The 126,647-nt window shown below is 35.1% G+C and overlaps 4 protein-coding genes and 2 pseudogenes across 9 annotated transcripts; 4 read left to right on the forward strand and 2 right to left on the reverse strand.

Annotated features, from left to right (window-relative positions):
- Positions 1-390: 390 nt before the first annotated feature.
- LOC117923069 lies at positions 391-11,330 on the reverse strand (annotated as a pseudogene).
- A 6,696-nt stretch (positions 11,331-18,026) lies between these two features.
- LOC117923070 lies at positions 18,027-60,740 on the reverse strand (annotated as a pseudogene).
- LOC117923779 (twinkle homolog protein, chloroplastic/mitochondrial-like) lies at positions 27,850-40,177 on the forward strand. Of its 4 annotated transcripts, XR_004652684.1 has the most exons (15): positions 27,852-28,200; positions 28,312-28,445; positions 29,595-29,650; positions 29,741-29,798; positions 29,911-30,021; positions 31,114-31,197; positions 32,300-32,380; positions 32,852-32,917; positions 32,996-33,112; positions 36,050-36,097; positions 36,181-36,266; positions 36,345-36,405; positions 37,045-37,227; positions 39,656-39,735; positions 39,839-40,177. XR_004652684.1 is itself a non-coding variant. In XM_034842224.1 (14 exons), exons 1-14 carry the CDS (start codon positions 27,924-27,926, stop codon positions 39,674-39,676), a joined length of 1,383 nt encoding a protein of 460 aa, XP_034698115.1. In that variant the 5' UTR covers positions 27,852-27,923; the 3' UTR covers positions 39,677-40,177. The 4 variants fall into 4 exon arrangements, 3 of the variants coding, with proteins under 3 accessions (XP_034698116.1, XP_034698115.1, XP_034698117.1); XM_034842224.1 differs by having other exon boundaries at positions 39,656-40,177; XM_034842226.1 differs by having other exon boundaries at positions 28,085-28,225; positions 39,656-40,177.
- LOC117923778 (berberine bridge enzyme-like 8) lies at positions 58,045-59,659 on the forward strand. Its single transcript, XM_034842223.1, has one exon. The coding sequence runs from the start codon at positions 58,045-58,047 to the stop codon at positions 59,638-59,640; it is 1,596 nt and encodes a 531-aa protein (XP_034698114.1). The 3' UTR covers positions 59,641-59,659.
- Positions 60,741-70,674: 9,934 nt separating the features above from the next.
- Positions 70,675-101,021, forward strand: LOC117922911 (twinkle homolog protein, chloroplastic/mitochondrial-like). Of its 3 annotated transcripts, XR_004652578.1 has the most exons (12): positions 70,675-70,971; positions 73,575-73,749; positions 81,503-81,549; positions 88,983-89,063; positions 94,312-94,377; positions 94,456-94,572; positions 96,895-96,942; positions 97,027-97,112; positions 97,191-97,251; positions 97,887-98,069; positions 100,479-100,558; positions 100,662-101,021. XR_004652578.1 is itself a non-coding variant. In XM_034841131.1 (11 exons), the coding sequence occupies exons 2-11, from the start codon at positions 73,581-73,583 to the stop codon at positions 100,497-100,499; spliced, it is 879 nt and encodes a 292-aa protein (XP_034697022.1). In that variant the 5' UTR covers positions 70,675-70,971; positions 73,575-73,580; the 3' UTR covers positions 100,500-101,021. The 3 variants fall into 3 exon arrangements, 2 of the variants coding, with proteins under 2 accessions (XP_034697022.1, XP_034697023.1); XM_034841131.1 differs by having other exon boundaries at positions 100,479-101,021; XM_034841132.1 differs by lacking the exon at positions 70,675-70,971 and having other exon boundaries at positions 73,525-73,749; positions 100,479-101,021.
- A 16,857-nt stretch (positions 101,022-117,878) lies between these two features.
- On the forward strand, positions 117,879-119,578 carry LOC117924166 (berberine bridge enzyme-like 8). Its single transcript, XM_034842748.1, has one exon. The coding sequence runs from the start codon at positions 117,908-117,910 to the stop codon at positions 119,501-119,503; it is 1,596 nt and encodes a 531-aa protein (XP_034698639.1). The 5' UTR covers positions 117,879-117,907; the 3' UTR covers positions 119,504-119,578.
- The last annotated feature ends 7,069 nt before the right edge of the window (positions 119,579-126,647 follow it).

Below are 126,647 nucleotides of genomic sequence, written 5' to 3' on the forward strand. Positions count from 1 at the left end.
AATCAAACATATGATAGAATTTGTCTTATTCATTTAAATGTCTCTCTGGGTCTTATTTGTTTATACTGGATCTCATGTTTTGTATTTAACTGCATTTTTTTTATTCCTGTTTCATTTATTTATATTTGTATCCAATGGTTCAAAATTTCCTTGTGCATCAATACTTAAATTTGGAGTTTGATATAACACTCATTTGGCAAGTTAATATTTTTATAATAATAATTGTAAGCACTTTCTTTGCATTAAGGAGGACAAATCAATGGGTTTTGAACCTATGGCCCTGAATGATATAATTCACCCCAAATAAGTTGTAAATACAACGACATATATGAATTTTCGGATACCACAACTGCTTTACATAACAATGTGTTCTTATTTTGTACCAAGAAAGAAAAAATGAAGCATGCAGATCTGCAGTGATGAAACACAGCTCTCCACTTATTATTTCTTTTCTATACCATGTATTGAAGCAATCAGAAAGGTATTGTCTAGAGACAGAAATCTAGTAACCATTTAATAGGGAAGAGTTGGGATGCTTTGTTCATTTTTGAAGAAGTTACCAGGATCAACCTTGGTCTTAATCCGCACCAGCCTATTGAAATTCTTCTTGAAATACTTGATCCCATAAACTCTTCCTTCCAAGTAGCTGTTCTTACTGTTGTGGTTGATACCCAAGTCCAGATCCCCATAGTTGAGAAACGTCTCTCTAGGGGACTTGGAAACAAAGGGAGTCATGTAAATGTGGAGTTGTTGGGTCAAGTTTATGTATTGTTCGGACGTCTCATTCCCTTCTATTGGAATTTTTATGTGTGGACTTACATAATCAATTTGATAATGCCATAAATCAATGTTAATTTAATTTGTGCATTATGGTCAAAAATGGGGCTAGACACATTATTGCTTGATTTCTATGGGCTCACCCTAATTCACTTGACTAGCCCATTAAGTCAAGTGGTCCAAACTGTGTATGTGTGACATGTAATATATATATATATATATATATATATATATATATATATATATATATATATATGAATTATTTATTTATTTATATATACATATATATCTAAGGGAAAAAGGCAGGGTGGCTATCCTATTCTGTTTTGTTTTCTCTTTGGGACTGAGAAGAGACTACATGAACGAACTCTTCAAAGCACATTCTTTTGGGTGTTGAAAGGGAAGAGCCAATTGACCCCGGGGTTTCTCTCATTCACAAATTGAACGCATCATTGAACATCAAAAGAACACAGGAATGGCTTTTTATGGGATCAATCAAGGTTAGTTTTTCTTAATTCCCAATTTTTATTGTATGCCTTAATGTCTTTCATGAGATCCTGTTTATGGTTTAAATTTTTTTCATCAATTGGTATCAGAGCAACCATGGATGACATTTAAGTTGCAATTTTTTTTAAAAAATTTTTGGATTAATCAAGGTTTTCCCGAAGTCAATTTCTGGGGCTTTTTTCGTTTGATGTTAATTCTCCATTTTGAAGCAAAATTGATGTTGGAGACTTGTAAAAAACACCTTTTTGGAGGAAAACCCATAATTTTTTTTTGGTTTTTTGGAACTTAATTGATGGGATTTCGAAAACTAGGGTTTCTTATGGCTCTTCGTTTATGCGTTTTTGTGCAAATTTTTAGTCAAGATTGATCGATTAATGTTTGATGATGGAAAATCGGTTGTTTGCGTCAGAAATTGCATAATTTTTTGGCCGAAATTTTTTTTTTCCTTCTCCAGATCTGTACAACCAGAACTAGGGTTGTTCAGCCCATGGAGAAGATGATGACGTCATCATGACATCATAATTAAAAAAAAAACAATTTTTTTTTGTCTTGGCATTCTTGGAATGATAATGCATATGTTGGAATTATTATGCATTTATGAAATTTGGATTTATTGGGACAATTATTATTATTATTATTGTTGTTCTTTTGGGTATAATTTTTATGTTATACCAATAATGTTGTCCTAAGCTATTTTGTTCAATATCTCAATTTATTATGACATTGAAGAACACTTGTGTGATTGCCTATCGCAATTCTAAGTGTGTCAAGTTATGCAAATTGAGATATTTTGAATTCATCATGACAATAGTGAACATATATGTGGTTGCCTATCGTGATCCTATATGTGTCAAATTGTCTTTGTTGAAATATTTAATCTCTCACATTTTGGTTGTTTTATTATTATAATTACTAAGATCCATTTGGGTATTGTTATTATTATCGATGATTATAATACTTGGTAGGATGCTTAGATTGGTGAAGGAAATTAATTATATATTATGAACCGTACTAATTTTCTTTGCCCTTTCGGTAATAAAATTAGTGCATCTTGGTTGTGATATATAATTATTTGTCCTTACTACTGTGGAATTTTCAAAATTCCAAGCTATTGGTAAATTGAGTAATTCTGGAAACTAGCAAATAACATGATTTTGTAGTAACATGCATATTGTTTTATTTTGCTATTTTCAAGCTACTAGCAATCCTGGTATTACTCTGCAATTGTCTGCCATCAAGCCTCTTACAGGAAATAATTTTGAGGAATGGTTTAAGTCTTTCAACGTCCATATGACCTTGCAAAATCTGGACTTGGCTTTGAGAGTTGATGAGCCAAGTAAACCCACTGATATGAGCTCTATAGATGAAAGATCATTTTATGAGAAATGGGAGCACTCCAATAGGAGTTGTCTGATGGTGATGAAATACACTATGGATAAGTCCATTAAAGAATGTGTGCCAAAGACAGAAAAGGCCAAAGATTTTTTGGAATATGTGAAAGCCAATTATACCAAGACTGATAAGGCAGAAATGGCAACTCACTTGAAGCTTCTCACAACCACTATGTATGATGGAGTAGGTCGGGTTAGAGATCACATCATCAAACTAAAACACTATTTCAACAAGGCAAATGAGATGAAAGTGGAGTTGAGTGAGAATTCCTAAAATGGCTGATACTTAAGTCTTTTCCTACTTCCTTTGATGTAGTGAAGTTGACCTATAATGTCTTGAAGGAAGAATGGACTTTGGAGGAGTTGATGTCCATTGTGGTGCAACATGAAGTCTCACTAAAGAAAAATGAGACTCACTCCATTGCTCTTGTTACTGACCATGGGAGCAATATGAAGAAAAAACCTTAATACAAGAATTCTGGAGGCTTTAAGCAATTCAAGAGGAGAGGGAATTCAAGTCAAGGAGCCCCTAGTGGATCTGCTTCATCTAATGGTACAAAGAATGAGAAATTCAAGTGGAAGTGCAACTTTTGTCATAAGGTTGGGCATAAGCGGGTTGATTGCTTCAAGTTTAAAATTTGGCTAGAGAAAAAGAAGAAAGAAGATAACAAAGAAAAGGAGGCCGTCAAAGCATGAAGAATTTGTGTACATGGGTAATGGAAGCAAAGTGAAAGTAGAATTTTTTGGCATAATAAAACTAAGATTGGCCACCGAAAGCTTTTTACTATTACACGATGTTGCTTACATTCCCTCACTTAGGAGGAATTTGATTTTTGTATCTGTTTTGGATAGACATGGTTATTCTTTTCACTTTAGAGGTGGAAAAGTTGATATTTTTAGCAACTCAGTCTTAATTGGCAATGGTGTTTTGTTTGGCAATCTTTATAGTCTCAGTTTGCATCATGGTCCTTTGTGTGATTCATCTTCCGTTAATTCTGTTGTTGGCTGCAAGCATGCTAGAATGAATTTGAGTTCTTCTATGTTGTGGCACAAACGCCTAGGTCATATTTCTAGGCAAAGATTAGAGAGATTGGTTAGAGATGGTGTGCTTTCTGATCTTGATTTCTCAGACTTCTAGACTTGTGTTGTTTGCTTACAGGGGAAGATGACAGCTAAGACCAGAAAGGAGAAGATTAATAGGTGTGGAGGCACTTTAGACTTGATCCACACAGATATATATGTGGTCCTTTGACACCAACTGCTTTAGGGGGTTATAAATATTTCATCACTTTTATTGATAATTTCTCTAGATATGGTTATGTTGAACTAATCCATGAGAAATTTGACTCCCTAAATGTGTTTAAGGCCTTTAAGGATAAGGTGGAGTTGCAGTTGGGAAAGCTCATTAAAGTTGTGAAGTCTGATAGAGGTTGTGAGTATTATGGGAGATATGATGAGACTGGACGGAATCTTGGACCATTTGTTAAGTTTCTGTTGGAATGCGACATTGATGCGAGATATACAATGTTAGGCACTCCTCAATAGAATGGAGTTGCAGAAAGGAGGAATTGCACATTGTTGGATATGGTGAGGTGCATGTTGTCTAATTCCTCTTTGCCAAAATTTTTGTGGGGTGAAGCCTTAAGGATTGCGGCATATATTTTGAATCAAGTGCCCAGTAAGTCTATGCCTAAGAAACCTTATGAGCTATGGTCAGGGAAGAAACTGAGTCTTCATCATTTCTATGTTTTGGGATGAAAGGCTGAGGTTAGGCCCTATAACCCACAGTCAAAGAAACTTGATCCTAAAACCATCAATGGTTTCTTTGTTGGTTATTGTATTGGATCAAGGGGTTCTAGATTTTATTGTCCATCTCATACCACCAGGATCATTGAGTCAGACAGGGTTGTATGAGGATGAAGTTAATGTTGATCCAAATTTTGTGCCTCGTGAGAAACCTTTTGGAGAAGAGCATGTTGTGATTCCTTTTCCTACATCTCATGTTCCAAATGTGGATGTTCCTATTATCCAACAGCCAACCACTAATCAAGGAGAGCATGGTGATCAAGTGGAATCTGGCATTCCTGTTAATGATACTGTTGTTGATGAGGTTTCTTTGAGAAGATCACAGAGGGTTCGTAGGTCAGCTATTTCAGATGACTACATGATTTATTTGCAGGAGCATGAGTATAATGGTTATGATGCTTCTGATCCAGTCACTTATCAAGAATCAATTCATTGTCCTCAATTCACTTCTTTGAAAGAAGCCATGGATGATGAAATGAATTCTATGTATATGAATGGTGTTTGGGACTTGGACGAATTGCCACATGGTTGTAAACCAGTTGGGTGTAAGTGGGTCTTTAAGACCAAACATAATTCTAGCCGGCGAATAGGGAGATATAATGCTAGACTTGTGGTTAAAGGTTATAGTCAAAGAGAAGGGATTGATTTTAAGGAAACCTTCTCACTTGTGTCGACCAAGGACTCTTTTAGAGTGATTATGGCCATAGTAGCTCATTTTGATTTGGAGCTACATCATATGGATGTCAAGACGGCTTTCTTGAATGGTGATTTGGATGAGGACGTGTATATGGAGCAGCCTACTGGTTTTTCAGAAGTTGGAAAGGAACACTTAGTTTGCAAGCTCAATAAGTCAATTTATGGTCTTAAATAGGCTTCGAGGCAGTGGTATCTGAAGTTTGATAGGATTATCACCCAAAATGGTTTTAAAGAGAATACAGTTGATAGATGCATATATTTGAGGGTCAGTAGGAGTAGTTACATATTTCTTGTTTTATATGTTGATGACATACTACTCGCATCAAATGATTCTGACTTGTTGATTGAGACAAAGCACATGTTGTCAACCCATTTTGACATGAAGGATCTTGGTGAGGCTTCTTATGTTTTGGGCATAAAGATTCTTCATGATAGGGCTAATGGGGTGCTCAAATTGTCTCAAAAAACCTATATTGAGAAGATATTGAGGAGGTTCAATATGCACAACTGTAGTTCTACTAAAGCGCCAATTGTGAAGGGTGATAAATTTTCAAAGGCTCAGTGTCCTCAAAATGATGATGAGAGAGAGGAAATGAGAACCATTCCTTATTCATCTTTGTTTGGCAGCCTTATGTATGCTCAAGTATGTACATGCCCTAATATTGCTTTTGTTGTGGGCATGTTGGGAAGGTACTTGAGCAATCCTGGGAGTCAACATTGGAAAGCTGCTAAGAAGGTCCTTAGGTATTTGCAAGGAACTAAGGACTTCATGTTTACATATCGAAGCACCAACATTCTTGATGTAGTTAGGTTTTGTGATGCTGATTTTGTTGACTGCATAGATGATAAGAAATCCACTACGGGCTATATTTTTATGATGGCAGGAGGAGCTGTATCTTAGAAAAGTGTCAAGCAGACACTTACAACATCCTCAACTATGGAGGCAGAGTATGTGGCATGTTATGAGGCTTGTTGTCATGCTATGTGGATGCGGAATTTTATTTCAGCTTTGGGAGTTGTTGACTCCATTTCTAGACCGCTGAAATTATTTTATGATAATTCCGCAACTGTTGTTTTCTCTACACTAGGAGTATTTCTTGCTCTAAACATATTGATGCAAAGTTCTATTTTTTAAGGAGAAAGTGGCAGAGTCTCTTATTGATATTGAGCACATGTCCACAAAAAGTATGTTGGCGGATCCACTAACAAAAGGCTTACCCATAGTTGTGTTTCAGGAACATGTATCTCAAATGGGGTTGTTGGAAGCCTAGGTTGTATTAAGTTAGTGGGAGCCACTTTTGGTATTGTAATATTATGCTATTGTTGGAAGGATTGCTATTATTGTACATTTCCCTGTGAATCAAGCAATGAAGCATATATGATTTCTTTTGATTATTTTTTTTCCTTTTGATGAGATTCTATGGGACATTGATTTATGATTATGTATAAGTTGTGATGTTTGATTATGTAGTCCAAGTGGGAGAATTGTTGGAATTTTTATGTGTGGACTTACATAATCAATTTGATAATGTCATAAATCAATGTTAATTTAATTTGTGCATTGTGGTCCATAATGGGACTGGACACATTATTTTCTATGGGCTCACCCTAATTCACTTGACTGATCCATTAAGTCAAGTGGTCCAAACTGTGTATGTGTGATATGTAATATATATATGAATTAATATATATATATATATATATATATATATATATATATATATATATATATATATGTATATATAAAGGAAAAGGGTAGGGTGACTATCCTATTCTGTTTTGTTTTCTCTTTGGGACTGAGAAGAGACTGCACAAATAAACTCTTCAGAGCACATTCTTTCGGGCGTTGAAAGGGAAGAGCCAATTGACCCTGGGGTTTCTCTCCTTCACGAATTGAACGCATCCTTGAACATCAAAAGAACACAGGAATGGTTTTCTATGGGATCAATCAAGGTCAGCTTTTCTTAATTCCCAATTTTTATTGTATGCTTTAATGTCTTTCATGAGATCCTGTTTATGGTTTAAATTTTTTTCATCAACTCATCCCAGTTTGTGGTGTACTGAATTTTGCATGGGTTTCCTGCACAGCGTGGAAAAGGAGTTGCAGACGGGGAAATCTCAGCCATCTTTCCACCGTAAGGGTTGAAGGTCAGAGCTGGCGTCTATAGCTCGATCATTTTCTTCCATATCCCCTCCAAACCAGCCTTTCGAATTGGTTCCTTCAGATAGTCTGATTTCCTCTTCAAGTGGGTGAGTACTTGAGGATTTCGATCAAGCAAAGCCTCAACAGGCGTTCCGGTGGCAAAGTTTGTCCAGAAGAGGACAGACCCTACCCAACTCATCTCAGTGCAGTCTGAGCTCTGCAACCCCAACTCGGGTAAGCTCATGTTCATAATGGAGAGAAGTCTTTCAGAACTTCCAAGGAATAAGGACAGGAATGTAGCTCTTACTGTCTTCTCTCCACTCCGGCTGCTATTCACCACATCCATGGTTAGTCTGATTAATAGATCGTCACCAACCTTATCTGCAACTTGCTGCCACTGATACACAATGTTTGTTGCATTCTATTCCAAGGTCCTTGCAACTCGGAAAACAGTTACTGTAGCTGGAACTTGGACAAGCTTGATTTTATAAGAAACAATGAGGCCGTCGCTAGCTCCACCTCCTCCTCTAATGGCCCAAAACAAGTCTTCCCCCATTGATTTTCGGTTGAGAAGTCGGCCATTAACATCAACCAACTCTGCATCCACAATGTTATCAACAGGCAGCCCGTACTTTCTCATCATATTACCATAACCGCCACCACTGAAGTGGCCACCAGCACCAACCGTAGGACATACACCAGTAGGAAAGCCATGAGTCTTGCTTTTCTCGGCAATCCTATAGTAAATTTCACCAAGAGTTGCTCCAGCCTGAACCCAAGCACTCTCATCTTCTATATCCACACTAATGGATCGAAGATTGAACATATCAAGGATGAAGAATGGGACATCGGATACATAAGACACGCCCTCGTAGTCATGGCCACCGCTTCGAATTTTCATCTGCAAGCCATGCTTCTTAGAGCAAATAATGGCAGCTTTTATGTGAGACTCATGGGTGGCGGTGATGATAAAGCGCGGTTTAGGGTCGTAGATGTATTGAATCGGAGGTTTCTAATGTATGACTCTAAAACAAATGAATATGAAGAGTTATCAAGAGTGTATAGTACTGCAGAGATGGGATGAGAAGACTGAGAATGGGTAGAAAGGCATTGGAGAAAAGCTCCATGAACAGAATCCGAAGCTGCCCATGAAAGAGAGCAAAAAGATGATTGAAAGCAATGAAAGCATTGAAGAGCTTGAAGTTCCCATTTCTGGTTTCCTCTTCTGTGTGCAAGAGAGTATTGAGATGGTACTACAAGATCTTAGATCGGATTGGAATTTATAATAAAAGAATAGGTAAGAAGACAATACAAGTCACCTCCCAATTTGACCATGGAAATTCAAAGCAGGAATCGGTGATGTGATGTTTTTGAAAACTGTTATTTGATGTTTATAAAACAAAATTCTATTTGGATATTTAAAATATTTTTAACTAATTTTTAATATTTTATAATAATTTTTATATTTAATATTTTATATGTTTATATAATTATTTTCTAAATTAGTCAAAACAATAAAAAAATAATAATTAAAAGACATTCTTTAAAAACGTTTGTTTTCTGTTTTGAATAGAAAACAAAAAATAATTTTTGGTTACTAAACATTTTTTTTTTTCTTGTTCTGAAGAATAGAAAACTGTTATAAAAAATAATCACCACACAACCCATAATTTTCATCAAAAATAAAATGTAGAAATTTATAGACATTCCTCCTTAAAGGACAATCAAGGCATGGACCTAAGAATTTAATTTATTGATTTATAATTCTTATTTTTATCGGCTTCGGATCTATAGGAAAATAAATTTTGTTATAAATTATTCTTTTATAATAATCATGTGATCACTGTATTGTTTTAGTTTATTTGATTCTGCTTCCTTCATTTTTATAGTTGATAAAAGTTTTAAAAACCCACAAAATATGAAAATTTTTGTACATTAAAATCATGAAAATCCCAAGGAAGGAAACTATTTATTATGGGTTACATTTTTTTTTTAAAATTTTATGTTCAAAATTTGAGTACATTCAAAAGAATAACAGAAGGAAATTATCCTCGTTTTCAACACTAACCCATAAAAAATACGATGTAATAAAAATAGACGATATAATTAATTTTAATTGTGTTGAAGGAGAAATTTTGAATAAATTTTTGTCAAAAATTGTTGTCTGGGCTTGTAGGGTTCTGTAGACCCCCATTTTGGGAGTCATTCTTGCACCTGCTCATTTTGCCACGTGGAAGGGCCTTGCTCAACCTCGTGTCTTCCTTTGAGAGGACAGTGCAGAATCGTATGGTGCTTTTGAAGTGCCAATGGAAGGTTGACAAGTGGCATGAGGATCTGCAGGGCGTTGTCTTGAGGAGCGTCTTCTGTTATTAGTGGCGTGGTGGAGGCTGGCAGCTGCAGGGAGTGGAGTGCTATTCAGGGCTGCAGAGTAGTGGTGCTAGGGTGGTGGCTGCCGCTACAGAGATGGTTAGAGGGGCAAATCCGGGAGAGGAAAAGAGATATGGGCAGAGAGGTTGTTTTAGAAAGGTGGCAGAAATCTTTAGAGAGGGGGGGGGGGGGGGCTTTTTGTTTGGGAGGTTTTTTGGAGAGAGCAGGGCAGAGTGGAGGGGGGAGAGAGCAAGCGGCTAGGGAGAGTTTTTCAGGAGGCTACCAGAGAGAGTGAGGGTTTTCCAAAGAGAAGAGGTGACTGAGAGAGAGGGAGAGATTTTTGAGGGGAGGAGATCCTTGGCTGAGTGAAGAAAATGAGATTTTTCTATAAGCTATACAGAGAGTAGCTCTTGGAGAAAAGAAAGGCAAACTGAAAAGAAGAAGGTTCAGGTATCATTTCCGTAAATTTTGGTCTCTTTCACGTTCATGTTTTTTCGTTTGGGTTATCTGAATATTAATGGGTTTTCTATCTTGGTGTTTGAATGTGTTTGGTGAGGATTTTCACTTGATTCATCCTTATTTTCTTATCGGTTTTGTGTCCTCTGCCTCTGGGATTTTATGTGAAATATTGGTGTTTTATGTCCTGATTTGGTTTTAAAACTCATTAGAAAAACTGTTTTGACCCACTCTAACATCTGAGCCCATTGATAAATACATGAAATGAGGCTCACATGGATTCATTTAGTTCCCATTTATTATACTCTGTTTTGGATGTCTTCTTCTGTTCTTGGTATTCTTCCATGGCACATATCTGCTCCCTCACCTCCACCTGAAGAAGCTACACGAGGGCTTTCAGTGGTTTTTTTTCTGAGTTCATTCAGACTTGAGATGCTCTTGTTGTTGAGAGTCTCCAATTTCTGGCTCATTTGATGGCCTCTGATGTAGCTGGCATCGTTGATGAAATCATTGTAGTATGAGATGGCAACTTGATAATAAGATTTGGAGTTTTATGGAGAAGATGATATGCAATTAAAGGAGGACTAAAAGCAGAGTATGGCGTTTGAACTGTGGAAAGAAGCTAAATCTTCAAGTGGTCAGAAGTGTGGCGCTCCGAGTGGGGGTTGCAGGCGTACATGCATGGCCCTTGGTCATCTTACATCTCCTTGTCTCGATGCATTGATTGACTTCCTTGTTACAGTCACCTATTCTTGTGGCCAAATAAGTGCAACTGTGCCTTGAGGTGTTTTGAGGCAGTAGTGTGGGGGTTTAATGGTGATGCAGTCTCTGAGGTTTGCATTATCCAAAATCTGCCAATACCTTTTCGACCTGTGGAAGCAAACGATGTTTTGGTATCACCCTCATTGACCCATTTTCCCTACCCTCTCTTCTATTCCCACCATTGCTAAATTCATCACTTTACCCTCTCTTTGAATCTCGTTCCTATGCCTAGCCTGCCACCTCGCTCACATTTATCTCATCCCATACCACCATTCCCTATCGTTACTCTTCACACCCATTTCTGCACCACTTTTTCTCTCACTAACCTCCACATACCCATTAAGCCACTCCACTAAACCCATTTCACTCAACCCCATACCGTCATACCCATAATCCCATGCAGGACTGTATCTATCCATACCCATTTTCTCTCTTACCATCTAATCATACCACTAAAACACCTTCTTCCTTTATATTCTCATGCCCACTGTCTACCTCTTCACATTTATCTCATACCCCTCTTCCCCTTCATACATGGATCCATCGAACATAGTCCGCACCAACATGTCTCATCTGCCTTACGCTCATATTGATTCCAACTTAAGAGCATCTGGCTCAGCAAGTCGAGGATTTTGACCGTCTCGCCGTTGGTGGCCGTCGTGGACCTCTTTACCCTGTCACCACTCTAGCAGACGGTGGATCAGGATCACTTCGTGATGGATGTCTTCGTTGATGTGCTTGGCCTCCCTGTAAGGCATGAAAACGTTAGGTGCATTCTTTAGATCAATGCTTCTCAGAGATTCTGTGACTATGCAATCAGGCGAAGGTGAAAACTGAATGCTGTTTCCCCAGCACCAATGTAGCAGATGCAAATCTTATAAGAAAGCCAAAAAGAAGTTGTCCTCGAACGACGCCGGCGGCGAAACGCCTCCACCATCACCACCTCGCTGCCAACTGAGTCCAGCTGGGTACCAAATTCAGTTGCAATGCCTATTTCTCAACGCCTTGCGTGGCGTCGTCAGTTGGGTATCATATCACCTTCAGCAAGAGTTCAGCGCCTGGTAGACCACGTGGGATTACTGATTTCTGCTGGTGCAACCCTAGTATCTCTTTGAATGAACAGCTTCATGCATGGAGTCTTGTCATTGTGGCTGCAGTTAGAGGTTCGTCAGCTTACCTTATGCCTTCAGCGCACTGGGAGGAGGCTCACTTGAAAGTGCGCCAGCAGCCAAAGCATTCATAGGCGGAACTTTGTATTCATGATGAAGAAGTGATGGCGACTGCTGCAAGGAGTCATGGACTAATGGTGTTGACTGGCATCCCAATCTGCGTGCTGATCAGAATTGTTTGAAGGAGAGGACGAGGACGGTGGCAGCGCTGGTGTTTATGTACCTCATGGTCTGTGGAGTCATAAGCGGGGCCTTCGGGGCAGTGGTGGTTCACGGTGAGGAGATGTAGGGGATATTTTTCAGGATTGTGGTTGATGGGTATTTTGGGGACTGTGTCTCTCAAAAGCAACCTTCAGATAAAGAAAAAGGGCCTGGGGGCATTGACTAAGCTTGGTGATTATGGCGGGCATAGTGGCAGTGGCAGTGGCAGTGGCAGCGAATTTGAGGCCACGTGTTATCGCCCACTTCTTCCTCCAGTAATTTTTAATATATTATTAATAATTCCTCCGTTTTTTTTTCTTTTTAATAAAGCTAAATTTCCAAACTCTTCATTCATGTTCTGTTTTCTAAATTATTTCCTCACCTTCCTAGTTCTCAGTATTTATTTATTTACTTATTTTTAATTCTTGTTTTCTTAATTAATTTTCCAATTCCTAAGTCTTTCAAACAATTTTTACTTTTCAAGTTCTCATCCTTAGATTCATTTTTCAATCCTAAAATTCTCGTTTTCGATATAGTCCCCTGATTCTAGTTTTCTTTTCAATCTTCCAAATTCCCTTCTTATTTATTTGTTTATTTTTAATTCTCATCTTTAGGTTTCTTTTTTAGAATCACCCGAGGGTCCCATTTGTTAATAAAATTCTGCTGCCATTTTTCCTTCTAATAAGCAATTTTCACAAACTTCTCTGATTTTTGAAAATGTTTTAAAATAAGCAAGAGTTCAATTTTGTAATTCCAAATGATGGTGTTTATAGAGTTGATTCATGCAAAAACAAATTGGGCTTTGGTGGGGGCCCAACATCAAATAAATTTTCTTTAAAATAAAATTGAGTGAAATGACACATGTGCTATTGATGATTTTGTATTTAGTTTAGTGACATGTATGCTATATCTTGTGATCATTGTTCTGTACTAATCTCATTTTCATGATAGCGCGTTGTTGTTTGCTGCTAAGGTACGCATTTCCTCTCACTTTGTCCATCTCTCATGCATGCTTTGATTCTCGGTGTGTAATCATGTTGATATTCATTGATTTTCTCATTGATTTCCATGTCAGCTTCATCTCATTAGTAGAGACCCGACTTTAGGGACTTAGAGGGGTGCTACGGTCTTTACCATACCTTCCCGATAAGTAACCTGACCCCCGAACCCGATCCGGTTTTTCACAGACCGCCTTTTCCAAAATAAGGAGTCGCACTTAAGGTTTTCTTTCTTATTTTGTTTACCCTTTAAAAATAAAACAAAAATAAGTGGCGACTCCAAGCCATTTTTCTTAATCAATAAAAATCAATTTTTCAAAATAAAAAGCGAGTTTCGCCATCGAGTGGGAAACGCATTGAGCCGAAATGCGGGGTCCACAGGTTCACTTGTGGAAAACATATAATTTTGATGTGATGTGTGGACAAGCATTACATAATTTTTCTTGTAAAACAATACAAGAAAATGAGAAAATCTTCATTATGGTTTTAAAATATAATATAATGTCTTTAATCTTGCTACTAATTCATTCTGAAGCCCATTTGATAGTGATTTTAGGAAGTAATAGGGTGGGAACCCTAATCTCTCAAGAGAATTCATTAAACCTTCAAGACCAATATTTTATAGCTACTGGGATTACCAGAGAGCCTGGTTTAATGCTTTTCTTATCCAAAACAAAGACTTTCGTCATTCATGAATGTTCTATTTCTCACCCAAGCATCAACTTTCCTTTCCTTTCTAGTTTTATAGTTGGTGGATTTGTTTTGGTCCTACTATTAAGATTCTCTCAAAACCTATCCTTGATGGTTTTGAATTATTTAAGAAATCCTGTAACCCCCAAAGACCTTTCAGCTTTCTCCCCACTACTAATATTTTTCAGTGAATTTGCTCTCACATGGATGGTCCAATGGGACCATATGATAATTGAAGATGAATCCTCATCTTTTTTCCCTCTTAGAAGAACTTTTAAGACTAAGTGGTGGGATGCCCTAAAGAATGATGCTTCTGTGCAAACTATCCAACAATGGTTTCTTAAGCATCCATCACAAGCTTTAATGTCTGATGACATGTCCTAATTTCTTCTTAAGAAACGACAACTTCAAGCAATGCTTGTTGTAGCCAAGACTCCTCAAGAATTAAAAAAAAAAAAAAAAATCTTAAATATGAGCAACTCAAGGTTCTCTCAAGATGATGGTGGTACTGAATCAAATGATTCTTCTACTATCTCTCGAATAATAGAGATGATTGTGATGGCATTCTCCCTCTCATCCGAAAATCAAGATAATTAAGTTATAACTTCACTGAAGGTATGAATTATGTCATGATTGTAACTAGTTGTTGTCAGCCTAAGATTCTCCATCAACTTTAAGTCAAGTCTGCACCAAAAGCATATTGGTCCTTCATCATGAAGTTACGGTTAAGATTCCAATTAAAAACAATAAAAAAGGAGCACAGTAAGCCACCGAAAGTAAGATTTGGTCGAAAAAGTCAAAAATGCTACAGTAAAATGTTATTTTTACTATTCACTATTCACTTCACGGGTGGTCATTATTCATGCCAAAAAGTCATAAAGTCAAAAATTCAATAGTGAACTATTGATTGCTTGAACTGTTTAAGATTCTTATTTTGCCTATTTAAGGGGGCTTGATCCTCAGTTGTAAGCATCGTTCAATTTTCATTCTCTCATCCTCCGTCTTAAGCTCTCCATTCTTTCTTCTTTCTCTCTCAAGATGTAAGTCTTCAAGTTCAAAGTTGAATCATGCCAAAGTGTATGAAGTTGCAGTCTTTCTTATGTTTCTTTATGGACTTATTGTCCAAGAGTCTTATCACTTGATCATCTTGCTCTAATCTCATGGTTTGCTCAAGAGTCTTAATGGTGTAATTAGAGAAAAACTTAAAGGTTCATTTCTTATAAATTTCTTGATTAGATACCTTAGGTAATTTTCAATCATCTAATTCATTTTGGGTCTTAAGATAATTAATATCTTCACTGTTTACTACCGCTTCTTAGGGGTCTATGGATTTCCTAGACATGGATCTGAAAATTGAACTCATTGTAAATCCTTAATCTAGAGCCTATTTGCGGATTTACAAACCTTAGTGAGTAATCATGCAAAAACTTGCCCTAAACACCTCTGACTTCGACTTGTTATTTTGTTCAATGATTTTCTTAACATCTACTGCACTTGCAGTTCCTTTGTCATCTATCTTAGTCTTAAAGGGCGAAATTCTTATTATTGTTCCATTAACATCCTTGTCTATCTTTGCTTTTGGAGAGTGAATGGACTCTATGACAGTATTGTTACTAGTTTTCCATTGTTTAGTTTTTGTAAATGTATTGTTAACACTCTTACCAGGATAATCTAGGGAATATATCACTATTAAAAGTACCATTATGCTAAAATAGTGGTATCAATATTTTGTTAGAAAAGTACTATTAAAGTGTATTAAAAGTACCACTATTCTAAAAGTACTATTATGTCTTAAAAGTACTACTTTACCTAAGTATCATTATACCACTCTCTTAACAAAATGTTATTTTTAACACATTTTAATATTAACTTTTTAATAAAAGAGTTGTACTATTCTTTTAGCACAATGATACTTTTAATAATGATACTTTTTTTATATATATATAAAAAAGTGGTACCTCTTTTACAAAGATTGTGTTAATTGGTGTTATTATATAATAACATCTAGTCAATTCATGTTATTTTATCATTACATAAGTTATCGAATACGTAATGACTGATCACATATCTTATCATAAACCAAATAAGAGTGATATATCATTTCCACTATAGTGGTATATTTAAGACATTTCAATGGTATTTTTTTTTCATAAAAGAGTGATACCTTTTTCATAGAAGAATTGTACTTTTTTGTCTTAAAAGAGTGGTACTCTTTTCATAAAAAGTGGTGCCTCTTTTTCAAGAATTGTGTAGATTAGGTGTGCAAGTTTAACATTTAAAAATTTTAATTTTTAATAAAATTAAGAGAAAATTAATATAAATAATTAAATATGATTTTTTTTTATGAAATTTGTATTTTTTTATTTTATATAAATAAAAATTTAAAAATTTTAACAAATAAAAATGTTAAAACCACAACAAAGTTTTTATTTTCTTTAATTAAAAATATTAAGCATTTTAACCAAGAAAAAAAAGTTAAAATTACAATCAAGTTAAATTCATAAGAAAAAACAAAAATCATAATCATTGACTTTGATTTTCACATGAAAATTTAAAAAAATTAAAAAATATAAACAATAAAATAATATGAAAATGTACTAAGATTTATAAAATAAATAAATATTTTATTTAAGCAAATATAAAAAATCTTATGTCCTAAATGTCTATAATTTGTTCATTATGTATTTATTTTTATATTATTTTTTTCTCATTAATTATTTATTATATATTATTATTTTGTGTTTAAAATATATATAAATAATTCAAATCAATAAATATGAAAAGGTGAATTTGTGAAAAAATAAAAATCAAGAGAAATTTAATATAAAACATTAAATATAATTTTTATGAAAAATATATTTTATTTTTTATTTTATATAAATGACAATTTCAAATTTTTAATCAAGTAAAAGGTTAGAACCATGATTAAGTTTTTATTTTACATAAATAAAAATTTAAAAATTTAAACCAAGCAAAAAAGTTAGAACTATAGTCAAGTTTGGACCATAAATAAAAGGTAAAAAATCATGATAATTGATTGTGATTTTCACATGAAAATTAAAAAATTAAAAAATATAAATAATAAAATAATATGTCAAAAATATTTTTATTAAATCCATATATCTATACATGCTAAGATTTATCAAATAAATAAATATTTTATTTAACATAAATTTATAAAATATTTTATTCTAAACCTCTAAATTTGTTCATTATGTATTTATTTTTATATTAATTATTATTATTATTATTATTATTATTGTTATGTTAAGTTTAAACTGTCTATAAATAATTAAAAACAATAAATATGAAAAGATAAAAAAAAAAGGGTCAAAAGTTGTGTAATTTTCTAGATAAAATGAAGAAAGGAGAAGAAAAAAATGAAAAATAATGTGATATGTTCGTTCGTCATATGTCAAACTTAAAAAGAATTACACATAATAGAGTTCTTTTGGCTTGTTATTTTAAGGTTAAAAAAACAAAAGAAAAAAACATGGATTAATTGGCCGTCGGAGGGCAATTTTGATATACATATGGAGTACTGTTTTCTAGCCAAGGATCACTAGTTTCCTCTCCTCTTCCACCATGGTACTGAAACAGGTGGTGTAGGGAACCCCCCAGACGTCCACGTGGCAACCCCGCACAGCATTCCCTCATGCGACACGTGGCACAACAGCTCTCTATCCGGGGTCCCCCAGGGGGTCACACGACACCCTCAAATATCCTACCCAAGCGGTGCCCTCCCTTATCCGGATACATTGTCCGGATCATTGGCCGTAAAACGCAAGCCATGCTGAGTCACCTCAGACAGCCTGTCACAGCCCGCATTCCGCCACCTGCAAAGCGAAAGGACAGGAATGATGGCAAGTCACCTCCCACGATTTCTGACAGCCGTCTGCAAGGTGATGGTGATTCTGCCATCACCTCAGGGATATCATGACAAGCCAGAAAGTCTTCCCACCATTAAAGAGGGAGACAGAACTTCTGACACTATAAAAAGGGCCTTCACGCAAAGAGAAATGTAAGTTATCTGACTCAAAAAGATGGTAGCATATTGATCCTCTTAGCTATGGCTAACAAAACCATCAGAGGGTGTGTCCGGACACCCTGTCCGAACATCTTTTGCAGGATTGACTGAGCCAAAAATCATCCTTGGTTGAAAGCGCGCGTCCACTTGGCAGCCGCGAGGATCCCTGGGACGCGAGGCATCAACAGGTGGGATGCTTTGTTCATTCCTGAAGAAATTCTTTGGATCAACTGAGGCTTTCACCTGTACCAATCTGTTGAAGTTGTTTTGAAATACTCGACACCTCAAATGCTTGCTTGTGCATAGCTTGTGTTGCCTTTGTTGCTGTTTGTACCTATGTCAAGATCCCTGTAGTTGAGATATGCTGCCCTTGGAGATTTTGAAACATAGGGAGCCATGTAACTGTAAAGCCTTCTGATCCAACTCATATGCCTAATGGATGCCTCAGTTCCTTCTTCTTCCCAGTACACCAAGTGTTGGATTTTATATATGTTCCCTGCTCTATGAGGGAATGGAGTTTCGGACTCCGGGATCTCATTCATCCTTCCTCCATAAGGACTGAAGATCATCTCACCTGCTGCAGCCTCTTCTTCATAAAACCTCCTACATATCCCCTCTAAACCTATTTCGGAAATGGGTTCCTTCACATTGTCTGATTTGGCTTTGAAAAACTTTCGGGTGAGAGGAGTTCTATCCAGCAAAACATCCAGGGAAGCCCCACCTGGGAATCCAGCAAAGTAGAGTATGGATTCGATCCAGCTCATCTCGATACAATCTCCTTTCACCAAGCCTAATTCTGGGAAGATCTCCTGCATCAGTGGAAGGAGCTCATCAACCCCACCAAGGAACAAGGAGTTGAATGAAGCTTCTATTGTTTTCTTCACTGGAATTCACCCTTCTTAAGATGATTCTGACGAAGAGGTCTTCATCTAACTTGTCCGCGATGTACTGCCATCGGTGCACAAGCATTGTTGCATTTTTTCTAAGGTCTTTCGAACTGTGAATACAGTGACAGTGGAGGGAACTGGAACTAGCATTATTTTCCATGCAATAATGACTCCTCAGCTAGCGCCACCACCTCCTCTAATGGCCAAAACAGATCCTCCCCCATGGATTCTCTGTCAAGAATTCTACCATTAACGTCAAATCGTCAATTAAGTGTGCATCGATCACATTATCAGCAGCAAGACCGAATTTACGTAGCAACATTCCATAGCCTCCCCCACTGAAGTGTCCACCAACACCTACAGTAGGGCAAACACCAGCTGGAAAGCCAAGAGTAGTACTTTTCTCAGCGATTCTATGGTAAAGTTCTCCAATAGTAGAACCAACTTGGACCCACGCAGTGTTATTTGCCACATCTACACTGATGGATCGAAGATTTATGAGATCAAGAATGAAAAATGGGGCATCAGAAACATAAGAAAGGCCCTCATAGTCATGACCCCCGCTCCGAACTCTAATCTGCATGCCATGTTTTCTTGAACAATTAATGGCTACTTGAATATGGGATTCATACAATGGTGCAATAATGACTAGAGGCTTTGGGATGGCAGGTGACAGGAATCTGGGGTTTTGTATGGAGAACTGCAAGACAGATGAATATGAGGAGTTGTTTGGGGTGTAAATGACTTGGGAATGACTTGGGAAATTGGGGTGGTGTTCTGAGAATATTGAAGGGTAAGGCACTGGAGAAAATTCTCATGAACATCGGCTAAAGCTGCCAAGACAAATGAGAAGAGAAGAACAAGAGCAAGTGAAAGCAATGAAGAACTTGGAGTCTCCATATCTTAAGTTAGTATTTTTTTTTTTTTTTTTTTTTGTGTGTGAAGGGGAGATAGCAACTCCTTTATTTATACTGTAGTTTTGGAGAAGCCTGTTTGAAACAGAGAATGTGAACGCGCATGGGATGCTTAAATTTGTGATGCCTTTTCCATCGTTCTTAAGGAGAACAGTTCAAGCATTTAGTTAGGTTGAAGTTTCTCCACAATAAATGGGCGCAGAAAGTTCAAGGAAAGAAATGAAGAACCCTACATGCATGGCAATTGACACTTGAAACTTGACCAATCTCATTGAGTTCTTTTTACCCCACTTCCCACAACCACGCTAGATTATTGTGATTGAAGTCTACCACGAATTACATACAAAGCTTGATAAACACATCACAATTTTTCTTTTTCTTTTTTTCTTTTTTTTTTTAAAAAGACAATTATAAGTCATGTCATGTTGGCAAAAACAAAGGACTAATTAATTAATGAAGCCTTATAGCTAGTGTCCCTTGATTTGTTGAAGCTGATTTTCCTCTGGAGCATGCTATATATACTTTTTGGCTACGTATTCTCAAGTGGTGAACGGTCAGCCTAGTGTTTAATTTCATTTTAGGACAAACTTGCTGACGTTCGGCCACTGTTAATCACCGGTATTTTCCCTACAAAGGCCATTCAGAGCAAACCTTCAATCAATTGTTTGATTTTTTTGTATGTTTATTCATTTATTTTTTGATTTCTAACTCTTACCTCTGGTTTTCAAACTCTCAAGTATTATGAAAAGTTTTCAAAAGTTCAATTTCTTTAAATAATATATAGTAACAATAACAGGCTTTTCCTCTTTGGACGAACGGAGCTGAAAATAGTTAAAGAAAATAAAAATTGAAGAAAAAAAAAAAGAGAAAAGGGAATTCCCTTTTTCTTTAATTAATAGTGCATGATGGCTATTGATTCTTTTTCCCCAAAATTTCTCATGACTGAACAGGTGTTGTTATGATCTATCAAACATAACTACGGGTATGTTTGATAATTATTTTTAAAATAATTTTTTATTTTTCAAAACAAAAAAATTAAAAAATACATCTGATAACTAGAAAATAGTTTTTTATTTTCTATTCTCAAAAATAGAAAATATGGTATTTTGAATATTTTTTTTAGTTGTTTTTATTGTTTTTTAAGAGTTGTTTTAAAAAATAATTATACAAATATGTCTAATGATTAAAAATAAAGTTATAAATATAAAAATTATTTTTAAAACATATTTAAAATTATTAAAATAAGTTAAAAATATTTCAAACTCCCAAAAAGATTTTTATTTTACAAAATTATAAAAAATAATTTTCAAAAATTATTCTTAAAAATTATTTTTCAAAAGTTAACAGAGCTTAATTCTTCCAAGTTCTACAAGAAATTTAAGAATAAATTAATATATATATATATATATATATATATATATACACATATAGAAGGCAACAAACCCATATTCATTTGATAAAAAATCTCATGTTTGAAATCTCTTCCCCCTGTAACTCTAGTTTATCTGATTCAATTTAGAAGTGGTTGTGGGTGAAACTTTGACATTAATGATGCTATTGCCCTACATATCATTATTTGCCAAACAAATAAAATAAAATAAATAGTCCTCCCTTCGTTTTCCTGCACGTTGAGTTTTGAAGAGGAAAAAATTAGGAAGGAACAAATTAATAGGCAAAAGAAGTGAACAGACGTTAGGAAAATAAAGGGTTAAGGGTCCAAATAAAGGAAATGTTTGGGTCTGGTTGGTAATTGTTTTTTAAAATAATTTAGGAAAACATGCTTAATAATAGAAATCTTAAAAATAAAAAAATGTGATGTTTTCAGGAATATTTTTTTATTTATTTTCACTTATTTTTTAAGGACTATTTAAAAAAATAATTATATAAATATAAAAAATGATTAAAAATAAAACAATATATAATTTAAAATATATAATTTTTAAAGTAAATTCTAATATTTAAAATTTTTCTTCTTTTCATAATGAATCAAATAAAAGAATTTGAATTCTTTTTAGCATTGTTGTAATTTTTTTTCAAATACCTTTTATAATGTAAACTAAGTACAATATTTAGTAAGCATTGAATTATCAGATATCGTAGAAATATTAGTTGTTAGATTTTATGAAAATATTGAAAAAGTTGTCATATATAGTATTAGGACCTTGTTAGAAAAATTTTTAGACCCGACGTTCCTTGTCATATATTGTACCGAGACTTTGTTAGAAAATTTTCAATAACGCATAGGATATGAAGAAGAAAGCACACTTCAATCCAAAATTCTAACTTCAATATGATTTCAAGATCTTCAAGTAATCGTCTTGAACTTCATTGTCCTACTCTCTTTTATGCACTCATTAATGATTAAAAAATATGAGTAGACAAAGGGATGAAGAACTCTTTTGTATATAAGTGCTTTATGGTTCTTCCCATCAATAAACCATTAGTTTGATACTTTGAATCTTTAATTAACAATTAGAACATGAACTTAATAAGTGTTATGCATTTTTAAGATGAATCTAATTTAATGTCACTAAAGTTCATGCATAGGGAATGATGAATAAAAACTATAAAGAAAAGAAAACTTAATGTGGGCATACATTAAGGTGGTGTTTGTTTTTTTGTTGAATAGAAAAAGCCAAGTATTTTGATTTTTTCTCTTGAGATAAAAGTAACCTATTTATATCAATCAACATAATTAAAGTAAACTTGTTATCAATAGGTTCAATTTAGTTATGTTAGTTGATATCAACAAATTACTTTAAACTGAATAGAAAAAGCCAAATATTTTTATTTTTTATATTCAGTCAAAAAACAAACACCACCTAAAACCACTTCTAATTCCAACATTCCCTTACTTCATCTATAATGATGACTTAAGTTTTCTTTTACTAGATTCATCAAGTAGTTACTCATAATAACAGTCACTCTAAATTCCAAAGTAATATAATTTGAACAAATAAACTACAAATATAGATCACAATAGTCCTACATTCTACTTTCAATGTAATGTCAAACATGCACCATAGTAGTAGCAATTTTTTTGCCCAAATAACCTTTAATTAAGAATTTGTGCTAAATTAATTGTATTATGCCCACCAAATTTGATGGTCCAACTTTAATATCAAATATATGACAATCATGTTTTTTGAATCAATATTAACAACAAAAAAGATATTCATGTTAGTTAGAACTAAAAGTGGTCTTAATGACTACATTAAGTTTTCTTTTCTTAAAAGTTTTCTTTTATTAAATATTTTGATTCATTTTCCCATACAAAGATTTTGATGAAATTAAATTAGATTCATCTTGAAATTCACAATTAGTTAATGGTTCATTGATGGGATGAACCTATTTGTAACCCTCTATTTTATCCCCTTAGTTCACGCTCCATTAAGTGTTCTTTTAATACTCCACAATAGTTCTTTGGTGACTCATTACTACTCACACGACTTGTATTTTTTTAGCCACATTAGAGCTCTGATTGAGGGATTTATTTGGTTCCTCATTGTGACCCTTGGCAACCTTGAGTTAGATCTAGGATTTTTCTTTTTTCTTTTTAAAATAGTTCCTTTAAGTACACCTTTAAGACAACATACTTAGGCATATTCATATACACTTTTTAGGTCACTTAGACATGCCCTAAGTCAATTGATCACATTTCAGCTTACATAAACTCACCTTAAGTTACTTAGGGACTTTTATGATCACCTTTAAAAAATCGAAAGTCCAATAGGAACACCTAGAGGGGGAAGGGATGAATGAATAATTTAAAAAATTTTAATAAATATTTATAAGTTATACCTAATTCTCTTTACCCTACAAAATGTTAGAAATAATATTTTCTATCAATTATAGGAAATTCAAACAAAATATCAACTATAAAAATTATAGACAATGAGACACAATATTTTAACGTGGGAAACCCTCACACTAACTATGAAGATAAAAAATAATAAGATCTAAGACTTACTAATCTAAATTCACTATATAAAATTAAGTTACACAAATTTATCTGACCACTTTACCTTAGAGACTTACTCTTCAATACATACAACTTGATTCACATTCGCAACATAGTAACTTTCAATTGCTCCATGGATCACTTCAGCCTCGCTGAAGGGATGAAGGTCTTCAAACCAATATTCAAAGATCGAATCCTTGAATGAGAGATTGAGAATGGTGTCACACTTTAGGCTTTATCTCTAGGAAACCTTTTGTAAAGAATGAAAGGTCTCTAAATGATCTTAATGTGATACCTCCAATCTCTATGATCTGTAACCCTAAAGGGATTAAAAGGGAGGTATTTATAGGCAAAAACGGTATGGCTTGCTTGAGCAGTATGGCTCGCTTGAGAGGTTTGGAGTGCTTGATCGCTCCAAGTCACTTGAGTGGTCCTACTCTATTTCAAAAGTCAATTTTAAAACCTTTTAAGTTCAAAACAAAATTGATCCTCTTAATACCTCAACATATATAGCCTAATTTGCTACAAACCAAACTTCTTTAAACGTACATGTAACATCTGGTTGGACGAATAACAACCTTTGATCTTCAATGGAGAGTAAGTCATTATCTAGAAAAACTTCTATGACCAAACAAAAAAAGGAACAAAATTGTCAACATAAAAACAAAACTCAATGTCCTAACAAATTTAAAATTTATTTATTTATAAAATAATGTGAACCACAAACAAATTCAATATAATCTTCAAGAATGAATATAATACCATTTTCAATTCGTTAACAAAATCAATTCCATAAAAAACAGTGTTGATTCATTAAAGATAAAAAAAAAAAAAAAATCTAGATAGACTTCATGAAAATGACAAGGGATGAATAAGGAAGGCAATCATTATGTTGAAAAAGATATAACATTGAAGAATGTCAAAGAGAGATAAAAATAAAAAATAAAATAAAAAATCTAGCATTAGGTGATAAAGCAAGTGCAAAGCAAATGTCGTATCTAATACTGGGACTATAAGATCTACTAATAAATAAATAAATAAATAAATAAAAAACACTACCGTTCATGACAACTTGTGTCATTTTGTAAGCAAATAGAATCTAACAATGAGAAAATACTTATTTCCGTCATTTTGTGTGCAAATAAAATCTAAAAATGAAAAGAGAGGGGAAAGAAATAAAATGAATTCTTTACCGGTAGAGAAAATGAGTTTATTTATAGGTGAATAAAATTAAAAAGACATTACATATGAAAGTTATAATTTTTTTAATGTTGACACTGAAAAACAACCATCCATATAAAGAGAAATATGAAGTGAGAAACCATTAGCATTTAGCATTTATTGAAGGAGGGGTTTCTAGAGAAGAATAAATTTTTTTAGGTGGATTTTTTTTTTTTTGGGTATAAGATGTTTTAGAGGTGATTATTCTTTTAGACTTAATATAGATATTGATATTTATTTCTTAAAGTGATGCTTTTTAAAAATAATATTATTTAAATAAAATATCCTTTGATTAAAATGTTGAGGTAAATGGGTAATATCATAACATAAAATAAGAGTAATTGAATATCATAACAAAAAAAATAAGAATAACATATGAAGGGAGACAAAATAAGATAACAAAATTTAAAAGGAGATGATAGAAACATAGTAAAATTTAATGAGATGTAAAAATAAGATAATATAATTTAGTAAGATGAAAAAATAGGAGTAATAGATAAAAGGATATGGTGAAATATAATAGAATTTAATGAGATAAATCTATATATGAGGCAATTTAGTAACATAAGGGTTGACATCAAAGTATAATAGAATTGGGATGAATATATTTAAGATGCAATTTAATAATATTAAAAGACCAACCTTTTAAATCTCGTACTCTAATGAAGAGTTATTTATCATAATTATGTGTATTTTTTAAAAAAATTCTATAAAAAAATTGTTGTAAATCTATTTTAAAAAATATAATATTTTTCAAAATTTTCATTTAAAAATATAAGTTTATTATACATTTATAATTATGGTCATACTAAAATATTATTTTTTTTAAAAATTATTATACATGAGATATGATAAGAATAAGATATATACCAAAAATGATCAAAAAATTGTTTTTTTGAAAAGGTGGATTTCTACGTAAAAATTATTAATTTAAAAAAAATATATCTTTTACCATAGTGATGTTTACATGAAATAGATAATATCAAAGTATAAAGTATAAAATAAAAGTAAGGAAGAAATATAATTAAACTTTTCATATTAAAATTATTTTAATTAAATTATGATAATTTTTTAAAAAGAGAAATATTATTTAAATTAATTAAATAAAATAATAAGAAGACCTAAATCAATGAAATGATAAGGATATTTAAGGAAAAAAAAGTATACAAACACTTTATATATAGTATAAACATAGAAGTATAGGACCTGTTTGGTTGGTGTTTTCAAGAACTGTGTTTTGTTCTTGAAAACAAAAACACTAAAGACTTATTTGGTTGAGAAAATTGTTTTTGTTTTTTTTGTTCTCTATGTTCTCAAAATGACACTTTTTAGATAACAAAAAAGTGTTGTTTTCCCCGTTTCTTTTACTATTTACGGAACAAAAAAAACCATTAAGAGAACATCTATTCTTCGTGTTTTTTTTCTTCCTCTTCTCATATAGGTAACTCTACCAACACATTTGTGTTTTCTTTTTATTTCCGCATATGATGAAGTTATTTTTGGTTGATCTAGTAAAATAGGCTTTTTTTTGCAACATTTGTCGAGAAAAATGTTAGATCTGGGTAAAGTGATACCAGTTCTGTTATTCGAATGAGATTTGAGTTTTTTTGTATTTTTTTTTACCATGTGTTGTTAGTTTTTTTTATTTTTTCCGTTTATATTTTCCTGTTTAGATGCTGAGAAAAGTGGGGAAGGAAAATGAAAATAGAAAAAAAAAATCCCTATTTTTCCTATTTCTCAGTTTTTATTTTTCTTGAGTTATTTTGTTCAAGAAAAACAAAAAACTAGCTTAAGGACATGGAAAAGAAAGAAAATGAGTTGCTTTGAAAGGGTTTTGCAGGTGACTTTTTTCTCAATTTTGAAGAAGATGAGAGACGACTGAGGGTGAGGGTAGTAAGAATATTGGGTAAATACTTTTCTCAATAGTAGAACGGTTAGAGATATTTAAGGGACATGGTTGGTAAAAAAAAATTCATGCATAAAGTATAAATCTATTTATCAAAGCATATTATATGGTAAAATCTATTGGTCAACCCAAGCAAAACACCATCTTCAGCTATAGGATCCTTTGGAAAGTGACCATCTTCAAACTTTACCTTACTTGCATTTATTTTCATGTCCTATTTATTTTATTTACAAGCTTGTTAGGTGAAAAATAGTTGTAAAAATTAAATTAATTCTTTTTAAAACTTTTTATCTCCTCTTAATAGAATATACTATAATTTTTAATAAAATTAAAGATTAAATCAAGAAAAAAAAATTGTTAATAAAAATGATTTTATCATGTTTGATTTATTTTAAAAAAATATAAAAAATATTTTTATTTTAAAATTAATCAAATATAAAATTAATCAAACTATTATCATTTTTATTTACTTTTCTTTCATTTTTTCCCCAATTTTATAAAAATTTAAAAAAAAAACATTTTAATTTAAATGAATTGTGTATATAAAAATTATTTATAAATTTATAATATAAAGTTACTTGAAGAAAACATTTTATTAATTGAAAAAAAAAACATATTTTAAACATGTTTTTTATTTTACTTGTTCTAAAAAACTTTTTTATTAATTCAACCAAATATGTTTTTTTTTTTTTTGAGAACAAAAATTGTTTTAAAAAATTCTGTTCCCAAACACAATTTTTTTTCTAAAAACATAAAAAATTGTTCTTAAAAATTATTATAAAAAATTGTTTTCAGAACAGTTTTTAAAAATAGCAACCAAACATACCCATAGATTTTGAACGCGGAAAGGCCCAGAGCGGCCCGACCCTGAGAGACCCTGGGCCGAAAGCCCTACTTCCAGCGAATTGGGCTAAGGCCTGTCCGCTTCCAGTGGGGCGTGAGGCGTAATGTGCGAGAGGGAAAAGGAGAGGGTAGGGAGAGCTTTCCCAAGTTGTTCAGGGGGCAGCGACCATGGAGCACTGCTGATGAACAAACACTCTGTTGATGCCCTTTTCGCTGCTCTTTCTCAAACTCCGAGTCTCAGACCCTCAAATGCTTCTTCTTCAACAACAGAGGCTAGTCATCTCCTCTTCACGCACCATCCTCCTGGCCTCCAAACACCTCCTCAAACCCACTCCTTCCACGCTGCCACTCAAGTTAAACCTTTCCTCGCCCGGCATCATCTCCGCCTTTCCTTTGAAACCCAACTCCAGAATCCTCCCAATCTCCCTCAAAACCTTCGCCTTACCTTATACTTCCCATTCCAATGTCCCCGGACCAGGTCTTCCTTCTCTTCTCATATATATGTGCGTGTGAACGCGCGCCTTGTTTTGTTTTTTGGAATTGCTTATTGAACACTATTTTATTTTTTGGTTTTCTTTGGTTCTTGAAGTTTATTCGGAGAACCCAGAAGACACCAGTAATTCCTCCGCCCGACTCAACGTTTTGAAGAAGAAACTGGAGGTGATAGGCTTTGACACACAAATGCTTAAAATTGGGCAGTACAGTCACTTGACGTGTCCCACGGTATAAGTTTCTAAGTTCTATTTTTTTTTTTTGCTGCTATGTTTGTTGTTGGATGAGGGTTATAGATAAAATGAATTGGAACACCCAAAAGTGGGTTTATGGATTTCCATGTGTACAGTGAACACCATCTTCATGCTACCATACAACAATCAGGTGATGACTTCAATCTAACATATAGGTTTACAAATTCTTGCTTTGATTTACTGGATTATTCTCTAATTGAATTATATCAGGTAAACAGGGTAAATAAGAACAAACCTGGAGTCATCTATTTACCAATTGAAACATAGGTGGATAGTTTTATATGGTATTAGAATTTTCATGGTTTATCTTCAAAACTGATATTAAACAGGCTATAAAGTCTTTTTATGGTCCTTTTCCTAGGGAAAACTACTGTATGACTTAAGGCCCTCGATTCATCTGGCTCAATAAGAAAAGGATGACACAATTGGTTTAATAACAGACTGTCACTATCTAAAGGTACAAATTTTTTGAGTGATAGACATGTAGTAGAGAAAGTGCTTCAGAGAGGCAATTGACACTAATAAATGGTGGTCTTGCATCAATGCATGGAAATGTTGACTATGTCTGATGAAAGATGGAAAACTAAAAAAATAAATTATTGAAGTTAGAAGATCATTGTGGAGTTGGAGAATAGGGGATGAATAGTTGTCTCCTTTATTGCTTTGTCTTAAGGGGCGGCAGTTTGGGATCCATACTGAAGGGAGAAGAGGTAGAAAAAAAGGAGGGATCCAGTTTCAAACAAAGATTAGTGAGTAGCCCTTGAGGCTTGGCTAAAGTGGTAAGGGTTTGGGTTGGGGTTGTAGGAGGTTCCCAAGTTTGCGGTCCCCTGCAAAGAAAAGGTTTACCCATGAAAATGATTAGTGAGCAGATAGATAACCTATATTAATAAAAATGATCAAACATCTAAAGAATACTTCTTACAACAAACCTTTTGTATGTTGGGGGGATTCCATTTAGTACAAATTGGATACATGTGACTTCATTTGTCCTTTAGCTTCTTATTTGCAAATTCATTTTTGTTGAGCTTTTTTTTTAAATATATGTTTTTAATTTTTTAATTCTTTTATTTATTTATTTTATTTTCAATGTAAAATATGTATTTATATGTTGTTCTTGGCGCCTTAGTGTAAGGGTGGTCGTTCAATGCAGAAAAGCTTATCTCTTTTCATCACTTTAGATGGGTATGTTACATTTTTTTTAATTTAAATTTTCTTTTGTTTTTCAATTGTTCTGCACTCATATCTAATAACAAAAATTTTTGAGTGCCATAGGGATTATGCTGTATGGGTGTGTCATCGAGGAAAATGTGGGTGGAGAGGTAACATACGGGTAAGATACTTCTGTCGCACAAGTTTGATATATAATTAATTTTTACTATAAAATTTTGGATTCATTATTGGTTGTGAGATCCCCTTGCCTAATGTTTTCCATTTGGTTGCAGGCCTTTGTAAATGACAGCTCATCATATGGAAGGTTGAACCAAATTACCGAAATTAAGCCCAAAAGAGAAATCACAGAAAAAAGTTTGGGTTTAAAACCACTTTGTAGTGAGGTTTGCCTTTTCACTTGTCTTATTGCCAATGATCTTGATTGGGTGGTTTAACCAGTTTGGTCTTTTAAGAGTGTTTTTATCACACAACATTTCTATTAATAGGTATTTTTTTTTCCTATTATGTGGAATTTTACTTGGAACATTCTCCATCCCACTCGAATCCTTGCTATGTGAGCCTAGCCTTAAAGGCTTATCATGCACAACCTTTTTATATGAATAGTATTTATATGGTACCCCTATTCTCAATTATCTATCAAAAATAAAAAATAAAAAATTGTACCCGTGTTCTCTACATTTCGTCATTTGCTCAATTGTGAACATGTCATGGAAGTTAGGAGATTAGGCTCATCCATAGGACAATTGGAAGTTTGATGATGATGATTGGGTATTTGATCCCTCATCACTCAAAAACAAATCGGTCATTTGTTTTCTTGATATGATTCAATTTTGAGAAACCATTGGTGAGAAAGAATTGATGCAAGTAATGCCTTCAATGCCCAGGTTTTTATCAGTCAATCTATCCACAGAATTCCAGCCAAAATGGGAAGGGAGTTCTCCTGGACCTCTAACTTTGACGACAATCCTTCTTCATAACCCCCCAATTTGTGGAACTTTCTTCTACAAGACTTCCCCAGCAACAAAAGACTTAATAGATAAGCCCTTATAATTTGGAATGTTCTATGATTATGAAAGCTGAAAGTTTTCATCTGCAAACTCAAATAAAATATGCATACCATGGGCTCTTGCAGTTGTAGAAAACCAAACTTCACCTAACACCATCCTCGCATTTTTCTCTCAAAGGCACAAAGTTTTCTCTATGCTTCTCTTTCCTAAATCCTTTTTTATTTGTTTTTATTTATTATATTTCTGTAAATTTTTTAGTTGTTACTAACTAGAAAGCTAGTACTCCCCCCTAAAGGTCATGGAACCTTATTTTATTTTCTTACTATTATTTCAAGTTTGAGTACTAGTTTTTATTTTATTTTATTTTTATTTTTTACTATGATGGTCTTGTTTAGCAATATTTTTAGAAAATTTATTTTGTTTGCCTTATGCAAAATAGTTAATATTTCCTAATTGGCCTTGTTTCAGCTAGTTGCATATTTTGGAGAGCGAATGATATCGGAAAAAACATTGGCAAGAAATTCTGTCATGCAAAAAACATATGGTGATCAGGTGCACATTGGCACTCAGTTCAAGAAAAATACTGTCACCTTCATTTATCTTTAATGATTAATTATGAGGTTTGAGTCACCCAAATTGTATATATGAATTCTCTTTTTCAATGACATTGATCAGGATGAATTGACTTTAAGAGTTTTCTGGTCTCACCTTTGCTGTAAAAGGTGTGTAATGATGAAAACATTATATAATAGAGCTCATTTATGATACCTTTTATGCCAAAAGTTAATCCTATGACCAATGAGCTACTTTGTTTTTGATGAATTTTTTCTAGGTGTATAGAGGCACATTAAAGAGTGCCTAACAAAAACGGGGTTCCACCCATGTGTACAAGGAAAATACAGAGAGTACCACAAAAAGAATAGAAAATGCAAACTAGGAATGCAAACTAACCCAAGCTTTGATGGTCTAAAAAGTCCAATAAAGGAAGAATTGTTGATCCCCATGGGGGCCTGAGTCCACTCCAAAAGGGACTTTTTGAAGATCTCCTTCAAGCTCTAATCTGCGAGCTCCTCCTCTTTAAAAACTTGGCCATTCTATTCACTCAAATACAACAGAGCAAGGAGAGAGGGGCCATTTTCCTTACCTCCCTCTTCCTTTTTGTTTGGTTTTTGAGTTTTGATGCCCAGGAAAAGGTTTAGTATAGATTTGTGAGTCAAGGGATTGAGATAAGGCAACTGGTTTGTTTTTTCTATAGGCAATATACCTAAAAATATGACAAATGGTCAGTCCTTAGCATTGTCCTAATTGGATTTGGATTAGCAAATTCTGGTGAGGCTGATATAAAGGTCAGGAGTGTTAGCTATGATCTCTTTTCATGAGTTCTACTGGTGCAAAGGGAATCTAAATGGCTCTAAAGTTTTCCTCAGTTATTGTGTTGCAAAAGAGTGACAAGATGAATGGTTTTCTGCCTCATTTTGGACTGAGTGGCTTCTGTTCTTCTCAATCAGGGTAACTAAGAAAAGAGGGATCATAATGCTACAAGGCAACATAACAAACATTAGTTTCCTTCCAGTGATTAACATTTTATTCTTGTTGCTTTTGTCTGAATGTGACCATTATTGCTATATCTGATGGTTTCTGATTTTCTTGACAGTTTATTATTGCATTTACTTATCGAAGAAATGGGGTGCTTGTGAGTTGCAAATATCGGGATGTTAACAAGAATTTTTGGCAGGTATTTTTTGATTAGTTTGGATATCTACTTCAAGTAACTGACAAACAGTGGTTAATAAAATGGAATGATATCTAATTTAGCTGCATTTTAAACCTGTGGAAGGGACCTCCATTGCCTGAATCTCATCTGCATCATATTGTCAGATCTTATCTGCTAAGTTGAAGAAGTTGGTTTTGGTTTCTTGTCAATTTTTAGTATTTCCCTTTTTCCGTTTTCCTTGATGAGGAGGTCTCCTTGTTGCATTTCTTCTTTTCATTAGTCTTCATCTCTTACCACCTAATAAACAAAAAACTGTATAGGGGATTTCATTCCTAATATTGGGAAATGGCCTTTTCTATTTGTTAATAACTTTAGTTCTTTAGTTGCATAATTCCTCTAATGCTATTATCATAACATTTCTTTCTGCTTTGAGGGATGAATTTTGATGTTATTCCAATTTTGATCTCTTCATTTTTTGCTATTGGTCTGCAGGAAAAGGACACTGAGAAAATATTCTATGGTGTGGATGATATAAAGGAAGCAAGTGATATAATCATTGTAAATAATGTTCTCTCCACTTGCTGTGGGCAGTTATTTGAAAAATATTTCACCTGATTATTTTAATGTTTGATTTAGGTTGAGGGTGAAATAGACAAACTTTCAATGGAAGAAGCTGGATTCTACAATTGTGTGAGTGTCCCTGATGGAGCACCTCCGTCAGTTTCTACAAAAGTGTTCGAATCTGAGGAAAAGGTTTGTGTTTGTCTTTGGGTTGATTTTTTTAATATGTTGATATATCCCTTCGCCCAACGTTGATAATCGATTTTTTTGGCGAAATATCTGTGACATAATCTGATTTTTTAATCCCTGCCTATATACAGCAAGCATTTTCATGAAATATCCCTTCTCGTTGAGTTAGGAAGCAAACTCACTCCCATCCAAAGAATTCTTACAAATCTTTAATCCTTGTGGCCTGAAGAGAAGAGAAGAATAGGAACAGACTTTGTCCACTAGTTCTTCAGTGAAGCTCTGTATTGTAAAATTTTTTGACATTGCTCTCAATCAAACTTGTCCAGCAGATGGTTTGTAATGTTCAATGCCAGAGGACTCTTCTAATGGATCCTTACCAGAAAGAAAGTGACACTCCGAATCAAGGAGTATGGGCTTATTGGTTTCCCAATGGGTCTTTTATTTTTTACTTTTTATTTTATTTTTTTTATGTAAGATTATTGACAAATATATAACATGATATGAAATGTGATAAAAATAAGATATATGATACACGATCTAATATAGTATGTGATACCAGAAACTAGGAAGACGGTGTGCACACATTTTACTAGTTGACAGATGACAAAAATGGTGGCAGCTACTATTTAGAAACTTCGAGGCAATTTTCTTTGATAGGATCATGGGTAAGACATCAGAGATGATTTAGATAGGCATGAGACTTGTGCAAACCTAAGTTAGCATGAAAGGAGAGTAGGTCTACACATGGTTCTTTGAAAATATGGCCCTAGTTTGTAAGTGACTTTAGAGATGACTAAAAAAAGTGAAGTTCTTCTATGGTTTGTTATGGAAGTAAATATAGGTAGCAGAACAATGGTTAACACCCCCTTGGCTGCCATACCTTATTATCCAAATCCTTGGCAAACCCCTCAGGATATCTCTAGTATGCTGGTCATAACCTTTCAGGGCTTAACAAGGGGTATACTAGAAGAGTGCTTTGGTGGCGTGCTCTTATAGCTGATGGGTGATTGGGCTGGAATGAATGCCAAGATCTTCGAGGATCAAAGGGACCTATGGTAGATGCCCTTGAGGCCTAGCTTAAGTCGTGAAGGGATGGGAAGGGGTTGTGAGAGGATCCAGGTTCAAGTCATAATGGGGACAAAAATTTACCCCATAGTTTTAAAAGGCTCAAGGCGCACTAAGGCGCAAAGTAGTCCTGGAGCCTGAGGCGTAAGGCGCAAGGCGCGGGTTTTAGTGAAGTAAGGCGCACCGTAATTTACATATATTTTTCCTCTATTTTTCCTATATTTTTCCTCTTCTTTGTCTTCTTCACTTCTCCACTACACGGTTGAGGCTAGGGCAAAATTTGGGAGAGTTGTCGGATTGAAAACAACTAGAAAAGGGGGCTGGAAGGGAAAACAGGGCCAAAACGGCGTCGTTTTGGACCTGCTCTTTTAAAAGAATAGGGACCAAATGACGTCGTTTTGGTCCCAAAAAATAAAAAAAGAAGTTAGGGCTTTTCTCTGCCCTCTGCAACCTGATGCCGAAGAAGAAAAGAAGGAGAAGAAGAAGAAAAAGAAGAAGGAGAAGGAGAAGGAGGTAGGGGATCGAGGCGCACCTGTGGACCCCATCGCGCCTTGCCGGAGGTGAGCACCTTGTGCGCCTAAGCAGCGCCTTCATGAAGGGGCGTCGCCTGCCTTCAAGCGAGGCACCAGAGGGTGGCGTCGCGCCGCCCGAAGCCTAGGCGCGCCTTTCACAACTATGATTTACCCATAAAAAAAAGGGACCTATGGTAGATAATGTGATATATTGTTTTCTTCTTGACCAGTTGATTATCACTTCTATGATTTGAAAGCTGCTTCCATGGGTAGGAAGATAAAGGAGGAAATTATTTGTCACAGGAGTCCTTTTGGTGGCATTAAGCTAAATTTTGATGGTTGTGCTTTTGGGAGCTTCAACTTGGTTGGGCATTAGGGCATTAGGGCAGTTGTTAAGGCCGAGCTGTTTTCACTCTTGGAAAATTGATTATGACAACTAATTGGGCATATTGAGTTTCCCTGTGGAAAGAGATTCCTAAGTGTTTCTTTCCTTGGAATCATGGGGAGCAGAAGCCCTTGGAAGTTTTGGTGTCTATTTTGAGGAGAATTCAGGCCCTTTTGAGGATTATCCCCTCCCCTCCTAGTCTAAGTAGGGAGGCTGATCTTTAGTAGTTTTTATTTTATTTTATTTTGTTCAGCGGGGTGGGGTGTTTGGTTTGGATCTCTAGTTGTTACATTTAGTGTTAAATGTTAATTTCCTGGTTCTTTCTTCTTTTTCTTTCTCTAACTTCAACTTATGTGGGAAAGATACCCCATCCTTCTTTGATATCCCTAGCCTTTTTACAGTATTTTTCCCTTATACAAAATGTTGAAAAAGAGAAAAAAGAATATCCATGTTCTCTTAGCTACTTGGTTGTCGTCAATTGATTTCAACTTGAGTCCCCTGCTCTTTTTTGAGGTGCTTTTTAGGTGCCCTTTGTATACTTCCTATGTACTTTGAGACACTTCTTTGGAGTGCCTTGCTTTTATTATATTGCTTTTTACCCATTAAAAAAAAAAAATGATTTCAACTCTAGTCTTGGGGTTGTTATCAAGCACTGGAATATAAACTGTACAGGATAACTACACATTTTGGGATTCACTTCTCTTTGAATGAATATATCTACAGATTGCACAATGATACTAATTCTAGGCATCCTCTATCATGCTTTCATTATTTTTTTTGGCTAATATTTTCTGTTTGTCCAGGCTCTGAGTCTTATAATTATAATGCATGTGTCTCTTAGTAGGCATTGCTCTATTCAGATGTCAGTTTTTGCCCCTTGTGTTCCCTCATAAATGCAAAGGGCATTAATGCTTTTTATATACCTTTTGTATAGAGAATTTGGATCTGATGCCCCTTCCATATTTTTTGTAAAGCTAGGACATAAAATATCAGTATCTATGGAACTGCAAGGAGTACCTGGAGAAGGTTGGTAAAAGGAGGTTTATGGTTTTCAGTTACAATGAATTAATGCAGAAATGATAGGTCTTTTAATTTTTTTAATATTATAGGCATCTCGCATTATACTTGCAACTGATGGGGATGCACCTGGTCTTGCCTTAGCTGAAGAACTTGCTCGCCGCCTTGGAAGAGAAAGGTTTACATGATTGTGTGCTGATATTGTTTACTTCGTTGAAAAATTTCTGATAACTCCTCGTTTTTTGTGAGATGGCAGATGTTGGCGAGTAAAATGGCCTAAGAAAAATGAAGTTGAACATTTCAAAGATTCAAATGAGGTTTGATATAAATGTCTGAACACATAATAATGCAATATTTAGTTGAATGTTAAAATTTTAGCTTGATTTATAAGAAAATTTTAGGGTGTTTTGACTACATTATTTAATAATAATTTTATTTCTAGAGGTTTCCCTTTGAAATACTACATGTTTGTTATTAATAATTTGATTGAGTTCATCATGTGGTGAAAATCATCAAAGTTTCTCCATCAAATACTGAGAACGTCTTGCTGCATTTTGTAGCATATGTATCAATATGAAGTTGGTGGACTTTTCTTGTGTTTCCCCTAGTGTGTCAAGTTTCCTTCCATCATATGTATTGTCTTTTGATAATTTCCCCAACTTCATCTGATACCCATTAGCTGCTTTATGTTTATTCTAATAAAGGATAGAGAGTAAAAATGACATTAATTGAGTGGATATATAATAAATGTGACACAGTAACTGTAGTCTATGCATCATGCTGTCTGTGATGCATGGTGTGCACTTTAGCTGGCATTCATGCTTGTGATAAACATTCAATTGCCAGGTTCTAGCAAAAGATATTTGTTCTGGGAACCATTGCATTTATTTTGGTGTAGTTCTCTCTTGCAAAGATAAAAGTTGAAACACTGATTATTTGTCAAATTATGTTCTCAGGTGCTTATGTATTTAGGACCTGATGTTCTGAAAAAAGTAATTGAGAATGCTGAGATATATCCTATTCAAGGATTGTTCAACTTTAGCCATTACTTTAATGAGATTGATGCATATTATCATCACACTCTTGGTTTTGAGCTTGGTGTTTCAACTGGATGGAGGGGTCTGAATGGATTATACAATGTGAGTACAATATTTCATTTATGTCTTGATTGCTTTTTAAATTTTATTTTTAACCTTCCTTTGGCTTTGTTATTACTTCTGAAGAATATATTTAAGTGTACCTTGAAGTATTGAGTGGTTTGAGAAGAATAGTCAAATGTAAAGTTGGATACATCAGGGAAGGATGCTCTGAACTTAGGTCTAACAGACAGTTTTGTTAAATCTTAAGTTCAATTTAGTGTTATGGTCTATTTGTATTCGAGGGGTTAGTAGTTTGAATCTTCTTAGGATCCGTTTGATAAGAGGGTATAATTTTCCTTTTGAATTACAAAATTGCATTTTGATTCTTATGTTTTATGTGTGAATTTTTTATGGAAGATGGTGGCTAAATATTACCTGAAGGTATTGAACTGCATATCTTAAGCCATAAAGGGACCTGGAAATATTTTATTCTTAACATTGAAACCTACCTAGTAATTGAAAATCATTTATTCTTGATGTTGAAGCCTACTCAGTAACTGAACCTGGGAAAGGGTTAGTTCCATTTTCTTGTTCACTGCCTTTATCAATCATCCATTCTGTGACTGAAAGATTAGTTTAATATATCTGGATAAAAGTCAAAAAAAGGAATTTTTTTTAATAAATCATTTGATGCCTGGAAGCAGAATAAAAACTAGCGACCCTCATCCCAAATTTCAAAAGGTTCTAGATTATCTGATAACAGACTCTCAACTATACCTCCTCCATGAACTGATACTGAATACTTATGAGCCAGTTGATAGCAGGGAAAAAAATCTGCCACATGCCTTACAATGACTGATTGGCTGTCAAGAAAATCTATGCTAGTAGTTGTGTAGATTAAGCTCATGCAAGCACAATTATTCACAAACTTATGCATCCAAAACTATATTGACAAATGCGTGTTGATGTCCCTTGTTATTTTGTAAGTGGAAGCTTTTTATATTTTAAATTTTAGTTTTGTGATCATAGCATTTGTAAAGTACCTTAATGCGCCTTATGTACTATGTTAGTGAAGCTTATGTACTACTTGAATTTAAGATAGCTACTACCTTAGTGCACCTTAGGGGATGAAAACGCGGTTTTATTACCCTAGATTGTCTAGAAAGAATGAAATTGAATAAGCTTTGCAACAATAAAGTAATTGTTTAACTTATGGCGAAAACACATTTAAAAAATCATTTCCTTAAATCTTTGCTCTAATGGGTCAAATGTTTAAGAGATGTGAGTTTTCTTCTTTTACAATTATTTGCTTCAGAGTTGGTTTCATTTATTTTGCCTAGCATATGGTTTTCTTTTATTTTAGCTTTGATGGAACTTGTGTGCTTTCTGTGACTTAGATCATACCCTTCTTGTTAGACACTTTATCTAACATATATCCTCTTAATTTTCCCACACATGTGGGATTGCTTATGTTAACTAGTAATGAATTAGGGAGTTGATGTCAATAGTTTCTAGCAAGTTGTTATTAGAGTAGATTATATTTCAATTCCTATAGTAATTTTGTTGAAGTTAATGTAGCATTGAAATATTAAGGTTCAAATTTCGTCGGGTGTGTTGTCTCATTCTGCTTTAATTTGGCTATCAAAAACAATCTTAAGGTTTGTTTGAATTTCTATATTTTGAGTCTCTACATTGACTTTTGATTAAAAGTCTCTTCTTGGGATTTATGGCAGTCTGTTTTGATTTTCTAGAAAAGTTCATTTTTAAGGAGGGGGAGAGGGGGGGAGAGGGTGAGAGAGGTGAAGGGGGAGAAATTTGCACTGTGTTAGTACTAGGTTAGTCTTGTTTTAGAAGCCTTTCACTGGCTACACAAATTCTCTAAAGTCCATAATTAAGGTCCAATTGTACACATCCAGAAGACCAGACCTACCAAACTCCACCCTCACACCCCCGCCTACAATCAACCCACAAGCACCTTAAGTTTGTTTTTTATGAGTTGTTTTATTATTATTTTTTTATAAGTTTTATTTTTTATAAGTTGTTTGTCTTGGGAAGCTGAAAATTGAAGTTTTATCTAAATAGTCTTCCCTCTTATCTTATATTTTCTTCTCTACTTCTTTATTTCTCTTGTTATTCAAGCACTTCTCAATTAAACCTATTCGCCTTGCTTTTACAAAAGATGTCATCTTCCTAAACTGCAAGATAGCCTTAACCTCAATGCTCCAAACACCGTCCAGTTTCATCCTTATTGTTTATATATTATAATTACATATTGTCATCAACTTTGTTATAAACCTGTAGAACCTCTTTAGAAGACAATATTGCCAAATCAACATCGCTATCAATTGCATAATACTAAGAAAATTTTCCTTGCTCAAACTTTTGCTGCCATAGAGCTACAAGACCTTGATAGAAATCTGGTTTCATTTTCAATGTTTCCTCGTATCTCTGCTTTGCTTTAAGATACTCTTTTTCCATCTTTTTGCAGGCACCCAAGGTGAAGCAGTAAACGCCTATGACATTGATGTCATTACCATCCAAGGTTTGAATGCGGTGACTAACTTTGATGTGAGTAGCTATGATGTTCACAACATACTACTGAGCATTACATTGACCATTTTTGTTGCTGCAAAGCGATTTAAAGATGCTGAGCATGTTGAAATGACTATAGATGGACAGATGACAGTTGATGAAATCAGCTCATAGCTGATGGCTGGATTCATACAGCTTGGAAGCATGGAAGAACATATTAGATATGGGGAAGAAGAGATTGGAGGGGGGTGGGGTACAGAAAAAGAAAATGGGACATGCCTTGCATCATGCTCTCCAACTATGATATTTTTTTCACTTCAATGGGATACAATTATAAGCTATGATATCTTTTCACTTCAATGCATGTACCCCTATTATTGCAACCTTGAAAAGGCTAGAAAATGGGCAACAAGTTTGAAACCATGTTTGTATCCTTGATTTTGCAATTCAAAGAATGAAAATGAAGCAATTTTATGGAGAATGGTTTTCTCTAGATTCATTGAAATATGCCATTATTAGCAAAACATGTTACAGAAATGCATTGCTAGTTTCTACCACATGCACCATGAACATGACTAGTGAGGGCTCTTCCATTATTACCATATCGTCTAGAAAGCTCAAATTCAGTCTTGGTGGGTTATTTGGAATATGAAATCATTTGAATTTTGATCAGGCAAAGAAGTTCAAATGTGCTACTTATGGTGCCTAGATGGTCTCGAGTCCTTGAGGTCAATTGGGCGGGCTAAAGAGTAACATCCCATTCAATGAGATTTTAAAGTGAAGATGACACATCCCATTGAAGAAAGTAAGGCAAAGAATCAACCCATTTTGATGGCGTCACTGTAACTTTTATTAAGCTTTCAAAAAGAACAATAGTATTAACATGTAACCTATGGCAAGAGTCATCTCATTAGACAAGTGAGATGTTATGATAATTTCTCCTTTAAACAGGTTTACTAAAAGTGTTTTGCTAATAATATTTGAGACATCTACCAGTCCAGTTGAGTCTTCTTTCAACATCTTCACGACCACCACCGTTACCTAGTTTTGCATGTCATATCTACAACTTTCCAATGATGAATTTGTATTAGCGCCTAATGCATTATTCATTGTATTATTCGCTAAGGCATGAGTTTGAGTTAGTGGAATGACTGATGACAAAGTAGAAATTGTAGTAGAGGAGAAGAGACATAATAGATGCAGAGAGAAAACTTGTCCCAAGGAAAGGGGGATAAAAATTACAAGAAGGAAAATTGTGTTCTTGAAGGCTATGTTTGGTTCCCGGAAAGTACAAAGGAAAGAAAAAAAATGCTAAGGAAAATGATTTTCTCATGTTTGGTTGTCCTATGAAAAATATAAAAAAAAATCAAATATAATTAAAACTAATTAAAAACCTATGTATTTTTAAGTTATTTAATCTTTATATTGATGAGTTAAAATAAATAAAATGAGTTTAAAGTAACAAAAAAAAATAATTTATCAACTTTTAATCTATTTTTTTATTTTCCTTCACTTTTTCTTTCCTTCTACTTTTCCTTTGTATTTTATTTCCCTCGCATTTTCCCTTAAATTTTCCGGAAACCAAACATAGCCGAAAAGAACCTGTAGAGAATCTTAGTTTTTCAGCATATAATATCTAATCTATAAACTACAAACAATAAAAAACTAGACAACTACAATACCTAGGAAATATTTAAAAAATAAAATCATGATTTAGGCACAATATAGTTGCCCTGAATGAATGACAGATCAAGAAACAATAAAACACGGGAAAAGAATTTACATACTCACAAAAAATGAATTTTCAAGTAAGCGAAACACAAGGACCCATATGCGTACAAGCATGTCAAATGGAAAAAATTGTATAATGGCAACACCATTTGTCTACTAAACATATGTCCAACATGATCTTGAAGTTGAGCTGCCAGCACCTCCAACCAAGCAACTACATTTTCTACATTTCTTCTAACTATTTGACCAGCCCCAACAATGTCTTCACCTCCACCAACAAAAATCTCTATCAGCATTGTTAAAAGGCCTTCTAGCAGCATGAACACCATATTTTTCCCCATCGTCTCCCTTAGGCTATGTTTGATTCTCGGAAAATTTGAGGGAAAATGCAAGGGAAAGAAAATACAAAGGAAAAGTAGAAGGAAAGAAAAAGTGAAGGAAAATAAAAAAATAGATTAAAAGTTGATAAATTATTTTTTTTGTTACTTCAAACTCATTTTATTTATTTTAACTCATCAATATAAAGATTAAATAATTTAAAAATACATAAGTTTTTAATTAGTTTTAATTATATTTGATTTTCTTTTATATTTTTCATAAGACAATCAAACATGAGAAAATCATTTTCCTTAGCATTTTTTTTCTTTCCTTTGTATTTTCCGGGAACCAAACATAGCCTTAAGGTTCTATCTTCTTAGGTCCTACAGATGAATAAAGAAATCTCTAAAAAATGTGAACCCATGAAAAACAAATTTAATGATATCAAAAAGTAGATAGCCATGAAAACAATTGGTAGCAATCGTTTTAGTAGATATATGATTTGAGAATAATTTTTGCTCTTCACTTAAACTCCTCACAGAAGCTAATTGCCATATGCACCAAACAAAATTAACAAGAAATAAACAAAAAATGAGAAGACATTGTGTAGAAAGATTTGTATCACCTGGAACACTTTAAAAATGATCACAATTATGAACTCTCTCTAAGAGCAAGCCTTGCTGGTGCATCCTCAGCATAAAAGGAATAACATTTTTTTCCTTAACCGGGTGAGGAAAACCTAAAATAAACTAAAGCACAAGCTGAATATGCAAATTCACAACCCAATACATTAAATCAATGAATTTTAAATTTACTTTTATTTTTATTATTGTAATTTTTTTCCTTATTTTATGTAATGATAAACAAAGGCAAATAAAAATTACAAGAGGGTGACAACAACTCATTCAAGAGAATGCTCCATTCTCCAACCTTGGGCAACAAAGTAATGGAATTTTCCTTTGAGATGCCTTAACTTATGGCAACAATAAACCTCAAATATGTCTCCAACCGATTTTCGTTTGAACCATATATGCTAAGCTTGAACCATATAAGGTCTATAGATGCAACAAATTTTTCTCTTTGAGTAACACAGATGGTGTGGACAGGGTTTATATTGCTTCCATTCATTTAGAAGGAAGGGCCCTTGAATGGATCAAGGTTATGAAGTCACCAAGTCACATATTGGGTGGGAGTCATTCATTGAAGATGTTATCAATCAGTTTGATCCAAGTAAATATGATGATGCTTTAGGCAACTGATTAAGCTGAAGCCAAGAGTACCTGAAGCAATTTGAGTCCCTTCTAGGCCATGTCCAATGTCTGCCTAAAGATTTCTTTGTGAGATACTTTTTGACAGGTTTACAAGTGGGAATTCAAAGTAATGTTAAGATGTTACAACTCATCACTTTAAAGTAGTACCCAATAATTCCTAATAAAAGAAAACATAATACTGAAATCCCAAAAAATAAAATAAAAAAATGAACAAAATTCTAGGGTTAACCTGAAAACTTTGTTTGTAAGCTTCCTTTATGGTACAAAGCTGCCAATATTAGTTTCCAGACAAGTGTATAAAGTAATATTATAATTTGTATGGAATTACTAAAGCTACATTCTTCACTCAATAGAACTGTTTCATATATTAACAGAAAAAATACAATTATGTTGAAATGTGAAGCTCTAAAATCACAGAAATGGCCCACTGAGCTATAAATTCCCAAGGCTACATATCAGGCTTTAAAACAGAGTCCATAAAAAGTAAGGGCTTAGTTGATGATGTTCTTTGTTTTTATTTTGTGATTTCTGTTTTATTTTACTAGCCTTTAAGATTTTTGGTTTCCAAAAACTTAACTATACCATAATATTTTCCTTTTGTTTTCAGTTTTAAGAACATAATGTGCATTAAAAAAAAAATGCAACCAGAACGACCTAGCAAGACATGCTAGTAAAGAAGGTCACTAAATATCTCTACTTATTTTCTACAACTTATAAACTTCATTACCATTATTAGGAAGAAGAATCTGGCAAAAGGAACTCAATCTACAATAGAAAAAAGGCCCAGTGACTAGAGAAGGCAACTCCATATGTTTCTTCTTGCTTAAGCAATGACAATCTATTTACTAACTTGAAAGGAATGAGTGAAAGGAATTTCTCTGTCAAGGGCATGCATGCACAAAAGAAGGAACACAATTGGACATGTAATGCTCAATTTTTTGGTAACTGCAACATTGATTTATTTCAAATCTTAATTCCATAAAAAAAAAAAAATCATCTTGTATACCTTTCTTATTTAAAATTCAGGAACAATAATTTATATTAAGAAGTATCAAGATAAATAATGAGTTTAAGGAACCTAAAATATAAAATAAATTATTTTTATTTTTATTTTTATTTTTTATTTTTGTGTTAGAATTCCTAAATTAATTTTATATAAAGTTGCTATTATTCTATATTTTTAAAAATGAAAAATCGGAAGTGCATCAAACCTCACCTAACTCGTGGGAAAAACAAGTCTATCAAAAGAATTTTCCTAATTCTCTATTTATTTGCTAAGATACTCGAGGAAAAGAATAGAAAAGAAAAGGGAGAATTGTGTTTTGGGCCTATCTAGGCCAAAAAATTAACATTTGGTTCATATATCATGCATATTTAAGCCCAAGACCCAAACAAAGTATGAAAATTAAGATGAAGGATATTGTTTTTCATTAATCCCTAAAATACCCTTAACCCTTACATAGGTACAAGTAACTGTGAATTTCAATTTTTTTGTGTTTTTTTTTTCTCTTTTCTATTCCCTATTAAGTATTACTCATTTCTAACTTTTTTTTCCTTTTTCTTCCAATCTATATTTCTATTTTATGTCAAATAAAAAGCAATAATGTTTTTTTTGTTTTTCATTTTTAAAGATATTAAATCTTTTTGCTCTTATTATAAGCAATGATAAAAAATTTGGGATTTTTCATCCAAATATTTTTTTATCTTTTTGTATATATCTTTTAGTTTAATTTTCATTTTTTATTTTAAGTTTATATTACCCTTTCATTTATATTTTTCTCTTATTTTTTTATATTTTCTACATTAACCATATTTTAAAAATTGACTATCACTTCACTTTATTATATATATATATATATATATATATATACATATATATCTTTTTAGCTTTTAAATTTTTAATGTTTTTATTTTAAAATATTTAAAAAGATAAATTTATTGAAAAAAATAACTAAGATATGAAGTTCTAATATTATATTAATAATTTTTCTTATTTGGATAGAGTAATGCAAAGTATTTTGACTCACAACAAGAAAATTGTCAATACAATTTTTTAGTTAAACTTTAGAAATTAAATTTTAAATAAAATATATTATATAAAATTTTATCTAAAAATTATTGAAAGTGGTATTTAATTTTTTTTTTATTGACTTTCAAATTTATCTAATTTTTTACTTGAAAGGTAATAGAACATGTTTACAAAAAAAAAAAAAAAAAAATTAGTTTTTCATTTTTTAAATAAATGAGTATAAATATATTAAAAGAATTAAAGATAATCTTAGTAAAAAAATTTGATAAATATGATTATAATTTTAAATATAGATTGATTTGGGTAAAATTTCACAAAAAAAAAAAAATAGTGGAAAGAAAGAACATTGCTAAAACTATAAAAACAAAATATGCAATTACAAAATTTTGATGATGAAATTTAAAAATAAAATTTGAAACAATTCTTGAGTGAGAGAATTTGAGTGGGGAAAAAAATCTTTGAGTGGAAAAAAATGGGAAAGTTTTTCAAAATCACTTGAAATCCTTAGCAAAAAGTAGTCTTGTACACCCTTGTACAATTAGTAAATTTGTCTTGTATAGCTAGTGTAATACCTTTGTATAATAACTCAAATTTCATACATAATTTCATGAATATCTGACAATAGGTCGGTTAACCATGTTTGCATTGGTTTAGTTTTAAAAAAGAAGAAAAATTGTTGTATAATTTTGTTTTATAATCATCATAAGTGAGATACCTATTCAAATGACCATATACAAGTTAGATAAAGGGCAAGAGATGAATGTATGCTTAACCAATGTGTGTAAGGAATGTCATTTATCCTCAGTTAGGGGAAATAAACAAACAAGTTTTTCAGAATCACTTAAAATCCTTTACAAATAATATTCTTGTACACCCTTGTACAGTTAGTATATTTGTCATGTACACTTAGTGTGAATACCTTGTACAGTGACTTAAATTCCATATACCCCCTACTCAATGTGTAACCATAGGTAGGTTAACCATGTTTTCATTGGTTTGTTTCAAAAAATAGTGGAAGATGGAAAAACAAAATTTTCTCTCAAACATCATTAGTGGGATAGGTATTCGAATTATCATGTGCGAGTTAAATAAAGTGCATAAGATGAGTGTGTAATAGAGGAATGTGTACCTTAAGAGTGTGCAATCCTTAGATGACAAGACAAAAAAAAAGTTGTCCAAAATTGATTAAAATCTTTCACAAAGGATAGCCTTGTATACCCTTTGTATAGTTAGAACATTTGTCTTGTACAGTTAGAACATTTGCCTTGTCCAATTGAACATTTACCTTGTATAGTTAGTACAACACCCTTGTACAATGGTGCAAATTTCATCCATATGCATATATTATGTGCCATATATGATGTGTGAACCATGTTTCCAATGGTTTGATTTAAAAAATGATATAAAACGTAAAAACAAAATTTTTCTCTAAACATCATTATTAAGGTAAGTATTTGAATAGTTATATGCAAGTTAAATAAAGTACATGAAATAAAATAATTTGTGGTAGGAGAGCGTATAATCCATAGATGACAAGAAAAAAAAAAGCTGTTCAAAAAGTACAGTTTTGTACACCCCTTATACAATTAGTGTAATAACCTTGTATAATGATATAAATTTCATATATATATATATATATATATATAAATTATATCCACATGAGTGTGTAAACTATGTTCCCAATAGTTTGACATTTAAAATAATTAAAACAAATAAAATGTTATTTTATTTTATTTTCAATGCAAAATGTAATTAAAAATAAGACAAATAAATTACTTAAAAACTATTATTTAAGCCAAGTTTATTTATTTATTTCCTTTTATTTTTGGAAATAAAGAAAAAAGAATAAAAAATTTATTTAATCATAAGAAATATGAATATAAGATCATTTAGAAAAATCAAATTTATTTATTTATTTCATTTTATTTTTGGAATTAAAGAAAAAAAATAAAAAATTTATTTAACCATAAAAAATATTGATATAAGATATGTTAAAAAAAATAAATAACCCCAAATTTATTTACTTATTTCATTTTATTTATTTAAATTAGAAAGTAATTTATTTTAATAGATTAAAATGTGCACAATTGATTTATTACTTTGTTAATTATGGATATATTAAAATTTTCTATTAGACAATAAATAAATAAATAAATAAAGAAAATAAAATTAAAAAGAGTAATAAATATATATAATTTAGTTATTTAATTATTTTTCATGTAAAAGACAGTCCCACAAAAAACACATAATTGATCAATTTCTTTGTTTAATTGTAAACATACTATATATTTTTTATTTTATTATTAAAATAACTAATGGAGAAAAATAAAAATGGATAATCAATGAATGAAATTTAATTCTTTTTATTATTTTCATATAAAAAATAGTACTAAACAAGGTTTTCAATTTTTATTTTTAAAAATAGTTTTCATTTTTTAATTAAATGTTTTTTCAAAAAGAAAATATAAAAAATATAAATCATATTACCATTTTTTTAGAAAGTATTTTTTAAAATAGTTTTTGACTATAATTTTTCTTTATTTATAATTTAAAATAGAAAATAATGCTGATTTTCAATTATTTATAAAATTTTTTAAAAACAATGAAAAATCCAAATTGTTAAAATAGAATTATTATGGTTGCATGAATAGTGGTGCAATAAAGACAAAAAAAGCTTATGTGAAAGGTCATTGGGTATTTTAGTCCATCACTATTTTATATCCTTAAAAGGTAATATATAGAAATTTGAAGGATATATTGGTCTTTTAACATCTTATATCCTTTCCATCAATTATGGAAGTTATATGGACCAATGTTAATTTTTGGGCCCAAAACATAATTCTCCCTAAAGAAAATGAAATTTAAAAGCTTAAGTTATATTTGATCGATTAGATAAGTGAAAAGTGTATTTTCCCACAATTCTCATTCACTTGGAGAAAATCATTTCCCTAAAATTTCCTCCTACAAGACAAAAAATCACATAAGACAAATAAGAAAAAATAAAAAAAAAGGCATGTTTTTTTTTTTTTTTTGTAAAATTTTCCTACAAGCCTAACATTTACAGGAAAATAGCTTAATCACTCATTTAATTGACACAATAACAATTAGCTCAATGATTTTGATAAAAAATATTAGTTTAGTGATGTATGAACAACTATTCAACGGAGATAAACTTAGTCATTCACTTCATCCAACTCAATCCATGAAAATGTCAAAACTTTATATTTCCTTTCAATTTCCACAAATTTCTCAGAAATCGAACACATGAAAGCTAAAAATTCTAGATAAGCCCAATTAAGTTGAAGCATGTTGGCATGGAAAAAAAGAAAAAGAAAAAAGAAAGAAAGCAAGAATCAATAAGAAAAGCCTAGAATTATAATGAATTACATAATCATTCTCAAATAATAAAAAAATTAAAAGAAAAATTATAGATTGAAGCCCTAGATCACTGTTGTTCAGATCATATACATATGGAAATAGAGAGTGAGAGAGAGTACATGGGATGAGAATGAGAGAGACACAAAGATAGAGGAAGTCGAGTGAGAGAGGTGACAAGGACGGGACGCGAGAAAATGGTGGTGTGTGGCAATGGTGGTGCGGTAGAGACACCCAAGGGCACACAACTTTTGCCAGACCACGCACGCACCAAGTTTTTGCATCTCGATTGTAGACCACACACCAAAAGGAAAAATGAAGAAAATGATTGGGTTTTCCGTTTGGGTTTATACTAGTTAGATATGTGTAAAGGGAAGAGTGAACAAAAGACTTACACAAAGAAATAAATGAAGAAGAAAGGTTATGCTATTAAGTTATTTTTTATTTTTGGTCTTTTGTTTTTTTTTTTTAAACCTATGGAGGCTGACCTGGTAGCAGGAGGAGGACATGTTGGGCATTAAAAAACAACTTAGCCCAAAGTGCATGAAACACAATATTTTTGGGGTTAGCATTGTAAACTTGAAATTGGTAAACCTAGTTTTTAAATATGCTATTATTTTGATATTGATAGCCTAAAACCTAAGTTTCCTAAATATATATAAATTTATAAGTAAATTATAAATATTTTTAAATAGAAAAATAATTATATATATATATATATATATATATAGATTATAAAGTAGATAAATTATCATTTTATTATTAAATATATTTTCAAATTTGATAAATTATTATTTTGATATTAAATGTATTTTTAAATTCATTGTGTTATTATCAAATGCTACAAATTATATTATTCTTATATTGATTTCTTCAATAAAATAACTTTAATATGTGTATTGTTGCATCTTTTTATCATGTCTTGATACAAATATTGTTTCCATCAAGATGAGATTTCTTCATCCAACAGTATCATGAAGCAACATTGGTTATATATATATATTATTGACATGACATTTAGTAAAATTAATTACTTAATGTTATTTAATATTGAGTGTATATTTCAAAATTTCATATTTCACCAAATATTATTATTGAATATTACACATCATATCATACATATATCAATTTCTTTATCAAAATGATTTTAATATATCTATTATTATTTATTTTATCATTTTTTGGAGTATTATCGATCCAAAATTTTCACTTATATTCCTACTTGATGATGAGACTTAGTTTTTATTTGTGAAAAACTGATTTTTTAAACAAATTGGAGTAACCATTTATTTTTTTTTATTTTAAAGAAAAAAAAAATAAAACCCTAAATTACTTTTTTTTTTTTTTTTGAAGGAAAACAAAGTTTATGAAAAATGAGTTTAGATTTGAGGGTCAAATTAGCTACCTCAATCAATTCGAGTCTAGCCTGATGAACCCAAATCTAACTTAAACAACCCAAATTCAATTTAAGTTTAGAAAAATGAGGTTGAGTTGGACTTGATTGAGTACTTTGAGTTGGGTTAGGTTCGGATTGATTGATTCTTAATTTGAGTTAGACTCAGGTTAGTCATCAACTCAACCAACCTAGTTGAGTTGCAACTCTACCTTTTAAGTTAAGTTATACACACAAATAGCCACTATGGCAGTTGTCACACCCTTGAAATCTGCCCAATTTTTTTCACTGAGTGTGTGATGCTAAGGACTCTTCCTTGGCCAACCTTTCTGTCTAACTCTTAGAAGAACAATGTAACAAGCAACTACACGATTACGGGAACACCCTTCCCAACTTGTATTATTCAACTCTGCAAGATATAAAATTGTCTTTCCAAAGTGTCTTAACACTTGGCCTGAGTCAGAGTACAATGCTTAGAACCCTTAAGCATTCAATGACATTCTCTATGCTCTGTCTCAGATATGTACGGGCCTTTTAAATGACTCATCCTGCAGTTACAATTCAAAATTCAAGACCAAGGAGCCTACTTGGTGGTTATGCAACTGCCACAACTGCCATAACTACTTGCATAACCACCTAGTTGGTGAACTGCTTGCATAACTGTCCAACTCAAGACACTCCTTCAGTCTAAGGTGTCTTTTCGCACCAGCCATCAGCACCACAGCCACTTGCCAGTCCTTTGTAATTGAATGTTATCCTGATCACTTACTGCCACTAGCTAGCTGCCATCCCCTCAAGCCTTTCCCATCAAGTTGTTGAAGAGTTCCCCTAACAAGCTGCTTCCTCCCCATAAGGTGCCTCTTGTGAAAGGGTGTCCATCAACGTGTCTTTGATCAAGGCCCTCTAAACCAGCATCATGCACCAACTAGCTGACCAAGTGTTTGGTGCATCAGTGTGCCTTCCCTATACTGATGTGTGAGCCCATGCCATGTCAAGGTGCCCATGGCCTAGGCAGGTGTCTAGCTCACTCTATCAGATTAAGGCTCCACAACAACAAGCCATGGCATTGCGCCCATGGCCGGGCCTTCCTAGTGCACAGGGCATTGCGCCCCTATGCCATGCATAGTCATCTTGGGTCCGAGTTAGTTGTGCGTTTAGTGCTCTATCAAACCATGGCGTTGCGCCCATGGCTTCTCCAATTGGCTCGCTACACAAGGCTTAGGCACTCTCGTGCCAACGTGGGGAGGAAGTAGGATGTACCAGGCTTCATGCTGTTGCGCCTATGGGGTGCACGCCATACATGTCATGGAGCCTATGTGTGCGTGCTTGAGTGCTGTCTGTGTGTCCTAAGTACGCCCAAGGCCATGCCATGGTGCCCCCTTGGTGCGATTAAGGCCTTCCCTTTATGCCCCTTTGAGTCACCTATCCCCTCTTAAAGAGCAATACGAGCCATTGTCAAGATGTCTGGAGGAGACATCATACATGCTTGAGGAGACATACTGAAATATTTAAATAATTAGAAATTATATTCCAAAATAAACCTCACCTTCCATTTGCACCAACTCCATAGCCAACATATGCCTGGTGATCGCATGGTGCAAAAAGTAGTAGGGGCATTAGTCATCCCAAAGGGCATTACTAGAAACTTGTATGAACCATACCGAGTTACACAATTGGTCCTCCCCTCATCTCCTATCTCAATCTGCACTTGCCAATAGCCTGATCTCAGGTCTAACTTGGTGAAGTAGGAGGCTTTTAACAATCTGTCAAACAGCTCGGTTGCCAAGGGGATCGGGTATTTGTTCTTTATGGTCACCTTGTTGAGAGCCCTATAATCCACACACATGCATAGAGAGTCATCATGCTTCTTTTGGAACAACACTGGTGCACCATATGAAGCCCTCAAGGGCTGGATCAGGCCTGCATCCAACAATTCCCTCAACTGTTTTCGTAGCTCCAACAATTCTGCAGGAGACATCTTATAAGAGGCTTGAGCCAGGGGCTTTGTTCCAAACAACAATTCAATCCTGTGGTCAATAGGTCATCGGGGTGGCGATTCCTTGGGGAGTTCTGCAAGCATCACATCTTTGAACTCCTTCAAAATTTTGACCACTGAATCAAGGACTTCCACAGACTACCCATTCTTGATCTTGATCAAGGCTGCGACATATGTATCATAGCTTTGCTTCAATCCCTTCTTTAATTGGATAGCGGACAACATCTCAGGTTGACCCTTACCACCATCATTTGCCCTCAAGGCCTACACAAAACAAGGCTATCTTTCTTCCAGCACCACCAATCCACCAAGATGTGGGATCAAGGCCACCTTAGCCTTCAAAAGGAAGTCTACACCAAGGATCAAATCGAAGTCATCTAAGGGCACACAAAGTAGGCTGCACGTGCCCTTCCAGTCACCAACTTGCATGGGGACATTCTTGGCTATCCCTTGGATCTTCTGGGCTTTGCTATTGACTGCTTTGATCCGACTGGTATCCTTTTCCAACTTCAATCCTAACCTAGTTGCATCTCAAGTGGCCACGAAATTGTGAGTGGCAAGACTGTCCACCATGGCTTAACTTGCACACCATTCATAATTGCATACACATGCATTAAGGACTTTTAGACAGGAGTCTCACCATAGAGGACATTCAGGAGTTGCAATGGATTGACTCTAGGAGGGGTCTCTAAGTTAGATTCTCCCTTATCTTCTACAGTCACAAGGGCCAAGAGTTTATCTCTTTTGGGGCAATCCTTGGCTCAATGAGGACCATTGCAAATGAAGCATCCTGCCATTCGAGTGGACCGTTGCACAAATTTTGTGGTCTTCTCCACTGGTTTTATCCCTGTAACATCTTTCTTGTTCTACTTCTTCCACCTTGACTTCTTAGAAGTCTTATCCTCAGTTTTAGTCTTTCTGTCTCCTTCTGACTTTGGTTTTTGCATGGTGGAGATGGCGCCACCCATCTTGTAATCCACTAGGCAATCTGTTGCAGCCATGGCAGCAGGGAGATCACGAACCTCTTGCCTTCGAAGTTCTGTCTGAGCCCATCCTGGAAATCCGGACATGAAATTGAAAAGCTTGTACTCCTTTGACATGTTCTTTATGTCCAACATCAAGGAATTGAATTCCTTGACATAGTCTCTCACTAATCCGGTGTGTCTGAGCCTTTTCAATGATTCCTTGGCCACCTAAGCAGTGTTGGTGGGGAGGAATTGTTCACCACCACAGTTTAGCCTCATCAGTCAAATACATATTGGTAATGGACACCTTCTTGCCATTAGGAATATGAGTAGCCCTGAAGAACTACTCCATGTCCCATAAGAAATTCTCCAACTCCTTCGTGTTCCTGTTACCAATGAAGCCCTTAGGTTTTGGGACCCGGACATTGAGAGGGGCTTCAGGGCCCGAGGAGCATCCCTGCAACACAACCTTCTTGAGGACTACAATGTCTTCTCCACAAGACTACAAGGCGGCCTTGAAATCATCCATCAGGGATTGGATCTCTATTTTCAAGCCAATAAATTTCTCCTCAAAGAATTTGTCATGGGTCTCCAACAAAATCCTCTACACTTGGATTTCATACACAGTGTGCTATTCCCATGAAGCCATAGTGTCATCCTCGTGTGGCCATTCTCCCAGCATTTCTTCCATCCGAGCAATCCTTTCCCGCAAGGCTTCCATCACACTACCACCAACCATCTCTGGTGGACACTTTGATACCATTTGTCACACCCTTGAAATTTGCCCAATTTTTTTTCACTAAGTGTGTGGTGTTAAGGACTCTTCCTTAGCCAACCTTTCTGTCCAACCCTTAGAAAAACAATGTAACAGCCAACCACACAATTACAGGAACACCCTTCCCAACTTGTATTATTTAACTCTACAAAATACAATATTGTCTTTCCAAAGTGTCTCAACACTTGGTCTGAGTCAGAGTACAACGCTTAGAACCCTTAAGCATTCAAAGACATTTTCTATGCTCTGTCTCAAAGATGCAAGGGCCTTTTAAATAATCCACACTGCAGTTACAATTCAAAATTCGAAACCAAGGAGCCTGCCTAGTGGTTATGCAACTACCACAACAGCCATAACTGCTTGCATAACCACCCAGCTGGTGAACTGCTTGCATAATCGCCCAGTTAAAGACACTCCTTCAGTCTAAGGTGTTTCTTCGCACCTGCCATAGCACCATAACCGCCTGCCTATCCCTTGTAGTTGAATGCTGTCCTGATCACTTGCTGTCACTAGTTTGTTGCCACTAGCCAGCTGCCACTAGCTAGCTTCCATCCCCTCAAGCCTTTCTCATCAAGCTATTGATGAGTTCCCCTAACAAGCTGCCTCATCCTCGTAAGGTGCCTTTTCTGAATAGGTGCCCACCAACGTGTCTTTGATCAAGGCCCTCTGAACCAGCAACATGCACCAACCAACTAACTAAGTGTCTAGTGCATCAGTGTGCTTTCCTTTCACTGATGTGTGAGCCCATGCCATGTCAAGGTGCCTATGGCCTGGGCATGTCTCTAGCTCCCTCTTTCAGATCAAGGCTCCACAGCAACGAGTCATGGCATTGTGCCCATGATTGTGACTTCTTAGTGTATAGGGCATTGCGCCCTTGTGCCATGCATGGTCATCTTGGGTTTGAGTCAACTGTGCGTCTAATGCTCCATCAAACCATGGTGTTGTGCCCATGGCTTTTCTAACTGGCTCGCTGCACAAGGCTTAGGTTCCCTCAAGTCAGCGTGGGTAGGAGGTAGGCCGTACCATGCCCTGTGCCATTGCGCTTACAGGATGCACACCACACATGTCATGGAGCCCATGTGTGCATGCTTGAGTGCTGTTCGTGTGTCCTAGGTATGCCCAAGGTCGTGCCATGGTGCCCCTTTGGTGCAGTCAAGACCTTCCCTTGGTGCCCCTGGAGTCACCTACCCCTCCCCTTTTAAAGAGCAATACAGATCATTCTCAAGATGTTTTGAGAAGACATCATACATGCTTGAGGAGACATAATGGAATATTTAAATAATTAGAAATTATATTCTAAAATAAACCTCACCCTCCATCTGCACCAACTCCATAGCCAACATATACTGGTGCGCGCGCGGTGCTTGCATGGTGCGCGCACGGTGTGTGTCCGGTGAGCACGCGGTGCTTGTCTGGCTCATCCACGGTGTGCGCCTAGCCCACACATGGTCTCTTCCTTTTATCTCTTGGGGCTTGAACTACCAAACCTCTTGGTCATCCTTGCTCTCTGTCTAGGTTCCCATAGGTGCAAGACCTACCCATGAGGCCCTTTTCTCCGTCATTGGGTTAAGAGGCTGACAACAACCACATATGGTTAACAAGAGTTAGTTAAATCTTAGCCACACAAATCATCAACTTACATAATTGCTAGCTTTCTTTGCTGCTATAAGGAGGTAACTTAGTCTAAAGAAAATCCCACCACAGTGATGCATTATTAAGGCAATCTTTCAATTGAAAATTTTCACTAATTTCATTACTAATCATGTCCCTAATCTGACCCATAACTTCAACCATTATTCTCTTTGAAATTTCTAAGAACATTGATTCTTGATTGTGTGGAGACCCTTTAAAACAAGTTTGGTGTGTTCCATAAATCAATAAGGCATGTTCATCATCCTTCAATTGAATTCTACTTAAATGAGAATGATTAGCATAAAATTTAACCAACCGATCCCAAGCTTCATTGGATGTCTTGGTAGAGGAAATAAAGGGAACCACTAACTCAAATAGAGAGACAACCTAGTATCACATGAAGGATTTGAGTGCTCCCTAAAACTTCCTTGATCATTGCTAAAACAAGAAAAGAAAAATATAAGAATGAAGGAAGAATGCTTGGAGAAAGAGGGGCTCTTGATACAATATGAATGTAAAAGGATTTTGTGTACAAGTTTTGTATCAATTCATAATGAGTAATATTTTATGTGTACTTGTCACAAAAAACAAAATTAATAAAAGGAAATTAAGAGTGCTTTTGGTAGTGATTTTAGGAAGTGTTTTTAGTCTTTCTAACACTTGAAATTTTTTATCTTTCATATATTAAAGATGCTAGAAACACTTCCTAGAATCACTACCAAACACACTCTAAGGGTATGATTGAGAGTGATTATGACAAAAGTGTTTTTAGCTTATAACATTTTTATTAATAACATTTTTATTAAAATGTTTTCGTGAATAATTAATTAGTGTTTGGATATGAATAAAAAAATGATAATATTTTTGCTAATGTGTTATATATTTTGATTATAATTTCACACTTGGGGTTTTAAAAAAAGAAGTCACTTTCGATATTAACATTATCTCTTATATGTATGCCATAAAATATTTGACGTGGCAATAGCTACCATACATTTTAGTATTAAAATTTCAAATGATGAGTGTAATCAAACTCTATAGAAAGGTTAGACCTGCAAACATTGCCCAATATTTTGATTGGAATTTCACACTTGAGGTTTCAAAAAAAGAAGTCACTTTCAATATTAACATTATGATTTGTCTTATATGTACGCCATAAAATATTTGACGTGGCAATAGCTACCATACATTTTAGTATTAAAATTTCAAATGATTAGTGTGGTCAAACTCTATAGAAAAGTCAGGCCTACAGACATTGCCTAATATTTTGATTGGAATTTCATAGTTGGGGTTTTAAAAAAAAAGTCACTTTTGATATTAACATTGTGATTTGTCTTATACGTATGCCATAAAATATTTGACTTGGCAATAGCTACCATACATTTTAGTATTAAAATTTAAAATGATGAGTGTGGTCAAACTCTATAGAAAGGTCAGGCCTACAGACATTGCCCAATATTTTGATTGGAATTTCACAGTTGGGGTTTTAAAAAAAGAAGTCACTTTTGATATTAACATTATGATTTGTCTTATATGTACGCCATAAAATATTTGACGTGGCAATAGCTATCATACATTTTAGTATTAACATTTCAAATGATGAGTGTGGTTAAACTCTATAGAAAGGTTAGGCCTGCAGACATTGCACAATATTTTGATTGGAATTTCACAGTTGGGGTTTTAAAAAAAGAAGTCACTTTTGATATTAACATTATGATTTGTCTTATACGTACGCCATAAAATATTTGACGTGGCAATAGCTATCATACATTTTAGTATTAAAATTTCAAATGATGAGTGTGGTTAAACTCTATAGAAAGGTTAGGCCTGCAGACATTGCCCAATATTTTGATTGGAATTTCACAGTTGGGGTTTTAAAAAAAGAAGTCACTTTCAATATTAACATTATGATTTCTCTTCTACGTACTCCATAAAATATTTGATGTGGCAATAGCTACCATACATTTTAGTATTAAAATTTCAAATGATGATTGGGATATGCTGATAAAAATATAAATTCTTGGTTGATTCTAGAGATGACTTGTCAAACTTGTTTTTGTTGGATTATTTATTGTTTGTTATATATCAGCTTAATCAGCTGGGAAAATTTGGCATCAGCTTAATCAGCTGGGAAAATTTGGCACTTATGAAGTTACTTGTCGATTCTAATCGGACTTCTTTCACTGAGATAAATTTTTGGCTTGAATCTGATCAAATCATGATTTTGGGATTTGGGTTTACAGCAAAGTTGGTTATATTTTGTAATAGAGGCTGGGCTTTAATTTGAAAGGAAAAGTTGAAATGGTTAGATAGGTGCGATTATTGTCATTCTTAATCAAGACAGGGCTTTTACAATTATTAGTGACAAAACTTTTTCTATATAAAATCGTATGATAATTAAATAACAGTATGGTTTTTGTATATGAAACTATCTAATCCATATGGACTTCTTGCGTCATTCATTTGGCAATCTAGATCTATGCTTATCATATTTGGTTCTTCTGTTTTTTTTTTTAATTATTTATTATTATCTATAAATCTCCTTTTGGAGGAAAAAATAAATTTTGGTAGACCAACTTGATCTATGATTGTGAATGTTACAGAAGCTGAACATACAAATGGCCTTACAGGAGATGAAGGCATTGCCAACAGCTCCACAATGAGTTCATGGATCCTGGAAAAGTAAAATAAACAAAGGATCCTTTCACCATATGATATTGCAATTTTAAAATGTCAAATGCTGATTGGGAGGTGACTTGTATTGTCTTCTTACCTCTTCTTTTATTATAAATTCCAATCCGAACTAGGATCTTGTAGTACCATCTCAATACTCTCTTGCACACAGAAGAGGAAACCAGAAATGGGAACTTCAAGCTCTTCAATGCTTTCATTGCTTTCAATCATTCTTCTGCTATCTCTTTCATGGGCAGCTTCGGATTCTGTTCATGGAGCCTTTCTCCAATGCCTTTCTACCCATTCTCAGTCTTCTCATCCCATCTCTGCAGTACTATACACTCCTGATAACTCTTCATATTCGTCTGTTTTAGAGTCATACATTAGAAACCTCCGATTCAATACATCTACGACCCCTAAACCACGCCTTATCATCACCGCCACCCATGAGTCTCACATACAAGCTGCCATTATTTGCTCTAAGAAGCATGGCTTGCAGATGAAAATTAGAAGCGGTGGCCATGACTTCGAGGGCTTGTCTTATGTATCCGATTTCCCCTTCTTCATCCTTGATATGTTCAATCTTCGATCCATTAGTGTGGATATAGAAGATGAGAGTGCTTGGGTTCAGGCTGGAGCAACTCTTGGTGAAATTTACTATAGGATTGCCAAGAAAAGCAAGACTCATGGCTTTCCTGCTGGTATATGTCCTACGGTTGGTGCTGGTGGCCTCTTCAGTGGTGGCGGTTATGGTAATATGATGAGAAAGTACGGGCTGTCTGTCGATAACATTGTGGATGCAGAGTTGGTTGATGTTAATGGCCGACTTCTCAACCGAAAATCAATGGGGGAAGACTTGTTTTGGGCCATTATAGGAGGAGGTGGAGCTAGCTACGGCGTCATTGTTTCTTATAAAATCAAGCTTGTCCAAGTTCCAGCTACAGTAACTGTTTTCCGAGTTGCAAGGACCTTGGAACAGAATGCAACAAACATTGTGTATCAGTGGCAGCAAGTTGCAGATAAGGTTGATGGCGATCTATTCATCAGACTAATCATGGATGTGGTGAATAGAAGTCGGAGTGGAGGGAAGACAGGAAGAGCTACATTCCCGTCCATGTTCCTTGGAAGTTCTGAAAGACTTCTCTCCATCATGAACACGAGCTTACCCGAGTTGGGGTTGCAGAGCTCAGACTGCACTGAGATGAGTTGGGTAGAGTCTGTCCTCTTCTGGGCAGAGTTTGCCACGGGAACGCCTGTTGAGGCTTTGCTTGATCGAAACCCTCAAGTACACTTCCATTTTAAGAGGAAATCAGACTATCTTAAGGAACCAATTCCAAAGGCTGGTTTGGAGGGGATATGGAAGAAAATGATCGAGCTACAGACGCCAGCTCTGGTCTTCAACCCTTACGGTGGAAAGATGGCTGAGATTTCCCCGTCTGCAACTCCTTTTCCACACCGCGCAGGGAACCTATGCAAAATCATGTACGCCACAAACTGGGATGAGGAAGGGAGTGAGGCGGCCGAACGATACATAAACTTGACACGACAGCTCTACAGTTACATGACTCCCTTTGTTTCCAAGTCCCCCAGAGAGGCATTTCTCAACTATAGGGATCTGGACTTGGGTATCAACCACAACGGTAAGAACAGCTACTTGGAAGGAAGAGTTTATGGGATCAAGTATTTCAAGAAGAATTTCAACAGGCTGGTGCGGATCAAGACCAAGGTTGATCCTGGTAACTTCTTCAGAAATGAACAAAGCATCCCAACTCTTCCCTATTAAATGGTTACTAGATTTGTCTCTAGGCAATACCTTTCTGATTGCTTCAATAATAAGAACACATTGTTATGTTTCATCACTGCAGATCTACCTGATTCATTTTTTCTTTCCTGGTACAAAATAAGAACACATTGTTATGTTAAGGAGCTGTGGTATCAGAAAATTCATATGTTGTTGTATTCAGGGTCGAGCAAATCATGACAAAGAATAATAATAGGAAGAAAAGAATAAGTCAAACAAAAATAAAACACAATGATTCACATGGTTCGGCCTTAAGCCTATATCCATGGACAAAGATGTAGAAGAACTTTCAATATTGTTAAAGGAGATTACAACTCTTAATGCTCTCAAATCCAGCCCCAATTTATATCCAAAGAAAATGTTATCAACCAATTGTGCATCCAGAATGTTATCAACAGACAACCCGTACTTTCTCATTATATTACTGTAACTGCCACCACTGAAGTGGCCACCAGCACCAACTGTAACACATGTACCAGAACGAAAGACATGAGTCTTGCTTTTCTCGGCAATCCTATAGTAAATTTCACCAATAGTTGCTCCAGCCTGAACCCAAGCACTCTCATCTTCTATATCCACGCTAATGGATTGAAAAATTGAACATATCAAGGATGACGAATGGGGCATCGGATACATAAGACATACCCTCATAGTCATGGCCACCACTTCGAATTTTGATCTCCAAGCCATGCTTCTTAGAGCAAATTACAGCAGCTTGTTTGTGAGACTCATGGGTGGCGGTGATGATAAGGTGCGGTTTAGGCGTTGCAGGTGTATTGAATCGGAGGTTTCTAATGTAAGACTCTAAAACAGACGAATATGAAGAGTTATCAGGAGTGTATACTACTGCAGAGATGGGATGAGAAGGCCGAGAATGGCCAGAAAGGCATTGGAGAAAAGTTAATTCATGAACCGAATCTGAAGCTGCCAATGAAAGGGATAGCAAATTAAAGGAGGATTGAAAGCAATGAAAGCATAAAAGAGCTTGAAGTTCCCATTTCTGGCTTATCTTCTGTGTCTAAGACATTAGGTTTCGAATTTATAATAATACGAGTTACCTCTCTTGCATCATTGTTGTTCATAGTAAACATCTAGTTGGTTTTTAATACATGGCGTGTCATTTTTTCATGGGTTATTAGGTTAAAGGGGTTAAAATAACACCTATATTTGCAAAAGTAACCCATCCCTCAAAAAACATAAAAAATGGGCACTACAAGGAAAAAGATATATGGTGTCATTTATAACGAGTCACCATAAACATAGGGTGTCACTACAACATAGCGTCACCTTCTCCACTGACACCATAGAGGGTACCAATTGGTGACGTATTTGGAAGTGACACCAAAGTAGATAAATGGTGACCCATTCGGAAGTGACACCATATATTTCTAGTGATGATAGGGTGTCGCATTAAATGCATCATCTTTGAGTTATGATGTCATATTAAATGCATCACCTTTGAGTAATGGTGTCACATCATTGTAAATTATTATGGAAGATATGATTGTTTTTAGTTATAGATTTTTGTAATGCTTATGAATTAATAAGTAAGATTAACCTGTTTATATTTTGTCCATAAATATAACAATCATATTATATTTAACTCATTTTTCTGTAATGTTTCTGGAATAACTCATAATACATTGATCATCTAATAATATTTGTATATCAAATGTTCACAAAAAGATAGTACATCCAACATATTAAACCCATCAAAACTAAAAAAAGAAGAGTGAACACATACCAAAACATGATTTACAAATGTTAAAGATCCCAAGATTCATGTATACCTCCATTTCATAAGCATAAAACCGTCTAACTATAAAATGACATAAAAGTCCCATCTAAAAATCTAAATTTCTCAGTACTAATTAAAGTAACATTTATGTCCTACAACGTATGACATAAGAGTTGCATTTAAAAACCCAAAATCTTGTTGCCTTCTTCTTTCTTTTTATTCTCCATTCCACCATCCCAAAAGTGTATACCTGCATTACATAGTTTAATGAGTTTTATAGATTTGTATTGAAGAAAATAAACATGGATCGATGTTATCATAAATGAATAAAAATTCATGTAGTAGCTAAAGGACTCACCATGCATGGTAATCATGATGCATCAACATGATTCATGATTAGTTGTAGCACAAAAGTAGCCCATTCTCCTCTAATTTCATCGAATTCTACTTGAGAATATGTTTTTTTATCACCAAACTGAAATCAAATAAGAAAATAACATTAAAATGCATAACATTTGGAAGCCTAAAACTATGTACAATTCATTAAATTTGTAATACCTTTGAAGCAATAATTGTAGGATCAAAAATTATCTCTTTTATGAATCTCATAACAAAGTAGCCACATTCGAACCCTCCTTCTTGTCTTGGACACTAATCGATCAATTATAAAATAACATTAGTACTCATATATATAAATGGTGCAAATGCATAAGCTAATGTGTAAAGAAAATTTTTTGGATGTCACCTGCACTAGTTGCCAAGATGGCTCCCTCTTAGATGTTTTCTTTGCAGATATTCGAAGAGCCCTATGTAAATAAGTTCAATGGGTACATTTTTAAAATAGGTAAATGTTATATGTTTTAACATATATATAAATAATAAAAAAAATGTGTTTGAGATGAATGTATTTTAAAAAAATAATAATAATACTATGAAAAATAATAGGAAGAACTTACATGTTTACGATATCCTTTAAGTCCTCACATGGTTTGTGATGCATAGGGTCAAGATAGTGGACTATCATTTTCCTTGGCTCAATCACTACCAAGACCCAATGAAAGCTAAAACATTAAAAACAAAAGTAGCATATAATTAGAAATATAAATCAATCATAAAACCTCAAATTAAAGTATAATATTTGTCACTTACTCGGGGTTGTAGGGTATGAAAACATATTTAGCATCTTCGCACTCCATTAAGCGTTTTGACAACAATTGTGCTCTTTTCTCTGTTTGAGGAGTACTAAGGCCTGCTCGTGATATTGTAAAAGGATTAACAAATATAAATTGTGATTCCTTTTTGGCAATACGTAGTTGATCATGCATGTGCCTATTATTGTATCAAAACACCAAAAGAAAATTATCATTAGTCATATCCAATCTCGTTCAACATGGGCAACTCATTAAAAAAATAAAAACAAATGAAAATAAAAGGTACACACCATAAATAGAAGGAGATGCAGTTTGATGACACCTCCAAAGATGAAATAATGTATTCACAATCCTCTCTAGATATATATGTTTGAAATTCGACACCAAATAGTGAAATGGGGAGCTGTATTGGGTATGTCTTGTCATTACCAAGGCAACCATCCACAAATTTCTGAAAATTTTTAATGACCGAATGATTTTGAGGCTTAGATTTTCGAATAATTGGTGTCTTCACTATCTTCTTCTTTCCTTTATCCAACACCTATGAAAAAGGAAGGAATGTTAGATATATATACTCCTAAACAATAAAATACCAAGTTACAATCAAATTTACTATAGGCATAAAATGACATACCTGGGGATGTTCAGTTTCAAGTATGACAAGGTTTGTTGGCCAGTCAAGCTCAAAGCCAATAGTCCTCCAACTTTTTCATGATTCAGTGGACTCTATCTATTGTCTATGACGCTGTTGTTCCTGGGAGTAGCATTCCGGAGTGGTTCACCGATCAGAGCCTGGGGTGTTCAGTAACTGTAGAGCTGCCTCCACATTGGTGTAATACCAGGTTGATGGGATTGGCTGTTTGTGTTGTTTTCCACCCAAACATCGGCATGGGTAAGTTCGGTCGTTCTGCATATTTTAGTATGAACGAATCTGGAGGCTTCTCTCTCCACAACACGGCTTCCATGCATTTTTCAAAAGCTGACCACATCTGGTTTGGGTATCGACCCCTTTATAGAGAGGTTTTCAGCCCGAGCATCGATCACCTGAAGGTTTCCTTTGCTGGATCCAATCGTGTCGGCGAAGTGGTGAAAAAGTGTGGGGCTCGTCTGGTATTTGATCAAGATGAACCATGTGGCCGGGAGGAGGAGATGAACCATGTAAGCTTCAGGAAATCTGGTCCTAATTTTTTCATTCCTTAATTTATTAAAATAAACATATTAAAGCACTACGCCCCTATTCCTGTGCCGGCGAAGTTTTTCTCTTTTTTGACGCGACATCCATAACAACATTCCCTTTTGACTCAAAGACCCAGAAATTCAAGAAACAGTGTCGCGCTCAGGCATTTTAGCAAACAACTCAATAGCCTTTTTAACGCTGCCATATTTTGAATAACCATAAATCATACTATTCCAACAAAACAAACTTGGATTCGGAATCCTACAAAACACTTTCTGAGCGAAATCACAAAATTACAAAATCATGAAATCAAGATAGAGCATATCCCAAAGAAGTTTTCCCAAAATCACAAAATCAAGAAATCAATACGGGGCATTCTATACCTATGATTCTCACAATTACTTATTAAAAATCATTCCTTTTTTCCTGTTTTTCATTCTTTTTTTAATGACTTGATCATGTGTTTGGTTTAGATTACAAAATCAATTAATCTACAGTTTTTTCTTCTATGCTAGAAGATTAAACCTAAGTTTTTCTTCCCTACAACTCAAGAAAACACAATTCACAAAAACCCTAATACAAAGATGTTGAAACAATTAATATAATGACATTAATAAAAGAAAAAAAAAATTATACATCTAAGAGATTTTGGGTTACCTTGGAGTCCACAAAGTAAAGAATATCGGTTGTGAACGTGTTGACTATGGGTGAGAGAAAAGGTTGAAGAAGGTCATGATTTTATGTATAGGGTTTATATATTGATATTTTTTAGATTGTGGGTGAAGTATGGAAACAATGGGATTTTTATATATTATCCATCATTATTACTTCTAATTGTGGGTGCAATATGGAAACAATTGGATTTTTATATATTATTCATCATTATTACTTCTAAAAGTGGGCTCATTAAGTTATAATACTTAAAAAAAATTATTTTATATGATGTCACTTCCTAAAAAATGACACTATAAATATAAAACTAATATCATCTAACTACCTCAATTGAAGATTTTTTATACGATGTGTCACCTTTATTAATTATAAACCCTACGGTGTCATTATTTTAAAAGTGACACCATAAATAGTGACACCATAAACTATTTTTGTAGTAGTGGGGGTTATTTGGTTAAAAGGGGCAAAATAAGTTGGTATTCGGAAAATGACCTCTCCCTTTTTAAAACTTGAAAAATGACCCCTTTTGGACTAAATTACCCTTGAAAAAAAATTAGAGAGAAACCTTTGAAATTCAAAAGTGCAAAAAGAAAAGGAAGAGAACAGAACGAAGGGTTATTCTCTCTTGAATGGTAGACTATAACACACTCTTTGGTATTCTAAAATTTATTTTTATTTTTTATTTTTGCAGATTTCCATATTGTTGTTTACCATATGTCTAAAAGGATTCTAAAAGGTTATTCATTTGATTGAAATGTGAATTTTTTCCTCCAGTTTATGAAAAAATATGGGAAAGAAAGAAACAAAATGAAGTGAAAGAGAACAAAAAAGGATCCTGAAAAGTATGTTTATTACTTTGAAATAGTTTGTTTTTTTAGATTTTTTTCTTTGTTGATTTCATACATTTGCTTGAGGTGTGCATTTTCTTTCTACATGGTTTTGGAAAAAACGTGGAAGAAAGTAATGGGTTTATATGTTCACTTTTTGTTAAGTATAAATATAAGGGTTTTTCTTAAATTTATTAGCCTATTCCTCTTTGATTCTAAACTCTGAAAACACATTGGTTTACCAAAGAAGATATCTAGTTGAATTAAAAAAAAAAATTGTCTTTACTTAGATTTCTTGGCTATTTTATTTTGATGTTTTGCTCTACTTGTTAAGATTTTAAAGCATGATGTTATGACAAATGCTCTGTTTCTATAGTGTAGAAAACTGTTCTTGTGGTTCTTGTTGCATATGTACTTTTAAGCATAAATCTAGTGAAAAAAATGACAAATGTGTTGACCAATTTGGTGTTCTAAAGAGTTGAATTAGAATAAGAGAAATAGAATTTGCCCCCATTTTGATTTCTCCTCCTTGGTGACTGGAAGAAACATTCCATTTGTCCCACAAAGGAAAATGAATTTGTTTCCTTAAACCCCCTAAGTGGAGATATTGGAGGTGCTGATGAGGCCTTTTTTCCATGAGCAGTGCTGGAAGAATGGTTTTGATTTCTTTTCCAAAATTCAAAACCCCTCTTTTAGAGTAGTTTTGGCTTCTATCATAAAGTGAAAACAATACTTCTTCTATGAGCATTTGTGTCAATTATTCTCTTTTTGTTCTACTTAACTTTTAAGTAATGAAACGAATATGATATACAAGAATAATCATTCTTTTCTATTAATGACAAAATTGGAGATCATTGTAGCCTTTGCCAATTGGGTATCTAGTTTTTCAGCAGTTTGGGAAAAAGATCTTTTCCTATTTTTAGTTCTCTTCCCAAGGGATAGGAAGTTGGTTTAATTGAAAATCTCAATTTTCATCAAACAATTTGCATTCCTTAACTATCTACAATTTCCATTTTGCTTGTATAGATTGAGAAGAAAACCTCTGTTCTCCCTTGGAGGTGAACCAACATTAAGAAGCACCCCATCAAGGTTTGAACCCGGTTTGCTTTTACTAAATCATAAGTGATATTTGCTAAGTTTGGAACCTTATTGGTCTTGCAATGCAAACCACAATATTCAAATAGTAATCTCCAACAAAAGTGATGGCAAAGAATGATCCTAACTGAGGGCTAAAATATTACTCACAACTAAAATATTGAGTGAGATGATGCTTATGCATAGCCAAAATACTTATGCTATATTCTTTCTGTAAGTAAGGATGGTCCTTTAGAACTTCATTTATACCTAGATATAGATGCAAAGAAAAGTAATATGACATGGACTCATGATTAGTTCTTAAAATTTAGACATGAATAACCAAAGTGTTTGAACTCATTGGAAAATCATGTGCATAATGAAATCTCTTTGATCAACAATCCATTTAAAAGAATTCAATAAAAAATGTAGTGTAAGTTTTATCAAAATGCAAATTTCTAAAAATTGTTTCTAAGGTGATGTAAAAGAATTTTGTATAATGGCATCTATTTCTCTCTCTTTCTCTTTATATATATATATATATATATATACATATATATATATATATACATATATATATATATATATATATATATATATATATATATATATATATATATATATATATATATATATATGTATATATATATACTTAGTATAAACTTATGGATTTTAATAAGTAAACTCATGATTGTTAGTTGAATTTTTTTTTTATATTTATTTTCAGGGACAAGGAAAAAAAACCTTAGATTTGCAATCTGGTATAACTCCAAAAGTGATCATCCTGGAAAGTAAACAACTCATCTTTAATGACAAATATTGAAGAATCTACTGAGAAGGTTTGTAATTTTGGCATTATTTTGTATGTTAATGTGTTGATGATTTTTGTATATGAGTAAGTACGATATTTTCCATGCCAACACACATATTTCATTATATATACAATAATATTTAATATTGTTAACATCACATTTTTTTGTGTTCATGAAGGGGTGATTGTGGTATGTTTTTTTTATCAAATTTGTGGAATACTTGATGCACAACCATCCAATGGATACACTAACAGGCGAGTGGGTGGATTGGTTTCGTGAGAAGACGACAATGGAGTTATTTTTCCATAAAGAAATTCTTATGTGATCCCACTATTGTAAATAGATAGTGGAAGATGTTTCTATAATAACATTGAAGTTTTTTGTTTAGCAAATTCCTATGTTATAGCACGTATTTAAACAGTTACATGTTTTTCACACATCCAGAAAAATGAATGGTTGCAAATTTTTTTTTATAAATGTGACTATGTTATGATTGTTAATAGGTTTGAATTTATTGTAGTAAGCATAATAATAGAATTTTATATTTCAATGTAGTTCATATCATATTTTTTTAGCTCAAACTTAATGAGTGTTAAGTTACTTGTAAATGAAATTTAACCCTAATGCAGTTCAAGTGAATATCCTCAATTAAAACTTAACTCCTACTAAGTTCTTTATTAAAAAAAATTTAACTTCAGTGTAGTTCAGGACATTTGTTTTAATTCAAATTTAATGAGTGTTAAGTTACCTGTAAATTAAACTTAACCTTAGTGCAGTTCAAGTGAATATCCTCAATTAAAACTTAATTCCTATTAAGTTCTTTAACTAAAAAACTTAACTTCAATTTTGTTCAGGTAAACTTTTTTTAACTAAAACTTAACCATTGTTAAGTTCTTTGTAAAATAAAATTAACCCTAGTACAATTCAGTTGAATATCCTTCATTAAAACTTAACTCTTACTAAGTTCTTTATTAAAAAAATTTAACTTCACTTTTGTTCAGGTAATTTTTTTGTAACTTAAACTTAACCATTATTAAGTTCTTTGTAAAAAAAACTTAACCCTAGTGCAGTTTAGGTGAATATCCTCAATTAAAGTTGTATATATGGATGATCTCAACATACACAATGTGTTTGATCTTAATATCAATAAAAGATTAAAACATCTCCAAATGTGTATGATCAAATATTAATGAGACTAGAATTCCAAAAAAATAAAGAGTTCACTTGTCATTTCAAATAAGTTGGTATTAAGGGATGAACTTAAACTTCATTTTTAAGCTAAGTTCATTGCTTAATTAAAAAGGACTGAATCAAAGTACGATCACATGTTTTGTGCCCCTATTCACAATATACAAAAATTACAATATCAAATCTTTTTGTAGACCCTCAATTTTGTCCCTTTAGCACATGTCTTTAAGTTCACTTCCAGTGATCCATAGTGGTTCTTTGATGGCCCATTACTACTCGTGTAGCTTCCTTTTCTGAGCCACTTTGGAGACTTTGGTTGAGGGGTCTATCTAGCTCCACGTTATGACTTTGGCTGCCCTTCAAGTTTGGATTAGGCTTCACTTAGGTGCACTTTAGGTTAGACTTAGTTAGGTCCACCTAGTCTCACCCTAGGCCCATATAGGTATACTTGGCCCATTAGGCACCACCTTAGGCCCATCTAGGTTGGCTGGGCCCATTTTGGCACACATTGGCCTACTTAGGTTTACCTAGTCATGCTTAGGTCACCTTTCAAGTATGGTTGCATGACTTGTATGACTAGCATGTGCTTAATGTTTTAATTTAATTTTATTATTTTTTATTTTTTATTAATTTTTATTATTATTAATTTTATTCATTTATTTATTCATTTTTTTTAGAAAATTGCATGAGAATTGAGATTTTAGTTTTTCCTAATTGCATGAGTCGAATACTTATATATTTATTTATTTAGTCTATTTATTTATTTATCTTTTTTAGGAAATTGCGTGAGGTTGATTCTATTTTTTCCTAATGGCATGGATTGATGTTCTAATTTATCTTAAGTATGCCTGTGATTGATTATTTTTATTTCCATTTTAAATTCAATGATTTCTATTTTTATTTTATTATTTTTTATTTTTTTATTTTTATTTTTATTTTATTTTTTTGCTATTTTATTTTGCATGAGATTTCGATAGCTGTGCATATGGAAGGTGGGCTGCCACTCATCGGAAGGATCATGGCTGAGATTTTTTGGTTGAGAGATATGGCTCATTGGAGACCAAGGTGGAAGCGACTGAACTTACCAAAAATAAAATAAGGAGACTTCTTGGAAGGATCATGGTTTTAGAAAGACACCACGGAGATCTCGAGGGGATTTTTACATGTTAAAGGCAGAAAATTTTAGGAAAATATGGATCACATATGGGAACCAAGGACAAGGGGGATTCTCCACCACAAGCGGCATCTTAGTGGACTACCACTTTTCGAAAATAATAGCATGCACAAACAGCCAACATATAACACACATCATTGATTCTCTAATGGAGCGGCCACAAATTCTCTTCAAAGTGGGCTGCCACTTTCACCACGCTGGAAGTACACAGCCGTATTCCTCACCATCGAGAGGACCAGCACGCATCACAGATTCCATCCAAGACACGCACAAACAGCAGGTCACTCTGGGGGAATCTTCACGGCTGCATCTCCAATGGCACGAGCGCCCATGCTGGTCAAAACTTTCTCTCCATTGACGCCTCACTCAGCAATATATCCATCTCATTGACTCACCATTCGTGGATAATCGGTTTTTAATGGCCTGGAATTCAAGAATTGATACCCGCATTAACAAGTCTGAACTGGATGATTATAAATACAGATATTATAGAGAATGTGTAACGACCCGCACCCAACCATGTAGATATTGTCCGCTTTGGGCCCAAAGGAGCCCTCACGGCTTTAAAACACGTCTACTTGGTTAAGAGGAGTCTCTACATATATAGCGCCAGGAACTTGCTCCCCTATCCGATGTGGGACATCACAAACACCCCCCCCATGCAGACACAACGTCCTCGTTATGTCCCATGAGATTGCGGGGCCAAACAGACAAACACCCCTTACGGAGCCAAACAAACCCCCACACCGGGGTCGGGGATCGGCTTTGATACCATTTGTAACGACCCGCACCCAACCATGTAGATATTGTCCGCTTTGGGCCCAAGGGGCCCTCACGGCTTTAAAACGCGTCTATTTGGTTAAGAGGAGCCTCTACATATATAGCGCCAGGAACATTCTCCCCTATCCGATGTGGGATATCACAAACACCCCCCCATGCAGACACAACGTCCTCGTTGTGTCCCATGAGATTGCGGGGCCAAACAGACAAACACCCCTTACGGAGCCAAACAAACCCCCACACCGGGGTCGGGGATCGGCTCTGATACCATTTGTAACGACCCGCACCCAACCATGTAGATATTGTCCGCTTTGGGCCCAAAGGAGCCCTCACGGCTTTAAAACGCATCTACTTGGTTAAGAGGAGTCTCTACATATATAGCGCTAGGAACTTGCTCCCCTATCCGATGTGGGACATCACAGAATGACAGAGTGGTAGCGCGAGGGTGAAGATTTCAAATACGATATTTAGATGCCCTTAATGCCCTAGCAAGGATGATCGAGATTCCGGTGCAGGGTTGTTAATGGTGGAGAACATCAGAGAGAACAAGCGGAGGAATTTTTCCAGAGAGGACACGCACAGGATTTTTAGAGAGAGAATAATTTTTTTTTTTCCGGGGGAGGACACGTGCAGGAATTTTGGAGGAGAGCAAGGGACATCGGATGGAGATCGAGTTGCCACTTTAATCACCAAGAGAGGATTTTCTCTTTCACTTCACAGGTTAGCTTTCTTTCTATATAGTATTTTTATTTAGCCTAGATTTTTTTTGAAATTTCAGTTTTTGATTAATTCTTTGTGTTAAAGTTTATATTATTTTCTTTTTAAATCCCCAATTAGTTTAATTCCAATCTACCTTTTAGTTTAAGTTTGTTAGTGATTTTAATCTATTAATTTAATTGATCATGTCAAATAAAGTTTGCATCTTTAATTCTAATTAGTTTAATTTTAGTTTACATTTAGTTTAAATGCACTTGTTAATCTTAATTCCTTAGTTTAAATAATCTTGTGAGATAAAGTTTATATTTTTAATTCCAGATTAGTTTAATTCTAGTTTATTTTTATTTTGAATATGTTAGTTATCTTAATTCTTTAGTTTAAATAATCTTGTGAGATAAAGTTTATATTTTTAATTCCGGATTAGTTTAGTTTTAGTTTATGTTTTAATTTGAATGTGTTAGTGATTTTAATGCATTAGTTTAAATAATTTTATTAAATAAAGTTTGTGTTTTTAATTCCAATTAGTTTGATCTTAATTCATTTTTAGTTTAAATGCATTCGTTGATCTTAATTCCTTAGTTTAAATAATTTTATTAAATAAAGTTTGCGTTTTTAATTCCTATTAGTTTGATTTTAATTCGTTTTTAGTAAATGCATTTGTTGATCTTATTTTTTTAGTTCAAATAATTGTGACAAATAAAGTTTGCGTTTTTTTTATTCTTGTTAGTTTGGTCTTAATTTGTTTTTAGTTTAAATGCATCTAGTGATCTTAATATATTAGTTCAAATAATAATGTCAAATAAAGTTTATGTTTTTTAATTCTAGTTAGTTTGATTTTAATCCGTTTTTAGTTTAAATGTATTTGTTGATCTTAACTCTTTAGTTCAAATAATTGTGCCAAATAAAGTTTGTGTTTTATTTAATTCTAGTTAGTTTGGTTTTAATTTGTTTTTAGCTTAAATGTATTTGTTGATTTTAATTCATTAATTTAAATAATCTTATTAGATAGAATTTAATTTCAATCTAGTTTAATTTTAATATTTTGTAATTTGAATGCGTTTTATGATTTTAATTCAATTATTTGATTAACCCCCTTGGATGAATTCCATATTTTTAATTCCGATTTTAGTTTATTTTTAACTTGTTGATTTATTTATTTGTTTTAGTTTAAATATATTTGCAATTTCAATTTGATAGTTTAGCCAATCTTATTAGATGATGTTGATGTTTTTAATTCTAATTTAACCTAGTATATTATTTCTTAGTTTGAATGTGTTCATGCGTTTTTGATTTTGTTAATCTTGATTTTGATCCATTTATATCCAATTTTGTAGTTGATTATAATTTTAGTTAATTAATTTAGTGAATCATGTGTTATTATTTTCATATTCTAAGTATGGTAATTTCAATTTAGATCCATCAATATTCAGTTTTAGTGTTTTTAAAATTTTGGTCAATTAATTTAGTCAATCACATGTTATTATTTTTCATATTTTGAGTATGGCATATTTTGGTTTTGATCTATTAATATTTAGTTTGAGTTTTTAGGAATTTTAGATAATCAATCTATTAATTGCATGTTATTGTTTTCATATTTTCAAGATTGTTGAACTTTGGTCTTTGATTTATCATATTTTGTTAGAATGCTAATTTACCTTAATTGATCCCATATTATCATCTCCATATGCTAAGTTCGTTGACTTTAATCTTTGATTGGTTATTTTTATCTTAATTCATGCATTTCTTGAAATCTAAATGTTAGTCTTGGATGATATTTTTGTTAGTTTGTTTGATTAGGAAGTCATTAGTCTGTTGCTTTAGTGATTGTTTGTCAAATTCTTTTTTTTGAAGGCCTCTGGAAACCCATGAAGGTTAGCCTTACTCTCACCACTTTAATTGACATGATTTTCTAAATCTTTATTTTGTGATTTTTGTTTTCTTTTGTTTTGATTGGTATTTTGTTTTCTATGTTTTGTTATTTTAAAAATTAATTTCTTTTATTTTAAAACAAAACAATTTTTCTCAAAAGATCCCTTTAAAAAAAAATCTATTAAAAAAAAAAATTCATTTGGAGTATTTAGAATCAAATTCTTTTTTTTTTTTTTAAATAATATGCAACCATATCTTGATCGGTTTGTATCCTTCTCAGTTTTCAACAAAAAATTTGGTTTTGAACAAAAACACGAATCAAAGTTTGTGATCCTAAATAATGGGATAATTTTGGGCTAAATTCGTGTAAATTAATTGGGAAATTGGTGAAACCCCTACATAAGAAAATATTTTCAAAACTTATTTTTGCTACCACCCTTGCTATTTGTTGTAATCATATCTATCTATTTTTTTAGGAATTGTATACAAGATGTGTGTGATAATTGATTATTTCGTATATTCTGATCATTTTTGCTATGCTAATTAGATATAAGCATGTTAGGATTTCTTATTTTATTATTTATTATTTATTATTTATTATCTAACCCCCCATGTCCTATGGAAGCGTATTATGAGTAATCTATGCTATCTAGGTAGCACCTAACTTTTTTTTTTTTTGAAAGGCTTAAAATCTTCCTCTCGTTCTTTCATCTTTCATTTTTTGTATATTCTTCCAGTAAGAAATGGAGAGAGCAAGCATGGAGGAAGGTCTTCTTGTGGAAGAAAAAACTGCTGATAAATATGGCGGCATTGGTGGCAGTGACGATGGTGATTCCTCCTCTTCCATCACAGCTGTTGTTGTCATGACAATCCCAGTGACTCGGCTTTCTGTGTTTTCCTTTACCCTCTCAGGTAATCTAATTCATGCTTGGCATTTCGGTTGCACTTTTTCAGTATAAATATATGCTTCTCATAAAATGCATCATTAGGTTGAAGACTCTGGAAGAGCTTTAGGTTGGTAGTCTATTTCACTCATTAGGATGAGCTTTATGGACTCGACTTGTTTAAGAGATTTGGTCATGTGGGCCATATTCATGGCTAAGCACATGCTTACTTGGAGTGGGGGGAGGAATAATTAGACTTGGGCCAGATTGGATAGGTTCCTGGTGACCCAGAGTTGGCTTGATCATTTCAATGAGGTCGTGCAATGTAGGCTGCCCAGACCTACCTCAGATCATTTTCCTATCTTGTTGATGGGGGGTGGGTTAAGGAGGGGTCCTTCCCCGTTTAGGTTTGAAAATATGTGGCTTAAAGCTGATGGTTTTACGGATCTTCTTTGAGGCTGGTGGCAGGGGGTTGAGGTGAGAGGGAGGGCCAATGTCAGACTAGCCACTAAAATGAAGGTGCTGAAGCAAAAAATTAAAGTGTGGAATAGAGAGGTGTTTGGTAGGCTGGAAATCAATAAGAACTCAGCCCTTCAACAAGTGGAGTTTTGGGATGGGGTGGAAAGGGAAAGGAGCTTGTCTGAAGGAGAAACTGAGCTAAAAAAAGAAGCCAAGGATTCCTTTAAAAAATGGGTCTTAATGGAGGAGACCCACTGGAGACAATTGTCAAGGGAATTGTGGCTTAAGGAGAGAGATAGAAACACTGGATTTTTCCATAGGATGGCTAATGCTCACCAAAGGAATAACTCTCTAGATAGAATTAAAATTAATGGAGTATGGATGACTGAGGACCAGGAGATGAGAGAGGGAATAGTGAGTGCTTTTCAGCAGTTACTTTCAAAAGAACCAGGCTAGAAAGCGGATATTGAGGGGTTGCACCTTAATCGCCTCAATTCCCATGAAGCTGAAGTCTTGGAGATGCTGTTTACCAATGTTTTAAAAACCGGACCGGACCGGCCGGTCGGACCGGTTCAACCGTCGACCGGCCACAATTCCGGTCCGATCTGCTCTATCGAATCGTTTAAGATTTAAACCGGCCACGAACCGCCAAAACCGGCGGTCGGACCGGTGACTCGGTTGAACCGGACAGTTCCAATTGAACCGAACAGCTCAATTTAAACCTCCATTTTAAAGGCTTTTTGGCAAATGACCATTCTGGGCCTTGTCTCATCATGACAAAGCCCAAACCCCACTCATCCATATTATGGGCTTAGTCTTGAGCCCACCCAGTGAGGCAATGGTCTTCAATGTGGATAGCATTTATAGGCACCCTTTGCATCCTCATTTCTCTTAGAATCCGATGTGGGATTCCTAACCAACCTAATCAAAGAAAAAAATAATAACAAGTCCCCCACCAAGAGGAATTGAACCTTGGACCCCCAATTAGGAAGGCATCCTAGGCACCACTCAGCTACACAACATTTGTTATTTATTGTGCTAAACAAAATAATATATATTAAATTAATTTTTTTTTTTTTGTAATGTTAAATAAAAATAATATAATATTTTTAAAAATGATAAAATTAGTTTAAATTTTCATTCTTAATATATTCACATTTAAATATTTTACATATTTCATTTAACAAAATTAAAAATATTAATATGATTTAATTTGATAATATTATTGATTTTTAATTTATTCATATATATTTTAAAATTTTTATAATTATTTTTAATTTTAATAATATATAAATTATATATTTATGACGTCACCGGTTCAATAGCGGTTCGACCGCCGGTCCGACCAGTGAACCGTGAACCGGTAACTTTTCCGGTTCGATCACCGGTCCGGTTCTGAAAACATTGCTGTTTACTGAAGAGGAAATTTACGCCGCCTTAATGGATATGAATGGTGATAAAGCTCCGGGCCCAAATGGCTTCACAATTGCTTTTTGGCAATCAAGTTGGGAGCTAGTGAAGAAGGAGATTATGGACTTGTTTAGAGAATTCTATGACCAGTGTTCTTTTGCCAAAAGCCTCAATTCCACTTTCTTAGTCCTCATTCCTAAGAAAAGAGGGGCTGAGGACTTGGGTGATTTCCGACCAATCAGCTTGTTAAGGGGTTGTACAAGCTTTTGGCTAAGGTGTTGGCGAATAGGCTAAAGAAGGTGTTAGATAAGGTGGTTTCCGGGGACCAAAATGCCTTTGTGAGTGGCAAACATATTTTGGATGCGTCACTTATTGACAATGAGGTGATATTTCTGGCACAAAAGGAACGAGAAAGGGTTGATCTATAAATTAGACATTGAAAAAGCCTATGACAGCATTAATTGGAATTTTCTTATGAAAGTTCTGGTTAAAATGGGCTTTGGGTCGCGGTTAATGGAGTGGATTTGGTGGTGCATCTCAACCGCCAAATTTTCAGTCATGATCAATAGGGTGCCAATTGGTTTCTTCTCGAATTCCAAGGGGCTGAGGCAAGGAGATCCTCTTTCCCCGTATCTCTTTGTGTTGGGCATGGAAGTGCTTAGTAATCTGATTAGAAGGGCGGTTGATGGGGGCTTCTTGTCAGGTTGCAGAATTCGGGGGAGATGGGAAGAGGAGATGATAGTTTCCCATTTTCTTTTTGCTGATGACACAATCATCTTTTGTGAAGCTAAGAAATAGCAACTGTCCGCTCTAAGCTGGATTTTGGCTTGGTTTGAGGTGGCTTCTGGTCTCAGAATTAATCTCGATAAAAGCGTCTTAATTCCAATTGGTGAGGTGGAAGATATTGAGGAAATGGCTGTGGAGCTTGGTTGTAAAGTGGGATTGCTACCCATTGTTTACTTGGGGCCGCCCCTTGGAGCTCACCACAAAGTTGTTTCTATTTGGGATGGGGTGGAAGAGAGAATGAGGAAAAGATTAGCCCAGTGGAAAAGACAATATATTTCAAAGGGAGGGCGTATCACCTTAATCAAGAGTACTATGGCCAGGAGTGCACTCAAAAGAATGCCTAAGAGTGTTGCAAATAGACTCGAAAAATTACAAAGAGATTTTCTTTGGGGAGGGGGAAGCTTGGAAAGGAAAGTCCATTTAATTAAATGAGAGGTGGTGTGCACTCAAAAGAAGGGTGGCATTGGCATTCGGAAGATTGATCCATTGAACAAAGCATTGTTGGGTAAATGGTTATGGAGATTTGCGGTTGAAAAGGATAATCTCTGGAAGTTGGTGATTAGGGTGAAATATGGTCAGGAAGAGTTTAGGTGGAGAACTAAAGAAGCTTGTGGGACTTATGGAGTGGGGGTGTGGAAGGAGATTTTGAAGGAAGCTAAGTGGGATAATATAAAGTTTAAGGTGGGGAAAAGGATTAGAGTTAAATTCTGGACTGACCAGTGGTGTGGCAACGCGGCGCTGTCCCATTCTTTCCCCTAGCTTTTTGAGCTTGCGGTCCACATGAATGCAACGGTCAATGAGATGTGGGACCCAAGCAGTGGTCAAGGAGGTTGGAATCTTAGATTTCATAGAGACTTTAATGATTGGGAGCTGGACTTGATTAGAGGATTGCTTAATATGCTCAGGGACTTCAGGATATCTTCAGAGGAGGACGTTGTGCTTTGGAAAAAGAAGGGGGGGGGGGGTCATGGAAAATATGGGGTAAAGGCTACCTACAACGGGCTGGCTGTTATCAATGCATGCGCCTTTCCGTCTAAATGCGTTTGGGTGGACAAGGTCCTAACCAAAACAGCCTTTTTTTGCTTGGGAAGCCGCGTGGGGGAAGATTCTCACCTTGAATAGGCTTCAAAAAAGGGGTTGACAGCTACCTAACCGTTGTTTTTTGTGTGGTTGTGAAGAGGAAAGTGTAAATCACATTCTTTTACATTGTATAGTGGTAAAGGCCTTATGGGAAATCGTCTTTGCCCCTTGTTGGGGTTCAGTGGGTGTTCCCAAAGTTAGTGAAAGAGGCGTTATTCAATTGGAAGGGTTCCTTTGTGGGGAAAAAAAAGAAAAAAATTTGGAATTCTATCCCGTTGTGTATTTTTTGGACGGTATGGAAGGAGAGGAATAGATTAGCTTTTAAGGGAGGGGTGTTAGATATAAAGAAACTAAATTCTTTTGTTTGTACCTTGTGGAGTTGGGCTAGTATATTGGAGAGGAGTCCTTTTCACTCTTAGGCTTTTTGGAGTGGCTAACGGCCACTTAAGGGTGGGTACGGGTGCTTGTTTTTTGTGCTCTTGTTTTAGGCTGATTTGTGTACTCCCTGTATGCTTGGTGGCCTTTGCCCTTTAATATATTTGTGTTTATCTATATAAAAAAAAAAAATCATCAACTTTAAACCACATATTTTCAAATCTAAACGAGGTAGGGCCCCTCCTTAACCCACCACCCATCAGCAATATAGGAAAATGATTAGAGGTAGGTCTGTGCAATTTGCATTGGGCGACCCCACTAAACATATCCAACCAATTCTGAGTCACTAGAAACCTATCTAGTCTAGGCCAGGATTGATTATTCCTACCCCCACTCCAAGTGAAAGCACCCCCTTGCAGAGGAAGATCGAGAAGTTCTAACTCATCAACAGTCTGGGCAAAACTTCTCATAGCTCCAGTAAGCCTTCCCTGACTACTCCTTTCCCTTTGGGACAGAATGACATTGAAGTCACCCCCTAAACACCATGGATCGTCCCACAAGCCTCTGATCGCCCGTAACTCTTCCCACATATAGTCCCTGTCCTCTCTGGAGAAAGGTCCGTACACACTAGTAAAGATCCAAATTAGCCCATATTCCATATTCCTGAACCTGCAGGAAATTGAGAATTTTCCCACCTCCATCTCAAGCACTTCCAGAGTCTTTTCATCCCAACAAATCAGTAGCCCTCCCGCAGAGCCATAGGCATCCAAGACCCCCCAATCTGACCACCTACTAGAACCCAAACTTCTCACCAACCCCTCCGACATTGTCTGAATTTTGGTCTCCTGAAGACAGAAAAAATCCACCCTCTGACTCCTAATCACAACCTTAATTACCCTTCTTTTTGAACTGTTGTTAGCTCCACGAACATTCCAGCTCAATAGTCTTAGCTTCATTTAACTTCCATAATCTAACACCCTCTTATTTGCTCTCCACCATTTTGCTTTTTCCCCCCTTCATAGTTAATGGAGCACTCTAATATTTTCAATTCCCTTTCGAACTTAGATTTCTCCAGAAGGGTTTTGCTGTGAACTCTTTCCATTCTCTTTTGGATTTTAATCAAGAAGTCCACAATATCCTTCTCCAGACTTTCTGTCGAAAACCCCAAGAATTTACTAAACTTGGCCAGATCACTTTCCTCCCAACTAACCTCCCCCCAGGCCTTTGTTTCTCGTGGCATTGTTTGAGCAAAGCACAACTCCTTTCCAAGTTCTTCAATTCTGCCTTTGTTGACCTTCGTCAAGTCCCAGCATTTGACAGTCTCACCCATTGGGGACTCTGTACCATTGAGCAAGCAAAACGAATTTTCCCCCTCATCACGCTCCTTTCCGTCCCCAGAAAGGTTGCAATACTCCCCCAATGGAGTTTGACCGGAAAAAGAAAAAGAAGAAGAATAGGGCCCAGAAGCCAAACACCCAAATGAAAAGAAGCACTCTTGTACCTCAACGCTTCCTCAAAAAGGGCGAGATCAGTCTTCGATCTTTCTTCGGAGTGGAGTTCTGCCTCACAAAGCCTGCGCTGGCCATCTTTCTCCCAAAATAGAGAAGTTTTAGAAAATGGACTCCTCGAAGGACTTGGGCTAGATCTCTTTGAGTTTTGGGCGTCACCAAAGTGGTCTCTAGACTCCACAGACTGGGGTGGGCCTTGGCCCATCTAGGATCCTCCACCGCCTTCGGCCCGAGGGAGAACTTAGCCTTAAGAGAGGGGGCTAGGTCTAGTCCCTCAGGCCCATAGCCCAGCATGGAGCTTCGAGACTCCTCCAAGAGGCCAAGCTTGATGGGCTCACCCAACGATCTCATAACTCCCTGGGCCCCATAAGGCGACCCAGAAAGCCCCCGAGAACAGTCCAAGGGGTGCCCCGACCTGCTTGTCTGCCCTCACGTCCCATCGGTAGACTGCATTTGGTCCTTGAGCCTTGGACCACCTTCATCCTCCAACACGTGCTTGCCCTTGCGTGGCAAAAACTCACCCTCGACCTTTCCTACTGCTTCGAAGGGTTTCCCTCTTTCTTTAGCCGACAGCGATCTTAGTGTCGGCCTAGTCTCCCACCACAAAGATAAGGAATAACGCATGTTTTCGACCCAAATTTCCACCGTATTAGGGAGCTTCTATCCATTAAGTTTCACCAGGATCCTGACCCACTGCAATTCCTCCATCTTCTCCATTTTAGTGTCGATATCCAAAAACCCCCCACACTCCTTCCCTACCCTTCTCAGGATGGCCTGATCCCATAAAGAGATGGGTAATACTACGATTCTCACCCAAGCGTCTCTCTCTCTCTTTCCCTCCATTAGACATCTCGTCATCTGGCTCCACTTCTCCAACTGCATGAAGAAACCTCTGACTGAGACTTCCCCGGCTTTTAGGGCTTTCTTAGCTTCTGCCATCACCTAAAATTCCAATAACGCCTTGTCACTTTCCAATTTAGCCAGTCCTAAGTTACCCTTTAGCCCCCAAAACTTTGCCATTTGGGTCCCCCTTCCCTAGCTTGGGGTCCCAGCAACCAATAAGACAGTGAGCTAGCTTCTGTAAGTAATGGCTTAAGTCCCTATTGTCGACTTCCACCCTAACCAGCGCTTCTCCATTGCTGCAAGGCTGCTTAACCACCTCTGTGAAGGATTTGCCCAACAAGGGTTTCCATGGCTTTTCCTTATCCTTCTGTCTCACTTGCCTTTCGAAAGCAACATCCACCCCCTGTAACGCCTCCAACAAAAGAGCCCAACCCCATTTTGCTCCTCTGCCTTTAGGTACAAAGATGCTAAATCTTTTCTTTTCCCGGTCGACAACACCCAAACGGAGGAAGCATCCCCCTTTATTTTCACCGCGCACCAGCGAGAAGATCCTCCCATTCTCTTGCCAAAGTTTCTCCTAATGTCCAGTTCTCGTGTCCTTGGTGCAGAAAACCAGACCTTCCAGGAGCAGCCCTAAGCTCGCCGACCCCAGCTTAATCCATGAAGAGACACATTTTTTCTTTCCACAATGAAGATTTGCATCTTGCCTTTCTTATTTTCTGTCTCGACCTCAAAGGTCTTCGACTCCACCCCAAAACTAGTTTTCCGAGCCCCTGACTGGACAAAGCTCGCTGCGTCCTCGTTCACGCCCTGAAGCAATCGCTCTTCTCTATCGCTCTCACTCACTCTCTCTCTAGACCTTTCTCTCTCCTCCATGTCTTTTTTTAAATGTAGCTAGATTACTTATATATATAGATTACCTATATTAATAAAAATGATCAAACATCTAAAGAATGCTTCTTACAACAAACCTTTTGTATGTTGGGGGGATTCCATTTAGTACAAATTGAATACATGTGACTTCATTTGTCCTTTAGCTTCTTATTTGCAAATTCATTTTTTTTTTGAGTTTTTTTTTTTAAATATATGTTTTTAATTTTTTAATTCTTTTATTTATTTATTTTTATTTTCAATGTAAAATATGTATTTATATGTTGTTCTTGGCACCTTAGTGTAAGGGTGGTGATTTAGTGGAGAAAAGCTTATCTCTTTTCATCACTTTAGATGGGTATGTTACATTTTTTTTTAAATTTAAATTTTCTTTTGTTTTTCAATAGTTTTGCACTCATATCTAATTACAAAATTTTTTTAGTACCATAGGGATTATGCTGTATGGGTGTGTCATCGAGGAAGATGTGGGTGGAGAGGTAACATATGGGTAAGATACTTTTGTCGCACAAGTTTGATATATAATTAATTTTTACTATAAAATTTTGGATTCATTATTGGTTGTGAGATCCCTTTGCTTAATGTTTTCCATTTGGTTGCAGGCCTTTGTAAATGACAACTCATCATATGGAAGGTTGAACCAAATTACCAAAATTAAGCCCAAAAGAGAAATCACAAAAAAAAAAAAAGTTTGGGTTTAAAACCACTTTGTAGTGAGGTTTGCCTTTTCACTTGTCTTATTGCCAATGATCTTGATTGGTGGGTTTAACCAGTTTGGTCTTTTAAGAGTTATCACACAACATTTCTATTAATAGGTATTTTTTTCCAATTATATGGAATTTAACTTGGAACATTCTCCATTCCACTCGAATCCTTTCTATGTGAGCCTAGCCTTAAAGGCTTATCATGCACAACCTTTTTTCATGAATAGTATTTATATGGTACCCCCGTTCTCAATTATCTATAAAAAAAAATAAAAATTGTACCCGTGTTCTCTACATTTCGTCATTTGCTCAATTGTGAACATGTCGTGGAAGTTAGGAGATTAGGCTCATCCATAGGACAATTGGAAGTTTGATGATGATGATTGGGTATTTGATCACTCATCACTCAAAAACAAATTGGTTATTTGTTTTCTTTATATAATTCAATTTTGAGAAACCATTGGTGAGAAAGAATTGATGCAAGTAATGCCTTCAATGCCCAGGATTTTATCAATCAATCTATCCATAGAATTCCAGCCAAAATGGGAAGGGAGTTCTCCTGGACCTCTAACTTGGACCACAATCCTTCTTCATAACCCCCCAATTTGTGGAACTTTCTTCTACAAGACTTCCCCAACAACAAAAGACTTAATAGATAAGCCCTTATAATCTGGAATGTTCTATGATTATGAAAGCTGAAAGTTTTCATCTGCAAACTCAAATAAAATATGCATACCATGGCCTCTTGCAGTTGTAGAAAACCAAACTTCACCTAACACCATCCTTGCATTTTTCTCTCAAAGGCACAAAGTTTTCTCTATGCTTCTCTTTCCTAAATCCTTTTTTATTTGTTTTTATTTATTATATTTTTGTAAATTTTTTAGTTGTTACTAACTAGAAAGCTAATACTCCCTCCTAAAGGTCATGGAACCTTATTTTATTTTCTTACTATTATTTCAAGTTTGAGTACTAGTTTTTATTTTATTTTATTTTTATTTTTTACTATGATGGTCTTATTTAGCAATATTTTTAGTAAATTTATTTTGTTTGCCTTATGCAAAATAGTTAATATTTCCTAATTGGCCTTGTTTCAGCTAGTTGCATATTTTGGAGAGCGAATGATATCAGAAAAAACATTGGCAAGAAATTCTGTCATGTAAAAAACATATGGTGATCAAGTGCACATTGGCATTCAGTTCAAGAAAAATACTATCACCTTCATTTATCTTTAATGATTAATTATGGGGTTTGAGTCACCCTAATTGTATATATGAATTCTCTTTTTCAATGACATTGATCAGGATGAATTGACTTTAAGAGTTTTCTGGTCTCACCTTTGCTATAAAAGGTGTGTAATGATGAAAACATTATATAATAGAGCTCATTTATGATACCTTTTATGCCAAAAGTTAATCCTATGACCAATGAGCTACTTTGTTTTTGATGAATTTTTTCTAGGTGTATAGAGGCACATTAAAGAGTGCCTAACAAAAACGGGGTTCCACCCATGTGTACAAGGAAAATACAGAGAGTACCACAAAAAGAATAGAAAATGCAAACAAGGAATGCAAACTAACCCAAGCTTTGATGGTCTAAAAATTCCAATAAAGGAAGAATTGTTGATCCCCATGGGGGCCTTAGTCCACTCCAAAAGGGACTTTTTGAAGATCTACTTCAAGCTCTAATCTACGAACTCCTCCTCTTTAAAAACTTGGCCATTCTATTCTCTCAAATACAACAGAGCAAGGAGAGAGAGACCATTTTCCTTACCTCCCTCTTCCTTTTTGTTTGGTTTTTGAGTTTTGATGTCCAGGAAAAGGTTTAGTATAGATTCGTGAATCAAGGGATTGAGATAAGGCAACTGGTTCATTTTTTCTATAGGCAATATACCTAAAAGTATGACAAATGGTCAGTCCTTAGCATTGTACTAATTGGATTTGGATTAGCAAATTCTGGTGAGGCTGATTTAAAGGTCAGGAGTGTTAGCAATGATCTCTTTTCATAAGTTCTAATGGTGCAAAGTGAATCTAAATGGCTCTAAAGTTTTCCTCAGTTATTGTGTTGCAAAAGAGGGACAAGATGAATGGTTTTCTGCCTCATTTTGGACTGAGTGGATTATGTTCTTCTCAATCGGGGTAACTAAGAACAGAGGGATCAACCAAAGGATGTGTGTTGGAAAAGGATGTTCAGCCAAAGGAGCAGGCTGGAGTACAAGTTGAGCCGCCCTGTGGAAGCTCTTCAAAAGGGACTACAGGCTTTTCCTCTGAGTCCGCTAAAAGGGGGCCTGGTGTGGAGGCGATTGATGGAGCAGATAACTTAGGGAATAGAAGTTAAGGCGCAGGAAAAGTAGTCAGAGAGGGAGACCTTGGCTTTGGGCCCGAAGCTTTTGAATTTGGGCCTGAGCTCTAGGAGGCCCAGTTCAGTAGCGGGCTTGGGGAGGTTAGTCACAAGACTGCCTTTGAGGAAGCCCAGAAGCATGGGCCGGTTAGTGAGCCAAGGCCCATCACATTAATAGGGTGGGTGTTGGGTTGCGAGGAGAAGCCTTTTTACATTAAGGGCTCGTTTGTGGGCTGTGAGGGTATGGCCGGAATGGGTTTCGAGCTTGGGCTTGGGGGGATAAAAGGAGTTAGGGCTCATTCCCATGTCGAGGTCAGGGAGATGGAAGTTAGGGCTATGAAGGAAGCTTCGCGTGTTCAAGTTAGGGAGGATGTGGGGTTCGCTTGCTTTCTCGAAGGGGATTGGAGGGATTCAGAGGCTTTCTCGGTGAAAGCTAGAGCGTTGATGACTGACGAAGCGTTGACAGCCGAGGCATCCAAGTACAAGTCCTTTCCCGCTATCTTTGGGGGAGATTGGGCTTTGGTGGTGGGGGGTGTTTCTGGAACGGAAGACATTGTTGAAGGAGTTGGGTTTTAGGCTCCGCTGCGCTCTGTGCTGACTGATGGCAGTCCGTGGGTGACGGGTACAGAGAGGAAAAAGTATATGGGTGATAAGCCGCAAGCGAATGAGGATCTGCAAGAAATGGAGGACCCGGGTAGTAGTTGGGATGAAAATAACTTGGCAAAGTTCAGTAAGACTCTAGGGTTCACGATAGAAGGTGTTGAAGGGAAAATTCTTAAATTGCTTCTAAGATTGAAAACCAGAAGAGATCAAGGCAAAAAGAAAGGAATTCCAGGAATGTCTAGGTTTGATCGGGAAGTAAAAAAATTGGAATGTTCGATTAATTATGATGGAAAAAGTAGAAAGAAAGGTTCGGATAGAAGAAATGGGGATAAAACTTTGTGTTTTAAATGAAGATTAAGATTTTAGCTTGGAATGTCCAGGGGGTAAATGACAGAAATAAGAGGAAATTAATTAAGGCCTTAATTAGTTCCCAAAAAGTGGACTTGGTTTGCCTACAGGAGACTAAAATGACAGAGATGTCTTTAGGGGTGGTGTAAAGCCTAGGAGTGGGGAGATTTTTAGAATGGGGAGCTCTGAATGCTATGGGTGTAGCTGGAGGGGTGGTAGTTTTCTAGGATAACAGAGTGTTGGAGATGGTAGGGATGGAGGTGGGTCTCTTCTCCATTTCCCGTTGGTTCAAGAATCGCGAAGATGGGTTCAGATGGATTTTCTTAGGAGTGTATGGCCCTACTATGAAAAGATATAGAGAACTGTTTTGGGAAGAGTTAGGGGCCATTCGTAGGCTTTGGAATGATCTATGGTGTATCGGCGGAGATTTCAATATGATCAGATTTCCGAATGAGCGTAGAAGAGGAGGGAGGGTGTCTCCTTCAATGAGAAGATTTTTGGAAGTGATTGATGACCTGGACTTGAGGGATCTCCCTCTATAGGGGGGTCCATTCACCTGGAGCGGAGGGTTGAACAATCAAGCTATGTCCAGACTAGATCGTTTCTTGGTATCGGAGGACTTGGAGGGCCACTTTAACGGGGTAGTGCAGTGTACTCTTCTTAGGCCTGTGTCCGATCACTTTCCTATCCTATTGGATGAGGGAGGGGTTAGAAAGGGGTCTGTCCCCTTATGGATTGAAAACATGTGGCTAAAGGAGGAGGGTTTTAAGGATCTGCTGAAGGGGTGGTGGCAAAGTCTAAGATTCAATGGATCCTTTAGTTTCATTCTTGCAGAGAAATTGAAGGCTTTGAAGGCTATCTTAAAGTCTTGGAACAAGGATGTTTTTGGGAAGGTGGGAGTGAATAAGCATTTGGCCTTAGACAAAGTGGCTTTCTGAGATGCTCAAGAGAAGCTACGTCCATTATCAATGGAGGAACTGGAAGCTAGAAAGGAAGCAAAGGGGGATTTCGAGAAATGGGTTGTAATGGAGGAGGTTTCTTGGAGACAAAAATCAAGAGAAGTGTGACTGAGAGATGGTGACAGAAACACAGGCTTCTTTCATAAGATGGCCAATTCCCATAGAAGGAGAAATTGTTTGTCTAAGATAAAATAAATGGAACCTGGTTAACTGAAGAGCAGGAAATTAAGGGGAGTGTGGTTGGAGCTTTTAAAGACCTTCTGACTGATCCGGTTCATTGGCACCCATCTATGGAAGGTTTGGACTTTAATAGGATTGATGTTGAGGAAGCAACTAGACTGGAGGAGGTATTTTCAAAGGAAGAGGTTTTCTCTGCACTCTCAGATCTGAATGGGGACAAGGCTCTTGGTCCAGATGGTTCCCCCCTTAGTTTTTGGCAATTTTACTGGGATTTTGTCAAATAAGAGGTTATGGGTTTTTTGAAAGAATTCCACGAGCATGGCAGATTTGTAAGGAGCCTGAATTCAACTTTCTTGGTCCTAATCCCAAAAAAAGTAGGCGCCGAGGACCTTAGAGATTTCAGACCAATCAGTTTGGTGGGAGGATTGTATAAACTGTTGGCAAAAGTGTTAGCTAACAGGCTTAAGAAGGTAGTGGGAAAGGTGGTGTCTTCAGCTCAAAACGCCTTTGTTAAAGGAAGACAGATTCTGGATGCTGCTCTTATTGCCAATGAGGTAATAGATTCCTTGTTGAAACGAAATGAGAGTAGGGTGTTATGCAAGCTGGATTTAGAGAAGGCATACGATCACTTAAACTAGAATTTTTTGTTGTTTGTAATGCAAAGTATGGGTTTTGGGGAGAAGTGGACCGGGTGGATTTCCTGGTGCATTTCCACAGCATCGTTTTCTGTTTTGGTCAATGGCACGCTGACAGGTTTCTTCAACAGTTCAAGGGGGCTGTGTCAGGGGGACCCTCTTTCTCTTTATCTTTTTGTGATCGGGATGGAGACTCTTAGTAGGCTCATCCTTAGAGCAGTGACGGAGGGTTCCTTTCAAGCTGTAGAGTAAATGGAAGAAGTGGAGATGGGGCTTTGGTCTCTCATTTGCTGTTTGCCGACGATACCTTGGTGTTTTGTGAAGCTTCCGAAGATCAGATGGTTTACTTAAGCTGGCTGTTGATGTGGTTTGAAGCCATATTAGGTTTGAGAATCAATTTGGACAAAAGTGAAATTTTGTCGGTTGGAAGAGTGGAGAATCTGGAGGCTTTGGCTCTCGAGGTTGGATGTAAAGTGGGAAGGCTGCCATCTTCTTACTTGGGGATCCTTTTGGGGGCGAATCACAAGTCCGTGGCTGTTTGGAATGGAGTGGAAGAGAGATTTCGGAAAAGGCTTGCCATGTGGAAAAGACAATTTATATCCAAAGGAGAGAGAATCACTCTAATTCGTAGTACATTTTCAAGTATGCCCATATACTTGATGTCTTTACTTCGAATGCCAAGAGTGGTTAGTTTAAGGTTGGAAAAAATTCAAAGGGATTTTTTGTGGGGAGGGGGAGCTTTGGAGAGGAAACCTCATCTAGTTAATTGGGATACCGTTTGTTTGGACAAAAGGAAGGGTGGCTTGGGAGTTAGACGTCTGTCTACTCTCAATAGGGCCCTTTCATGTAAGTGGAACCGGCGCTTTGCGAATGAAAGGGAGAATCTTTGGAGGCATGTCATTAGTAGGAAGTTCGAGGAGGAAGAAGGGGGTTGGTTTACTAGAGAAGTTAGGGAGGGTTTTGGAGTAGGCTTTTGGAAGGAAATAAGGAAGGAAGGTGCTCTTTTGCAAAACAAAGTCGTTTTTTTCTGTGGAAAATGGTAGAAGTGTGAAATTTTGGAAAGATAATTGGTGTGGGAACTTCGCCCTCTGTAATTCTTTTCCCTCCTTGTATGCTTTTGCTTCCTCTAAAGAGGCTTGGGTAGTGGAGTTATGGGATCCTTCGAGAGAGGAAGGGGTATGGAGCCCTAGTTTCTCTAGGCCCTTCAACGATTGGGAGGTGGAGGAGGTGGAGAGATTACTTTTGACAATCTGGGGAAGGAGGCTTAACCCTCTTTTGGAAGATAGAATGCTGTAGAAAGAGACTACGAATGAGATTTTCTCAGTTGAATCTCTTTATAATGTTCTAGCTTCAAGAAGAGTTGATCAATTCCCTAATAGTATGATCTGGAGTCCTTGTGTGCCTACTAAAGTGAGCTTTTTCGCTTGGGAGGCATCTTGGGGTAAGGTGCTTACTCTGGATCATCTTAAAAAGAGGGGCCAGATTCTTACTAAAAGATGTTTCCTTTGCTGTGAGGAAGAAGAGTCAATTGATCATATTCTTATTCATTGCACCAGGGCAAGAGTTATATGAGAGTTATTGTTTGCTCTTTTTGGAGTTACTTGGGTCCTTCCTTTTTCGGTTAGAGATACCCTTTTTGGATGGTGTGACTTTAACTTGGGCAAGAAGCGTAGAAAGGTGTGGAAGGCAGCCCCTTTGTGTCTTTTTTGGGCGGTTTGGAAGGAAAGAAATAGAATTGCTTTTGATAATGAGGAGTTTTCGATTCATAGATTGAAAAATTCTTTTGTATATAATCTTTGGTCATGGACTAAGTCGGTTGTAAATGAAGGTCCTCTTCCTTTACTTAGTTTTTTTTATTGGCTAGGTGCTAGTTGAGAGATGGTTTTGTATCTTCTCTTCTTTTGTTTGCGCCTTAAGGTGCTTCTTGTTTACCCCCTGTATGCTTTTGGGTCAGCCTCAAGGTGCCCTTTTCTAATATATTTCTGTGTTTGCCTATAAAAAACAAAAAAGAACAGAGGGATCATAATGCTACAAGGCAACATAACAAACATTAGTTTCTTTCCAGTGATTAACATTTTATTCTTGTTGCTTTTGTCTAAATGTGACCATTATTGCTATATCTGATGGTTTCTGATTTTCTTGACAGTTTATTATTGCATTTACTTATCGAAGAAATGGGGTGCTTGTGAGTTGCAAATATCGGGATGTTAACAAGAATTTTTGGCAGGTATTTTTTGATTAGTTTGGATATCTACTTCAAGTGACTGACAAACAGTGGTTAATAAAATGGAATGATATCTAATTTAGCTGCATTTTAAACCTGCGGAAGGGACCTCCATTGCCTGAATCTCATCTGCATCATATTGTCAGATCTTATCTGCTAAATTGAAGAAGTTGGTTTTGGTTTCTTGTTGATTTTTAGTATTTCCCTTTTTCCGTTTTCCTTAATGAGGAGTGTAGGGAATTAAACCGAATTCCCAACCCGTGAGAAACAAAATTAAAGAAAACACGCGCCAAAGAAAAGATAATCACACGCACAAGACAGTATTTACGTGGTTCGGCAATTTGCCTACGTCCACGGAGTTGCAGGAATATCACTATTATCAGGGAAGAATTCAGAATACAACCTAGCGGCTACAATATTCTCTCTATATATATAACATGACAACCCCACCACACTAAAAACCCTAATCACAAAGGGTGGTTCCACAATGGGCTAAACGGCCCAACAGGCCTCAATAAATCTCCCATTAAAAAACCATGCAATATTATTCGGGTCGGGTCGTCAAATTGGATCAAACAAAACTAGGCTCCACAAAGCCCAACAAATCTCCCACTTGGAGACTAGTCCAATCACCAACATCAAACCGCTATCCTCCAAGAAACAATCCCTCATCCCTACAACTCATCCTCCTGTCCTCAAGCTAGAAGACCAATTGAAGCTGCGCACAGCTTCAACTTCTCAATAGTGACACCCTTAGTCAACATGTCTGCAGGGTTCTTAGATCCACAAATCTTCTCTAGTATTACCAGTTTATCCTCAACAAGATAACGGATAAAGTGGTATTTTGTTTGTATATGTTTCAACTTTGAATGAAAAGCCGAATTTTTGGCAAGAAAGATTGCACTCTGACTGTCACTGTGTAGAATGCCCATCTCCTGCTTCTTACCCAATTCATCTAAGAAACCATGTAGCCAAATCATCTCCTTTCCAGCTTCAGTTGCTGCAACATACTCAGCTTCTGTAGTAGACAAAGTAACAATCTTCTGTAGATTTGAAACCCATGATATAGTTGTACCACCTAGAGTAAAAACAAACCCAGTAATACTCTTTCTACTATCAATATCACCAGCAAAATCAGCATCTACATAACCCTGCAATTTCAAACTTGCACCTGTGAAGCAAAGACATGTATCTAATGAACCCTTCAGATATCTTAGAATCCACTTGACTGCCTCCCAATGCTGCTTTCTAGGCCTACTCATGAATCTGCTCACAACTCCCACTGCATGTGCAATGTCTGGCCTTGTACATACCATAGCATACATCAAGCTACCAATAGCTGAGGCATAGGGCACCTTGCTCATATGGTCCCTTTCTTCTTCTGTCTTCGGTGACTGTTCTTTGCTTAGTTTGAAATGGCTCCCCAAGGGTGTGCTCACTGGTTTAGCTTCATTCATGTTGAACCTGCTGAGAACTTTCTTCACATACTCTGATTGTGAAAGCTTCAATGTACCATTAGCCTTATCTCTAATGATTCTCATACCAAGGATTTGCTTTGCAGCTCCCAAATCCTTCATTGCAAATTGTTTGGACAATTGCTTCTTCAAATTATTAATCTTCTCAATGTCAGACCCTGCAATAAGCATATCATCCACATACAACAGTAATATGATGTAAGAATTGTCAAAAGACTTAACATAGCAACAGTGATCAGCTTCACATCTCTTGAACCCAATTCTATGCATAAAACTGTCAAACTTCTTGTACCACTGTCTAGGAGCTTGTTTAAGACCATACAAGCTTTTTCTCAGTTTGCAGACTAGATTCTCTTGTCCCTGAACAATGAACCCTTTTGGCTGAATCATGTAAAGGTCTTCCTCCAAGTCACCATGAAGGAATGCTGTCTTCACATCTAATTGCTCAAGATGTAAGTTTTCTGCAGCCACCATTCCTAGTACAAGTCTGATTGTTGACATTTTCACAACTGGAGAAAATATCTCTGTGTAGTCAATGCCCTCCTTCTGCTGGAACCCTTTAACAACTAATCTGGCCTTGTAACGTTTACTACCATCATGCTCATTCTTTATTCTGTATACCCACTTGTTGTGCAAAGCCTTCTTTCCTACTGGCAATTCAGTCAATTCCCATGTCTGATTCCCTAACAAGGAATCCATCTCATCCTTCATGGCTAACTCCCACTTGCTTGAATTCTCATCTTGCAAGGCTTCATCATAACACTCTGGCTCACTGCCATCAGTCAATAGGAGATAATTTAAAACAGGTGAATAACGCTGCAGAGGTCTAATGTTCCTGGAAGATCTGTGAACTTCAACTACAGGTGTACTCAGATCTACCTGTGAATTTACATTCTCCTTATCTTCTTCACCCCCCTTCTGGACAGTAATTTCAGTCAATTCATCTAAGTTGACAAACTTAGATTTCTTTTGATCTATCTCTGTAACATCTGACACTACAGTTGACCTGTCCTTGTACATAACCTGTTCATTAAATATCACATTTCTACTTCTGATGATTTTCCTGTTTTGTTCATCCCAAAACCTATAGCCAAATTTCTCATCACCATAGCCAATGAAAAAACATATTTTTGACTTTGCATCAAGTTTGCTACGAGCATCAGAATCAATATGAACATAAGAAACACAACAAAAAACTTTTAAATGTGAAAACTTCACCTCTTTACTGCTCCAAACCTCCTCAGGAAGTCTGAACTCCATGGGAACTGATGGTCCTCGGTTTATCAGGTAAGCTGCAGTGCTAACAGCATCAGCCCAAAAAGTTTTTGGTAGTCCAGCATGCAACCTCATACTTCTAGCACGCTCATTGAGAGTTCTGTTCATGCGCTCAGCCACACCATTCTGCTGTGGTGTCCCAGGAATGGTCTTCTCCATCCTAATTCCCTGTGCAGCACAATACTCATTGAACCCTCCATCTATGTACTCTCCTCCATTATCTGACCTCAAACATTTTACTTTCAAACCTGTTTCTGTCTCAACCATGGCCTTCCACTTCTTAAAAGTTTCAAATACATCAGATTTATTTTTCAGAAAATAAACCCATACCTTTCTACTTGAGTCATCAATAAAAGTGATGTAGTACCTTGAACCTCCTAGGGATGCAACCGGAGAAGGCCCCCACAAATCAGTGTGTACTAGTTCCAATTTTTCAGCCTTCGGTGTCCTGCCAGTTTTCAAGAAGCTTACCTTTTTTTGTTTTCCTAAGATGCAACTTTCACACATGTCAAAATCAATGGATTTCAATTCTGGTAGTTTTCCTTTTGACAACAGCATCTTCATCCCTTTCTCACTCATGTGACCAAGTCTACGATGCCATAGGCTTGTATCAGTACTTGCATCAGCAACTGCAATTGTGTCTCTTGGACATGAAGTCATATACAAAGTACCAGTCTTCTTTCCACGAGCCAATACCCTAGCTCCCTTTGTAACCTTCCAAGTACCACCAACAAATAGTATTGCATGTCCTTCATCATCAAGTTGTCCAACAGAAATTAGATTCCTCCTCAGGTTAGGAATATGTCGAACCTTCTCCAGTAACCAAACAGACCCATTGGGCAACGATATCCGGACGTCTCCCAGACCCACAACATCCAAGGCTGAACCATCAGCCAAATACACCTTACCAAAATCACCTGCAACATAATTCTGTATGATTTCTCGGTGTGGAGTGGTATGAAACGAAGCTCCTGAATCCAAAACCCAATCATCAAGTGGACTGTCTACTGCAAGAAGTAATGCATCATGTACCTCTTCTGTTACAACATTAGCAGAATCATCTTCATTCTTCTTCTTAGGGCTTTTGCATTGCCTTTTAAAGTGACCTGTTTTCCCACAATTCCAGCATTGTACTTGTTGGCCTGATCTAGATTTGCTTCTGTTCCGATTAGAATTTCTGGAATTTGATCTACCCCGATTTGAATATCTGTCATTACCTTTGCCTCTTGTCTCAAGGTTTAGGGCAGAACCAGATCCTGAGGTTTCACCTGCATCTCTTCGGCGAATCTCCTCAGCCAGAATTAAATCTCGTATATCATTGTACTTGAGCTTTTCCTTTCCCGTAGAATTGCTTACTGCCATCCTCATTGCCTCCCAACTGTTTGGCAAAGAAGCCAAGACGATCAGAGCACGAATCTCATCATCAAAATCAATTTCTACAGACGACAATTGATTTGTGATTGTATTAAATTCATTCAGATGTTGTGCTACTGATGCATTCTCTGTCATCTTCAAATTGAACAACTTCTTCATCAGATGCACCTTATTGTTTGCGGACGGCTTTTCATACATACCGGACAAAGCCTTCATCAAATCTGTTGTGGTCTTCTCCTTTACAACATTATGTGCAACAGACCTAGACAGAGTTAACCTAATAACTCCTAGAACCTGTCTGTCAAGAAGCGCCCATTCCTCAGCCTTCATACTCTCAGGTTTTGTCCCCAAAAGAGGCAGATGCAATTTCCTCCCATAGAGATAATCTTCAATCTGCATCCTCCAATACGCAAAGTCTGTGCCATCAAACTTTTCTATTCCAGACGTCTTTCCTGCTTCCTCTGCCATTGCTCCCACTCAAACCTAACCCTAGGCTCTGATACCAGTTGTAGGGAATTAAACCGAATTCCCAACCCATGAGAAACAAAATTAAAGAAAACACACGCCAAAGAAAAGATAATCACACGCACAAGACAGTATTTACGTGGTTCGGCAATTTGCCTACGTCCACGGAGTTGCAGGAATATCACTATTATCAGGGAAGAATTCAGAATACAACCTAGCGGCTACAATATTCTCTCTATATATATAACATGACAACCCCACCACACTAAAAACCCTAATCACAAAGGGTGGTTCCACAATGGGTTAAACGGCCCAACAGGCCTCAATAAATCTCCCATTAAAAAACCATGCAATATTATTCGGGTCGGGTCGTCAAATTGGATCAAACAAAACTAGGCTCCACAAAGCCCAACAAGGAGGTCTCCTTGTTTCATTTCTTCTTTTCATTAGTCTTCATCTCTTACCACCTAATAAACAAAAAACTGTATAGGGGATTTCATTCCTGATATTGGGAAATGGCCTTTCCTATTTGTTAATAACTTCAGTTCTTTAGTTGCATAATTCCTCTAATGCTATTATCATAACATTTCTTTCTGCTTTGAGGGATGAATTTTGATGTTATTCCAATTTTGATCTCTTTATTTTTTGCTATTGGTCAGCAGGAAAAGGACACTGAGAAAATATTCTATGGTGTGGATGATATAAAGGAAGCAAGTGATATAATCATTGTAAATAATGTTCTCTCCACTTGCTGTGGGCAGTTATTTGAAAAATATTTCACCTGATTATTTTAATGTTTGATTTAGGTTGAGGGTGAAATAGACAAACTTTCAATGGAAGAAGCTGGATTCTACAATTGTGTGAGTGTCCCTGATGGAGCGCCTCCGTCAGTTTCTACAAAAGTGTTCAAATCTGAGGAAAAGGTTTGTGTTTGTCTTTGGGTTGATTTTTGTAATATGTTGACATATCCCTTTGCCCAACGTTGATAATCGATTTTTTTGGGTGAAATATCTGTGACATAATCTGATTTTTTAATCCCTGCCTATATACAACAAACCTTTTCATGAAATATCCCTTCTCGTTGAGTTAGGAAGCAAACTCACTCCCATCCAAAGAATTCTTACAAATCTTTAATCCTTGTGGCCTGAAGAGAAGAGAAGAATAGGAACAGACTTTGTCCACTAGTTCTTCAGTGAAGCTCTGTATTGTAAAAATTTTTGACATTGCTCTCAATCAAACTTGTCCATCAGATGGTTTGTAATGTTCAATGCCAGAGGACTCTTCTAATGGATCCTTACCAGAAAGAAGGTGAACAATCCGAATCAAGGAGTATGGGCTTATTGGTTTCCCAATGGGTCTTTTATTTTTTTATGTAAGATTATTGACAAATATATAACATGATATGAAATGTGATAAAAATAAGATATATGATGCACGATCTAATATAGTATGTGATACCAAAAACTAGGAAGACTGTGCACACATTTTACTAGTTGACAGATGACAGAAATGGTAGCAGCTACTATTTAGAAACTGCGAGGCAATTTTCTTTGATAGGGTCATGGGTAAGACATCAGAGATGATTTAGATAGGCATGAGACTTGTGCAAACCTAAGCTAGCATGAAAGGAGGGTAGGTCTACACATGGTTATTTGAAAATATGGCCCTAGTCTGTAAGTGACTTTAGAGATGACAAAAAAAAGTGAAGTTCTTCTATGGTTTGTTATGGAAGTAAATATAGGTAGCAGAACAATGGCTAACACCCCCTTGGCTGCCATACCTTTTTATCCAAATCCTTGGCAAACCCCTCAGGATATCTCTAGTATGCTGGTCATAACCTTTCAGGGCTTAACAAGGGGTATACTAGAAGAGTGCTTTGGTGGCGTGCTCTTACAGCTGATGGGTGATTTGGCTGGAATGAATGCCAAGATCTTCGAGGATCAAAGGGACCTATGGTAGATGTCCTTGAGGCCTAGCTCAAGTGGTAAAGGGATGGGGAGGGTTGTGGGAGGTTCCAGGTTCAAGTCACAATGGGGACAAAAATTTACCCATAAAAAAGAGGAACCTATGGTTGATAATGCGATATATTGTTTTCTTCTTGACCAGTTGATTATCACTTCTATGATTTGAAAGCTGCTTCCATGGGTAGGATTGTAGGAAGATAAAGGAAGAAATTATTTGTCACAGGAGTCCATTTGGTGGCATTAAGCTAAATTTTGATGGTTGTGCTTTTGGGAGCTTCAACTTGGTTGGGCATTAGGGCATTAGGGCAGTTGTTAAGGCTGAGCTGTTTTCACTCTTGGAAGATTGATTATGACATCTAATTGGGCATCTTGAGTTTCCCTGTGGAAAGAGATTCCTAAGTGTTTCTTTCCTTGGAATCATGGGGAGCAGAAGCCCTTGGAAGTTTTGGTGTCTGTTTTCAGGAGAATTCAGGCCCTTTTGAGGATTATCACCTCCCCTCCTAGTCTAAGTAGGGAGGCTGATCTTTAGTAGTTTTTATTTTATTTTATTTTGTTCAGCGGGGTGGGGTGTTTGGTTTGGATCTCTAGTTTTTACATTTAGTGTTAAATGTTAATTTCCTGGTTCTTTCTTCTTTTTCTTTCTCTAACTTCAACTTATGTGGGAAGGATACCCCATCCTTCTTTGATATCCCTAGCCCTTTTACAGTATTTTTCCCTTATACAAAATGTTGAAAATGAGAAAAAGAATATCCATGTTCTCTTAGCTACTTGGTTGTCGTCAATTGATTTCAACTTGAGACCCCTGCTCTTTTTTGAGGTGTTTTTTAGGTGCCCTTTGTATACTTCCTGTGTACTTTGGGACACTTCTTTGGAGTGCCTTACTTTTATTATATTGCTTTTTACCCATTAAAAAAAAAATATGATTTCAACTCTAGTCTTGGGGTTGTTATCAAGCACTGCAATATAAACTGTACGGTATAACTACACATTTTGGGATTCACTTCTCTTTGAATGAATATATCTACAGATTGCATAATGATACTAATTCTAGGCATCCTCTATCATGCTTTCATTATTTTTTTTGGCTAATATTTTCTGTTTGTCCAGGCTCTTAGTCTTGTAATTATAATGCATGTGTCTCTTAGTAGGCATTGCTCTATTCAGATGTCAGTTTTTGCCTCTTGTGTTCCCTCATAAATGCAAAGGGCATTAATGCTTTTTAATACCTTTTGTATAGAGAATTTGGATCTGATGCCCCTTCCATATTTTTTGTAAAGCTAGGACATAAAATATCAGTATCTATGGAACTGCAAGGAGTACCTGGAGAAGGTTGGTAAAAGGAGATTTATGGTTTTCAGTTACAATGAATTAATGCAGAAATGATAGGTCTTTTATTTATTTTTAATATTATAGGCATCTCGCATTATACTTGCAACTGATGGGGATGAACCTGGTCTTGCCTTAGCTGAAGAACTTGCTCGCCGCCTTGGAAGAGAAAGGTTTACATGATTGTGTGCTGATGTTGTTTACTTCGTTGAAAAATTTCTGATAACTCCTCGTTTTTTGTGAGATGGCAGATGCTGGCGAGTAAAATGGCCTAAGAAAACTGAAGTTGAACATTTCAAAGATGCGAATGAGGTTTGATATAAATGTCTGAACACATAATAATGCAATATTTAGTTTAATGTTAAAATTTTAGCTTTATTTATAAGAAAATTTTAGGATGTTTTGACTACATTATTTAATAATAATTTTATTTCTAGAGGTTTCCCTTTGAAATACTACATGTTTGTTATTAATAATTTGATTGAGTTCATCATGTGGTGAAAATCATCAAAGTTTCTCCATCAAATACTGAGAACGTCTTGCTGCATTTTGTAGCATATGTATCAATATGAAGTTGGTGGACTTTTCTTGTGTTTCCCCTAGTGTGTCAAGTTGTCCTTCCATCATATGTATTGTCTTTTGATAATTTCCCAACTTCATCTGATACCCATTAGCTGCTTTATGTTTATTCTAAGAAAGGATAGAGAGTAAAAATGACATGAATTGAGTGGATATATAATAAATGTGACACAGTAACTGTTGTCTATGCATCATGCTGTCTGTGATGCATGTTGTGCACTTTAGCCGGCATGCTTGTGATAAACATTCAATTGCCAGGTTCTAGCAAAAAATATTTGTTCTGGGAACCATTGCATTTATTTTGGTGTAGTTCTCTCTTGCAAAGATAAAAGTTGAAACACTGATTATGTGTTAAATTATGTTCTCAGGTGCTTATGTATTTAGGACCTGATGTTCTGAAAAAAGTAATTGAGAATGCTGAGATATATCCTATTCAAGGATTATTCAACTTTAGCCATTACTTTAATGAGATTGATGCATATTATCATCACACTCTTGGTTTTGAGCTTGGTGTTTCAACTGGATGGAGGGCTCTGAATGGATTATACAATGTAAGTACAATATTTCATTTATGTCTTGATTGCTTTTTAAATTTTATTTTTAACCTTCCTTTGGCTTTGTTATTACTTCTGAAGAATATATTTAAGTGTACCTTGAAGTATTGAGTGGTTTGAGAAGAATAGTCAAATGTAAAGTTGGATACATCAGGGAAGGATGCTCTGAACTTAGGTCTAACAGACAGTTTTGTTAAATCTTAAGTTCAATTTAGTGTTATGGTCTATTTGTATTCGAGGGGTTAGTAGTTTGAATCTTCTTAGGATCGGTTTGATAAGAGGGTATAATTTTCCTCTTGAATTACAAAATTACATTTTGATTCTTATGTTTTATGTGTGAATTTTTCATGGAAGATGGTGGCTAAATATTACCTGAAGGTATTGAACTGCATATCTTAAGCCATAAAGGGACCTGGAAATATTTTATTCTTAACATTGAAACCTACCTAGTAATTGAAAATCATTTATTCTTGATGTTGAAGCCTACTCAGTAACTGAACCTGAGAAAGGGTTAGTTCCATTTTCTTGTTCACTGCCTTTATCAATCATCCATTCTGTGACTGAAAGATTAGTTTAATATGTCTGGATAAAAGTCAAAAAAAGGAATTTTTTTAATAAATCATTTGATGCCTGGAAGCAGAATAAAAACGAGCGACCCTCATCCCAAATTTCAAAAGGTTCTAGATTATCTGATAACAGACTCTCAACTATTCCTCCTCCATGAACTGATACTGAATACTTATGAGCCAGTTGATAGCAGGGAAAAAAAATCTGCCACATGCCTTACAATGACTGATTGGCTGTCAAGAAAATCTATGATAGTAGCTGTGTAGATTAAGCTCATGCAAGCACAATTATTCACAAACTTATGCATCCAAAACTATATTAACGAATGCGTGTTGATGTCCCTTGTTATTTTGTAAGTGGAAGCTTTTTATATTTTAAATTTTAGTTTTGTGATCATAGCATTTGTAAAGTACCTTAATGCGCCTTATGTACTATGTTAGTGAAGCTTACGTACTACTTGAATTTAAGACAGCTACTACCTTAGTGCACCTTAGGGGATGAAAACACAGTTTTATTACCCTAGATTGTCTAGAAAGAATGAAATTGAATAAGCTTTGCAACAATAAAGTAATTGTTTAACTTATGGCGAAAATACATTTAAAAAATCATTTCCTTAAATCTTTGCTCTAATGGGTCAAATGTTTAAGAGATGTGAGTTTTCTTCTTTTACAATTATTTGCTTTAGGGTTGGTTTCATTTATTTTGCCTAGCATATGGTTTTCTTTTATTTTAGCTTTGATGGAACTTGTGTGCTTTCTGTGACTTAGATCATACCCTTCTTGTTAGACACTTTATCTAACATATATCCTCTTAATTTTCCCATACATGTGGGATTGCTTATGTTAACTAGTAATGAATTAGGGAGTTGATGTCAATAGTTTCTAGCAAGTTGTTATCAGAGTAGATTATATTTCAATTCCTATAGTAATTTTGTTGAAGTTAATGTAGCATTGAAATATCAAGGTTTTAAATTTTGTCGGGTGTGTTGTCTCATTCTCCTTTAATTTGGCTATCAAAAACAATCTTAAGGTTTGTTTGAATTTCTATATTTTGAGTCTCTACATTGACTTTTGATTAAAAGTCTCTTCTTGGGATTTATGGCAGTCTGTTATGATTTTCTAGAAAAGTTCATTTTTAAGGAGGGTGAGAGGGGTTGAGGGAGGTGAAGGGGGAGAAATTTGCACTGTGTTAGTACTAGGTTAGTCTTGTTTTAGAAGCCTTTCACTGGCTACACAAATTCTCTAAAGTCCATAATTAAGGTCCAATTGTACACATCCAGAAGACCACACCTACCAAACTCCACCCTCACACCCCCCCGCCTACAATCAACCCACAAGCACCTTTAAGTTTGTTTTTTATGAGTTGTTTTATTATTATTTTTTTATAAGTTGTTTGTCTTGGGAAGCTGAAAATTGAAGTTTTCCCTAGATAGTCTTCCCTCTTATCTTATATTTTCTTCCCTACTTTATTTCTCTTGTTATTCAAGCAAGTTCTCAATTAAACCTATTCGCCTTGCTTTTACAAAAGATGTCATCTTCCTAAACTGCAAGATAGCCTTAACCTCAATGCTCCAAACACCGTCCAGTTTCATCCTTATTGTTTATATATTATAATTACATATTGTCATCAACTTTGTTATAAACCTGTAGAACCTCTTTAGAAGACCACATTGCCAAATCAACATCGCTATCAATTGCATAATACTAAGAAAATTTTCCTTGCTCAAACTTTTGCTGCCATAGAGCTACAAGACCTTGATAGAAATCTGGTTTCATTTTCAATGCTTCCTCGTATCTCTGCTTTGCTTTAAGATACTCTTTTTCCATCTTCTTTTTGCAGGCACCCAAGGTGAAGAGGTAAACGCCTATGACATTGATGTCATTACCATCAGAGGCTTGAATGCGGTCACTAACTTTGATGTGAGTAGCTATGATGTTCACAACATACTACTGAGCATTACATTGACCATTTTTGTTGCTGCAAAGCGATTTAAAGATGCTGAGCATGTTGAAATGACTATAGATGGACAGATGACAGTTGATGAAATCAGCTCATAGCTGATGGCTGGGTTCATACAGCTTGGAAGGATGGAAGAACATATTAGATATGGGGAAGAAGAGATTGGAGGGGGGTGGGGTACAGAAAAGGAAAATGGGACATGCCTTGCATCATGCTCTCCAACTATGATATTTTTTTCACTTCAATGGGATACAATTATAAGCTATAATATCTTTTCACTTCAATGCATGTACCCCTATTATTGCAACCTTGAAAAGCCTAGAAAATGGGCAACAAGTTTGAAACCATGTTTGTATCCTTGATTTTGCAATTCAAAGAATGAAAATGAAGCAATTTTATGGAGAATGGTTTTCTCTAGATTCATTGAAATATGCCATTATTAGCAAAACATGTTACAGAAATGCATTGCTAGTTTCTACCACATGCACCATGAACATGACTAGTGAGGGCTCTTCCATTATTACCATATCGTCTAGAAAGCTCAAATTCAGTCTTGGTGGGTTATTTGGAATATGAAATCATTTGAATTTTGATCAGGCAAAGAAGTTCAAATGTGCTACTTATGGTGCCCAGATGGTCTCGAGTCCTTAAGGTCAATTGGGCGGGCTAAAGAGTAACATCCCATTCAATGAGATTTTAAAGTGAAGATGACACATCCCATTGAAGAGAGTAAGGCAAAGAATCAACCCATTTTGATGGCTTCACTGTAACTTTTATTAAGCTTTCAAAAAGAACAATAGTATAAACATGTAACCTATGGCAAGAGCATCTCATTAGACAAGTGAGATGTTATGATAATTTCTCCTTTAAATAGGTTTACTGAAAGTGTTAATAATATTTGAGACATCTACCAGTCCAGTTGAGTCTTCTTTCAACATCTTCACGACCACTACTGTTACCTAGTTTTGCATGTCATATCTACGACTTTCCAATGATGAATTTGTATCAGCGCCTAGTGCATTATTCATTGTATTATTCGCTGAGGCATGAGTTTGAGTTGGTGGAATGACTGATGACAAAGTAGAAATTGTAGTAGAGGAGAAGAGACATAATAGACGCAGAGAGAAAACTTGTCCCAAGGAAAGGGGGATAAAAATTACAAGAAGGAAAATTGTGTTCTTGAAAAGAACCTGTAGAGAATCATAGTTTTTCAGCATATAATATCTAATCTATAAACTACAAACAATAAAAAAAACTAGACAACTACAATAGATTTTTGTAGAATTATGAAATGATCAATACCTAGGAAAATATTTAAAAAATAAAATCATGATTTTTGTAGAATTATGAATGACAGATCAAGAAACAATAAAACACGGGAAAAAAATTTACATACTCACAAAAAATGATTTTTCAAGTAAGCGAAACACAAGGACACCATTTATCTACTAAGCATATGTCCAACATGATCTTGAAGTTGAGCTGCCAGCACCTCCAACCAAGCAACTACATTTTCTACATTTCTTCTAACTATTTGACCAGCCCCAACAATGTCTTCATCTCCACGAACAAAAATCTCTATCGGCATTGTTAAAAGGCCTTCTAGCAGCATGAACACCATATTTTTCCCCATTGTCTCCCTTAAGGTTCTATCTTCTTAGGTCCTTCAGATGAATAAAGAAATCTCTAAAAAATGTGAACCCATGAAAAACAAATTTAATGATATCAAAAAGTAGATAGCCATGAAAACAATTGGTAGCAATCGTTTTAGTAGATATATGACTTGAGAATAATTTTTGCTCTTCACTTAAACTCCTCATAAAAGCTAATTGCCATATGCACCAAACAAAATTAACAAGAAATAAACAAAAAATGAGAAGACATTGTGTAGAAAGATTTGTATCACATGGAACACTTTAAAAATGATCACAATTATGAACTCTCTAAGAGCAAGCCTTGCTGGTGCATCCTCAGCATAAATGGGAGAGAACAAAAACGTATGCCTACAGACCTGCAATTTTGTTAAAAGCATCATCAAGTTTGTCTACTATAAAAGGAATAACATTTTTTTCCTTGACCAGGTGAGGAAAACCTAAAATAAACTAAAGCACAAGCTCATATGCAAATTCACAACCCAATACATTAAATCAATGAATTTTAAATTTACTTTTATTTTTATTATTGTAATTTTTTTCCCTTATTTTATGTAATGATAAACAAAGGCAAATAAAAATTACAAGGTGGTGACAACAACTCGTTATTCAAGAGAATGCTCCATTCTCCAACCTTGGGCAACAGAGTAATGAAATTTTCCTTTGAGATGCCTTAACTTATGGCAACAATAAACCTCAAATATGTCTCCAACCGATTTTCGTTTGAACCATATATGCTAAGCTTGAACCATATAAGGTCTATAGATGCAACAAAAATTTCTCTTTGAGTAACACAGATGGTGTGGACAGGGTTTATATTGCTTCCATTCATTTAGAAGGAAGGGCCCTTGAATGGATCAAGGTTATGAAGTCACCAAGTCACATATTGGGTGGGAGTCATTCATTGAAGATGTTATCAATCAGTTTGATCCAAGTAAATATGATGATGCTTTAAGACAACTGATTAAGCTGAAGCCAAGAGTACCTGAAGCAATTTGAGTCCCTTCTAGGCCATGTCCAATGTCTGCCTAAAGATTTCTTTGTGAGATACTTTTTGACAGGTTTACAAGTGGGAATTCAAAGTAATGTTAAGATGTTACAACTCATCACTTTAAAGTAGTACCCAATAATTCCTAATAAAAGAAAACATAATACTGAAATCCCAAAAAAAAAAAAAAAAATGAACGAAATTCTTGGGTTAACTGTACCATAATATTTTCCTTTTGTTTTTAGTTTTAAGAACATAATGTGCATTAAAAAAAAATGCAACCAGAACGACCTAGCAAGACACGCTAGTAAAGAAGGTCACTAAATATCTCTACTTATTTTCTACAACTTATAAACTTCATTACCATTATTAGGAAGAAGAATCTGGCAAAAGGAACTCAATCTACAATAGAAAAAAAGCCCAGTGACTAGAGAAGGCAACTCCATATGTTTCTTCTTGCTTAAGCAATGACAATCTATTTACTAACTTGAAAGGAATGAGTGAAAGGAATTTCTCTATCAAGGGCATGCATGCACAAAAGAAGGAACACAATTGGACATGTAATGCTCAATTTTTTGGTGACTGCAACATTGATTTATTTCAAATCTTAATTCCATAAAAAAAAAAATCATCTTGTATACCTTTCTTATTTAAAATTCAGGAATAATAATTTAGATTAAGAAGCATTAAGATAAATAATGAGTTTAAGGAACCTAAAATATAAAATAAATTATTTTTATTTTTGTATTAGAATTCTAAAATTAATTTTATATAAAGTTGCTATTATTCTATATTTTTAAAAATGAAAAATCGGAAGTGCATCAAACCTCACCTAACTCATGGGAAAAACAAGTCTATCAAAAGAATTTTCCTAATTCTCTATTTATTTGCTAAGATACCCGAGGAAAAGAATAAAAAAGAAAAGAGAGAATTGTGTTTTGGGCCTAGTTGGGCCAAAAAATTAACATTTGGTCCATATATCATGCATATTTAAGCCCAAGACCCAAACAAAGTATGAAATTTAAGATGAAGGATATTGTCTTTCATTAATCTCTAAAATACCCTTAACCCTTACATAGGCACAAGTGAGTGTGAATTTCAATTTTTTTTTTGTTTTTTTTTTTTCGCTTTTCTATTCCCTATTAAGTATTACTCATTTCTAACTTTTTTTTCTTTTTTCTTCCAATCTATATTTCTATTTTATGTCAAATAAAAAGCAATAATGTTTTTTTGTTTTTCATTTTAAAAGATATTAAATATTTTTGCTCTTATTATAGGCAATGATAAAAATTTTGGGATTTTTCATCCAAATATTTTTTTATCTTTTTGTATTTATCTTTTAGTTTAATTTTCATTTTTTATTTTAAATTTATATTACCATTTCATTTATATTTTTCTCTTATTTTTTATATTTTCTACATTAACCATATTTTAAATATTTTAAAATTTGACTATCACTTCACTTTATTATTATTATTATATATATATATATATATATATATATATCCTTTTAGATTTTAAATTTTTAATGTTTTTACTTTAAAATTTTTAAAAAGATAAATTTATTGAAAAAAATAACTAAGATATGAGTTCTAATATTATATTAATAATTTTTCTTATCTAGATAGACTAATGCAAAGTATTTTGACTCACAACAAGAAATTGTCAATACAATTTTTTAGTTAAACTTTAGAAATTAAATTTCAAATAAAATATATTATATAAAATTTTATCTAAAAATTATTGAAAGTGGTATTTAATTTTTTTTATTGACTTTCAAACTTATATGATTTTTTACTTGAAAGGTAATAGAACATGTTTATAAAAAAAAATTAGTTTTTCATTTTTTAAATAAATGAGTATAAATATATTAAAAGAATTAAAGATAATCTTAGTAAAAAATTTGATAAATATGATTATAATTTTAAATATAGATTCATTTGGATAAAATTTCACAAAAAAAAAAAAAAAAAAAAAAAATTGTGGAAAGAAAGAACATTGCTAAAATTACAAAAACAAAATATGCAATTACAAAATTTTGATGATGAAATTTAGAAATAAAATTCAAAACAATTCTTGAGTGAGAGAATTTTAGAGGGGAAAAAAATCTTTGAGTGGAAAAAAATGGGAAAGTTTTTCAAAATCACTTGAAATCCTTAACAAAAAGTAGTCTTGTACACCCTTATACAATTAGTAAATTTGTCTTGTATAGTTAGTATAATAGCCTTGTATAATAACTCAAATTTCATACATAATCTCATGAATATCTGACAATAGGTCAGTTAACCATGTTTGCATTGGTTTGGTTTTAAAAAAGAAGAAAAATTGTTGTATAATTTTGTTTTACAATCATCATGAGTGAGGTACCTATTCAAATGACCATATACAAGTTAGATAAAGTGCAAGAGATGAATGTATGCTTAACCAATGTGTGTAAGGAATGTCATTTATCCTCGGTTAGGGGAAATGAACAAACAAGTTTTTCATAATCACTTAAATCCTTCACAAATAATATTCTTGTACACCCTTGTATAGTTAGTATATTTGTCATGTACACTTAGTGTGAATACCTTGTACAGTGACTCAAATTCCATGTACCCCCTATTCATTGTGTAACCATACGTAGGTTAACCATGTTTTCATTGGTTTGTTTCAAAAAATAGTGGAAGATGGAAAAACAAAATTTTTCTCAAACATCATTAGTGGGCTAGGTATTCGAATTATCATATGCGAGTTAAATAAAGTGCATAAGATGAGTGTGTAATAGAGGAATGTGTACCTTAAGAGTGTGCAATCCTTAGATGACAAGACAAAAAAAAAAAAGTTGTCCAAAATTGATTAAAATCTTTCACAAAGGATAGCCTTGTATACCCTTTGTATAGTTAGAACATTTGTCTTGTACAGTTAGAATATTTGCCTTGTCCAATTAAACATTTACCTTGTACAGTTAGTATAACACCCTTGTACAATGGTGCAAATTTCATCCATATGCATACATTATGTGCCACATATGATGTATGAACCATGTTTCTAATGGTTTGATTAAAAAAATGATATAAAACGTAATTTTTTTTTTCTCTAAACATCATTATTAAGGTAAATATTTGAATAGTCATATGCAAGTTAAATAAAGTACATGAAATAAAAGAATTTGTGGTAGGAGAATGTATAATCCTTAGATGACAAGAAAAAAAAAAAGTTGTTCAAAATGTACAGTTTTGTACACCCCTTATACAATTAGTGTAATAACTTTGTATAATGGTATAAATTTCATATGTATGTATAAATTATATCCAAATGAGTGTGTAAACTATGTTTCCAATAGTTTGACATTTAAAATAATTAAAACAAATAAACTGTTATTTTATTTTATTTTCAATGCAAAACGTAATTAAAAATAAGACAAAGAAATTACTTAAAAACTATTATTTAAACCAAGTTTATTTATTTATTTCCTTTTATTTTTGGAAATAAAGAAAAAAGAATAAAAAATTTATTTAACCATAAGAAATATGAATATAAGATCATTTAGAAAATACCAAATTTATTTATTTATTTCATTTTATTTTTGGAATTAAAGAAAAAAAATAAAAAAATTATTTAACCATAAAAAAATATTGATATAAGATATGTTAAAAAAAATATAAATAACCCCAAATTTATTTACTTATTTCATTTTATTTATTTAAATTAGAAAGTAATTTATTTTAATAGATTAAAATGTGCACAATTGATTTATTACTTTGTTAATTATGGATATATTAAAATTTTCTATTAGACAAAAAATAAATAAAGAAAATAAAATTAAAAAGAGTAATAAATATATATAATTTAGTTATTTAATAAATTTTCATGTAAAAGATAGTCCCACAAAAAACACATAATTGATCAATTTCTTTGTTAAATTGTAAACATACTATATTTTTTTTTAATTTTATTATTAAAATAACTAATGGAAAAAAATAAAAATGGATAATCAATGAATGAAATTTAATTCTTTTTATTATTTTCATATAAAAAATAGTACTAAACAAGGTTTTCAATTTTTATTTTTAAAAATAGTTTTTATTTTTTAATTAAATGTTTTTTCAAAAAGAAAATTTAAAAAATATAAATCATATTACCATTTTTTTAGAAAGTATTTTTTAAAATAGTTTTGGAACATAATTTTTCTTTATTTATAATTTAAAATAGAAAATAATGTTGATTTTCAATTATTTATATAATTTAAAAAAAAAACAATGAAAAATCCAAATTGTTAAAATAGAATTATTATGGTTGCATGAATAGTGGTGTAATAAAGACAAAAAAAGCTTATGTGAAAGGTCATTGGGTATTTTAGTCCATCACTATTTTATATCCTTAAAAGGTAATATCTAGAAATTTGAAGGATATATTGGTCTTTTAACATCTTATATCATTTCCATCAATTATGGAAGTTATATGGACCAAATATTAATTTTTGGGCCCAAAACACAATTCTCCCAAAAGAAAATGAAATCTAAAAGCTTAAGTTATATTTGATCGATTAGATAAGTGAAAAGTGTATTTTCCCACGATTCTCATTCACTTGGAGAAAATCATTTCCCTAAAATTTCCTCATGCAAGACAAAAAAATCACATAAGACAAATAAGAAAAAATAAAATAAAAAAGGCACATTTTTTTTTTTTTTTTTTTTTGTAAATTTTTCCTACAAGCCTAACATTTATAGGAAAAGCTTAATCACTCATTTAATTGACACAATAACAATTAGCTCAATGATTTTGATAAAAAAATATTAGTTTAGTGATGTATGAACAACTATTCAACACAGATAAACTTAGTCATTCACTTCATCCAACTCAATCCATGAAAATGTCAAAACTTTTTTCCTTTCAATTTCCACAAATTTCTCAAAAATCGAACACATGAAAGCTAAAAATTCCAGATAAGCCCAATTAAGTTGAAGCATGTTGGCATGGAAAAAAAGAAAAAGAAAAAAAAAAAAAAAGAGCAAGAATCAATAAGAAAAGCCTAGAATTATAATGAATTACATAATCATTCTCAAATAATAAAAAATTTGAAAGAAAAATTATAGATTGAAGCCTTAGATCATTGTCGTTCAGATCATATACATATAGAAATAGAGAGTGAGAGAGAGTACCTGGGATGAGAATGAGAGAGACACAAAGATAGAGGAAGTCGAGTGAGAGAGGTGACAAGGATGGGATGTGAGAAGATGGTGGTGTGTGGCAATGGTAGTGTAGCAGAGGCACCCAAGGGCACACAACTTTTGCCAGACCACGCACGCACCAAGTTTTTGCATCTCGGTTGTAGACCACACACCAAAAGGAAAAATGAAGAACATGATTGGGTTTTCCGTTTGGGTTTATACTAGTTAGATATGTATAAAGGGAAGAGTGAACAAAAGGTTTACACAGAGAAATAAACGAAGAAGAAAGGTTATGCTATTAAGTTATTTTTTATTTTTGGTCTTTTGTTTTTTTTTTTTTTAAACCTATAGAGGCTGACCTGGTAGCAGGAGAAGGACATGTTGGGCATTAAAAAACAACTTAGCCCAAAGTGCATGAAACACAAAATATTTTTGGGGTTGGCATTGTAAACTTGAAATTGGTAAACCTAGGTTTTAAATATGCTATTATTTTGATATTGATAACCTGAAACCTAAGTTTCCTAAATATATATAAATTTATAAGTAAATTATAAATATTTTTAAATAGAAAAATAATTATATATATATATATCTTGATACAAATATTGTTTCCATCAAGATGAGATTTCTTCATCCAACAGTATCATGAAGCAACATTGGTTATATATATATATATATATATATATATATATATATATATATATATATTATTGACATGACATTTAGTAAAATTAATTACTTAATGTTATTTTAATATTGAGTGTATATTTCAAAATTTCATATTTCACCAAATATTATTATTGAATATTACACATCATATCATACATATATCAATTTCTTTATCAAAATGATTTTAATATATGTATTATTATTTATTTTATCATTTTTTGGAGTATTATTGATCCAAAATTTTCACTTATATTCCTACTTGACGATGAGACTTAGTTTTTATTTGTGAAAAACTAATTTTTTGAACAAATTGGAATGACCATTTATTTTTGTTTATTTTAAAGGAAAAACAAAATAATAAATAAAACCCTAAATTACTTTCTTTTTTTTTTTTTTTTGAAGGAAAACAAAGTATATGAAAAATGAGTTCAGATTTGAGGGTCAAATTAGCTACCTCAATCATTCGAGTCTAGCCTGATGAACCCAAATCTAACTTAAACAACCTAAATTCAATTCAAGTTTAGAAAAATGAGGTTGAGTTGGACTTGATTGAGGACTTTGAGTTGGGTTGGGTTCGGATTGATTGATTCTTAATTTGAGTTAGACTCAGGTTAGTCATCAACTCGACCAACCTAGTTGAGTTGTAGCTCTACCTTTTAAGTTAAGTTATACGCACAAATAGCCACTATGGCAGCTATCACACCCCTGAAATCTACCCAATTTTTTTCATTGAGTGCGCGATGCTAAGGACTCTTCCTTAGCCAACCTTTCTATCTAACTCTTAGAAGAACAATGTAACAAGCAACTACACGATTACGGGAACACCCTTCCCAACTTGTATTATTCAACTCTACAAAATATAAAATTGTCTTTCCAAAGTGTCTCAACACTTAGCCTGAGTCAGAGTACAATGCTTAACCTTTAAGCATTCAATGACATTCTCTATCCTCTGTCTCAGAGATGTAGGGGCCTTTTAAATGACTCACCCTGTAATTACAATTCAAAATTCAAGACCAAGGAGCCTACTTGGTGGTTATGCAACTGCCACAACTGCCATAACTACTTGCATAACCACCTAGTTGGTGAACTACTTGCATAACCACCTAGTTGGTGAACTGCTTGCATAACCGCCCAGCTGAAGACACTCCTTCAGTCGAAGGTGTCTTTTCGTACCAACCATTAGCACCATAGCCACCTGCCAGTCCTTTGTAGTTGAATGTTGTCCTGATCACTTACTGCCACTAGCTAGCTACTACTAGCTAGTTGCCATCCCCTCAAGCCTTTCCTATCAAGTTGTTGAAGAGTCCCCCTAACAAGCTACCTCCTCCCCATAAGGTGCCTCTTATGAAAGAGTGTCCATCAACGTGTCTTTGATCAAGGCCCTATAAACCAGCATCATGCACCAACTAGCTGACCAAGTGTTTGGTGCATCAGTGTGCCTTCCCTATATTGATGTGTGAGCCCATGCCATGTCAAGGTGCCCATGGCCTAGGCAGGTGTCTAGCTCTCTCTATCAGATCAAGGCTCCACAACAACAAGCCATGGCATTGCGCCCATGGTTGGGCCTTTCTAGTGCATAGGGCATTGCGCCCCTGTGCTATGCATAGTCATCTTGGGTCCGAGTCAACTGTGCGTCTGGTGCTCTATCAAACCATGGCATTGCACCCATGACTTCTCCAATTGGCTCGCTGCACAAGGCTTAGGCACTCTCATGCCAACGTGGGGAGGAAGTAGGATGTACCAAGCTTCGTGCCGTTGCGCCTACGGGGTGCACGCCATACATGTCATGGAGCCTATGTGTGCGTGCTTGAGTGTTGTCTGTGTGTCCTAGGTACGCCCAAGGCCGTGCCATGGTGCCCCCTTGGTGTGGTTAAGGCCTTCCCTTTGTGCCCTTTTGAGTCACCTATCCCCCCTTAAAGAGCAATACAAGCCATTGTCAAGATGTCTAGAGAAGACATCATACATGCTTGAGGAGACATACTGAAATATTTAAATAATTAGAAATTATATTCCAAAATAAACCTCACCTTCCATCTGCACCAACTCCATAGCCAACATATGCCTGGTGATCGCACGGTGCAAAAAGTAGCAGGGGCATTAGTCATCCCAAAGGGCATTACCAGAAACTCGTATGAACCATACTGAGTTACACAAGTGGTCTTCCCCTCATCTCCTATCTCAATCTGCACTTGCCAATAGCCTGATTTCAGGTCCAACTTGGTGCAGTAGGAGGTTTTTGACAATCTGTCAAACAACTCGGCTGCCAAGGAGATCGGGTATTTGTTCTTTATGGTCACCTTGTTGAGAGCCCTATAATTCACACACATGCATAGAGAGTCATCATGCTTCTTTTGGAACAACACTGGTGCACCATATGGAGCCCTCAAGGGATGGATCAGGCCTGCATCCAACAATTCCCTCAACTGTTTCCGTAGCTCCAACAATTCTGCAGGAGACATCCTGTAAGAGGCTTGAGTTGGGGGCTTTGTTCCAAACAACAATTCAATCTTGTGGTCAATAGGTCATCGGGGTGGCAATTCCTTGGGGAGTTCTGCAAGCATCACATTTTTTAACTCCTTCAAAATTTGGACCACTGAATCAAGGACTTCCACAGACTGCCCATTCCTACGACATATGTATCATAGCTTTGCTTCAATCCATTCTTTAATTGGATAACGGACCTTTACCACCATCATTTGCCCTCAAGGCCTACACAAAACAAGGCTATCTTTCTTCCAGCACCACCAATCCACCAAGATGTGGGATCAAGGCCACCTTAGCCTTCAAAAGGAAGTCTACACCAAGGATCAAATCGAAGTCAGCTAAGGGCACACAAAGTAGGCTGCACGTGCCCTTCCAGTCACCAACTTACATGGGGACATTCTTGGCTATCCCTTGGATCTTCTGGGCTTTGCTATTGATTATTTTGATCCGACTAGTATCCTTTTCCAACTTCAATCCTAACCTGGTTGCCTCTCGAGTGGCCATGAAATTGTGAGTGGCAAGACTGTCCACCATGGCCTTAACTTGCACACCATTCATAATTGCATACACATGCATTAAGGACTTTTAGACAGGAGTCTCACCATGGAGGACATTCAAGAGTTGCAATGGATTGACTCTATGAGAGGTTTCTAAGTCAGATTCTCCCTTGTCTTTTGCAGTCACAAGGGCCAAGAGTTTCTCTCTTTTGGGGCAATCCTTGGCTCGATGAGGACCATTGCAAATGAAACATCCTGCCATTCGAGTGGACTGTTGCACATATTTTGTGGTCTTCTCCATTGGTTTTACCCCTGCGACATCTTTCTTGTTCTACTTCTTCCACCCTCACTTCTTAGAAGTCTTGTCCATAGTCTTAGTCTTTCTGTCTCCTTTTGACTTTGGTTTTTGCATGGTGGAGATGGCGCCACCCATCTTGTAATCCACCAGGCAATCTGTTGTAGCCATGGCAATAGAGAGATCATGAACATCTTGCCTTCAAAGTTCTATTTGAGCCCATCCTAGCAATCCGGACATGAAATTGAAGAGTTTGTCCTCCTTTGACATGTTTTTTATATCCAACATCAAGGAGCTGAATTCCTTGACATAGTCCCTCATTGATCCGGTGTGTTTAAGCCTTTTCAATGATTCATTGGCCACCCAAGCACTGTTGGTGGGGAGGAATTGTTCACCACCATAGTTTGGCCTCATCAGTCAAATACATATTGGTAATGGACACTTTCTTGCCATCAGGAATATGAGCAGCCCTGAAGAACTACTCCATGTCCCATAAGAAATTCTCCAACTCCTTCGTGTTCCTGTTACCAATGAAGCCCTTAGGTTTTGGGACCCAGACTTTGGGAGGGGCTTCAGGGCCTGAGGAGCATCCCTGCAACACAACCTTCTTGAGGACTACAATGTCTTCTCCATAAGATTGCAAGGCGGTCTTGAAATCATCCATCATGGACTGGATCTTTATTTTCAAGCCAGTAAATTTCTCCTCAAAGAATTTGTCATGGGTCTCCAACAAACTCCTCTACACTTGGATTTCCTACATAGTGTGCTCTTCCCATGAAGCCATAGTGTCATCCTCGTGTGGCCATTCTCCCAGCATTTCTTCCATCCGAGCAATCCTTTCCCGCAAGGCTTCCATCACACTACCACCAACCATCTCTAGTGCACACTTTGATACCACTTGTCACACCCTTGAAATCTGCCCAATTTTTTTCACTGAGTGTGCAGTGTTAAGGACTCTTCCTTAGCCAACCTTTCTATCCAACCCTTAGAAAAACAATGTAATAGCTAACCACACAATTACATGAACACATTCCCAACTTGTATTATTCAACTCTACAAGATACAAAATTGTCTTTCCAAAGTGTCTCAACACTTGGCCTGAGTTAAAGTACGACGCTTAGAACCCTTAAGCATTCAAAGACATTCTCTATGCTCTATCTCAGAGATGCAGGGGCCTTTTAAATAATCTACACTGTAGTTACAATTCAAAATTCAAAACCAAGGAGCCTGCCTAGTGGTTATGCAACTACCACAACCGCCATAACTGCTTGCATAACCACCCAGCCGATGAACTGCTTGCATAATCGCCTAGCTAAAGACACTCCTTCAGTCTAAGGTGTTTCTTCGCACCTGCCATAACACCATAACCACCTACCTATCCCCTGTAGTTGAATGTTGTCCCGATCACTTGTTGCCACTAGTTAGTTGCCACTAGCCATCTGCCACTAGCTACCTTCCATCCCCTCAAGCCTTTCTCATCAAGCTATGATGAGTTCCCCTAACAAGCTGTCTCCTCCCCGTAAGGTGCCTTTTTTGAATAGGTGCCCACCAACGTGTCTTTGATCAAGGCCCTCTGAACCAGCAACATGCACCAACTAGCTGACCAAGTGTCTAGTGCATCAGTGTGCTTTCTTTTCACTGATGTGTGAGCCCATGCCATGTCAAGGTGCCCATGGCCTGGGCATGTGTTTAGCTCCCTCTGTCATATCAAGGCTCCACAACAACGAGTTATGGCATTGTGCCCATGACTGTGCCTTCTTAATGCATAGGGCATTGCGCCCTTGTGCCATGCATGGTCATCTTAGGTCCGAGTCAACTATGCGTCTAATGCTCCATCGAACCGTGGTGTTGTGCCCATGGATTTTCTAACTGGCTCGCTACACAAGGCTTAGGTTACCTCGTGTCAGCGCGAGTAGGAGGTAGATCGCGCCATGCTCCGTGCCGTTGTGCCTACAAGGTGCACGCCACACATGTCGTGGAGCCCAAGGTCGTGCCATGGTGCCCCTTTGGTGCGATCAAGGCCTTCCCTTGGTGCCTTGGAGTCACCTACCCCTCCCTCTTTAAAGAGCAATACAGATCATTCTCAAAATGTTTTGAGGAGACATCATACATGCTTGAGGAGACATAATGGAATATTTAAATAATTAGAAATTATATTCTAAAATAAACCTCACCCTCCATCTGCACCAACTCCATAGCCAACATATACTTGGTGTGCGCGCGATGCTTGCCTGGTGCGTGCGCGGTGTGTGTCTGATGCGCACGTAGTGCTTGTCTGGCTCATCCGCGGTGTGCGCCTGGCCCACACATGGTCTCCTCCTTTTATCTCTTGGGGTTTGAACCACCAAACCTCTTGGTCATCCTTGCTCTCTGTCTAGGCTCCCATGGGTGCAAGACCTACCCATGAGGCTCTTTTTTCCGTCATTGGGTCAAAAGGCTGACAACAACCACATATGGTTAACAAGAGTTAGTTAAATCTTAGCCACACAAATCATCAACTTACATAATTGCTAGCTTTCTTTGCTACTATAAGGAGGTAACTCACTCTAAAGAAAATCCCACCACAGTGATGCATTATTAAGGCAATCTTTTAGTTGAAAATTTTCACTAATTTCATTACTAATCATGTCCCTAATCTGACCCATAACTTCAACCATTATTCTCTTTGAAAATTCTAAGAACATTGATTCTTGATTGTGTGGAGACCCTTTAAAACAAGTTTGGTGTGTTCCATAAGTCAATAAGGCATGTTCATCATCCTTCAATTGAATTCTAATTAAATGAGAATGATTAGCATAAAATTTAACCAACTGGTCCCAAGCTTCATTGGATGTCTTGGTAGAGGAAATAAAGGGAACCACTAACTCAAATAAAGAGACAACCTAGTATCACATGAAGGATTTGAGGGCTCCCTAAAACTTCCTTGATCATTGCTAAAACAAGAAAAGAAAAATATAAGAATGAAGGAAGAATGCTTGGAGAAAGAGGGGGCTCTTGATACAATATGAATATAAAAGGATTTTGTGTACAAGTTTTTGTATCAATTCATAATGAGTAATATTTTATGTGTATTTGTCACAAAAAACAAAATTAATAAAAGGAAATTAAGAGTGCGTTTGGTAGTGATTTTAGGAAGTGTTTTTAGTCTTTCTAACACTTGAAAATTTTTATTTTTCATATATTAAAGATGCTAGAAACACTTCCTAGAATCACTACCAAACACACTCTAAGGGTATGATTGAGAGTGATTATGACAAAAGTGTTTTTAGCTTATAACATTTTTATTTATAGCATTTTATCAAAATGTTTTCGTGAATAATTAATTAGTGTTTGGATATGAATAAAAAAATGATAATATTTTTGCTAATGTGTTATATATTTTGAATATAATTTCACACTTGGGGTTTTAAAAAAAGAAGTCACTTTCGATATTAACATTATGATTTCTCTTATATGTACGCCATAAAATATTTGACGTGGCAATAGCTACCATACATTTTAGTATTAAAATTTCAAATGATGAGTGTAATCAAACTCTATAGAAAGGTTAGGCCTACAGACATTGCCCAATATTTTGATTGGAATTTCACACTTGACGTTTTAAAAAAAGAAGTCACTTTCAGTATTAACATTATGATTTGTCTTATACGTATGCCATAAAATATTTGACGTGGCAATAGCTACCATACATTTTAGTATTAAAACTTCAAATGATTAGTGTGGTCAAACTCTATAGAAAAGTCAGGCCTGCAGACATTGCCCAATATTTTGATTGGAATTTCACAGTTGGGGTTTTAAAAAAAAAAGTCACTTTCAATATTAACATTATGATTTGTCTTATAGTTACGCCATAAAATATTTGACGTGGCAATAGCTACCATACATTTTAGTATTAAAATTTCAAATGATGAGTGTGATCAAACTCTATAGAAAGGTCGGGCCTATAGACATTGCCCAATATTTTGATTGGAATTTCATAGTTGGGGTTTTAAAAAAAGAAGTCACTTTCGATATTAACATTATGATTTCTCTTATACGTACACCATAAAATATTTGACATGGCATTAGCTACCATATATTTTAGTATTAAAATTTAAAATGATGAGTGTAGTCAAACTCTATAGAAAGGTCAGGCCTGCAGACATTGCTCAATATTTTGATTGGAATTTCACAGTTGGGATTTTAAAAAAAGAAGTCACTTTCGATATTAACATTATGATTTCTTTATACGTATCCATAAAATATTTGATGTGGCAATAGCTACCATACATTTTAGTATTAAAATTTAAAATGATGAGTGTGGTCAAACTCTATAGAAAGGTTAGGCCTGCAAACATTGACCAATATTTTGATTGGAATTTCACAGTTGGGGTTTTAAAAAAAGAAATCACTTTCGATATTAACATTATGATTTGTCTTATATGTACACCATAACATATTTGACGTGGCAATAGCTACCATACATTTTAGTATTAAAATTTAAAATGATGAGTGTGGTCACACTCTATAGAAAGGTCAGGCCTACAGACATTGCCCAATATTTTGATTGGAATTTCACACTTGGGATTTTAAAAAAAGAAGTCACTTTCGATATTAACATTATGATTTCTTTTATACGTACTCCATAAAATATTTGATGTGGCAATAGCTACCATACATTTTAGTATTAAAATTTCAAATGATGAGTGGGATATGCTGATAAAAATATAAATTCTTGGTCAGTAATTGACTGATGGAATGAGTTTATTCAAGAGATGACTTGTCAAACTTGTTTTTGTTGGATTATTTATTGTTTGTTATATATCAGCCTAATCAGTTGGGAAAATTTGGCACTTATGAAGTTACTTGTCGATTCCAATCAGACTTCCTTCACCGAGATAAATTTTTGGCTTAAATCTGATCAAATCATGATTTTGGGATTTGGGTTTACAGCAAAGTTGGTTATATTTTGTAATAGAGGTTGGGCTTTAATTTGAAAGGAAAAGTTGAAATGGTTAGATAGGTGCGATTATTGTCATTCTTAATCAATACAGGCCTTTTACAATTATTAGTGACAAAACTTTTTCTATATAAAATCGTATGATAATTAAATAACAATATGATTTTTGTATATGAAACTATCTAATCCATATGGACTTCTTGCGTCATTCATTTGGCAATCTAGATCTATGCTTATCATATTTGGTTCTTCTGTTTTTTTTTTTTTTTAATTATTTATTATTATCTATAAATTTCCTTTTGGAGGAAAAAATAAATTTTGGTAGACCAACTTGATCTATGATTGTGAATGTTACAGAAGCTGAAGACATTGCCAACAGCTCCGCAATGAGTTCATGGATCGTGAAAAAGTAAAATAAACAAAGGATCCTTTCACCATATGATATTGCAATTACAAAATGTCAAATGCTGATTGAGTTCCACTCACCAATTCCTGCTTTGAATTTCCATGGCCAAATTGGGAGGTGACTTGTATTGTCTTCTTACCTCTTCTTTTATTATAAATTTCAATCCGAACTAGGATCTTGTAGTACCATCTCAATACTCTCTTGCACACAGAAGAGGAAACCAGAAATGGGAACTTCAAGCTCTTCAATGCTTTCATTGCTTTCAATCATTCTTTTGCTATCTCTTTCATGGGCAGCTTCGGATTCTGTTCATGGAGCCTTTCTCCAATGCCTTTCTACCCATTCTCAGTCTTCTCATCCCATCTCTGCAGTACTATACACTCCGGATAACTCTTCATATTCGTCTGTTTTAGAGTCATACATTAGAAACCTCCGATTCAATACATCTACGACCCCTAAACCGCACCTTATCATCACCGCCACCCATGAGTCTCACATACAAGCTGCCATTATTTGCTCTAAGAAGCATGGCTTGCAGATGAAAATTCGAAGCGGTGGCCATGACTTCGAGGGCGTGTCTTATGTATCCGATGTCCCCTTCTTCATCCTTGATATGTTCAATCTTCGATCCATTAGTGTGGATATAGAAGATGAGAGTGCTTGGGTTCAGGCTGGAGCAACTCTTGGTGAAATTTACTATAGGATTGCCGAAAAAAGCAAGACTCATGGCTTTCCTGCTGGTGTATGTCCTACGGTTGGTGCTGGTGGCCACTTCAGTGGTGGCGGTTATGGTAATATGATGAGAAAGTACGGGCTGTCTGTCGATAACCTTGTGGATGCAGAGTTGGTTGATGTTAATGGCCGACTTCTCAACCGAAAATCAATGGGGGAAGACTTGTTTTGGGCCATTATAGGAGGAGGTGGAGCTAGCTACGGCCTCATTGTTTCTTATAAAATCAAGCTTGTCCAAGTTCCAGCTACAGTAACTGTTTTCAGAGTTGCAAGGACCTTGGAACAGAATGCAACAAACATTGTGTATCAGTGGCAGCAAGTTGCAGATAAGGTTGATGGCGATCTATTCATCAGACTAACCATGGATGTGGTGAATAGCAGCCGGAGTGGAGAGAAGACAGTAAGAGCTACATTCCTGTCCTTGTTCCTTGGAAGTTCTGAAAGACTTCTCTCCATCATGAACACGAGGTTACCCGAGTTGGGGTTGCAGAGCTCAGACTGCACTGAGATGAGTTGGGTAGAGTCTGTCCTCTTCTGGACAGAGTTTGCCACGGGAACGCCTGTTGAGGCTTTGCTTGATCGAAACCCTCAAGTACTCACCCACTTGAAGAGGAAATCAGACTATCTGAAGGAACCAATTCCAAAGGCTGGTTTGGAGGGGATATGGAAGAAAATGATCGAGCTACAGACGCCATATCTGGTCTTCAACCCTTACGGTGGAAAGATGGCTGAGATTTCCCCGTCTGCAACTCCTTTTCCACACCGTGCAGGGAACCTATGCAAAATCATGTACGCCACAAACTGGGATGAGGAAGGGAGTGAGGCGGCTGAACGATACATAAACTTGACACAACAGCTCTACAGTTACATGACTCCCTTTGTTTCCAAGTCCCCCAGAGAGGCATTTCTCAACTATAGGGATCTGGACTTGGGTGTCAACCACAACGGTAAGAACAGCTACTTGGAAGGAAGAGTTTATGGGATCAAGTATTTCAAGAAGAATTTCAACAGGCTGGTGCGGATCAAGACCAAGGTTGATCCTGGTAACTTCTTCAGAAATGAACAAAGCATCCCAACTCTTCCCTATTAAATGGTTACTAGATTTGTGTCTCTAGGCAATACCTTTCTGATTGCTTCAATAATAAGAACACATTGTTATGTTTCATCACTGCAGATCTACCTGCTTCATTTTTTCTTTCCTGGTACAAAATAAGAACACATTGTTATGTTAAGGAGCTGTGGTATCAGAAAATTCATATGTTGTTGTATTCACAACTTATTTTGGATGAATTATATAATTCAGGGTCGTGCAAATCATGACAAAGAATAATAATAGGAAGAAAAGAATAAGTCAAACAAAAATAAAACACAATGATTCACATGGTTCGGCCTTAAGCCTATATCCATGAACAAAGACGAAGAAGAACTTCCAATATTGTTAAAGGATATTACAACTCTTAATGCTCTCAAATCCAGCCCCAATTTATATCCAAAGAAAATGTTATCAACCAATTGTGCATCCAGAATGTTATCAACAGACAACCCGTACTTTCTCATTATATTACCGTAACTGCCACCACTGAAGTGGCCACCAGCACCAACTGTAACACATGTACCAGAGGAAAGACATGAGTCTTGCTTTTCTTGGCAATCCTATAGTAAATTTCACCAATAGTTGCTCCAGCCTGAACCCAAGCACTCTCATCTTCTAAATCCACGCTAATGGATTGAAAGATTGAACATATCAAGGATGACGAATGGGGCATCGGATACATAAGACATACCCTCATAGTCATGGCCACCACTTCGAATTTTGATCTCCAAGCCATGCTTCTTAGAGCAAATTACGGCAGCTTGTTTGTGAGACTCATGGGTGGCGGTGATGATAAGGTGCGGTTTAGGCGTTGCAGGTGTATTGAATCGGAGGTTTCTAATGTAAGACTCTAAAACAGACGAATATGAAGAGTTATCAGGAGTGTATAGTACTGCAGAGATGGGATGAGAAGGCCGAGAATGGCCAGAAAGGCATTGGAGAAAAGCTAATTCATGAACCGAATCTGAAGCTGCCAATGAAAGGGATAGCAAATTAAAGGAGGATTGAAAGCAATGAAAGCATAAAAGAGCTTGAAGTTCCCATTTCTGGCTTATCTTCTGTGTCTAAGACATTGGGTTTCGAATTTATAATAATACGAGTTACCTCTCTTGCATCATTGTTGTTCATAGTAAACATGTAGTTGGTTTTTATTACACGGCGTGTCATTTTTTCATGGGTTATTTGGTTAAAGGGGTTAAAATAACACCTATATTTGCAAAAGTAACCCATCCCTCAAAAAGCATAAAAAATGGGGTTATTTGGTTAAAAGGGGCAAAATAAGTTGGTATTCGGAAAAATGACCTCTCCCTTTTTAAAACTTGAAAAAAATGACCTTTCCCTTTTTAAAACTTGAAAAATGACCCCTTTTGGACTAAATTACTCTTGAAAAAAAAATTAAAGAGAAACCTTTGAAATTCAAAAGTGCAAAAAGAAAAGGAAAAGAACAAAACGAAGGGTTATTCTCTCTTGAACGGTAGACTGTAACGCACTCTTTGGTATTCTAAAATTTATTTTTATTTTTTATTTTTGCATATTTCCATATTGTTGTTTACCATCTGTCTAAAAGGATTTTAAAAGGTTATTCATTTGATTGAAATGTGAATTTTTTCCTCCAGTTTATGAAAAAATACGGGAAAGGAAGGAACGAAATGAAGTGGAAGAGAATAGAAAATGATCCTGAAAAGTATGTTTATTACTTTGAAATAGTTTGTTTTTTTAGATTTTTTTTCTTTGTTGATTTCATACATTTGCTTGAGGTGTGCGTTTTCTTTCTACATGGTTTCGGAAAAAACGTGGAAGAAAGTAATGGGTTTATATGTTCACTTTTTGTTAAGCATAAATATAAGGGTTTTTCTTAAATTTATTAGTCTATTCCTCTTTGATTCTGAACTCTGAAAACACATGGTTTACCAAAGAAGATATCTAGTTGAATTAAAAAAAAAAAAATTACCTTTACTTAGATTTCTTGGCAATTTTATTTTGATGTTTTGCTCTACTTGTTAAGATTTTAAAGCATGATGTTATGGCAAATGCTCTGTTTCTATAGTGTAGAAAATTGTTCTTGTGGTTCTTGTTGCATATGTACTTTTAAGCATAAATCTAGTGAAAAAATGACAAATGTGTTGACCAATTTGGTGTTCTAAAGAGTTAAATTAGAATAAGAGAAATAGAATTTGCCCCCATTTTGATTTCTCCTCCCTGGTGATTGGAAGAAACATTCCATTTGTCCCACAAATGAAAATGAATTTGTTTCCTTAAACCCCCTAAGTGGAAATATTGGAGGTGCTGATGAGGCCTTTTTTCCATGAGCAGTGCTGGAAGAATGGTTTTGATTTCTTTTCCAAAATTCAAAACCCCTCTTTTAGAGTAGTTTTGGCTTCTATCATAAAGTGAAAACAATACTTCTTCTATGAGCATTCGTGTCAATTATTCTCTTTTTGTGCTACTTAACTTTTAAGTAATGAAACGAATATGATATACAAGAATAATCATTCTTTTATATTAATGACAAAATTGGAGATCATTGTAGCCTTTGCCAATTGGGTATCTAGTTTTTCAGCAGTTTGGGAAAAAGATCTTTTCCTATTTTTAGTTCTCTTCCCAAGGGATAGGAAGTTGGTTTAATTCAAAATCTCAATTTTCATCAAACAATTTGCATTCCTTAACTATCTACAATTTCCATTTTGCTTGTATAGATTGAGAAGAAAACCTCTGTTCTCCCTTGGAGGTGAACCAACATTAAGAAGCACCCCATCAAGGTTTGAACCCGGTTTGCTTTTACTAAATCATAAGTGATATTTGTTAAGTTTGGAACCCTATTGGTCTTGCAATGCAAACCACAACATTCAAATAGTAATCTCTAACAAAATTCATGGCAAAGAATGATCCCAACTGAGGGCTAAAATATTACTCACAACTAAAATATTGAGTGAGATGATGCTTATGCATAGCCAAAATACTTCTGCTATATTCTTTATGTAAGTAAGGATGGTCCTTTAGAACTTCATTTATACCTAGATATAGATGCAAAGAAAAGTAATATGACATGGACTCCTGATTAGTTCTTAAAATTTAGACATGAATAACCAAAGTGTTTGAACTCATTGGAAAATCATGTGCATTATGCAATCTCTTTGATCAACAATCCATTTAAAAGAATTCATTAAAAAATGTAGTGTAAGTTTTATCAAAATGCAAATTTCTAAAAATTGTTTCTAAGGTGATGTAAAAGAACGTTGTATAATGGTATCTATTTCTCTCTCTTTCTCTTTATATATATATATATATATATATATATATATATATACTTAGTATAAACTTATGAATTTTAATAAGTAAACTCATGACTGTGATTTAAATTTTTTTTTATATTTATTTTTCAGGGACAAGGAAAAAAAAAACTTAGATTTGCAATCTGGTATAATTGCAAAAGTGATCATCCTAGAAAGTAAACAACAAATCTTTAATGACAAATATTGAAGAATCTATGAGAAGGTTTGTAATTTTGGCATTATTTTGTATGTTAATGTGTTGATGATTTTTGTATATGAGTAAGTACGATATTTTCCATGCCAACACACATATTTCATTATATATACAATAATATTTAATATTGTTAACATCACTTTTTTTTTTTTGTTCATGAAGGGGTGATTGTGGTATGTTTTTTTATCAAATTTGTGGAATACTTGATGCACAACCATCCAATGGATACACTAACAGGCGAGTGGGTGGATTGGTTTCGTGAGAAGACGACAATGGAGTTATTTTTCCATAAAGAACTTCTTATGTGATCCCACTATTGTAAATGGATAGTGGAAGATGTTTCTATAATAACATTGAATTTTTTTGTTTAGCAAATTCCTATGTTATAGCACGTATTTAAACAGTTACTTGTTTTTCACACATCCAAAAAAATGAATGGTTGCAAATTTCTTTTTATAAATGTGACTGTGTTATGATTGTTAACAGGTTTGAATTTATTGTAGTAAGCATAATAATATAATTTTATATTTCAGTGTAGTTCATATCATATTTTTTTAGCTCAAACTTAGCGATTAAGTTGCGGTTCAGGTATGCATGCTATCATTTTTTTATGATTGTGTTTTGAATTCCTCTTTGGCATGTTAGTGATAATAAAGTTTTGAAATAACCTTGACCCATCTAGGTATCCCCAATCAACTGACTAATTGTCATACTTCCCTCAACTTAGCTACTAGAGACCTTTTTAGGGCTTAAACGGGTGTTATCTCTTAGGAGGTACCTTCCTAATAGGTAACCTAATCCCCAGACCCAGACTCGAGTTTTTTGTAGACATCTTTTCCAAAAGTCAAGAGTCATTTTAGGGGTTTTTTTCTTACTTGATTTCCCCTTTAAAAATAAATAAAAGTAAATGGCAACTCCATTTTTGTTTTTTACAAAATATAGTTTTTCACAATTAAAGCAAGTCTCGCCAATTAGGTTGGAACGCAAGTGAAAAATGTGGGTCCACAATTAGGTTTCAAATACAATCTTGAGTTTTAGAGCTTAGGTTGATCACGAGCGGCCAAGGATCCTAAAACCCTAAAATCATATTACTTAAAAGACTTTTACTCTCTTTAATTTCTATACCCTAAGTTGGATTGTGGAAAGCCCTAGATTGAATCAATTGATTTAAAATCAATATTCATTTTGTTATTAATTTAGTTTCCTTTACTTAGTTTTATTTCATAAAAGATAATTCCTAGATTGTTTTTCACTTTAAGATCTAAATAAAAGTGATTCATTTATATTAGTATTGACAAATTATATCAGTCAATCCTTGAGAACAATACCCAAAATACTACAAAAGTTGTAGTAGTTTTTTCTCTAATTTTTCTTGATCGGAACTACTACGTATTAGACTTAAGTATTTTGGTACAACTGAGAAGACCGGTCAATAACATTCAATAACCTATAGCAATATCAACCAACATGTCGATATGAAGGAAAGGAAAATCATCCTTAGGACTAACCTTGTTAAGATCTCAAAAGTCAACACAAACTCTAACTTTGTCTTTCTTTTTAAGAATAGGAACGACATTGGTCAACCATTCAGGATACTCAACCACTAATAAAAATCTAACAATGAGTTCCTTTTTAATCTCTTTTTTCACCTGCAAACTCCATCAAGGGTTCATCCACCTCAAGTTCAACTTAAATGGTCTAACACAAGGTAGAATGGGTAAGTAACGTTAAAATATAGAAGGATCAAGGGCTAACATGTCCCGATAAGACTATGCAAAAACATCTAAATATGATTTGAGCAACTAAATGAGTTTATTCATCTCATCTATGGATAAATTTGATCCAATCTCTAGCTCTCTAGGTTGATCTCATGTACCAAAGTCAACAATTTTAACATCCCTTGGTATGGACAAACTCTTTAATATGTGGGGCAGGCTCGAATCAAAATTAGAAAGGTCTTGACCTAAATCATGTTGTCTGGACTCATCATCTATGTCAAATACATGTGATATGGGTGAATGAGATCCACACAAAGAAATATCATCATAAGAGCCATGTAAATACTCAAATCCATAAATGAAAAAATGGGTACATCATTAGAACAGGAGACAAATCCCAACAAAACATCAAAAGTGGTGGATCCATATAATTAGACTCCACCACAATTGGGCTAACAATGTCGTCATGCACATCATCAACAAAAGTAACATCAATAACTAGTTTTGGAGTGATAACAAGCTAAACATCCTCAACCATCTCAATAGCAAGTACCCCAAACAAATCAAGTGGAAAAGCAGACTCTAGTTAAACAACACTGGCAGTCTTACTCATACTTATCACAAACAACTAATCAATGTACTCATCATGTGGAATAGCCTCATCTATCATGTCTACAAGCTCAATGAATGCCCCATGCTCATCAGTTTCCTTAGGAAAGTAAATGTTAGGCAGGCTAGTATGGTCCGGAGATGGGAGAGCAACCATAATTGAAATGGATATGTCAAGGACTCCATCAATCAAGAGCAATTGGTGAAAAAGACATTGAAGCTCAGTCTCCTAATCAACATTGAATCCACTAGTAATCCTTTCTAAATGTGTTTGTGCCTCTTATGATCTCATAAAGTAATCTGCTAAGCTCATCCTGTATGGGTGAACATGATAGTCAAATTGGATGTGGAACATATGAGACCAAAGTCTCTCCTTGTGTTATGAACACTCTAAGGTCATGCTAACATTAGCCTAAACCCAATCTTGGCAAAAAGGACATGGATCTCATCATATCCAAGACTATTATGTTATTATGCTCATCAAATGGGAAAGTCACAAAATCCCTACAAAATGACTCAAGCTCCATAGTTTGTATCTCATTAAAGGTGAAACCAATCATAAAAAAATCCTTATCATTATGATTTATCTAAAGCACTAGCTCTAACGAAGCAAAAACATCTCATGTAGACTACGTGATGATGGCTCAACCCTCATAGATAAACTTCACATTTTGATGAAGGGAAAAAATTATGGCTCTGGTTCTACGAATCCATGGTCAGCCCAACAACAGGTTGAAGGAAATAAGAATCCTTAAAACCTGGAACACAATAGGAATGGTGGTTGGTATATGCAAATTCATCACTAATGTACCTAACACTTCTTTTTTAGTACTGTTATATGCCCTCACTATCTAAGTACATGGCTCAAAATCATATGGTACAAAACTAAGAGCAACTGCAGTGACCAAAGGATAGACATTCAAGGAAAAGCCATTATCGAAGAGGATAGAAGAATCTCTATGACCTAAACAACTAACAGAAATATAGAGTGGATGAGTGTGGTTTGGGTCTCCAAGTGGAAGATCATCATCTGAAAAAATAATATAAGTGGCCTTATCTACTATCAACATATGAATCAAACCATTCGAAGATATAGCAATCTCAACCTGAATCTGAACTTAGTGCTCTAATAAGTGTCTCCTTATGGGATGTAAAAGATGCCAACAAACTCCATATGGAAATACATGCCTAACTATACCCTCAAATGGTCTAGTCATTATAGGTGATGGCTAAGATATTTGCCCACTCCAAGTCACAAACTAGGTGTCTCTATTAACAAACTCAATAGCATTAGGTCTTAAAATGAATGGAGTAGAGACACCATGACA

Source organism: Vitis riparia, chromosome 10 (assembly GCF_004353265.1).
Source record: "Vitis riparia cultivar Riparia Gloire de Montpellier isolate 1030 chromosome 10, EGFV_Vit.rip_1.0, whole genome shotgun sequence".
NCBI lineage: Eukaryota > Viridiplantae > Streptophyta > Magnoliopsida > Vitales > Vitaceae > Vitis > Vitis riparia.

Coding starts and splice junctions, on each gene's coding strand:
- LOC117923779 (XM_034842224.1), top strand. CDS start 27,924: ATGCCCTTTTCGCTGCTCTTTCTCAAACTCCGAGTCTCAGACCCTCAA. Junction 28,446..29,594: donor GTCACTTGACGTGTCCCACG/GTATAAGTTTCT, acceptor TTGGCGCCTTAG/TGTAAGGGTGGTCGTTCAAT. Junction 32,381..32,851: donor TTAACAAGAATTTTTGGCAG/GTATTTTTTGAT, acceptor ATTGGTCTGCAG/GAAAAGGACACTGAGAAAAT.
- LOC117924166 (XM_034842748.1), top strand. CDS start 117,908: ATGGGAACTTCAAGCTCTTCAATGCTTTCATTGCTTTCAATCATTCTT.
- LOC117923778 (XM_034842223.1), top strand. CDS start 58,045: ATGGGAACTTCAAGCTCTTCAATGCTTTCATTGCTTTCAATCATTCTT.
- LOC117922911 (XM_034841131.1), top strand. CDS start 73,581: ATGGAGAGAGCAAGCATGGAGGAAGGTCTTCTTGTGGAAGAAAAAACT. Junction 73,750..81,502: donor GTTTTCCTTTACCCTCTCAG/GTAATCTAATTC, acceptor TTAGTACCATAG/GGATTATGCTGTATGGGTGT. Junction 81,550..88,982: donor AGGAAGATGTGGGTGGAGAG/GTAACATATGGG, acceptor TTTTCTTGACAG/TTTATTATTGCATTTACTTA.